The sequence below is a fragment of the Callithrix jacchus genome, chromosome 22, assembly GCF_049354715.1.
Source record: "Callithrix jacchus isolate 240 chromosome 22, calJac240_pri, whole genome shotgun sequence".
In the NCBI taxonomy this organism is placed as follows: domain Eukaryota; kingdom Metazoa; phylum Chordata; class Mammalia; order Primates; family Cebidae; genus Callithrix; species Callithrix jacchus.
In genome coordinates this window covers 10,451,604-10,563,639 of record NC_133523.1, presented here as the reverse complement: position 1 = coordinate 10,563,639, position 112,036 = coordinate 10,451,604, and the positions used below count along the sequence as shown (strand labels likewise).

General features: G+C 51.9%; 8 protein-coding genes across 39 annotated transcripts; 4 read left to right on the top strand and 4 right to left on the bottom strand.

Moving 5' to 3' along the window:
- The first annotated feature begins 330 nt into the window (after positions 1 to 330).
- RGL3 (ral guanine nucleotide dissociation stimulator like 3) lies at positions 331 to 21,447 on the top strand. 8 transcript variants are annotated; one of them, XR_013531060.1, is made up of 19 exons: positions 331 to 402; positions 866 to 979; positions 2,511 to 2,737; positions 2,901 to 2,954; positions 4,097 to 4,308; positions 9,931 to 10,073; positions 10,161 to 10,376; positions 11,613 to 11,716; positions 11,824 to 11,908; positions 14,142 to 14,198; positions 14,307 to 14,393; positions 14,580 to 14,612; positions 14,696 to 14,817; positions 16,904 to 16,995; positions 17,094 to 17,162; positions 17,251 to 17,347; positions 19,802 to 19,954; positions 20,040 to 20,154; positions 20,988 to 21,447. XR_013531060.1 is itself a non-coding variant. In XM_035284338.3 (19 exons), the coding sequence occupies exons 1-19, from the start codon at positions 370 to 372 to the stop codon at positions 21,104 to 21,106; spliced, it is 2,136 nt and encodes a 711-aa protein (XP_035140229.3). In that variant the 5' UTR covers positions 331 to 369; the 3' UTR covers positions 21,107 to 21,447. The 8 variants fall into 8 exon arrangements, 6 of the variants coding, with proteins under 6 accessions (XP_035140229.3, XP_035140228.3, XP_054106220.2 ...); XR_013531059.1 differs by having other exon boundaries at positions 17,233 to 17,347; XM_035284338.3 differs by having other exon boundaries at positions 16,904 to 16,999.
- A 7,635-nt stretch (positions 21,448 to 29,082) lies between these two features.
- EPOR (erythropoietin receptor) lies at positions 29,083 to 37,446 on the top strand. Of its 2 annotated transcripts, none has more exons than XM_035284341.3 (8): positions 29,083 to 29,324; positions 30,208 to 30,343; positions 31,341 to 31,519; positions 31,601 to 31,758; positions 32,246 to 32,399; positions 32,483 to 32,570; positions 35,954 to 36,041; positions 36,137 to 37,446. In XM_035284341.3, the coding sequence occupies exons 1-8, from the start codon at positions 29,210 to 29,212 to the stop codon at positions 36,746 to 36,748; spliced, it is 1,530 nt and encodes a 509-aa protein (XP_035140232.2). In that variant the 5' UTR covers positions 29,083 to 29,209; the 3' UTR covers positions 36,749 to 37,446. The 2 variants fall into 2 exon arrangements, with proteins under 2 accessions (XP_035140232.2, XP_035140233.1); XM_035284342.3 differs by lacking the exon at positions 29,083 to 29,324 and adding an exon at positions 29,907 to 29,979.
- Positions 37,447 to 38,706: 1,260 nt separating this feature from the next.
- Positions 38,707 to 40,091, bottom strand: SWSAP1 (SWIM-type zinc finger 7 associated protein 1). The gene is made up of 2 exons (XM_002761797.7): positions 39,829 to 40,091; positions 38,707 to 39,323 (listed from the first exon to the last, which is right to left on the bottom strand). The coding sequence occupies exons 1-2, from the start codon at positions 40,075 to 40,077 to the stop codon at positions 38,820 to 38,822; spliced, it is 753 nt and encodes a 250-aa protein (XP_002761843.1). The 5' UTR covers positions 40,078 to 40,091; the 3' UTR covers positions 38,707 to 38,819.
- A 6,438-nt stretch (positions 40,092 to 46,529) lies between these two features.
- PLPPR2 (phospholipid phosphatase related 2) lies at positions 46,530 to 57,259 on the bottom strand. 6 transcript variants are annotated; one of them, XM_054250248.2, is made up of 10 exons: positions 57,083 to 57,259; positions 55,697 to 55,871; positions 54,613 to 54,692; positions 52,769 to 52,957; positions 52,534 to 52,669; positions 50,963 to 51,234; positions 49,842 to 50,018; positions 48,371 to 48,493; positions 47,993 to 48,044; positions 46,530 to 47,858 (listed from the first exon to the last, which is right to left on the bottom strand). In XM_054250248.2, the coding sequence occupies exons 3-10, from the start codon at positions 54,676 to 54,678 to the stop codon at positions 47,515 to 47,517; spliced, it is 1,359 nt and encodes a 452-aa protein (XP_054106223.1). In that variant the 5' UTR covers positions 54,679 to 54,692; positions 55,697 to 55,871; positions 57,083 to 57,259; the 3' UTR covers positions 46,530 to 47,514. The 6 variants fall into 6 exon arrangements, with proteins under 6 accessions (XP_054106223.1, XP_078216737.1, XP_035143334.1 ...); XM_078360611.1 differs by having other exon boundaries at positions 48,387 to 48,493; XM_035287443.3 differs by having other exon boundaries at positions 55,697 to 55,907; positions 57,120 to 57,259.
- Positions 57,260 to 57,412: 153 nt separating this feature from the next.
- Positions 57,413 to 66,691, bottom strand: CCDC159 (coiled-coil domain containing 159). 6 transcript variants are annotated; one of them, XM_054250249.2, is made up of 12 exons: positions 66,588 to 66,691; positions 63,733 to 63,962; positions 63,236 to 63,269; positions 62,895 to 62,983; positions 62,722 to 62,803; positions 61,583 to 61,784; positions 60,667 to 60,734; positions 60,507 to 60,583; positions 59,449 to 59,555; positions 59,146 to 59,228; positions 58,012 to 58,128; positions 57,708 to 57,836 (listed from the first exon to the last, which is right to left on the bottom strand). In XM_054250249.2, exons 2-12 carry the CDS (start codon positions 63,850 to 63,852, stop codon positions 57,832 to 57,834), a joined length of 984 nt encoding a protein of 327 aa, XP_054106224.2. In that variant the 5' UTR covers positions 63,853 to 63,962; positions 66,588 to 66,691; the 3' UTR covers positions 57,708 to 57,831. The 6 variants fall into 6 exon arrangements, with proteins under 6 accessions (XP_078216743.1, XP_078216745.1, XP_054106224.2 ...); XM_078360618.1 differs by having other exon boundaries at positions 63,871 to 63,962; XM_078360616.1 differs by having other exon boundaries at positions 66,591 to 66,691.
- Positions 66,692 to 66,756: 65 nt separating this feature from the next.
- TMEM205 (transmembrane protein 205) lies at positions 66,757 to 69,721 on the top strand. Of its 7 annotated transcripts, none has more exons than XM_035287450.3 (4): positions 66,757 to 66,826; positions 67,537 to 67,645; positions 67,750 to 67,913; positions 69,379 to 69,721. In XM_035287450.3, exons 2-4 carry the CDS (start codon positions 67,546 to 67,548, stop codon positions 69,682 to 69,684), a joined length of 570 nt encoding a protein of 189 aa, XP_035143341.1. In that variant the 5' UTR covers positions 66,757 to 66,826; positions 67,537 to 67,545; the 3' UTR covers positions 69,685 to 69,721. The 7 variants fall into 7 exon arrangements, with proteins under 7 accessions (XP_035143341.1, XP_078216746.1, XP_008985546.1 ...); XM_078360620.1 differs by having other exon boundaries at positions 67,428 to 67,645; XM_008987298.5 differs by lacking the exon at positions 66,757 to 66,826 and adding an exon at positions 66,978 to 67,005.
- A 2,402-nt stretch (positions 69,722 to 72,123) lies between these two features.
- On the top strand, positions 72,124 to 91,804 carry RAB3D (RAB3D, member RAS oncogene family). Its single transcript, XM_002761753.5, has 5 exons — positions 72,124 to 72,303; positions 75,232 to 75,520; positions 77,866 to 77,984; positions 78,078 to 78,202; positions 88,016 to 91,804. Exons 2-5 carry the CDS (start codon positions 75,293 to 75,295, stop codon positions 88,201 to 88,203), a joined length of 660 nt encoding a protein of 219 aa, XP_002761799.1. The 5' UTR covers positions 72,124 to 72,303; positions 75,232 to 75,292; the 3' UTR covers positions 88,204 to 91,804.
- A 4,413-nt stretch (positions 91,805 to 96,217) lies between these two features.
- On the bottom strand, positions 96,218 to 110,345 carry TSPAN16 (tetraspanin 16). 8 transcript variants are annotated; one of them, XR_013531057.1, is made up of 7 exons: positions 110,130 to 110,345; positions 108,169 to 108,366; positions 105,943 to 106,017; positions 103,514 to 103,621; positions 101,985 to 102,108; positions 101,559 to 101,711; positions 96,218 to 96,395 (listed from the first exon to the last, which is right to left on the bottom strand). XR_013531057.1 is itself a non-coding variant. In XM_008987292.4 (7 exons), exons 1-7 carry the CDS (start codon positions 110,223 to 110,225, stop codon positions 96,348 to 96,350), a joined length of 762 nt encoding a protein of 253 aa, XP_008985540.1. In that variant the 5' UTR covers positions 110,226 to 110,345; the 3' UTR covers positions 96,218 to 96,347. The 8 variants fall into 8 exon arrangements, 4 of the variants coding, with proteins under 4 accessions (XP_008985540.1, XP_035143330.1, XP_035143331.1 ...); XM_008987292.4 differs by lacking the exon at positions 101,985 to 102,108 and adding an exon at positions 99,874 to 99,957; XR_013531055.1 differs by lacking the exon at positions 96,218 to 96,395 and adding an exon at positions 99,874 to 99,957.
- Between the last annotated feature and the right edge of the window lie 1,691 nt (positions 110,346 to 112,036).

Genomic DNA, 112,036 nt, shown 5'->3' with positions numbered 1-112,036 from the left:
GATGCCCCCACACTTGGTCAAGCTAGCCCTTTCCACTAGAGGACAAAGGACTCCGGTCTGGGGACACACATCTGCCCCCACACAGGAGCTCCCCAACATCTGGGGACACAAAAAAGACCCTTCTCTTGGGACAGATGTGTCCTTTTTCCTGGGGACAGATTGATAGGCACCCGGCGGAAGAGCCAGGACCTCTCCTGGGCTGGAGTGAGGTCCGGCTGGAAGGATCCAGAGCCGTGGGTCCGGCCTGCCCCGCCCGCCCCAGCAACTCGACCGCCCCGCCCCACTGGCCCCAGCGCTCGGCCACTGCCCGCCACCCGCCGGCCCTTCCGCCTCACTCAGCGGCGCCACTGAGAGGGACGGGCGTCGGCCATGGAGCGCACAGCAGGCAAAGAGCTGGCCCTGGTAAGGGGACAAGGGATTCCCGGATCCTGCATCCCTGGCGACCCGCAAGGTCCCGAAACTCCAAGTGCCCTCCCTTCGGACGCCACCTGCTCCCCATTTGAAATCGCCCTGGAGTCCCCTCCTGGGGACTCACGACCCAAGACCCAGTGAAGCGATTGTTTCCTCTTAGGGATGGGGGCGGGAGTCTCTGAGCGCAGTCAGCAGAAAAGGGCCAGACACAGGTTCTATGAGACTGGACCCTGAGACATCCCCAAATGCCACCCCTTGTCCTCAGGACTTGGGAGGAGGGGGCCCGCAGCGAGGAGGGGACTAGCCTGGGACCCCAGCCGGAGTCTCGAAGCCTCTAGCCAGGAAGGGGCGTGGGGATGGAGCAGGAAAACTCGGCCCGAGTCTGCGCCGCGAAGGAGGCTGAGGCTCCAGGACCCGCGCCCCTTTGGTGCACTGAGTCCTACTCTGCGTTCAGGCGCCGCTGCAGGACTGGGGTGAGGAGACCGAGGACGGCGCGGTGTACAGCGTCTCCCTGAGGCGGCAGCGCAGTCAGCGCTTGAGCCCGGGGGAGGGCCCCGAGGGCAGCCAGGTGAGGAGGGAGTTCGACGGGTGGGCGGGGAGCGAAGCGACCAGGTGAGGGCGGAGCTGGAGAGCCGAGGTTTGGCCGCCAGGTGCCGCGGGCGGGAGGAAGGGAGGGGCTCAGAGGCGACCTGGTGAGGGTAGACAAGGGCCTGGGGGCGGCCAGGTAAATGGGGAGATCCAAGGAATAGGAGTGGGGCCAGGTGATGGCTGCGCAGTTCCCAAGGGGAGCCTGGGGACAAACTGGTAAGGGCAGAACTGGACGGCCGGGTGAGGAAAGGCCGGTTTAGAGGGCTGGGGCTGGAAGGTGGAATGGGGTTGGTTTAGAAGTGGCCAGGTGAGGGCGGGTGGGGCAGCCAGTGAAGCGTGTCAGGATGGCTGAGGGAAGCTGCAGGTGGCCAAGAGTGTGTGTGGGGGGGTAGGGGACAGGGCATGGGACAGGGAGGGCAGGTTGCAGGAGCTATTCGTGGACGGGGCTGAATAATAACTCCAAGCCGGGAAAGTGTGGGGCGCACACCTATAATCCCTGCGCTTTGGGAGACCAAGGCAGAAGGCCAGGAATTTGAGACCAGCCTGGGCAACACAGCAAGATTCTCTCTCTACAAATTAATTAGGTGGGCGTGCTGGTGCTCAGCGGTGGTCCCAGCTACTCAGAAGGCTGAGGCAGGAGGACGACTTGATCCTAGGAATGGGAGGCTTCAGTGAGCTATGATTGTGCCACTGCACCCCAGCCTGGGCAACAAAACAAGACCCTGTCTCTAAAAAAAAAACCAAAAGAAAACAATAACTCCAAGAAGTCGGGAGTCAGAGGAATCACATGCAAGAGTGGTGCTAGGGGTCGGGCTCAGGGGCTCATGCCTGTAATCCCAGCACTTTAGGAGGCCAAAGTGGGTGGATCACTGGGTCAGGAGTTCAAGACCAGCCTGGCCAAGATGGTGAAACCGTATCTCCAATAAAAATACAAAAAATTAGTCAGGCATGGGGGCAGGTGCCTGTAATCCCAGCTACTCGGGAGGCTGAGGCAGAGAATTGCTTGAACCTGGGAGGCGTAAGTTGCAACGAGCCAGGATTGTGCTACTGCACTCCAGCCTAGTGACAGATCGAGACTGTCTCAAAAAAAAAAAAAAAAAAAAAAAAAAGAGCGGTGCTAGGGGCTGGGTGCAGTGGCTCACATCTGTAATCCCAGCACTTTGGGAGGCCAAGGTGATGGATCACGAGGTCAGGAGTTCGAGACCAGCCTGGCCAGCACTGTGAAACCCCCATCTCTCCTAAAGATACAAAAAATTAGCTGGGTATGGTGATGTGGACCTGTAATCCCAGCTACTCAGGAGGCTGAGGCAGGAGAATCCCTTGAACCCTGGAAGCGGAGGTTGCAATGAGCCGAGATCACACCATTGCACTCCAGCCTGGGTGACGGGGCAAGACTCCATCTCAAAAAAAAAAAGTAAGGAAAAAAGAGTGGTGCTAGGGATAAACGTGATTAGAGAAGGTGCTTCAAGGACCACTCCTGGTCTTTCATGGCCACCCCGCCCCTCCTGCAGGCCCCCAGCCCATCTGCTGCCAATACCTTCCTCCACTATCGAACCAGCAAAGTGCGGGTGCTGAGGGCAGCACGCCTGGAGTGGCTGGTAGGAGAGTTGGTGTCTGGAGACCGTGAGCAGGACCCCAGTTTTGTGCCCGCCTTCCTGGCCACCCACCGGACCTTCGTACCCACTGCCCGCCTTCTGGGCTTTCTGCTGCCACCAGTGCCGCCGCCCCCACCTCCTGGGTCAGTAGCAACCCAAAACCTCCATGTTCCCACCCTAGATCCCCACTTGGGCACACCCGCACCTCCTCAGGTGGGACCAAGATACACCTCCCAAACCCAGAGCCCTCTTCCTAAGGCCCCTCTAGATTCCCCCTTCCTCACCTGCTGGGGGGCCTCTTCCCAGGGCAGAGATCAAGAAGACAGCGGGACAAGATCTGAGCTTCAACAAAAACCTGAGGTTGGTCCCCCATCCAAATAGGGGAGTTGGGGGGAGGAAAATCCCAGAGGACAAAGGTTACTGGTCAGCCTAGGGTTTTGCAAATTGCAGGTTGGGGCCCGGTGCAGTGGCTCAAGCCTCTAATCCCAGCACTTTGGGAAGTCCAGATGGGTGGATCATAAGGTCATGAGTTCAAGACCACCAGCCTGGCCAACATGGTGAAACCCCATATCTACTAAAACTACAAAAATTAGTTGGGCATGGTGGTGGGCACCTATAATTCCAGCTACTTAGGTGGCTAAGGCAAGAGAATCACTTGAACTCAGGAGACGGAGGTTGCAGCGAGGCAAGACCATGACGTTACACTCCAGCCTGGGTGACAGAGCAAGACTCCATCTCAAAAAAAAAAAAAAGAAGAAAATTGCAGGTTGGGTAATAAAAGACCAATAGTCAGGCTGGGTGAGGTGGCTCACACCTATAATCCCAGCGTTTTGGGAGGTGGAGGCAGGTGAACCACTAGAGATCAGGAGTTAGAGACCAGCCTGGCCAACATAGAGAAACCCTTTTTGTACTAAAAATACAAAAAAAAAAAAAAAAATTAGCCAGGTGTGATGGTGCACACCTGTAGTCCCAGCTACTAAGGAGGCTGAGGGATGAGAATCAGTTGAACCTGGGAGACTGAGGTTGCAGTGAGTCAAGATCAGGCCACTGTACTGCAGCCTAAGTGACAGAGTCTTACTCTGTCTCAGAAAAAAAAAAAAAAGAGGAAGAAGCCTAGGCGCGGTGGCTCAGGCCTATAATCCCAGTACTTTAGGAGGCCAATGGGGGTGGATCTCGAAGTCAGGAGTTCAAGACCAGCCTGAGCAACATAGTGAAACCCCATCTCTACTAAAAAGACAAAAATTAGCTGGGCATGGTGGCGCGCACCTGTAGTCCCAGCTACTCGGGACGCTGAGGCAGGAGAATCGCTTGAACCCAGGAGGCGGAGGTTGCGGTGACCCAAGACAGCATCACTGCACTCCAATCTGAGCAGCAAAGCCAGAGTCTGTCAAAAAAGGAAGGAAGGGAGGGAGGGAGGGAGGGAGGGAGAAAAGTGCCAGGAGTCACATTCTGGGTCCCCCACCACTCTGGACCCGGCTCTGAGACCCTGCCTCTCTGGCCAGGGCGGTGGTGTCAGTGCTGGGCTCCTGGCTGCAGGACCACCCTCAGGATTTCCGAGACCCCCCTGCCCACTCGGACCTGGGCCGAGTCCGAACCTTTTTGGGCTGGGCGGCCCCAGAGAGCGCTGAGGCCCGAAAAGCAGAGAAGCTTCTGGAAGATTTTTTGGAGGAGGCTGAGCGAGAGCAGGAAGAGGAGCCGCCCCAGGTGTGGACAGGTGAGGGGTTTTCAGATCCAGTCGTGTTCTGAGAGGCCTTTCCTGCCTGCTTCTTCCCACACAGGCTTTCTTTACCCTCTCAGAGCTGCAAATCCTAAGCAAGTTTTTTTTTTTTTTTTGAGACAGAGTTTTGCTCTTGTTACCCAGGCTGGAGTGCAATGGCGCGATCTCGGCTCACTGCAACCTCCGCCTCCTGGGTTCAGGCAATTCTCCTCCCTCAGCCTCCTGAGTAGCTGGGATTACAGGCACACGCCACCACGCCCCACTAATTTTTTTGTATTTTTAGTAGAGATGGGGTTTCACCATGTTGACCAGGATGGTCTCGATCTCTTGACCTCGTGATCCACCCGCCTCAGCCTCCCAAAGTGCTGGGATTACAGGCTTCAGCCACCGCACCAGCCAGCAAGGTTTTAACTCTAAGGCTCAATTTCCTCGTCTGTTCAATGGGGATAACAATTCTTGATTGGCTTGGCATGGTGGTTCACGCCTGTAATCCCAGCACTGTGGGAGGCTGAGGCGGGCAGATCACCTGAGGTTGGGAGTTCAAGACTAGCCTCACTAACATGGAGAAACCCTGTCTCTAGTAAAAAGACAAAAATTAGCAGGGTGTGGTGGTGCATGCCTGTAATCCCAGCTACTTGGGATGCTGAGGCAGGAGAATCTCTTGTAGCCGGGAGGTGGAAATTGCGGTGAGCTGAGATAGCACCATTGCACTCCAGCCTGGGTTACAAGAGTGAAACTCCATCTCAAAAAAAAATTTTTTTTTTTCTGAAGTATTAGCATGTGTCTAATATGTTTCTCTCCTTGGTGCCATTGGGTCAGGATGCCCTGGTGTTTCTAGCTACAAACCATTGCCTTGATACTTGTCTTTAATTTCTTTTTTCTTTTCTTTTTTTGAGTCAGAGTCTTGCTCTGTTGCCCAGGCTGGAGTGCAGTGTCTCCATCATAGCTCACTGCAGACTCAACATCCTGGGCTCAAGCAGTCCTCCTGGCTGGGCCTCCCAAAGTGCTGGCATTACAGGCATGAGTCACTACACCCAGCCTGTAAAATTTTTCCTATTTTTGCAATTCTTTTTTCAATTTTTTTTCTTTTTTGCCAGAGTCTCTCACTGTTACCCAGGCTGGAGTGCAGCGACACAATCTCAGCTCACTGCAACCTCCACGTCCTGGGCTCAAGTCATTCTCTTGTCTCATCTTCCCGAGTAGCTGGGACCACAGGCAGGTGTCACCACGCCCAGCTAATTGTTTTGTAGAGGTGAGGTTTCTCCATGTTGCCCAGGCTGGTCTTGAACTCCTGGGCTCCAGCGATCCACCTGCCTTGGCCTCCCAAAATGCTGGTATTACAGCCATGAACCATTGTGCACGGCTGGCCTCCTTATTTGACTCTTGGCTTTTGCTCAACTCCTGTACTGTGAGTGCATGAGAGGAGGACACGTGGTTCTTGCTCCCAGCTCTGTCCTCAGGGGCAGGAACAACACAGATTAGTTTGCTGAATAATTGCATCCTGATTAGGAAGTATCATCTTTCACCCATCTGTGTTTGATCTGATCCTCATCACAGAAGCATCTCTATCCCTAATCCCCCTCGCTTAATCTCCAGATTACGGTGGCCACATTCCTGTCCGATTTTACAAAGTAGCAGCCACTTCTCTATCCCTGGTGACAAAGTTTCAGTTATTTATGTATATAAAGGTTTAGCTGGACACGATGGCTCACGGCTGTAATCCCAGCACTTTGGGAGGCTGAGGCGGGTGGATCACAAGCTCAGGAGTTTGACACCAGCCTGGCCAACATGGTAAACCCCGTCTCTACTAAAAAAAAAAAAAAAAAAAAAATGCAAGGCCGGGCACAGTGGCTTACGCATATAATCCCACCACTTTGGGAGGCCGAGGCGGGTGGATCACGAGGTCAAGAGATCAAGACCATCCTGGTCAACATGGTGAAACCCTGTCTCTACTAAAAATATAAAAAAATTAGCTGGGCATGGTGGCGCATGCCTGTAATCCCAGCTACTCAGGAGGCTGAGGCAGAAGAATTGCCTGAACCCAGGAGGCGGAGGTTGCAGTGAGCTGAGATTACAGCATTGCACTCCAGCCTGGGTAACAAGAGCAAGACTCCACCACAAAATAAATAAATAAATAAATACAATAAAATAATAGTATAATGTCATAACTAGTACAAAGGATAAAGAAAAGGATAGTAATTTATACAGCAATAAATCATGGTTGGTTTTTTGTTTGTTTGTTTGGCTTTGTTTTTTTTTTTTTAGATGGAGTTTCACTCTTGTTGCCCAGGCTGGAGTTCAATGGTGCCATCCCAGGTCACCGCAACCTCCCACGTTCAAGTGATTTTCCTGCCTCAGCCTCCCGAGTAGCTGGGATTACAGGCATGCGCCACCACACTTGACTTTGTGTTTTTAGTAGAGATGGGGTTTCTCCATGCTGGTCAGGCTGGTCTCAAATTCCCAACCTCAGGTGATCTGCCTGCCTCGGTCTCCCAAAGTGCTAGGATTACAGGCGTGAGCCACCGCACCTGGCCTAAACCATCTTTTTCAATGGGTGAATGCTTTGGCATGCCCCACTGGGACACATGATGAGGTTGTCCCATGTCTTTGCCTGTCCTAGCATCACAATGGAGTGCTACAGTGCTGTCATACTGACAGTAACAAGCAGCAGCTAATGCAGGGGAGGGCACTGGTGAGGCAAAGACAGCAGCATAGATATTCCCAACTTGTGAACACTTGCAACTTGCAAACAAAACAAAGGCCTGACTTCCGTGGTCCTTATATTCTTTTTTATTTTTCCTTTTCAAAAAAAAAAATGGGATTTTACCACGATGGCCAAGCTGGTCTTGAACTCCTGACCTCAGGTGACCCACCCACCTTGGCCTCCCAAAGTGCTGGGATTACAGGCGTGAGACACCACGCCCAGCCTATTCTTCCTAACATATTCTATCATACATGGTCCTTACATTCCAAAATAATTTGTGTTTATGAACAAAATGGTCAGGTTCTAGGTGCAGATTATTGCAAAGAGGTTTTTCTTTTTCTTTTATCTTTTCTCTTTTTTTTTTGGAAACAGAGTGTTTATCACTCATGATGGAGTGCAATGGCATGGTCTTGGCTCACTGCAACCTCCACCTTCTGGGTTCAAGTGATTCTCCAGCCTCAGCCTCTCAAGTAGCTACAGGCACTGGTCACCACGCTTAATTTTTATATTTTTAGTAGAGAAGGGGTTTTGCCATGTTGGCCAGGCTGGTCTCCAACTCTCAACCTCAAGTGATTCGCTTATCTCTGCCTCCCAAAGTTCTGAGATTACAGGTGTGAGCCACCTCACCCAGCCCTTTCTTCCTTTCTTTTTCTGAGATGGAGTCTCACCCTGTCACCCAGGCTGGAGTGCAATAGCGCGATCTCGGCTCACTGCAACCTCTGCCTCCTGGGTTCAAGCAATTCTCCCCTCAGCCTCCTGAGTAGCTGGGATTACAGGCGCACTACCATGCCCAGCTAATTTTTTATATCTTTAGTAAAGACGGGGTTTTGCCATGCTGGCCAGGCTGGTCTTTAACTCCTGACCTCATGATCTGCCTGCCTTGGCCTCCCAAAGTGCTGGAATTACAGGAGTGAGCCACCACACCCAGCCCTTTCTTCTTTCTTAAAGACAAATCAAGTGCAGTAGTGAGAAGCGGGGAAAGAATAGAACAAGGAGTTTGATCTGTAACTGTGAACAGTCAATCAAAATAAGTCACCATCTTGGGACCAGCCACAAACAGGGGTTTCAAAGACACAAATGTCTGCAGGGACATTTGGAGGCTGGAGGGCACAATTCAAGATCCCCAACTTTCAAAGTTTCCCCTAGGGGGCGCCATCATCAAAATCCACTAAAGTAGAACTATTCATATTTGTTGAGCACTTTATAGCAGTCTGGTATGCATGATCTTAAAAAAAAAAAAAGTCCGGCCGGGCGCGGAGGCTCATGCCTGTAATCTCAGCACTCTGGGAGGCCGAGGCGGACGGGTCAAGAGATCGAGACCATCCCGGCCAACATGGTGAAACCCCATCTCTACTAAAAAAATACAAAAATTAGCTGGTTGTAGTGGTGTGCACCTGTAGTCCCAGCTACTCGGGAGGCTGAGGCAGGAGAATTGCTTGAACTCGGGAGGTGGAGGTTGCAGTGAGCCGAGATTGAGCCATTGCACTCCAGCCTGGTGCCTGATGACAGAGCAAGACTTTGTCTCAAAAAAAACAAAAATAAAAATAAATCCACAGCCAGGCACACTGGCTCATCCCTGTAATCCCCACACTTTGGGAAGCCAAGAGCCCAGGAGTTCGAGCCCAGCCTAGCTCACTTGAGCCCAGGAATTCAGGACCAGCCTGGCAACATAAGGTGACCCCGTCTCTACAAAAAATAAAAAATAGCTGGGTGTGGTGATGTGTGGCTATAGACCCAACAAGTTGGGAGGCTGAAGCAGGAGGAGCGTTGGAGCTACAACGAGCTGTGATCACACCGCTGTACTCCAGCCTGGGTGACCAAGTAAGAGCCTGTCTCAAAAACAAGGCACAGAGGCCTGGGAGGTGGCTAATCCCAGCAGTTTGGGAGGGTGAGGCAGGCTGATCACTTGAGGTCAGGAGTTCGAGACCAGTCTGCCCAACACTGTGAAATCCGTCTCTATTAAAATACAATAATTAGCTGGGTGTGGTGGCTCATGCCTGTAATCCCAGCTACTTGGGAGGCTGAGGCAGGAGAATTGCTTGAACCCTTGAGGCAGAGGTTGGCAGTGAGCAGAGATTGTACGATTGCACTCCAGCCTGGGTGACATAGCCAGACTCTGTCTTAAAAAAAAAAAAAAGGCACAGAGAGGTTAAAATACATGCCTGACACAGCAAGCTCGTGGACAAGTTTGCATTTGAGTTTGAGACTTTCTGAGGGTGGAACCAGGAAGTCATATCACCTCTTTCCAAAAAAAGAGGTCAGATTAATCTCATCCTAATACATGTTCAGAATCATAAAGCTCTATTTTCTTCTCTGGACTTTGAGTCCCTAACTTCAAATCCTTGCCCTGCTATTCACCGAAGGTGTGACAAATTTTTCTTTGTTGTTTCCTTAACTGTAAAAGGTGGATACATAATAGTACTTCCCTCCCTGGTGTGGTGAGTTACTGAGTCAATCCACACGAGCTGCTCATCGAACATTACGGGTGCTGTTACATCCTTTAAAACATTCAGGGCCAGGCACAGTGGCTCGCACCTATAATCTCAGCACTTTGGGAGGCCAGGAGTTCCAGATCAGCCTGGCCAACATGGTGAGACCCCCGTCTCTACTAAAAATAAAAAAATTAGCCGGGCATGGTGGCACAGGCCTGTAATTCCAGCTACTCGGAAGGCCGAGGGAGGAGAATCACTTGAACCCGTGAGGCAGAGGTTGCAGTGAGCAAAATTGGGCCATTGCACTCCAGCCTGAGCAAGAGTGAGACTCCATCTCAAAACAAAAACAAAAAAAACACACACAGAGTTCTTCTTTTCACAAATGAGGAAAGTGAGGCTCAGAGAGGGACAGGGACTCACCCAACATCACACAACCAGTCTTGGATTCAAACTTGAGAGTGTGTAATACTTTCTAATAATCAGGACCTCCCAGAACTGCCCAAACTTCTGGAGCAGACTCTCTAGAGGCCTGTGCAGAGGAGGAGGAAGGGCTCATGCTGCAAGGTCCCCAACTCCTGGACTTCAGCGTGGACGAGGTGGCCGAGCAGCTGACTCTCATGGACTTGGTGAGGATCCCGGACTGGGTCGGGATGGGCCACAGTGAGGGGACAGGTTCCACTGAGCACCAATCCCACCCTCATCCCCTGGCCCAGGAGCTCTTCTCGAAGGTCAGGCCCTACGAATGCCTGGGCTCCGTGTGGTCGCAGCGGGACCGGCCGGGGGCTGCAGGCGCCTCCCCCACTGTGCGCGCCACCGTGGCCCAGTTCAACACCGTGACCGGCTGCGTGCTGGGCTCAGTGCTCGGAGCGCCGGGCCTGGCCGCCCCGCAGAGGGCTCAGCGGCTGGAGAAGTGGATCCGCATTGCCCAGGTGTGTTGGGGGCGTGGGGAGGGGCAAGGGGAAGCAGTGAGGGCTCGGGAGAGAGAGTAGGGGCGTATCTAGGCGAGGGAGGGAAGTGGGTGGAAAGTTGATACCTAGGGTGAGACTTGGGTTCAGGTAGGAGGGAGGGGTGTGGGTCCTGCAGAGAGGCTGAGGGCCAGGCTAGGTTCCAGGGGACCTGGGAGAGGCAGGGAGCCCCAGTCGGAGAAGTCAGAGTCGGAGGTAGGGGCTGAAGGGGCGGCTGGGAGAGGGGCGGGGCCTGAGGGAGGTGGGAGGAAGGGACTATTAGGGAATGAATGGGGAGTCTTGGTCACTTGTCAGATGTGTGACAAGACCCAGGGATCCGACCTGGCACCACAAGTCACAGGATCAGGCCTGGCGCAGTGACTCACGCCTGTAATCTCAACACTTTGGGGAGAGGGAGGATCACTTGAGCCCTAAAGTTTGAGACCAGCCTAGGCAACATAGCGAGACCCCTGTCTCTTAAAAAAAAAAAAAAAGTTAAAAATTAGCCTTACAAGAAAAATTAGCCAGTCGTAGGGATGTGCACCTATAATCCCAGCTACTCGGGAGGCCAAGGCAGGATAATCGCCTGAACCCAGGAGACGGAGGTTGCAGTGAGCGGAGATCATGTCACTGCACTCCAGCCTGGGGGATAGAGCGAGACTCTATCACAAAAAAGAGAAAAACAAAAAAAATTAGCCGTGCTTGGTGGCAAGTGCCTATAGTTCCAGCTACTGAGGCAGGAGGCTGAGGCAGGTGGATCCTTAAGCCCAGGGTTCCAGGCTTTCGTGAGCTCTGATGGATCCAGCCTGGGCCTCAGACCCTGCCTTTTTTTTTTTTTTTTTGAGACAGAGTCTAGTCTCCCTCTGTCTCCTGGGCTGGAGTGCAGCGGCACGATTTTGGCTTAACTCAACCTCTGCCTCCCAGGTTCAAGCCATTCTCCTGTCTCAGCATCCCAAGTAGCTGTACTACAGGCGCGCGCCACCATGCCCAGCTATTTTTTGTATTTTTAGTAGAGATGGAGTTTCACCATGTTGGCCAGGATGGTCTCGATCTGTTGACCTTGTGATCCATCTGCCTTGGCCTCCCAAAGTGCTCACAGGAGTGAGCCACCTCGCCCGGCCTCTATCTCTTTTATAAAAAAAAAAAAAAAAAGAAAGAAAAAGATGAAGTTTCAGGATGAGATGTGGATAATATCTGACCTGCATCCCTACCGCCTGGCAGCGCTGCCGGGAGCTGCGGAACTTCTCTTCCTTGCGCGCCATCCTGTCGGCCCTGCAATCTAACCCCATCTACAGGCTCAAGCGCAGCTGGGGGTCCGTGAGCCGGTGAGCTGGGGTGGGGCGGGACCTCTTCCCCCTCTTCCCCTCTCCATCCCCCAGGTCTGACCCTCCCAAGCCACTGACCCCCAACCACCCCTCTTCTGTCCTCCCAGGGAACCGCTATCTACTTTCAGGAAACTTTCACAAATCTTCTCCGACGAGAACAACCACCTGAGCAGCAGAGAGATTCTTTTCCAGGTAGAGAGGGATACAGACCCTGGGGATTTTAGGCCCAGGAAGTGGGGGGACTTGGGGCCAGGCAGGAGGACTCGCCCTGCTGGGTCATCACATTTTGTCCTTCCTCGACGCTCAGCAACGACCTTTCCCTTGTCCCTGGCGGGTGCACGTTTTTCTTTCCTCTACTTCCTTTGTAATAGTTCACAGCCAGTGACTGCCCTATTTATTCACTCAACAAAACACAAGAAGTCACAAAGAAAAGGTTACTTAAGGTTAGTCTCAGCACAGAGTGGGAACAAAAAAAAATGCTCTGAGGACTTTACCTTGATAAGCAAAACTAAAAATGTGTGTCAAAAGTCTGGCTTATTTATAGGCAAGTGTTGGAGCCTCATTGCAATCAGGCGCTGGTTTTTAGAGTGAACCTAGAATAGACCTCTGGGCCTGGAACGTTCTTCAAGTACCTCCTGCCAGTCTCCGATCCAATGTCCCTGCCCCAAGAGGCCTTCCCAGCCTCCGTCATCCCCAAAATCCCATCTCTGGTTTCTTGTTGTTGTCATTGTTTGTTTTGAGATGTTGTCTTACTCTGTCACCCAGGCTGGAGGGCGCTGCATGATCCACCTCCCAGGATCAAGCAATTATCCCTGCCTCAGCCTCCCAAGTAGCTGGGATTACAGGCGCTGCCACCATACCCGGCTAATTTTTGTATTTTTAGTAGAAATGGGGTTTTACTATGTTGTCCAGGCTGGTCTTGAATTCCTGGCCTGAGGTGATCTGCCCACCTTGGCTTCCCAAAGTGTTGGGATTACAGGGGCAGCCACCACACCTAGCCAAACGTCTCTTTTATTCACTGTCACTACCCAGCACCTAGAACAGCACGTGAGCTGGACACAGTGGCTCACGCTTGTAATCCCAGCACTTTGGGAGGCTGAAGTGAGAGGATCACTTAAGTCCAGGAGTTCGAGACCAGCCTGACCAACATGGTGAAACCCTGTTTCTACCGAAAATACAAAAATTAGCCGGGTGTGGTGGCAGGTGCCTGTAATCCCAGCTACTCAGGAGGCTGAGGCAGGAGAATCACTTGAACCTGGGAGGTGGAGGTCGAAGTGAGCTGAGATCACGCCATTGCACTCCAGCCTGGGTGACAGAGTGAGACTCCATCTCAAAAAAACAAAAACAAAAATTAGCTGGATGTTGGTGGCAAACGCCTGTAGTTCCAGCTACTCAGGAGGCTGAGGTGGGAGGATCCCTTGAACTAGGGCGGTCGAAGCTTCACTGAGCCAAGAGCATGCCACTGCACTCCAGCCTGAGTGACAAAGTGAGACTCCATCTCAAAATCAAATCAAATCAAATGTAAATAAACCACAGCCAATTCAGGATACCCAGGAGATTCCTGGCAGGCCTGTGCCATCCAGCTGTGGCCAAGGATTGTCTCCTTGTTAAGGCCAGCCCTGGGTGCCACCACCCCTACAAGCCCCACCTCTCATGGGGCCTGCTCCCTGCTGTTTATCTCTTCCCTACTCCCACCCAGGGTGGTCTGGCTTCTTGGGTAGGCCTAACCACTGGCTCCTTTTTTTTGAGACAGAGTTTCGCTCTTGTTGCCCAAGCTTGAGTGCAGTGCGTGATCTCAGCTCACTGCAGCTGCCACCTCCCAGGTTCAAGCGATTTTCCTGCCTCAGCCTCCTGAGTAGCTGGGATTACAGGCACTCGCCACCATGCCCACCTAATTTTTGTATTTTTAGTAGAAATGGGGTTTCACCATGTTAGCCAGGCTGGTCTCGAACTCCTGACCTCAGGTGATCCACCTGCCTCAGCCTCTCAAAGTGCTGGAATTATAGGCATGAGCCACCACACCTGGCATTCTTTTTTTTTTTTTTTTTCTGAGATGGAGTCTCACTCTGTAACCCAGGCTGGAGTACAGTGGCACAACCTCAGCTCACTGCAGCCTCTGCCTCCCAGGTTCAAGCAATTCTCCTGCCTCAGCCTCCTGAGTCGCTGGGATTTCAGGTGCATGCCCCTATGCCTGGCTAATTTTTGTATTTTAATAGAAACGGGGTTTCAGCACATTGGCCAGGGTGGTTTTGAACTCCTGACCTCAAGTGATCTGCTCGCCTTGGCCTCCCAAAGTGCTGGGATTGCAGGTGTGAGCTATCCCTACTGGTTTTTGATTGCTCAAAGCAGGGAGGATATATAGGCATCGTCCTTGAGGAAGTGTCCAAGGAGACTCCAGGCCTGCTCGGTTCTTCTGTTCCCACAGGAGGAGGCCACTGAGGGACCCCAAGAAGAGGGCAACACCCCAGGCAGCCTGCCCTCAGTAAGTGATTACAGTTTGGGATGGGGACAAGTGGGACATTCAGGGAGGGACGTGGAGGGTGATGGGGTCAGTAATGGCCCTGAGTGACTGGAGCTTTGGGGGCCACAGAAACCACCACCAGGCCCTGTCCCCTACCTTGGCACCTTCCTCACGGACCTGGTTATGTTGGACGCAGCCCTGCCGGATATGTTGGAGGTCTGACCCCTGACCCCAGCTCCACTTGTCCCCAGCCCAATGGGCCTCCTGATATCCACTCTGGATCCTACCTGTACTCCTGACACTGCCCCACCCTCCCTTATCCCAGTGGGGCTTCTGACATCCCAGCCTGTGATCTTGACCCTTGACCCTGGGTACCACAGTTCAGACATATTTTGCCCCCAGGGGGATCTCATTAACTTTGAGAAGAGGAGGAAGGTGAGTGGAGGCTAAGGGGGTATTCGGGTGGTGCCCGAGGGTGGGGGTGGGGCAGGAACGGGTCTCAGAGGCTTATCCCCCAGGAGTGGGAGATCCTGGCCCGCATCCAGCAGCTGCAGAGGCGCTGTCAGAGCTACAGCCTGAGGCCTCACCCACCCATCCTGGCCGCCCTGCAAGCCCAGCGCCAGCTCAGTGAGGAGCAGAGGTGACCACCCTATAGCCTATCCTGGCCCCACCCCAGCTGATCCTGCGTCACAAACTGGATTCCACCCACCCATGCACACCTCCAGCTCCTCCCAAGACCCCCTTTTGAGCCCTGAACCCCACCCCAAACCTGTGACCTTGCAGTATCTCCAGCTAAATCAAAAGCCACCATTAGATTACAGCTGTGTGGTTCACAGCTGTAATCCCAGCACTTGGGAGGCTGAGAGAGGTGGATCCCTTGAGCCCAGGAGTTCAACCAGCCTGGGCAACATGGTGAAACCCCATCTCTACCAAAAATACAAAAATTAGCTGGACGTGGTGGTGAGCACCGTTGGTCCCACCTACTTGGGAGGCTGAGGTGGGAGAATGGCTGAAGTCTGGGAGGCGGAGATTGGAGTGAGCCAAAATCACGCCACTGCAGCTGCAGTCTGGGTGACAGAGTGAGATCCTGTCTCAAAAAAAAAGAAAAGTTACAACTGACCTCTGATCTCAGTTTTGATCCCATCTGATTTTCTGACCCCAACCTTTAGCATTCAGCTGGCCATTCAACTCAACTGTCCCATCTGCTGTCCTCCCCATCTTTGGTCTCTGACTCATCTGACTCTGACTCCAACCCTTGACCCTCAGTTCTGAGGAAACAACTCCAACTTTTATGTTTATTTGACTGTCCAACTTGAGTATTGTAAGGGTGGCTGAGAGAAAGGAGAATAGACCCAAAGTCAGGCAAGCAAGTGTTATTAACTGCCGGCCTGCTCCGTATCAATCAGAGGAGGCAGCCCTGAGCGGTGAGACGGTCAAAAGGGAGTTTCGGGACCGAGGTCACCTCTCCGCCGGCAACCGGCACAGAGGTAGTTTGTCAGCTTGTAACAGACCTACAATACCTCATCCTGTGACTTGTGTGGCCGGCTGTTTTAAAAAAAGAGAGAAACCAGGATATTTTATGGATATGTGTCCAACAGGAATTTACAAGTATGGATAGCATTGGTTTTCCCTGTCCTCCCTGGAGGGAGGGAAAGCCTGTAATCGGGCTTTGCTGAATGGTAGCAGGTCTGGCAGCCTTGCTGTGGCGCCTAGGCAGGAGTTCAGGAATGCAGCACAGAGCAGTCAAGAGCAGTCGGAGTGCGGGGAAGGGGTCAGCTTACTCGAAGGGGGTTTTCTGAGGCAAGTTGTCCCTAACAAGTATCACAACTGTGTCCTTTCATTCTATATATCTGGGACTCTAACCATTGACCCCAATGGTGACCTGACCCCAGACTGACCCTGAGTTTATTTTTAAATTGTATTTATTTATTTATTCAGTGTGTGTGTGTTTGTTTGAGACAGGGTCTTGCTCTGTTGCCCTGACTGGAGTGCAATGGTGCGATCCCAGTTCACTGTAGCCTCCGCCTCCTGGGTTCAAGCAATTCTCCTGCCTCAGCCTCCTGAGTAGCCAAGATTACAGGCACAAGCCACCACACCCAGTTAAATTTTTTTGTACTTTTAGTAGAGATGGGGTTTCACCATATTGGCCAGACTGGTTTCGAACTCCTGACCCCAAGTGATCCTCCTGCCTCGGCCTCCCAAAGTGCCGCTAGGATTACAGGTGTGAGCCACCGTGCCCAGTCCTGACGCTGACCTTAACCCTGACCCAATTTGATTCCTTAGTCCCACCCTGTGAATCCTTTGTGACCTCCCAACCAGCCATCCCGTCTCATCTCTGATAAGACCTTGATGCTCAATGGCCCTCATTTTTACCACCCTGACCCTGACATGTGGTGTGCCACCTCTGGCTGCTCCCCCTTGTACCCCAAACTCACCTCCCAAATGATTCTAACTCTTTTTTTGTTGTTTTCTGATTCGGAGTCTCACTCTGTTGCCCAGGCTGGAGACTGCAAGTGCTAATTTTTGTATTTTTAGTAGAGACAGGGTTTCACCATGTTGGCCGGGATGGTCTTGATCTCTTGACCTTGTTATCAGCACTCCTCGGTCTCCCAAAGTGCTGGGACTACAGGCATGAGCCACCTCGCTGGCCAACTGATTCTAACTCTTATCTCTCCATCCCCTGTATTTCCTGGCCCCACCATCTCATCCACACATTGACCCCTCAGCTACCGGCTCTCCCGGGTCATTGAGCCACCAGCTGCCTCCTGCCCAAGCTCCCCACGCATCCGACGGCGGATCAGCCTCACAAAGCGTCTCAGTGCGTGAGTCTCGGGGTGTGTGTGTTGGAAATGAGATGGGAAGATATCAGCAGAGACTGCTCCTGGCCTCAGCCTCATACCCTGTCCCCATCCTTAGGAAGCTTTCCCGAGAGAAAAGTTCATCCCCTAGTGGGAGTCCCGGGGACCCCCCGTCCCCCACCTCCAGGTGAGCATTCTTCTTGGTGACAGGACTAGGGACCATGGGATCAGTGGTCAGCACAGCCACCCCACTTCAGCCTCTGCATCTCCCCTAGTGTGTCCCCAGGGTCTCCTCCCTCGAGTCCTAGAAGCAGAGACGCGCCTGCTGGCAGTCCCCCAGCCTCTCCAGGGCTCCAGGGCCCCAGCACCAAGGTACCAAGACTGCTTGTGTGTGCATGCGGGCCTGCGGTCACCCAGGCTCTGTGTGAGTGTGTGTGTGCATGTGTACGTGCACATGTGTACACACAGGATTGTGGGGCCAGGCATGTACACTGAGACACGCTAAGCTTGGAGTAACCATCCAGGGGGCTGTGTGTATCTGCATGGCCCTATTTGAGAGATCACTCATCAATCTGATTCCTGCTCAGATCTGCACCTGTGTAACTGCTTGCCCATGGGGCAGTCTCGGGTGCAATCACATCACACCCCTTTTTCGTTTGAGACGGGGTCTTCTCGTTCTGTCACCCAGGCTGGAGTGCAGTGGCACAATCTCAGCTCACTGCAACTTCCACCCCTTCCCTTAAGCTCAAGCGATCCTTCCTCCTCAGCCTCCCAAGTAGCTAGTGCCACAAGTGTGCGCCATCACACCTGGCTATTTTTTTTCTTTTCTTTTCTTTTTTTTTTGTAGACAGGGTCTCACTCAGTTGCCCAGTCTGGAGTGCAGTGGCTCGATCTTGGCTCGCTGCTACCTCCCCATCCCAGGTACAAGTGATTCTCCTGCCTCAGCCTCCTGAGTAGCTGGAACTACAGGCCTGCGCCACCACGCCTGGCTGATTTTTGTATTTTTAGTAGAGACGGGGACACATATGTTTCTAAGAATCTGCATACCATGCCAGACACGGTGGCTATTGTCTATGATCCTGGCACTTTGGGAGGCCAAGGCGGGAAGATTGCTTGAAGTCAGGAGTTCAAGACCAGCTGGGCAATATAGCAAGACCCTGTCTCTATTAAAAATAAAAAAAAAAATGGCCAGGCACAGTGGCTCACCCCTGTAATCCTAGCATTTTTGGGAGGCTGAGGTGGGTGAATCATCTGAGGCCAGGAGTTCAAGAGCAGCCTGGCCATCATGGTGAAACCCCATCTTTAAAAAAAAAAAAACTTAATTTTAAATAAAAAGAAAAAAAAAATCAAAAAAATTAGCTGGGCATAGTCCTAGCTACTCAGCGGGCTGAGGTGAGAGGATCACTTGGCCCCAGAAGTTTGAGGCTACAGTGAGCTACCGTCATGCCACAGCCCCCCAGCCTGCATGACAGAGAGAAATCCTGTTTATAAAGAAAAAGAAGGCTGGGTGTGGTGGCTCATATCTGTAATCCCTGCGCTTTGGGAGGCTGAGGCAGGCGGATCACTTGAGGACAGGAATTTGAGACCATGGCGAAAACCCATCTCCTAAAAACACAAAAATTAGCTGGATGTAGTGGTGCAGGCCTGTAATCCCAGCTACTTGGGAGGCTGAGGCATAAGAATTGCTTGAATCCAGGAGGCGGAGGTTGCAGTGAGCAGAGGTGTCACCACTGCACTCCAGCCTGGGCAACAGAGCGAGACTCTGTCTCAAAAAAAAGAAAAAGAAAAGAACCTGCATCCCAGAGGGGGAAACGTAGGCCTGAGTATCCATGAGAACTTGTGGGGTTGTTGATTGGTGGCGTGGGCTGTGGGTGTACAACCACTGTGAGCATACGCATGTACACAGGATTTTTTGTGTGTGATCATGGATTGTGTGTATATTGACACTCTTCATGTCTGTTCCTATAACAGGGAACCAGAGTCTGTGTGTGATGGGAGGGTGTATATGCAGGCTTGCGAATGTACCTTAGTTACATGCCCCAGGCTCTGTGTGTATAGGGGAAATAGTTTGTTTTCTTGATATTTCGTTTTTTATTTTATTTTATTTTTTCTTTTAAGAGACGGAGTCTCGCTCTGTCGCCAAGGCTGGAGTGCAGTGGTGTGATCTGCAACCTCTGCCTCCCAGGTTCAAGTGATTCTCCTGCCTCAGCCTTCCAAGTACCTGGAATTACAGGCATGTGCCACCAGGACTGGCTAATTTTTCTATTTATTTATTTATTTTGAGACAGAGTCTCACTGTGTTGCCCAGGCTGGAGTGCAGTGACACAATCTTGGCATATTGCAACCTCCGCCTCCTGGATTCAAGTGATTCTCCTGCCTCAGCCTCCCAAGTAGCTGTGATCACAGGCATGTACCACCACGCCTGGCTAATTTTTTGTATTTTTAGTAGAAACAGGATTTCACTGTGATAGCCAGGATGATCTCAATCTCCTGATCTCCTGATCTGCCCGCCTCAGCCTCCCAAAGGACTGGGATTACAGGCATGAGCCACTGTGCCCTGCTTAATTTTTATATTTTTAGTAGAGACGGGGTTTCACCATGTTGGCCAGGCTGGTCTTGAACTCCTGACCTCAGGTGATCCACCCGCCTCACCCTCCCAAAGTACTGGGATTACAGGCGTGAGCCACTGTGCCCAGCCAGAGTTTCCCTGAGATTTTAAATGTGGGGCTATTGAATACATCAGGGGTGGCTGGGGATTCGAGCTTTCCTAGCTCTCAGAATCTGCAGATGGACCAAGCTGCAGCCTCCACCCCTAACTGCCTGCAGCTGCCCCTGAGCCTGGACCTGCCCAGCCCCCGGCCCTTCACTTTGCCTCTGGGCAGCCCTCGAGTCCCCCTCCTGGCGCAGCAGAGCTCAGAGGCCCGAGTCATCCGTGTCAGCATTGACAATGACCACGGGAACCTGTATCGAAGCATCTTGGTGAGGGGCTGGGCTGGGGACCTGCTGGGGACTGCCCTGCCCTTAAGGCCGGGGTCCTCCCTCACCTCCCACTCCTCTCTTCCAGCTGACCAGTCAGGACAAAGCCCCCAGCGTGGTCCAGCGAGCCTTGCAGAAGCACAATGTGCCCCAGCCCTGGGCCCGGGACTATCAGCTCTTTCAAGTCCTTCCTGGGGACAGGGGTGAGCAGGGATGGCTTGGAGCTCAGGATGGGGGGCAGCGGGGAGGGAAGCAGACTGAGCAGGGTCAAGGATGGAGCCCAAGGTTACCTGGGTTCACAGGGCTGTGAAGTGGTTCAGGCACTTCACAGTGAGAGGTAAGATCATCAGAGTGGGGGGGAGGTAAGAGGACATAAAATATCTGTGCCTCAATGATGTAGGGTCATGAGGTTGTCCTGGCTCAGTGTGAGAGGCCCCAAAGGTTGTCTTCCTAGAATTTATAAGACAATAAGATTGTCCAGGGTCGGGCCGGGCATGGTGGCTCATCCCTGTAATCCCAGCAGTTTGGGAGGTTAAGGTGGGCAGATCACTTGAGGTCAGGAGTTTGAGACCAGCCTGGCCAACACGGTGAAACTTGTCTCTACCAAAAATACAAAAAGTAGCTGTGTGTGGTGGCACATGCCTGTAATCCCAGCTACTTGGGAGGCTGAGGCAGGAGATTCACTTGAACCAGGGAGTTGGAGGTTGTAGTGAGCCAAGATCACGCCACTGTACTCCAGCCTGGTGACAGAGTGAGACTTTGTCTCAAAAAAAAAAAAAAGGTTGTTCAGGGTCACGTGGGAGAAGGGAGTGTAGAAGTTTGATCTTCAGTTTGTGGCGTCATGAGGTTGTTCAGGCTTCAAGTGAGAAGTCATCCAGGTTCCCAGTGACAGCAGAATGAGGATGGCTTGGCAGTAGCAGCAGAGGGACTCACTGGTATTCAGGTTCAAGGGTGAGTGGTACAAGGCTCCCAGGTCCTCTGTGGGAGTGACACAAGGTTGTACGGGCCCATGACCATCATATCCACTCCTGACCAGAACTCCTGATTCCTGACAATGCCAACGTCTTCTATGCCATGAGTCCAGTCGCCTCCGGAGATTTCATGCTGCGGCGGAAAGAGGGGGCCCGGCACACTCTGCCTGTCTCCCCCACCTGAGGCAGCTCTCTCCTCCCTCCAACACACAAGTCCCAGGGGCAAGCTTGGGACTCCTCTCCTGGAAAGCCATCAGCCCCCCTAGAGGCCACTGTGCTCTGTACCCGGGGACCACCCCCTAGCTGTAGCCCACTGGACCCCATCTCTTTTTCTGACCCTGTTGGTACTGGATCCATATTCCAAAGATATCAGTCCATGGGTGGCTGGTGGAGAGCTCAATCCCATAAGTATAAAAAGGGGCGGGGCATGGGTAAGTCAGATCCCTCCCCAGAGAAATCTTGTAACTGTTGGAGACGCATCAGAACTGACAGATGCGGATGAAAATAGTGATCAGAGTTATAAAACAGGTGTCAGTGTCCTTTATTCTGTGCCTGTGCGCCACGTGAACCCTTTATCCAGATAAAACAGCTACCACACACACACACACACACACACACACACACACACAGAGGGTGGGGGGGGAGGGGGAGAGAGAGAGAGAGAGAGAGAGAAACTAAGAGCCAAGACCAGTCTAGGCGACATAATGAGAGCCTGTCTCTACAAAAAATACAAAACATTAGGCCAGGCGTGGTGCCTCACGCCTATAATCCCAGCACTTGAGGAGGCCAAGGCAGGCAGATCACTTGAGGTCAGGAGTTCGAGATCAGCCTGGCCAACATAGTGAAACGCTGTCTCCTACTAAAAATACAAAAAAGAATAGCTGGGCATGGTATCACACACCTGTAATCGCAGCTACTGGGGAGGCTGAGGCAGGAGAATCACTTGAACCTGGAAGGCAAAGGTTGCAGTGAGCGGAGATCATACCACTGCACTCCAGCCTGGGTGGCAGAGCAAGACCCTATCTCAAAAACAAACGAAAAACTTACTGAGCGTGGTGCTGCTGGACTGCAGTCCCATCTACTTGGGAGGCTGAGGTGGGAGAATCACCAGAGCTCGGAAGGTTGGAGCTGCCGTGAGCAGGGATTGGGCCACTGCACTCCAGCCTGGATGACAGAGGGAGACCCTGTCTCAGAAACACAAACTAAGCCCTAAGAAAGAGGTTGGGTCGGGTATGCCACTAAACCCAGATGCTGGAGAGGATCCTGTCTGGCTGGACACAGTAGCTCAGGAGGGTGATCCAGCACTTTGGGAGGCTAAGGTGAGAGGCTCACTTAAGTTCAGGAGGTTGAGACCAGCCTGGGTAATACAGTGAGATCACATCTCATAAATAAATAAATAAATAGGCCAGGCGAGGTGGCTCACACCTATAATCCCAGCACTTTGGGAGGCTGAGGCGAGCAGATCACGAGGTCAGTAGATCAAGACCATCCTGGCCAACATGGTGAAACCCTGTCTCTACCAAAAATACAAAAAATTAGCCAGGCATGGTAGTGCACACCTGTAGTCCCAGCTACTCGGGAGGCTGAGGCAGGGGAATTGCTTGAACCCAGGAGGTGGAGGTTGCAGTGAGCTGAGATTGCGCCATTGCACTCCAGCCTGGCGATAGAGCAAGACTCCATTTAAGAAAAAATTAAATTAATGAAGAGAGGACCCTATCACACAAAAAGGGTTTAGGACTTCCCCAACATTTTTGGGGTGATATGCCTCTTTTCTACCATACATATGGGAGAGTGATGGACTGAAATTCCATCAGAATTAGAAACAAATAGCATCATTACCCATGAGTCAACAAGGGCTGTGAAGACGAACCCTTTCTCTTGCCTGCACCTTCTTCCTCTTCCTGTCACAGACAACCCGTCTGTGCAAAGAAGGGAGAAAGAAGTTAGGTGCGGTGGCTCACACCTGTAATCTCAGCACTTGGGAGGCAGAGGCGGGCAGATCACTTGAGCTCAGGAGTTTAAGACCAGCCTGGCCAACATGGTAAAACCCCGTCTCTATTAAAAAAATACCAAAATTGGCTGGGTGTGGTGGCGGACGCCTGTAATCTCAGCTATTCTGGAGGCTGAGGCAGGAGAAGCGCTTGAACCTGGGAGGTGGAAGATGCAGTGAGCTGAGCTTGTGCCATTGCACTCCAACCTGGATGACAGAGTGAGGCTCTTACCTGAAAAAAAAAAAAAAAAGCCAGGTGCAGTGGCTGACACCTGTAATCCTGGCACTTTATGAGGGCAAGACAGGTAGATTGCTTGAGGCCAGGAGTTCAAAACCAGCCTGGCCAACATGGAGAAACCCCATCTCTACTAAAAATATAAAATTAGCCGGGTGCGACGGCGCATGCCTGTAATCCCAGCTACTTGGGAGGCTGAGGCAGGAGAATTGCTTGAACCAGGGAGGCAGAGGTTGCAGTGAGTCGAGATCACACCACTGCACTCCAGCCTGGGGAACAAGAACGAAAGTCCATCTGGAGAAAAAACAAAAGGCAGAAGGAAGGGAGGAAGAAAAGAAGAGAGGGAGGGAGGGATTGAGGAAAGGAAGGAGGGAGAGATTGAGGGAAGAAGGGAGGGAGGGAGGAAGGGAGGAAGGAAGGCAGGAATGAAAAAGAAGAGAAATGGATTGTGCAGGTGAAGAGAGGGGTGATCTCTTTCAGGGCTGGAGTAGGATAGAGAAGGCAGAGACTAACTGAGCTGTAGGCCCAACTGCAACATAGTAATAGCAACAATAATATGCCCACTTAGGAGCTCCTACTCTGCACGGGACATCAACTAGGGGCTTTACATCTCATTGCACTAATCAGACTTCTCTTTCTGTTGCAAGTGACCAAAAATTCAACTCAAACAGGCATGACAAAAAAGGAAATCGAAAAGAAAAAGGCCAGGCACATTGGCTCACACCTGTAATCGTAGCACTTTGGGAGACTGAGGCGGGTGGGTCACCTGAGGTTGGGAGTTCGAGACCAGCCTGACCAACACGGTGAAACCTCCGTCTCTACTGAAAATACAAAATTAGCTGGGTGTGGTGGCGCATGACTGTAATCCCAGCTACTTTGGAGGCAGAGGCAGGAGAATTGCTTGAACCTGGGGGGCAGAGGTTGCAGTGAGCTGAGATCGTGCCATTGCACTCCAGCCTGGGCAACAAGAGCAAAACTCCATCTCAAGAAAAGAAAGAAAGAAAGAAAAGAAAAGAGAAAGGAGAGCAAAGACCTTGGGACCATTTGGGTATTTTTTGCCCCCGCCTCCCAAGTGCTGGGAGGCCACTGCCCCCGGCCTCTTAAGGCCGTTTAGATGTTAGTTCAGCATCCTTCTTGAACTAGTTTAAGCAAATAATCATTGCTGTTCTTACTGAATGTTTATTGTGTGTCAACATCTGTTTTAAGAACTTGGCACAATCTAATTTATCCTCACCATAGCCCTATGGAGTAGACACTATTTTCACTTTATAAATTTATTTTATTTATTTTTAGAGACAGTATCTTGCTCTGTCACCCAGACTGGAGTGCAGTGGTGTGATCACAGCTCACCGAAGCCTCGAACTCCTGGAGTCAGGTAATCCTCCCACCTCAGCCTTCTGAGTGGCTGGAACTACAGGCGCACACCACCATACCAGGTTAATTTTCCTTCTTTTTTGTAGAGTCGGGGTCTTGCTATGTTGCCCAGGCGGGCCTCAGATGACTGTCTTCAATCAGTTCTACTGCTCTGCCTTCCAAAGTGCTGGGATTACAGGCCTGAGCCACCATGTCTGTATTCCAGACACTTATCATCCACTGCTGAGAAATGCTGAGTGTATGATAAAATATATTATTTGCTGAGAACGATGGCAAGGAGAACCCGGTCGCCCCCACCCCCAAGTGGAAAACTGCTTGGGGCATTCTAAAGTAGCAAAATAGTATTTGTATATCATACACCGGTTAAAACAATTCTTTAAGCACCGGATGTGACCCTGCCCCCACGGCTCCTTCATGGAGAATACTTTCTGGTTTGTCCTTGATCAGTGGTAAGCAGGCACCAGCTGCCTACCTAGTTTATCCTGGTTCTGTGAGAAAACACGGAACACCTGCTGTTAATAATAATCACCTGTTCAGAGAGTAAATACGTGGGTCAGAGTCTGCCCCAGGCCCTCAGCCTGGGATGTTGTCAGCCTCCAACGTTCTACACTTGGAAGGCTGTTGACCCCCCAGATAGTCCCACTTTGCTGTTCTATCTGGATGTCCACTTCTTAATGCCTTCAGCGCTGCCTGGGCTGGGGTCTCTATGGCTGAGTTGAACTCAGTAGTCCCCCTTTTTTTTTTTTGAGACAGGATCTCACTCTGTCACCCAGGCTGGAGTGCAGTGGTATCAACATGGTTCACTGCAGCCTCCACCTCCTGGGCTCAAGTGATCTTCCCACCTCAGCCTCCCAAGTAGCTGGGACAATAGACGCATGCCACCTCACCTGGCTACCTTAAAAAGTTGGCCGGTCAAGGTGGCTCATGCTTGTAATCCCAGCACTTTGGGACGCTGAAGTGGGTAGATCACTTGAGGTCAGGATTCAAGACCAGCCTGGCCAACATGGTGAATACACGTCTCTAATAAAATACAAAAATTAGCCGGGCACAACAGCAGTTCTCTGTAATCCCAGCTACTCAGGAGGCTGAGTCGGGGAGATGGTGGTTCAGTGAGCTGAGATCGCCCCCCTGCATTCCAACCGGGGCAGCTGAGTGAGAATCTGTCTCAAAAAAAAAAAAAGTTGGCCAGGCACAGTGGCTCACGCCTATAATCCCAGCACTTTTGGGAGGCCAAGGCATCACCTGAGGTTAGGAGTTTGAGACAAGCCTGGCCAACATAGAGTGAAACCCCGTCTACCGAGTCCAGCTCAGCCGTAAAGACCCACACCCAGGTGGTGCTGAAGGCATTAAGAAGCAGACACCCAGATAGAACAGCAAAGTGGGACTGTCCGGGGGCCAACAGCCTTCCGAGCTGAGAACCTCAGGGGCTGACGGCATTCCGGGCTGAGGGCCTGGAGCAGACACTGACCCATGTAGCTATTCTCTTTGAACAGGTGATTATTATCAACAGCAGGTGTCCTGTGTTTGCTCATGGAACCAAGATAAACTAGGGAGGCAGCTGGTGCCTGCTTACCACCGATCAAGGACAAACTAGAAAGTATTCTCCACGAGGGAGCCCCAGGGGCAGGGTCACCTATCTGGTGCTTAAAGAATGGTTTTAGGCCAGCGTGGTGGCTCACGCTGGTAATCCCAGCATTACAGGAGGCATGAGGCAGGTAGATCGCCTGAGGTCAGGAGTTCGAGACTAGCCTGACCAACATAGTGAAACCCCATCTCTACTAAAAATACAAAAAATTAGCTGGGTGTGGTAGCAGGCGCCTGTAATCCCAGCTACTCGGGAGGCTGAGGCAGGAGAATCACTTGAACCTGGGAGGCAGAGGTTGCGATGAGCTGAGATTGTGCCATTGCACTCCAGCCTGGGCTCCCTCTCAAAAAAAAAAAAAAAAAAAAAACTGTTTTAACTGGTGTATGCTATACATATACTATTTTGCTATTTTGCTACTTTAGAATGCCCCAAGCAGTTTTCCACTTGGTGGGGCGGGGGCGGGGACAGCTAGGTTTTCCTTGCCACTGTTCTTAGCAAAGGATATATTTTATCATACACTCAGCATTTCTCAACACCTGTCTCTACGAAAAAAATACAAAAATCTGCTAGGCATGGTGGATCACACCTGTAGTCCCAGCTACTTGGGAAGCTACGGCAGGGGAATCACTTGAACCCAGGAGGCGGAGTTTGCAGTGAGCTGAGATGGCCCCATTGCACTCCAGCCTGGGTGACAGAGTAAGACTCGGTCTCTTAAAAAAAAATGTTTTATAGAGATGGGGTCTCACTCTGTCACCCAGGCTGGAGTGCAGTGGCGTGAACATAGTTCACTGAAGCCTTCCCCTTCTGGACTCAAGTGATCCTCCCACCTCAGCCACTGGAGTAGCTAGGATCACAGATGCCTGCCACCTCGTCTGGCTTACTTAAAAAATAAAATGTTTTATAGAGACGAGGTCACCCAGAGTATCTTCCACACTTTATACATGAAGAACTGAGGCTAAAGAGGGTTAAGTAACTTACTCAAGGTCCCATGGTAGGTGGGTGGTGATCAAATATTGATCGAACTCCTGAAAACATGCATTTAACTCTGGGGCCAAATTTGCCAATCGTAATCACAATTTATTGTGACCAAAGTTATGAAACAGGTGTCCGTCTTGTTTGTCTACCTCTCTCTCACACTCTCGAACAGTCCAAATATCAATTTCCTAGGAAGAGATTGGCACTGAGTTCCTTTTTTTTTTTTTTTTTTTGAGACAGAGTCTTGCACTGTAGCCCAGGCTGGAATGCAATGGTGTGATCCCAGCTCACTGCAACCTCTGCCCCGCAGGCTCATTCAATTCTCCCGCCTCAGCCTCCCAAGTAGCTGGGATTACAGGTGGGCACCACCACACCCAGCTAGTTTTTTATACTTTTAGTAGAGCCCGGGTTTCACTATGCTGGCCACCCCATTGCTATGAAGCAGGTGGTGTTTTGGTCTTGTTTGCAGCCAGTATGCTTATTGTCACCTGACATGTATTTGATATTTTGTTATTGATTTGCTGCCTTTACTACTCCATGAAAGCAGAGATTTTTTTTTTTTTTTGAGACAGCATCTATCTCTGTTGCCTATGGAGTGCGGTGGTACAATCTCGGCTCACCGCAGCCTCTGCCTCCTGAGTTCAAGCAATTTCCTTCCTCAGCCTCCAGAGTAGCTGGGACTACAGGCACCTTTTAGCATGCCCAACTAATTCTGTGTTTTTAGCAGAGATGGAGTTTTACCATGTAGGCCAGGATGGTCTCCATCTTTTAACCTCATGATCCGCCCGCCTAGGCCTCCCAAAGTGCTGGGATTACAGGCGTGAGCCACCACTTCCAACCTTAATTTTTTTTTTTTTTTTAAAGACGGGGTTTCACCATGTTGATCATCAGGCTGGTCTTGAACTCCCGACCTCAGGTGATCCGCCTGCCTCAGTCTCCCAAAGTGCTGGGATTACTAGCCTGAGTCACTGCGGTTTTCCAAGCAGGGATTTTTTTTTTTTTTTTTTTTTTTTTTAGTAGAGTCTCACTCTGTCACCCAGGCTGGAGTGCAGTGGCACAGTCTTGTCTCACTACAACCTCCACCTCCCAGATTCAGGCAATTCTCCTGCCTCAGCCTCCTGCTGGGTTACAGGCATGTGCCACCATACTGGATTAATTTTTGTATTTTTAGTAGAGATGGGATTTCACTGTGTTGGCCAGGCTGGTCTTGAACTCCTGACCTCAAGTGATTCACTTGCCTCAGCCTCCCAAAATGCTGGGATTACTGGTGTGAGTCACCAGGCCCAGCTCAAGAGAATAAAAATGTTTGCAGTGATTTTATTTTCCAAAAATTCATAAATGAAATATTACACATACACTCCAGCAGCACGGTCTAGCACTGTGCAAACACTCAACTGCTGATCGGTATAAGGATTATTATTGGTCGGCTTCAGTGGCTCATGCTAGTAATCCCAGCACATTGGTGATACTTGAGGCTGGAGGATAGATTAAGGCCAGGAGTTCAAGACCAGCCTGGACAACATAGTGGGATCCTATCTCTACAAAGAATTTTAAAAATTAGCCGGGTGCTGTGGGAAGGCTGCTTCAGTCCAGAGGCTGCAGTGAGCTATGATTGTGCCCCTGCACTCCAGCCTGAGTGACAGGGCAACACTCTGACTCAAAGAGAGAGAAAGAAAATAAAAATGTTTATTTCCAGGCTGGGAAAAGATGCAAATTTCCGCGATAAAATCAGTAGCTTACATTTTTTGGGAATGTTCGCTATGTGCCAGGCTAGATTTTACAGCTGAGAAGTCTGAAGCTCAGATAAGGTAAGTCACCTGTCCAGGGCCACATAGCAAAAAAAAGTTTGTCTGATGCCAGAACGCCGAGCTGTTCCAGCCCAACTCCCTCCCGGGCCCCCAAGCGGCCTCAGACCCGGGGAGGGCCCCTGCCCCCTCCCGCCAGGCACTTATCTCAGCAGAAGCTGACTGCTGGCCCCGCCCCCTCGGGGATCTGCCTCTTAGAGGCGCCTGGTGGGGAAGGGCCTGGTCAGCTGCGTCCGGTGGAGGCAGCTGCTGACCCAGCTGTGGACTGTGCCAGGGGCAGGAGACGGAGAGTCAGGAGCCCTGGGCTCCCGTGGAGGGGTATCATGGGCCACCTCGTGGTATCCCTGTGGCCCCAGGTCGGCTCCCTTTGTCTCCTGCTTGCTGGGGCCGCCTGTGCGTCCCCGCCCAACCTCCCAGACTCCAAGTTCGAGAACAAAGGTAAGGATGGAGCTGTGTGTAGAGCCCCCCCGCCCCCCCCCCGGCTGGAGCCTGCAGGACCATGCTGGGGTCTGAATTCTCACCCTCTCACCCTAGGTCCTGGGGGGCATGCCTGTTCCTGGACTTCCAGACCGGGTCCTGGGGGCCAAGCTGGCAGCTGGACCCTTAGACTGGGTCCTGGATGAATGGGAGCGGGGGTGAGGCATGCCAGGATCCAAGACTCCTGATCACTTCCTGAGGGAGAGATAGAGTGGGTTTAAGGTTCCCGTTTTACCTTTTCAGGGAGTCTGGGACATGCTACGTCTTAAGGGGTAGACTTGGTGCTAAGGTCCCTAGGGGGGTGGGAACAAAGTCGACCCCCCATAGAGGAGGAAGGACAAAGCCGGGGTCTGTGTTAGAGGGGCTGAGCCGCAGGTTACTGTAAACACGGTTTGCGTGAGGGCGCCAGATCACTTGCCCGGCCCGGTGGAGGGAGGGAGGCGGGGGACACGGTTGGCGCTATCGGTCGGCGGGGAGCCTGCTGGGGCCGATAGGGGGCCCGCCTCTCCGCACACACCCACCGGCGCGCGCACGTCCTAGGCTGGGGCGGGGCTGGCAGCGCCGAGCTCGAGGTCTTGAACGCCTCGCGCAGCTCAGCTGGCCGCTGGATGGGCAGGTGTGCGCAAGTGGTGTTGTCGGGGGACAGTAAGGCGAGCGACGCGCGCCTGGGAATTAGGGGGGGCATCACCTCTGCAGACCCCTACAGGGGCCCCGCTTAGGGAGATGGCAGGGCGGGGCTTTTTTCTTATCGGGTCCGCCCAGGCTGCTGGAGGGCAGAGGAGGGGGCTGTCGCCCGAGGACAGAGCTCAGACCCCCATGCCTTCCCTTTGCTTCTCCTCCCCAGCGGCCTTACTGGCGGCCCGCGGGTCCGAAGAGTTTCTGTGCTTCACCGAGCGGTTGGAGGACTTAGTGTGTTTCTGGGAGGAAGCGGCGAGCGCTGGGATGGGCCCAGACAACTACAGCTTCTCCTACCAGCTCGAGTGAGTCCGATCCCGTGGGAGTCTCCACGCCAGAGGGAGTGGGTGGGGCAGAGCTCCCTGGAAGTCATAGCCTCGAAGGTCGCCTGCTGTTTGAGGCCCGAAGGCGCCTCCAGTCGGGTTACTGGAGGGAGCCCTGTGGGTCCAGGGCTGGCATGCCCCCTATGGGCTGGGACGCGAACCCAAACATCAGGCTGGGATAACAACGCCTCCAAATCGAGGCTAAGGGATTGCTTCGTCGGGGCTGGGACGCCTCCTCGAGGTACTAGCCAAAAGGAGGCCAGCCGTGGTTCATGCCTGTAATCCCAGCTCTTTGGGAGATCGACGCGGGAGGATTGCTTGAGCCCAGGAGTTCAAGACTAGTCTGGGCAACATAGTGAGATCCCCATATCTTAAAAAAAAAAAAAAAAAAAAAAAGGGTGGGGTGGGGGGCTGGGCGCGGTGGCTCAGGCTTGTTATCCCAGCACTTTGGGGGGCTTAGGCGGGCGGATCACCTGAGGTCTGGAATTCGAGACCAGCCTGACCAACATGGACAGACCTTGTCTCAACTAAAAATACAAAATAAGCCGGGTGTGGTGGCGCATGCCTGTAATCCCAGCTATTCGGGAGAGTGAGGCAGAAGACTTGCTTGAACCCGGGAGGCGGAGGTTGCAATGAGCCGAGATCACACCACTGAACTCCAGCCTGGGCAACAAGAGCAAAACTCCGTCTGAAAAAAATAAAAAATTCGAGTCACGGCACCATAACAATAAATTAGCCGGGTGAGGTGGTGCATGCCTGTGGTCTCAACTACTTGGGAGGCTGAGGTGGAAGGATCCCTTGAGCCCCAGAATTTGAGGTTGCAGTGAGCAGTGATCGCGCCACTGCACTCCAGCCTGGGCAACAAAGCAAGACCTTGTCTCACGCACAGACGCACAGCCTCCCACAGGCCAGGCAACACAAACTCCCCGGTCCCCCCTTTCAACTTGTTCCCTTCTCTCCCGGGTCCCTGGGCGTACAGCAATGAGCCATGGAAGCGGTGTCGCCTGCACCAGGCTCCCACGGCTCGAGGCACGGTGCGCTTCTGGTGTTCGCTGCCTAGAGCCGACACGTCGAGCTTCGTGCCCCTAGAATTGCGCGTCACGGTAGCCTCCTCCGGCGCTCTGCGATATCATCGTATAATCCACGTCAATGAAGTAGGTAAGTGCTCTGGGAATGAAGAAGTGGTCAGAGAAGAGGGGTCTCGGTCCTCATCCATCTGACCAACCCCCATGCCTGCAGTGCTCCTGGATGCCCCCGTGGAGCTGGCAGCGCGGCTGGCTGATGAGGGCGGCCACGTGGTGTTGCGCTGGCTCCCGCCGCCTGGGGCACCCATGCCATACCACATCCGCTACGAGGTGGACGTCTCGGCAGGCAGTGGCGCAGGGAGCACGCAGAGGGTGAGGCCCACCCCTACTGCCCAGCCCCCAAAGCGCCACTGACTACAGCCTGGCCCCGCCACTCCTCTCCGGGTAGCGCCCAGTCTCCAAGGTGTCCCCTCCCGGGCCGGTTCCTGACATCCCACATCCCATTACCCTGGCGCTGAAGACCGTTCCAGGTCCACAGAAACTCCCCGTTTCCTAATATCCTCGCGATCCTGCTGAACCCCCACCCCTCTCTCCCTCCTGCCCGTAACCCTAGACCCCTTTAGCTCCCGGCTTTCTCTAGGCACTCTAGCCCAGTTATTAAATAGCCCGGGTCCTGCCCTTGGTATCGGAGACCTCTCTGGCCCTGAGCTTTCTTGGGCTCCTCCCCGTACTCTTACTGGCCGCATTGCAATTCTTGGCCCCGTTTTGTCTTTCGCTGATTGGCGTGGTTCCACCAGGGCCCGCCCCCATGTGGTCTTTTCTGTCTGTCCCGCCCCCCTCTCCCTGGCCCCGCCCCCAGGTGGAGATTTTGGAGGGCCGCACTGAGTGCGTGCTGAGCAATCTGCGGCGCCTGACGCGCTACACTTTCGCTGTCCGCGCGCGTATGGCTGAGCCGAGCTTCGGCGGCTTCTGGAGCGCCTGGTCCAAGCCTGTGTCGCTGCTGACGCCTACTGGTGAGGCTCCAGACGGGGGTATAGGAGGAGGCAGGCGAACCACGGGGCGAGCCCTCCGCTCTGACCTCCTCCCTGCCTCTCAGACCTGGACCCCCTCATCCTGACGCTCTCCGTCATCCTCGTGCTCATCCTGGTGCTGCTGACAGTGCTCGCCCTGCTCTCCCACCGCCGGTGAGCTCCCCATTCGGGCACCTGGCCCAGACTCCTCCCCACCCAGCAAACCTAGGCTGAGAGAGAGACACGCACTTGCCCAAGGTCACGCAGTGACGTGAGGAGACACGTCAGTGGCAGGGCTGGGATGCATGCCAGACTAGACCCAGCCTCTTCGTTAACATTTTCTGCTCTTGGGGACTTTCACCTGGTTTTCCTTCTATATCAGGAGCTGCTATTTCTTGGATCCCTTTGCTAGTTCCTACCCCCACTGTCGTCACCTTTGTAAAATCAACTAGATGGATTTAGTGGAAGAATGTAAGCCCCTGAATGCCTCCCCACCCCTGTGGTCAAGCTCCTCAGATACTACGATCAGACCAGGCATTCTGAGGTATTTGTAATTCCAAGCACATAAGGTGGTTTCACACCCCCAAGCTTTTGCCCATGCTGCTCCCTCTGGCTGGAATGCCCTTCTTGCCTTGTCTGCTAAGCAGTTTTCTTTTCGTTTTTTGAGACAGAGTCTCGCTCTGTCGCCAGGCTGGAGTGCAGTGGTGTGATCCCGGCTCACTGCAACTTCCATTTTCTGGTTTCAAGCAATTCTCCTGCCTCAGCCTCCCGAGTAGCTGGGCCAACAGGCACGCACCACCACGCCCAGCTAATTTTTTGTACTTTTAGTAGAGTGGGGCTTCACCATGTTGGCCAGGATAGTCTCAATCTCTTGACCTCGTGATCCGCCCACCTCGGCCTCCCATGCTGGGATCACAGGCGTGAGCCACTGCGCCCGGCCTTTTGTTTTTTGTTTTTTTTTTTTTTGAGACGAAGTTTTGCTCTTGTCGTCCAGGCTGGAGTGCAATGGCATGATCTCGGCTCACTGTAACCTCTGCCTCCCGAGTTCACACGATTCTCCTGTCTCAGCCTCCTGAGTAGCTGGGATTAAACAGGTGCCCGCCACCATACCCAGCTTATTTTTGTACTTTTGGTAGAGACAGGGTTTCACCATGTTGGCCAGGCTGGTCTTGAACTCCTGACCTCAGGTGATCCGCCCACATTGGCCTCCCAAAGTGCTGAGATTACAGGCATGAGCCACCTTGCTCGGCCTCGCTAAGCAATCTTCTATTTGTCTTTCATGGAACTGGTTATTTACTTGGTTGGAAAATACATACTGAGTGTATGTAGTACATACATACACAAACATGTGCCCGGCACTGGAGAGAGAATGGAGAACAAGCCAGACCCTGACCACAAGCCCCTGACCTTGTGGATCGCAGTCAACAAACAAGGGACCCAAAATATTTTATTACAAATTGTAATGAGTGATATCACAGAAACAAATAGGGTGTGGGGACATGACAGGATGGTCAGGGAAGGCCTCCAGGAGGAGGTAACATCAGAGTGGAAACCTGAAGGTTGGAAGGAAGCAGCCGCTTGAAAAATGTGGAAAAACCAGCAAGTGCAAAGGCCCTGAGGTGGGAATGAGATTGGACATTGAGCCAGCTTCGAGAATTGCCACGTGGCTAGAGCAGTATGTAAGGGGGTGTGGCAGATATTGAGATGAGGGAGGTGACAGGGGTCATATCATACAGGGCCTTCTGCAGGGTTATAGGGAGAAGTTTGGATTTTTTTTTTTGAGACAAAGTCTCGCACTGTCACCCAGGCTGTAGTGCAGTGGTGCCATCTCAGCTCATTGCAATTTCCACCTCCCGGGTTCAAGCAATTCTGCCTCAGCCTCCTGAGTAGCTGGGACTACAGGCGTACGCCACCACGCCCAGCTAATTTTTTTGTATTTTTAGTAGAGATGGGGTTTCATCATGTTGGCCAGGATAGTTTCAATCTCCTGACCTCGTGATCCACCCGCCTTGGCCTCCCAAAGTGCTGGGATTACAGGCGTGAGCCACCGAGCCTGGCCCTTTCTTTTTTTTGAGACACAGTTTTGCTCTTGTTGCCCAGGCTGGACTGGAGTGTAATGCCTCAGTCTCAGCTCACTGCAACCTCTGCCTCCCAGGTTCAAGTGATTCTCCTGCCTCAGCCACCTGAGTGGCTGGGATTACAGGCATGAATGCTTGGCTAATTTTGTAGTGTTAGTAGAGATGGGGGTTTCACCGTGTTGGCCAGGCTGGTCTTGAACTACTGACCTCAGGTGATTCGCCCACATCTGCCTCCCAAAGTGCTGAGATTACAGGCATGACCACCCTGCCCACCTTGGATTTTATTCTGAATGCCTTCTCTCATTATCCCAGAAGGTAACGTAATATTTATCCATGAAGTGACATCGTGGACCTCCTGGAAAAGTCTGGGCCAGGGTTATTGTTTGTTTGTTTGTTTATTTATTTATTTATTTATTTTAGAGATCGGGTCTTTCTATGTTTCCCAGGCTGGTCTTGAACTCCTGGGTTTAAGTGATCCTTCTGCCTCAGCTTCCCAAAGTGCTGGGATTACAGGTGTAAGCCATCGGACCTGGCCATGGCCAGGATTAAAGGGAGAATGATCAATGTTTTTTTTTTTTTTTTTTTTTTTTTTTTTTTTTTAAACTAATCCTGCCTCAGGTTTATTTGTACAAATAGCACAGGAGGACCCCAGCCCCATGCAGATGGCAGCCCCAGGGGAGTTACACCAGTCCTTCTGTCCTCACATTGGCAGACAAAGATATCTATTCTGAAGCCTTTGTAGGGGCCTGGGCACCTTTGAGAGCCTGAGCTGGAACTGAAACTGGAGCTGAAGCCTGGGCCTTGGTTTGATCCTTGGCCTTGGCCTTGACCTTGACCTTTGGCCGGCAGAGCCTGAGCCCCTTGGCAATGCGTGCCCGAGCACGCTTCCCAAGCTTGGGGTGGGCAATGTAGGCAAGTCTATCGAGCTTGCGGCTGACACCCTTTGGGATCTTGGGCTTAACCTCCTTGGGCTTTATGAGGGCCTTGATGGCCTCAGCTCGTGCACTCATGGCCTTGGCATTGTTGGCCTGCATCTTCTTTAGGCCCTTCTTGTTGTGCTTCTTGGCAAAGCGCATGTTCCTCAGGAACTTGGGGTCCACCCCCTTAAGAGACTCGTATCTTTGTGATCGGGGTTTCTTGATACCATTTCTGTGCCATTTTCGGGACTGGTTGTGTGTGGTGTGGTTCTTGGACTTGGCCATGTCTGCACCCAAGCCGCGGTTCCCGAAGCTCCTAGGACTGGAACGATCAATGTTTATTGAACTCCTATGTACCCTTCAATACCCTGTCCCAGTTACCCTGTTGTCGGGCCTTGCTGTTGATTTAGTCAAAACTGATGTCCCCAGCCCTGATACACACCTCTGCCTCCACTGTGATCACAAAGACCGGGAGTGTCTGTGCCCTGTGATTGGGAGTGGAGCGGGTATTGGTGAGTATTCAGTGAGTCATATCATGTAACTATTTCTTTGGTTTCAACAGGGCTTTGAAGCAGAAGATCTGGCCTGGCATCCCAAGCCCAGAGAGCGAGTTTGAAGGCCTCTTTACCACCCACAAGGGTAATTTCCAGGTAGGTGGCCTGGCTGTCCCCTCAGTGCCTGGGCTTCCCTGCTTCTTGCAGCCAAACTGCAGGCCTCTCTGAGCAGGTTGGTGCTATTTCTTCAGCTGTGGCTGTACCAGAATGACGGCTGTCTGTGGTGGAGCCCCTGCACCCCCTTCACAGAGGACCCACCTGTCTCCCTGGAAGTCCTCTCTGAGCGCTGCTGGGGGACCATGCAGCCAGTGGAGCCAGGGACAGATGATGAGGGCCCCCAGCTGGAGCCGGTGGGCAGTGAGCATGCCCAGGATACCTATCTGGTGCTGGACAAGTGGTTGCTGCCCCAGAGTCCTCCCAGTGAGGACCTCCCACGGCCTGATAGCAGTATGGATATAGTGGCCATGGATGAAGGCTCAGAAGCATCCTCCTGCACATCTGCTTTAGCCTTGAAGCCCAGCCCAGAGGGAGCTTCTGCTGCCAGCTTTGAGTACACCATCTTGGACCCTAGCTCCCAGCTCTTGCGTCCATGGGAACTGTGCCCTGAGCTGCCCCCTACCCCACCCCACCTAAAGTACCTCTACCTTGTGGTATCTGATTCTGGCATCTCAACTGACTACAGCTCAGGGGACTCCCAGGGAGCTCAAGGGGGCTCATCCGATGGCCCCTCCTCCAACCCTTATGAGAACAGCCTCATCCCAGCCTCTGAGCCTCTGCCCCCCAGCTATGTGACTTGCTCTTAGGACACCAGCCTGCAGATGATTAGGGATCCACTATGACCCAGAGACCCAGTGCAGGCTCAAGACTTACTAAACAGGGATGGCAAGGCCCCTCTCAAGAGTAGGGGCATTGCTGATTTTCTCTGCCCAACCCATCCTGCTCAGGAAATCACAACTTTGCAGTATTTTCATTGTATTTTTTTTTTTTTTTTGATACAGAGTCTTACTCTGTCTCCCAGGTTGGAGTGCAGTGGCGAAATCTCAGCTCACTACTACCTCTGACTCCCGGGTCAAGTGATTCTCCTGTGTCAGCCTCTCGAGCTGGGATTACAGGTGCCTGCTACCGTGCCCAATTAATTTTTGTATTTTTAGTAGAGACGAGGTTTCGCCATCTTGACCAGGCTGGTCTTGAACTCCTGACCTTGGGATCAACCCGCCTTGGCCTAAAAAAGTGCTGGGATTACAGGCATGAGCCACTGTGCCCAGCTGCAGTATTTTTAAATATGTATAGTTTTTTTTAAATCTATCTATCTATATATATATACATATGTATGTAAGTTTTTCTACCATAATTTCTATAAATGCCCTGTATACCCCATTTCCCCTGGGCATAGGCCATAGGGGTAGAAGTTAAAGTTCTTGAGCTTATTCTGAAGTTCTGGACCTGCAATCTGAATACTAATCATAACGTTAATAAAACAGTATGTTAAACAGCTCCTAAATCTTAGTGGCTTACCACATTAAATGATTTCTCTCTCCTAACTTAGCTCAAATTGGCAGCCATCCATAAGTCAGAGGTTCAGACCCTTCTTGTCTGTAGCTCTACCTTCTCTTGCGGTATTTAGATGGATACCCTATTCTACATTCTGACAGTTAGCAAGGGAAGAGAAAGGGCAGCAATGACCCTCCATGGGCCATTTAAGGGATCTGGCCAGAAAATGGTCTTCTTCTCACACGTCATTGGCTAGAAACAGTCACATGACCACAATCACATGAAAGGCTGGGAAATGTAGTTTAGTTTTACACCCAGGAAGAGCAAAGCTGTTTAAGGGGCCTCTAGCTAGTCTCTGCCCCTAATAATAATAACAATAATTCTGAATCATGTACTCTGATGACACGTGGTGTCAACAAGTGACTCAATGGGAGTTTTGGTTTAATTTTTTTTTTTTCTTCTCAGACAGGGTCTCTCTCTGTTGCATAGGCTGAAGCCCAGTGGCTCAAGCATGGTTCACTGCATCCTCGACTTCTTGGGCTCAGGCGATCCTTCTGCCTCAGCTTTTCAAGTAGCTAGGACTAGTGGCATGCACCACTAAGCCTGGGTGACTTTTTTTTTTATTTAGACAGAATCTCATCTGTGTCACCCAGGCTGGAGTGCAGTGGCTCGATCTCGGCTCACTTCCTCCACTTCCCAGGTTCAAGTGATTTTCTTGTCTCAGTCTCCAGAGTAGCTGGGATTACAGGCAGCTGCCACCATGTATGGCTAATTTTTGTATTTTTAGTAGAGACAGGGGTTCATCATGTCGGCCACGCTGGTCTCAAAACTCCTGACCTCAGGTGATCCGCTTGCCATGGCCTCCCATAGTGCTGGGATTACAGGTGTGAGACATTGTGCCTGGCACCTGGCTGATTTATTTTTAGACAGTCGCCCTTTGTCGCCCAGGCTGGAGTGCAGTGGCATGATCTTGGCTCACTGCAACCTCTAGCTCCCAGGTTGAAGCAATTCTCCTGCCTCAGCCTCCCGAGTAGCTGGGACTACAGGCGCGCACCAATGCACCTGGCTAATTTTTTTGTATTTTTAGTAGAGATGGGTTTTGCCATGTTGGCCAGGCTGGTCTTGAGCTCTTGACCTCAGATAATCTGCCCACCTCGGCCTCCCAAAGTGCTGGGATTACAGGCATGAGCCACCGTACCCGGCCTGAAACTCTTTTTATAAAGTTTAAAGTAACAAAACCAAACAATATATTGATTGGGTGCAATACATAAAAGATAATGCTATATTTTTAAAAGAGAAAAAGCATTTTACATTCTTTAGGTCTTTGGATCTGCACATGACCATGGGAAACTGAAGCATAGAAACGTGGTCACCCACCAAAGCTCAGGGCTGGCCTGCAGAGCTTGAACGCTTGCCTGAGCTGGGGTCACCAGCCTGGGTGGGCCACGGAGCGATCATCATTTCTCCATCTGATCGGAAAGTCACCCACCACTCTGTTCTGGGGCCCAGTCCCCCTGGCTCCAGGCAGGCTCGGAGGCCATGCTCTCCTGGACCTGGTGCATCTGGCTGCAACCAGCACTGGGCAGGAAAATACCTCTGGAGCAGTGCCAGGTGCAGGATGTCCCCACTATCTGCCTCCTCCTGGGTCTGGAGGGCCACCATGAGCCCACAGTCCCGGCCAAGCCCAAGCCGGTGGCTGAAGTGGGCAGCTGTGTCTAGAAGTAAGGCAGTGAGGTAGGCGGCTTTCTGGGGCTCCGGGTCTTCTGCTAGGTACTCTTCTAGGCCATCTAGCAGCAGAAGGGAGGGGGCTGGCCCCGGGGCCTCATGGGCAGAGCACAGGAGCCAGAAAAGCTCTCGGGTTGAGGGTGGGTACTGGAAGCGGATCTTCTAGAAGAAGAAACAGAAGGAAAGGGCCAGGTTCAGCACAGGAAGCCAGACTCCCCGCAAGAGTAACCCTGCCTCCTTACATGCTTTTCCTTGCCTCCAGGATGAACCAGTTCAGAGCGGTTCAACATTCTTGTATTCGCCCCTTTTTCCAGCATTCATCACTGCCGAGTATTAGTTGAGGGAAAGCCAATTTTGCTTGTTTTTGGCCAAATCTCTAGGGCAGTTTTTCCACGGAAAACCGCCTCCCAGTATGCTCGGTCCGAGCCCATCATTGACCCCAACAGGAACCAACTCTGGTACAGAATGGACCCAGGCTTAGCTCCGCCCCTCAATCTTAAGCTCCCCAAGGTCCCACCTCCCTTACGCATGCCTGACTCCGCCCCACCATGGCTGCCCTGGCTTGCCTTTCCACCGTCCCCTCCATTGGCTTGTCCACCTGTCACTAAACGCCCCGGATCGACTCCACCATTGGCTAGAACGCCTCTGCTCCCACCCCCACGGTTACTTGGAGTCGCATTGGGTCCAGAGCCGTTCCGGTCCCGCGAGGTAGGCTTTGAAGAGGTCTTCGTGTCAGGAAGAGGACTGGGCCTTGGCCCTCCCCGGCCGCCTCTAGGGCCGCAGCAAATAGCATTGTTGTTTTTCCAGATCCTGGTGCGCCGAGCAGCAGCAAAGGCGGTCCGGCGGCAGGCGTGTTCTCCTCCCTGGACCAGGCCGCGCCTCCCCTACTTAGCACCCGCTTCAGCGTCTCCGCCATTCGCCGTGTACTCTGTCCAATTGGTGGCGCGTTCCCAGCCTTAGTCCCGCCCAAGCTGAGGCCGCATCGGTTATACTTCACTTCGTTTCTCTATTGGTTTAGGAGTCTGTCCATCAAAACTCGATTGACCTTGGCTAGCTCCGCCCCGGGTGAATGGGCAAATGGTTAGAACCTAGTGCTGAGCAATGGGTGCTTTCGAGGGAAATATGACCCTTCCCTGCGGGAGGCTGCTGGGAAAAGCAGCACGAACACTATTATTGTCAGCTAATCAGACAAATATAAGGGTTGAGAGTTGGAGGAGTAGACCGTAATGATTGATATATTATTTCAAGTCTCGTAGCCTCAGTTTGCCCTCCTGTAAAATGGGGCTTAGGATATCTCAGAGGAATATTGTGCTTGGCATGTATCTGTGTGTGGTTTTGCTGATGCCATCCAGTGACAGCTGAGAATTGGAGAGGGGAATGAGCTGTGTGCTTGTCTTTCTGTGCACCTGAGTATGGGCAGGAGTGTGTGTCTGGGGACACGGGCTCAGGGACACTCGTGTGCAAAACATCAGCAGCCATCCCTGAAAGTCAATGAAATGAGGACTCTCAACTTACTTCCTCCCTGGCTAAGGGGTTTAGTGGGGCCTTCCTTGTGGTATGGAGGAAAGGCAGGACCGCAGGCCAAGGAAGAGGGCGTGAGAGACAGAGGAGCTGGAAGACTGAGGGAGAGATACAGCAGGGACACTGTTGGTCTTGTTCACTTCTGTCTCTCCAGTACCCAGAATAGCACCTAGCACATTTGTAGGTTCTCAAATACATAGTCGTTAAATCAATGAAGGAAGGGAGGTGGGATTGATGAGAAACAGGGAGAAAGGGAGGAACAAAGTGAATGATCGTGATCCCTCGCTGCTGGATCTTCTCACCCAGACTTTGCCCCAGAGCTGCCACTCACGCCTGTGTTGCCCTGGCAACCTTGTCTCCTGGTAACTTCAAAGTGGTGCTGTTGCCTGGAGACCCAGGGGCAGGGAGAAAGTGAGATTTCCTGGGCTTTCTCTCTCCCTCTGGGACCAGAAAACAGCTCCATGACATCCCCCAACACGCCCACTCACACAGCTGGGCACCCTCACACCCCTCTACACACACACACACACACACACACCATGGCATCTCTGAATATATTCTACTTTCAGGATCCCCATCACCCACATGCTCCAACCTTGCCCTATCCTGACACAAAGCATCCCATACAAACTATCACACATTCATTCCCCACACCCTTTCTCCTGCTCACACACTATGTCATTGCCAGTACACACACACACACACACACACTGAGGCACACAGTGCACTGTCAAACACACCACCTCAGCCCGCAGATATACAACCCATGAATCACCTCACATTGCAACACTCCAAATGCACAAACAGGCCGGGTATGGTGGCTCATGTCTGTTATCCCAATGCTTTGGAAGGCCAAGGCAGGAGGATTGCTTGAGACCAAGAGTTCAAGACCAGCCTGGGCAATGTAGTGAGACCCCATCTCTACAAAAGACTTAAAAATTAGCCAGGTGTGGTGGCATGCACCTGTAGTTCCAGCTACTCAGCAGACTGAGGTGGGAGGATTGCTTGAGCCCAAGGAAGTCAAAGCTGCAGTGAGCTATGATTTCACCACTGCACTCCAGCCTGGGCGACAGAGCGAAACCCTATCTCAGCAGGAGCTCAAGACCAGCTTGGGCAAGATGGTGGCACCCCATTTCTACTAAAAAATACAAAAATTAGCCCAACGTGGAAGCAGGTGCCTGTAATCCTGGGTACTTGGGAGGCTGAGGCAGGAAAATCACTTGAACCCAGGAGGCAGAGGATGCAGTGAGCTGAGATTGTGCCACTGCACTCCAGCCTAGGCAATAAGAGTGAGACTCCATCTCAGAAAAAACAACAACAAATGCACAAATAGTAGTGACACCCACATCACAGTCCGGCACAATTACACACATGGGAGCATGCCGAACATTGCCTCACTGCAAGTCTGCACTTGAAGCTCTGGTGTACATGGCAGTTAGTTTCCGGATATCCCCCTGACTCTTTTGTTTCCCCACTCTATTTAGGTCTTTGATCAAATATCACCTACTCAGGATTTCTCTGTCCACCTGCCCCAGTTTCTCCACATTTCACTCTTTAACTGATCTCTGTTTTTGACGTTGTTGTGTGGTTTTGTTTTTTCAAGACAGAGTCTCATTCTTCTGCCCAGGCTGGAGTGCAGCAGTGCAGTCTTGGTTCACTGCAACCTCTGCCTCCCAGGTTCAAGTGTTTATCCTGTCTCAGCCTCCTGAGTAGCTGAGATTACAGGCACACGACATCACACCCACCTAATTTTATTTTGTATTTTTAATAGAGATGGGGTTTCACCATGCTGACAGGGTGGTCTTGAACTCCTGACTTCAGGTGATCCTCCTGCCTTGGCCTCCCTAAATGCTTGGATTACAGGCATGAGCCACCACGCCCAGCCTAAACGTTTTATATTTTAGAGATAGGGTTCTTGCTACATTGCCCAGGCTGATCTTAAACTCCTGGATTCAAGCAATCCTCCTACCTTGACTTCCCATAGTGTTGGAATTACAGGTGTAAGCCACAGCGCCCTGCCGAGAAGCCTTTCTTTTCTTTTCTTTCTTTCTTTTTTTTTTTTTTTTTGAGACAGAGTTTCGCCCTTGTTGCCCATGCTGGAGTGCAGTGATTGCGAGCTCAGCTCACTGCAACTTCTGCCACCTCTGCCACCTGGTTCAAGCGATTCTCCTTCCTCAGCCTCCCGAGTAGCTGTGATTATAGGCGTGCGCCACCACGTCCGGCTAATTTTTTGTATTTTTAGTAGGAACGGGGTTTCACCTGGTTAGCCAGGCTGGTCTCGAACCCCTGACCTCAGGTGATCCGCCCAGCTTGGCCTCCCAGAGTGCTGGGATTACAGGCGTGAGCCACCGCGCCCAGCCGAGAAGGCTTTCGAATAAGCAAGTACAAGCCAGCCTGTGCTGTCTGCTTAAGATTATCTGTATCGCAATGGGAGTCGGTGCAAGGCCAGGGCTGCGGTCACCACCCTCCTGGGCGGGACTGATTCTTCCCCCGCCTTTCCCATTCTTGGCCCGCACTCCGCCTCAGCTGCACGGATAGCGCCGCTTGTTTGGATGGTGGCGCTGTCCATTGTGCTGAAGCTTCGCTTTCTTCCTGGCCCCTGACACACAGCTTGTGTGTAAGGAGAGACCACGAGTCTCATGTGTATGAACTCTGGAAACAGGCGCTTTGGTCGGTCAATCAGGGGGCCCCATGGTGCTGTCTTTCCTCTGCCGTCAGCTCTCTGATGCTCTTATCTCATCCCCCAGTGGCCCACGATCAGCTCCACCATCTCCCCAACCTCCCCACCATCTCCCCGACCTCTTCTGTCTCCTCTTCGCTCACCCTGTTCCCAGATGCTACCCAGGCCACTTTGCTGTTCCCTGAACACAGAAAGTACGTTCCCACCTCAAGGCCTGCGAACTTGCTCTTCCCTTTGCCTGGAAGTCTTCTCACTGCACCTCCACGACATATTTGCATGGCTGCCTCCCTTGCTCCGAGTGTCATCTCAGAGAGAACTTCTTTGATCCCTTTAAATTGCAAGCCATAGCCCAGGCTTGGTGGCTCACGCCTGTAATCCCAGCATTTTGGGAGGCCAAATTGGGAGGATTGCTTGAGCCCAGAAGTTCAAGACCAGTCTGGGGAACATAGCAAGATATTGTCCTACTAAAAATTTTTTTAAAACTAGCAGGCATGGTGGTATGTGCCTGTAGTCCAAGCTACTTGGGAGGATCACTGGACTGCTGGATCACAAATGTTTAAGGCTGCAGTGAGCTATGATTGTGCTGCTGCACTCCACCATTGCTCAGCCTGAGCAACAGAGCGAGACTCTCCCTATCTCAAAAAAAATTGCAAACCTGTCCCTATCCCACAGTTGTCACATTGCCTTAGCTTGAGTTTTCTCCTTATCATATATCAACATCTAACATATCAGCGATCCCTTACCTAAATCTATGATCCTGGAGTTTGAAATTCATAATTTTTCAGATTTTACAAAAGTAATATGGTATAAACACTGTTTCATATGCCTAGTAGGACCAGGAGTAGCATTCCCAAATCACTGTGTCTTCAGCAAAACACAAGAATATTCACATCAAGTGAAATAAATAAAAACTGTACATAATCTCAGGTCGGTTCAGTTTTGGTTTTGCCATAAATGAATTGTGAAAATATTTTGGTTTTCAGACTTTTTTTCTCGAGTTGGAGTCTCACTCTGTCACACAGGCTGGAGTGCAGTGGTGTGATCTCAGCTCACTGCAACCTCCAACTCCCGGGTTCAAGCGATTCTCCTGCCTCAGCCTCCTGAGTACCTGGGTTTACAGATGTGCATCACCACGCCCAGCTAATTTTTGTATTTTTAGTAGAGATGGGGTTTCACCATGTTGGCCAGGCTGGTCTCAAATTCCTAACCTCAGGTGATCCACCCACCTTGGCCTCTCAAAGTGTTTGGATTACCAGCATGAGCCACCTCGCCCAGCCTGGTTTTCAGACTTCTATAAAAATTTGGAATCGTGAATCTAGTTCATTTATTTTTATATTTATTTATTTAGAGACAGGGTCTCACTCTGTCACCCAGACTACAGTGCAGTGGCATGATCATGGCTCACCACAGTCTCGACTTCCTGTTCTCACGTGATTCCCATCTCAGCCTCCTGAGTAGCTGAGACTACAGGTGCATGCCACCATGCCCAGCTAATTTACATATATATACATTTGTACAGACAGGGGCTCATATGTTTCCCAGGTTGTTCTCCAACTCCTAAGCTCAAGCAGTCCTCCAGTCTTGGCCTCCCAAAGCGTTGGGATTACAGGTGTGGCGACCTTGTTTATTGTCTTAATATTAGAATGCTCACATACATGACAGCAGAGGTTTCTGTCTGTTCCTCCCACCTCCACAACCCCCACCCTGTGCCTAACTAAACAGCACCTATGCTTTGGTCTGAACCTTTGTGCCCCATTCCCATTCATATGTTGAAATCCTAACCCACAGTCATAGGAGGTGGGGGCCTTTAAAAGGTGATTAGGTCAAGGGTGGAGTCCTCAGAATGGGATTCATGTTCTTATAGAAGAGGCCCCAGAGAGCTCCTCCACCTTCTGCCATGTGAGACTAGAGTGAGTCTATGAGAAAGCAGACCCTCACTGGTCACGGAATCTGCTGGGGCCTTGATCTTGGACTTCCCAGCCTCCAGAACTGTGAGCAGTAAACTTCTGTTAGGCCAGGCATGGTGGCTCATACCTGTGTAATCCCAGCACTTTCAGAGGCTGAAGTGGGTGAACTGCTTGAGCCCAGGAGTTCGAGACCAGCCTGGGAAACATGGCAAAACCCTATCTCTATTAAAAAATAATAAGAAGAAATAAGAAATTTCTGTTGTTTCTAAGCCATCCTGTCCATGGCATTTTGTTATGGCAGCTGGAAAAGACTAAGACCATCTGGCACACAGTGGGGGTTCCACAATGTTTGTGGAATGAATGAATGGGTTAACTAATGAGAAGGGAAACAAACTCCCTTTTCCTGGGTGACTCTGGGTCCCAAATGCCCTGTCTGAAGCCCTCTCAGAGCCATGATTGTGGGAGGGGTCCTGTGGCTCTCTGACCCTTTGAACATTCCCAGTATCTGCTGAGTTCAGAGGGGAAGGGGTCTTGGTGTCATCTCATACTCAGCACCCCTGCTTTCATTCACGCAGTCAGGTGTTCAGCGTGGAGGTTCTTTTTTTCTTTTTCCTTTGGGACAGAGTCTCATTCTGTTGCCCAGGCAGTACAGTGACCTGATCTTGGCTCACTGCAATATCTGCCTCCCAGGTTCAAGCAATTCTCCTGCCTCAGCCCCCTGAGTAACTAGGATTACAGGCGTGCACCACCACGCTCAGCTGATTTTTACATTCTTAGTAGAAATGGGGTTTCCCTACACTGGCCAGGCTGGTCTCGAACTCCTGACATCGTGATCCACCCACCACACCTGGACCTTGGCTTGGAGGTTCTTAGTGCTCCTCAGCATCCCTCATCCCTCTCACAACCCCCAGGTCTCCTCACCCTATTCCCTGTGCCCTCTGTGCCCTGGCCTGAGATAAACAGCTCCTGACGTAGGTTTGTGTGCTTTGGTGGCTTGAGCGACTTGTTTGCCTTTGACAGATGAAGAAGCAAGGGCACAGAGAGGTGAAAGAACTTTCCTGAGGCCACAGAGCCCAGAATGCTGAGCCAGGATTTCAGCCCAACTTTGGAGCCCCATGAAACCATACTGCCTCTCCACAATCGTCCTCAGATACACTGCAGCAATACACCCACACCCAGCTCCACAGACATCTAGACCCACGATGAAAGTCCTCCGCACCCTCCCCCCACCACCCGGGGGAGGAAGGCAGGTGGCCAAACTTCTGTTACAAACAGGTCTTTATTAAAGAGGAGGAAGGGCAGGAAAGGGGGGCAGTGCCTCCTCTACCCACTGCCTTTGCCTGCCTGGGGTGAGGGAGCCCCTCTGCTCCACCCATGCCCCCCATGATGGCACATCTGTAATGAGGCTGAGGCATGGGGGGCAGTATGAAGAACAGGGGCAGGTTTCAAGAAAAAAAAGAAAAAAACCCTTCCCACAGCCCTAATAAATAACAGAAGGGTTTGGGATGACCTGGGCACGGGCAAGGGGAGACACAGCACCCTGAACCCCAAAAACTGTGAAGTGGGGCAAGCCCTACTTAAGTAGGGGATTAGGAGGGACTGGGTGAGAGGTGGAGAGGCTGCACAGAGGGGAGGGGCTAAGAGGAGAAGGAGTACCCCAAGGACCCTGCCATGGGGGAACCTGCCCCCCACCCTACAGCTGGGCTCGCTGATTCTGAGAGAAGTCTCAGTGACAAACAATGACCTCATCTCCCTCCTCTCCTTTGCACATGCTTAGACACGGGCGGTCCCCCATTGACTGGAATCATGCCCACCCACTCTAGAAATTCCAGAAACCAAGGGCTCCTATTGGCTGTTCAAGTCGCTGAACACTGGCTGGAGTTGCCCTCTTGCAGAAGGATTCTAAGAAGTGAGGGGAAGGCTCCCACTGGCTGGAGCCAACTCCTTTTGGTTGAAATTCTGAGTACCAGGGGTTCTCATTAGCCAGGCAATGGCCAATGGGGTCAGGCTTTGGCCCTTAAAAGGGCAATAGTAGGGGCAAGGGCCCACCCTGCATTTCTGCCCCATCGGGATGTCCCAGAGGGCCAGAGAGGCAGGTGTCTCCCAGATGTCCTTCCAGCCATCTTCTAATGTCTGAGTCTGGCTGGCTTGGGGGGCAGGGGACTTTGGCACTCACGTGGTACACCCACACACACGCGTGGCAGGAAAGAAGGGACCGGGCAGATTCTGGGTGGGTGGTTGGGCCTCACAGCAGGTGGTCACGGCTGGCAAACAGGTAAGGGCTGAAGTTGTCCCGGTGGAAAGGGGAGGGATAGAGTCCACTCAGGGTGTACAGGTCCCGCAGCAGGGGCGTGGGCAGCAGCAGCTTCCGGCCACGTCCACCACCCCCGCCTGGCCCTCCAGGTCCAGGGGAGGAAGGCGAGGGTCCCTGGCTGGGGGTGGGTGCTGGCAGGGGTAGGGGCAGGGGCAAGGGCGTCGGCTCAGACCTCAATCGAGGACGGGGCACACGGGGCGACGAACACATGGCTGGGGCCCTGGAGGACACACAGCTGGGGATCAGGTGGCCACGGCGGGCGCAGTTCTGCGACTCTAGTGATCAGAAGTCAGAGATCGGGGGATCAGAAAACTTGGGAGGCGGCATAAAATCATAGGTGAGACCTCTGGGGCAGTGGCTGCCCACCTATAAGACCTCCTGTTTATCCCCCCACTTCCCCTATACTCACTGGATGGGGTGAGCCGTGCCGGTGTCGAATGCGGCCTGCAGACCTCGGGTTCCTGAGACAAAGAGACAGAGGGAAGGGGCTAGTGGCCCCCTGGGCCCTACCGGCCACAGTCACAAGGAGCTCATCAGATGAAGAGCCCCATGAAAAAGACAACCACGGTTTCCGTGATTAACTGTGTCCCCTTGGGAAGAAGACAGGGGTGCACCCTTTCATTCTTTGAGGCTGTTCCCCCAGGACCATTTCCACAGAGATGGGTGATCCCTCCACTTCCTCATGGTTCTGAGACCCCCCACCTCTTGCCTGACTCCCTTCCTGCCTCCTTGGGCCTCCTCCACCCACCACCCTCTCCAGCCGGGAGCAGTCCCCGGCCCCCCTTACCTGGGCCACACTTAACTTTTCGAGGGGACTGTCCATGGTGGGGACTTGGCCCAGGTCCTCCCAGGGAGAGAGCCTTCTGCCAGAGGGTGGCCGGCTCTGAAAGTTGTGCACAACGCAGGTGACCTGGAACAGAGGGAGAGAAGTGTGTTGAGGGCTGGGGCCAGTCACATAGGAGCTATGTAAATACCATCCCCACTTTTCAGATAAGGAAACTGAGACTCAGGTTTTCAAAAACAGCTAATGCATAGTATGTGTCAGGCACTGCTCATTCCACTTTACTATGCGGTAGGTGCAATTATTACTTATCCCACAGAGCCCGGACTAGGGTAAAGCAAGTAAGGCCAGGTTGTGCGGGGGCAGGATTTAATTTCTTTCTTTCTTTCTTTCTTTCTTTTTGGAGACAGAGTCTCACTCTGTGACCAAGGCTAGAATACAATGTCATGATCTCAGCTCACTGCAACCTCCACCTCCTGTGTTCAAGCTATTCTCCTGCCTCTGCCTCCCAAGTAGCTGGGACTACAGGTGTGCCCCATGATGCCTGGCAATTTTTTGTTTTTTTTTTTTTGAGACAGAGTCTCACTCTTTCACCCAGGCTGGAGTGAAGTGGCATGATCTTGGCTCACTGCAACCTCCCCCCGACAAGTTCAAGCAATTCTTCTGCCTCAGTCTTTCAAGCAGCTGGGACTACAGGCATGCACCACCATGCCCAGCTAATTTTTGTATTTTTAGTAGAGATGGGGTTTTGCCAGATTGACCAGGCTGGTCTCCAACTCCTGGCCTCAAGGGATCCACTACCTCGGCCTCCCAGAGTACTGGGATTACAGGCATGAGCCACCGTACCCAGCTTTGATTCGTCTTTATTTAGAATTTTTGTATTGTGTATATTGTGATAGTTTTGTATTAACTTTGATTTTTTAAAATGTTTTGTTAAAATATTATTAATCTTGATTTCTACGTGTTTGGGCACCCTCTTAAATTTGCATTCAAGGCCTTGATCTTGGTATCTCATTTCACAGATGAGAATATCCAGGAAGGGTCAGGCTAAGGGACTGGCCCAAGGTCACATAGAATCCACACCCTTCTCCATCATGTCTTCCTGACTCTTGGGTTAGAGGACTGATGAAGGCCTTTTTTTTTTTTTTTTTTTGGAGACAGAGTCTCACTCTGTTGCCCAGGCTGGAGTGCAGTGGTGCAATCTTGGCTCACTGCAACCTCTGCCTCCCGGGTTCAAGCGATTCTCCTGCCTCAGCCTCCTGAGTAGCTGGGATTACAGGCACGAGCCACTGCGCCTGGCTAATTTTTGTATTTCTAGTAGAGACAGGGTTTCACCATCTTGGCCAGGCTGGTCTAGAACTCCTGACCTCGTGATCTACCTGCCTCAGCCTCCCAAAGTGCTGGGATTTCAGGCATGAGCTACCGTGCCCAGCTGATGAGGGTCTTTTATGCTGGGAAGTTTGGGGAGGGGACTCACCAAAAAGGTGGCGATGGCCGCCCCTGTCAGGAAGCCAGCCAGCACGTCGGACCAGTGGTTTCGGTACTCGGCCACACGGACAACACCCACCAGGAAGGCTGGGCACAGCAGGGCCAGGCAGAGCGAGGGTTTGACTAGGCGGGAGCCCTTCACGCGGAACACGAGAGTCACGTACATCTGCGGGGAGCCGGACTGGTCAGGGGACAAGCGGAGGCAAGTCGCCGAACCCAAGAGGAGGCTCCTTTCTAAGCTAGGGTGCATGGTCAGAGCATTGGGGAGCTGGAGAGTGTGGCCAGGGGCTCCAGGGATGGAGTTATGGACCCTCAATGGGCTTTTCCAGAAGCGTGACCAAAACGTTAAAGACGGGGGTCAGGGACTGAGGATGTAGCCTGCAGGTCTAGAAGGTGTGGCCAGAGTTCCCAAGGGCAGAGGACAAGGTGTCGAATGCGGCCTGCAGACCAGGTGACCCTGGTCCGGAGTCACAGATGGGAACAGACGCTTGCTAGGTCAGAGCGTGGGCACAGAACCAGAAGGTGGAGTAAGGGCTAAGGGGGCAGGTACAGGAGCTCTAGGAGATGGAGCCCCTGACCCCCAGGGGACCACTAACAGGGTGGCAGCCTAAAACCGGATGCCAGAAAACAGTTGAAGCAACAGGGGATGTGACCAGGAAAAAGCAGGGGACAGTTAGAAATCCCAGAGCAGTCAAGAGCAAGGAGCGTGGCCAGAGCTACAGGGGGCAGGAACAAGGCCCCAGGAGAGGGACAAGGACTCCAGGGGGCCGTCCCATCCACCTAGTCTCCCAGCTAATATATTTAGCGCCCGTAGCATCCTGGGGGCCTGGCTAGGCTCTAGGAGTTCCGAGTCCATAGGGTGGAGCCAACAGCCTCCCTCACGAGCGTATTATTGGCTCAGGAGGCAGGACCAGCGAGCAAGGGGCGGAGTCAATAGACTGGCTGGGGGCGTGGCTAAGACCTGGGAGGAGGAGGAGCGAGAGCTTTCAACAGGTCGGCTCCCACCAGGGGGCGTGGAGGAACACAGGCTCCAGCCCTAGAGGTTTCCTGGCTCCTGGTCGCCGTCCAGCCCGCACCCCCATTTCCGACCCCGAAGCTCCCAAGGCTCACCGCCGTGTAGGTGACCGCGTAGGCGCAGAGGGCCGCGTCCTTGCAGGGGAAGGCGCGGCGAGCAGCGGCCACGAGGCTGGGGCTGCCAGCGCAGGCACCCTGGTCGGTGACAAAGCGGTCGGGACCTGGGCGATCCGGCGAAGGTGGCAGGCAGCCCAGGGCCGTGTAGTTGGGGCGGCACACGGACAGGAAGTGTGGCGTGGGGTTGCCGGTCACCACCTGCCCAGCGTTGGCGAAGATGGTTGTGGTGAAGAGGCCGAAGGAGTAGACCCCTGGGGGTGGGATAGTGGAAGGGTTTATGCGCCGGGCCCTGATGCTCCCACTGGTTCCATTGGACCTTTTATCTCCCTTTTCCTGTAACTGTCATGAAAGCACACTTGGGATTCCGTAGCTGGGCCAACATCCCCCTTCCTTTAGGACCACCAGGAAGGCACTCTGAGGCCTCCTTCACCCAGGTACCCTCATTATCTGGCCCCTGTCTTTCTATGATTACAACTACGTCAGGGGTGGGTCTTCCCTTGGAGTCCCATTATAGCTGGGCTTGGACCTCCCCGCCAACACCATTACATCAGGATCCAGCCCATACCCGGGATGGCCAGGGAAAACTCTAATGGCATATCTGGGCCTCTTCCTGCCTGCCCCCAAACTGGCTACTACTGAGTTCATCACTCTCCTCCTGGGGCCACTAAGAAGTTAGAGCTGGGTCTCCCATCCTCTGCCCCTGGGACCACAATTATAGGTAAGCTCTGCCCCTCCCCCTTTCCCACAGCCACCACTTGTGTTTGGGACCCCATTTAAAGCAGTCAGAGTCTCATCTCCCTACCCAGGGGCCTGAGGGTGTTTGTCCTGTGCCTGTGTCTCTCTTTTGTGCTTGAGACTTTCCTTGTGGCATTTTGGGACCCTCTTCCCACAGTTGCCATTATGGTTGGGTTGGGCCCCACCCCCACCCCCACTCCCACCCATGTCCCTAGAACCTCCATTACATCTGGCCTGAGCCTAAGTCCCTCATGGCTTCCTGACATCTCTATCACGGCAATTCTAGGTCCTCTTCCTTACCCCCGGAATTGTTTTTTTTTTTTTTAAGAGGTGGAGTCTTGCTCAGTCTCCAAAGTAACTGGGACTCCCAAGCAGCTGAGTCTGCACCTCAGCCTCCCAAGTAGCTGGGACTACAGGCATGTGCTCCCATACCCAGATTTTCCCTGGAATTTTTCTTTCTTTTTTTTTTTTTTTTGAGGTAGAGTTTCACTCTTGTTGCCCAGGTTAAAGTACAATGGCACGGTCTTGGCTCACTGCAACTTCCACCTCCCAGGTTCAAGGATTACAGTCGCCCGCCACCATGTGCAGCTAATTTTTTGTGTTTTTATTAGAGACAGGATTTCGCCATGTTGGCCAGGTTGGTCTCGAACTCCTGACCTCAGGTGATCACCTGCTTTGGCCTCCCAAAGTGCTGAGATTACAGGCATGAGCCACTGCACCTGGCGTGGAATTATGCCTGTCAGGCCCACAACTCTTTGCTTCTATACCCACCTCCCACCATTACCACGGGGCTGACCCCAGGCTGTGTCTCTCACCCAGGAAGCGGACCAGCCTCCGCAGTGGGGGGCTGAAACGGCAGCAGGCCCCGGACACAATGGTGCTCTCCCCGATGACTGGGACCGCTGAAGGTGGTGTGGGGAAGTAGGCACGTGCCAGCTCCCCCAGCAGGATCTGTGGGCAAGATCAAAGTGGAGTCTTCCTGGCCTTCCAGCCCATCCCCTCACCCACCCTCACCTGGCCCACCTGCCTCCTAGGAGGTCATTGTCTCACCGTGAGGGTGGGCCCGGCAGTGACCAGTGCGTAGGTGAGAGCAGGAGGCACTCGGCTGGCAGCCTCAGGCCCTGGGTAGGGCTTGGTATAGGTACTGTCATAGCAGAAGAAGCCCTGGGTGTGCACGGGGAAGGTGTCCGTGAACTCCAGGCGGTAAGCAAGCAGGATCACAATGCCCAGCAGCACCGACTGCCACCGAGCCAGGGCAGGGAGAAGTGGCAGAGAGAGAAGAGAGAGGGTCAGGGTCCCAGCTGAGGCCACGGAGGCAGAGATACGAAGACGGAGAGACATGTGTTAGAGACAGAAAGTGGAAGACGGAGAGAGATGGAGACAAGGGGAAGAGAGACTGAAAGAGTTGGGGAAAGGAGGAGGAGGTCAGGGCTTAGGAGAAACAGAAAGAGGAGGAGGTAGAAACAGAAAGGCCATGTGCAGCGGCTGGTGCCTGTAATCCCAGTACTTTGGGAGGCTGAGGCGGGAGGATCGCTTTGTGCTCAGGAGTTTGAGATCAGCCTGGGCAACATAGTGTGACCTCATCTCTGCATATCTATAGTCCCAACTAGTTGAGAGGCAGAAGAAGGACTGCTTCAGCCCAGAAGATTAAGGCTACAGTTAGCCTTGATGTCACCACTGCACTCCAGCCTGGGTGACAGAGGGGACCTGTCTCCGAAAAAAGAAAGAAAGAAATAGGTGGCTCATGCCTATAATCCCAGGACTTTGGGAGGTCAAGGCAGGTGGATCACCTGAGGTCAGGAGTTTGAAATCAGCCTGGCCAATATGGCAAAACCCTGTTTCTACTAAAGATACAACAATTATCCAGGCATGGTGGTAGATGCCTGTAATCCCAGCTACTCGGGAGGCTGAGGCAGGAGAATCACTTGAACCCAGGAGGCAGAGGTTGCAGTGAGATCATGCCACTGCACTCCAGCCTGGACGAAAGAGTGAGACTCTGTCTCAAAAGAAAGGAAGAAACAGAGAGAGAAAGGGAAGTGAGGGAAGGAGGGGAGAAGAGGAGAAAAAAAGCAAGAGAAGAGAGGAGGGAAAAGAGAAGGGAAGGGAAGAGATGGGCATGGGGAGAGAGAATAGGGTCAAGGCTCAGATGAGAGAGAGACAGACAGCAGGTGGTGGAGAGACTCTCCCACAAGGAAAGAAATCAGAGGTTAGGAGGAGTACTAGCAGCTACCAGGTCTAACCCTAACTGTGGGCAGGGGGGTCATACCAAGCCTTGTCCATGAATTAATACATTTTACCTTTACAATAGCCCTAGGAGGCCGGGTGCAGTGGCTCACACCTGTAATCCCAGACTTTGGGAGGCTGAGGTGGGAGGATCACTTGAGGCCAGGAGTTCTAGACCATCCTGGCCAACATGTTGAAATCCCATCTCTACCAAAAAATACAAAATTAGCCGGGCATGATGGTGCACACCTATAGTCTCAGCTACTCAGGAGGCTGAGGTGGGAGAATTGCTTGAACTTGGGAGGCAGAGGTTGCAGTGAGCCGAGATTATGCCAGTGTACCCCAGCCTGGGTGACAGAGTAAGAGCCTATCTCAGAAAAAAAAAAAAGCCCTAGGAGATGGGACGTTAGTGGTGCCCATTTTATGAATGAGGAAACTGAGGCTCAGGAGGGTACCTGCGGGGTCCAGCACCCTGCAGTGTCGATAGGGCAGAGGGGGATTGGATCCTGGGGAGTGGCACTTTGGAATCCAGGCTCATAAACCACTTCTCAAGAGAAAGGAGATGGCAAGGGAGACCCCAGATATGGAAAGTGGGTACAGATAGGAAGACAGAGGTTGGACAGAGACAGAGATAGGCACGCCCTCTCTGGGAGAGGGATGGAGGCCCTCACCTCCACGAAGACAAAGCAGGGAATGATGGAGAAACTCCTCTTCAGATGCGGTCTCCCTCCCGCCATGGTGAAGGCCAGGCCTGCAGAGTGAGGAGGCAGTGGGAGTCCCAGGGCTGTGCTTAGGGGAAGGCTCAGGTCACTGGGACTCTGGCCCCATCCCTGAGTCCTTTGGCCACACCCCTGCCCCTGAAGATGGGTCCAGGGGAAGCCCTGACTCCACCCCTTGAACCTTCTGGCCATGCCTCTGCAATCCAGGTCCCACCCTGTTGGTCCCAACCCTATTGGGGACACCCACCTCCCCTGACACCACTCCCTGAGATTCTGGAGATTCTGTAAGGGTCCCCTTCCTCTACAGCTGACAAGGGAGACTCTGACCCAGTGCCTTTTAGGAGATGGTCCTTGAGAAGAGACTCTCCAGCCTCATGGGAACCCCTCCCACATGGCATTTAGAAGAGCCCCCAAGTCCAGGTACAATTGCTCACGCCTGTAATCCCAGCACTTTGGGAGGCCAAGACAGGTGGATTACCTGAGGTCAGGAGTTTAAGACCAGCCCGGCCAACATGGTGAAACCCCCTCTCTACTAAAAATACAAAATTAGCTAGGCTTGGTGGCAGACACCTGTAATTGAAGCTCCTTAGGAGGCTGAGGCAGGAGAATCACTTGAGCCCAGGAGGCAGAGGTTGCAGTAAGCCAAGATTGTGCCACTGGACTCCAGCCTGGGCAACAGAGCGAGACTCTGTGTCTCTTAAAAAAAAAAAAAAAGAGCCCCCACTAGTTTTTAGGGAACCCCATCCTCTTTCCCCAGGGGCCTCCATCCCTGCCAGGCCCTTCCCCTGAATCCTTTCCTCCATGGCTCCACAGGGGCTCCTCTCTCTGTCCCCATGGGCTGTGGTGTTGGTGTCTGATTGGGCTGATAGCCAAGCCCTCCTTCTCTGCCAACTGCTTCTCCCTCCTTCCCCCTCTTCCCAGCCGGTCTGCCTCCCAGTTCTCCTCTTCCCTCCCCCAAGGCTACCCCCAGTCCCCAGTGCTTCAGGGCTCAACACAGTCACACCTGCTTACACCCATTCTTCCAGCCCGATCTCACCTGTGAAAGTGCCCTATGGCTTCCCCCAGGCTGCATCCACACTCCCAGACTCACAGCTGCTCCTGGTGGCCAGCAGGGCAGGGATGGTCACCCCCATTGTGCAGATGTGGAAACTGAGGCCCAGGCAGGTGAGAGTAGGCACTCTGGGTCCAGCGCCCCAACCACGACGCTCATTCTGTAGTGTGATATGGGGTGATGGTCGCCAGAAGTCCTAGAAACCCAGAGTCACCCATGCTGGCACCCCTAGGAAGCACAACCCAGCCACAGCCTCCATCCTACCCCCCAACACACACACACACACACACACACACACACACACACACACACACACGGCACAGCGTTCATCCATCCCACGGTAAAGACTGGGCACTAGCCGACTTCCAGGCACTGTGCTGGACGCCACTTTGCAGTGAACAAGACGGGGCCACTCGTTCAGACAGGTGTCCAACACACACAACAAACATCACTGCATACTTACACACAGTGGGCACACAGCCTGTCAGAGACACCCAAACAGATCAAACAAGTCCCCACCCCCCACCCTGGGCCAAACAGAGAGAAACACATCAGGAGACCCTATACACATCACAGTCCCACACAAGCCCTCACCCCACCACAGTCAGGGACACACAGGCCTGCAACACACTTAAGAGTCACAGCAAAGAAAGAGTCACTGCACACAATGGGGGTCACAGAACCCATCAAAGCATCACACCCCCAATTACAAGGCACTCCGTGACAGCCACACACACACTAACAGTCTCTTATTCACACTGACAGTCATAGGGGAGAGACACAGTGCCATCCACAACCACAGCCACATGGCCACGTCCACAGACCATGGCACAGACTCACAACGCCACACAAGAAAGGTGCACGGTGCACAACCACAGCCACACACACACACACAGACACACACACCATCAGAATAAGCACAGCAGTAGCCACATAATGACAGTCATTACTGTCATTGCACACAACCACACAGATGCCAAGACAGTCACACACAGAGACAGCAGCCACACGGGGGGCCAATGGCAGCCACAGCACAGCCACACACACACCATCCGAGTGACACCCACAACGACAGCAGCACAATGACAGTGACACACATCCGCGGACCTCCCGAAGCCGCACAATCCCAGTCGTGCAGCCACACGATGTCAGTTACACAACCACACAGACACACAATGACAACCACACAATCACAGTTACCCACGGCCACCCTCACCATGGGCGCTGGGCTCCTCCGCCCGGGGTCTCCTCCCCCAGCTTCGTCCCCTCCCCCACCTTCGCCGCCTCCCCTCCCTCGCCCCTCCCCGCGCTGGACCCTAAGGCGCCCGACCCTCAGGAACCGGGGAACGACGCTGGGGGTGGGAAGCCCACCGGAGGGGATGAGGGGCGCCCCAGCCCCTCTCCTCACCGCGTCGAGGCCGCAGTCGCCTGAGACCCCGCTCCGTCTAGATGGCCCTGGCGCGGCGAGATGGACAGACGGCCGGCCCGGCTGGCAGGCGCCGAGACCGAGATGCGGTCGGCCGGGCCGGGCAGCGCCGCGCAGACTCCGAGGCGGAGGGAGGGGCGGGGCCTCCGGGCGCCTCCTTTGCATAGCCCCCCGTAGGGCGGGGCCTCATTAGCGGGGTGGGGCGGGGCCTCCGTGCTCTTGGGGGCGGGGCGTGTTAGCATCAGTTGTGGGAAGGAACCAAGAATGGATGTAAAGAGGGAAGACCCTGGGGTTGGGAAGAGCTCCAAGGGTAATAGGAGGGAGGGGCTTCAGAGCATGTCCGTGCCCCTTGCTCTCTGGGCCTCAGTTTCCCCATTCACCAGGGCCCCCCAGAAAGGAAGGCTCTATGGCCAGCGTGGAAGTCTGTCTGGCCACTCGTATCTGGACAGAATGATTCCTTGCCTTGTCATATATTAAATCTGGCTTCACCATGTCCCCTGATTCCAAGCCCACACATCCCAAAAGACCTCTGGGGTCTCTACATGCCTCCCCCGCAACACTGAAAAGTAAATTGTGAGGGCAGGGGGATTCCTAGCACAGGAAGCAGCAGGACTAACAGTCCAGGGCAAGAAGAGGGTCTGGGCTAGTTTATTTTCTTTCTGGAGGGGTCTTCAGGGAGAGCAGTCCCGGCTGCTCAAGCTGTGGAGAGAGAGAGTGGGTCAGGGCCTGACCAGGTCCAGGGGACTCTGGGGCTGCAGGGCAGGGACCGAATGTCCAGATTGGGATCTGGGCCTGTCCCAAGGGTCTAGACTGGGAGTTCAAGGCCGGTCAGGAGGGGAATGGGTGGGTGGGGGGGAGTGGGAAGAATCTGCACCGTGTGGGAAGGAACGACGGCTCTTGCTGAAAGGTGGCTGAGAGAGGTGCTGGTCAGAGTCAGAGTCAGAGTCCCAGGAGGGGAGTGGATGGCTCAGGTGCCTGTGCCCCTTGTGGCCTGCAGGAGGGACAGGTACCCTGAATAGGACCCTCAAGTAACCTCCAAATATATGCCCTGTGTCCCTTCATAGTATACCTCACTGATACTTAAACCATGACCCCCAAGTCCCTTGAATGTGATTCAATGTGACACCAAATTATGACTTCAATGACCCTTGAATTTTACCCAACTGACACCTTTTTTTTGTGAGATGAGGTCTTGCTCTGTTGCCCAGGCTGGAGTGCAGTGGAACGATCATGGCTCACTGCAGCCTCAACCTCCCAGGCTCAAGAGATCCTCCTGCCTCAGCCTCCTGAGTAGCTAAGACTGCAGGTGTGCACCATCACCCAGTTAATTTTTAAATTTTTTGTAGAGATGGGGTCTCACTGTGTTTCTCAGGCTGGTCTCAAACTCCTGCACTCAAGCAGTCCTCCCACCTTGGCCTCCCAGAATATTAGAATTATAGGCATGAGCCACTGCATGGGGTTCCCATGGACTCATATAAGATCCAAGTGACAGGGCCAGGCACGGTGGCTCACATCTGTAATCCCAGCACTTTGGGAGGCCTAGGTGGGCAGATCACGAGGTCAGGAGATCGACATTATCCTGGCTAACACGGTGAAACCCCATCTCTACTAGAAATACAAAAAAAAATTAGCTGGGTGTGCTGGTACATGTCTGTAGTCCCAGCTACTCGGGAGGCTGAGGCAGGAGAATCATTTGAATGTGGGAGACAGAGGTTGCAGCGATCCAAGATTGTGCCACTGCACTCCAGCCTGGGTGACAGAGTGTGACTCTGTCTCAAAAAAAAAAAAAATCCAAGTGACACTGAATGTGACCATGAATGACTCCTGGATGAAAACTCCAGTGATTCCTTAATGTGACCCCAGAATATTACTTAATGTGACAACAGAATAACACTCAACAGATGGATGTCACTCCCAAGTAGGCTCTCTGAACATAGCCCCCCCACCCTGCCCCGAGTGAGGCTAGACAATGACCTCCCACCCCTGGACAATTCTCAGCCTCCCTCACCCCTGGGGCTTGACGCCTTGGGACGAGCCCCCAAAGACATGGTGAGGCCATTGATGGAGTTCTGCAGCACGTGCACAGCAGACCTGCAGGAAGATGGGGAGCTAGGGGTCCTGGGAGACTCCAGGCTGCTCAGGGAGTGGACAGCAGTAGGCCTAAGGTTGGGGGTCATGGTGGGGGTGAGTCCTAGGGAGTGAGGGAGCTCTGGACTCAGGTGGGCTCCAGGTTCTGGAAGTCACTGCCAGATCCCGTTTGGGAAGGAGGTTCACATGAGGGTCAGGGGTCAGACTGAGGGCTGGGCATCACCATATGTCACTCAGTTCCTTCCAGCAGCCATCAGCTCCCTGAGGTATCTCCTCAGTCTCCGGCCAGGCAGATGTCTCATAACCCTGCTGCTTCATCTTGGTCAGGATCTGAGGTGGGGAGGGATGAGAGAACAGCAATCATAATAATAGTGACAGTAGTAAAAGGTGACTGTTTCACAGCACTTAGTATACGCCAGGCTGCATTCAAATGCTTAATACTCAGCTAACACAGACACCTGATCAGGTAGGGATGAGTGTTTGTTGTTGTTATTGTTTGTTTTTTGAGACAGGGTCTCACTCTGTCACCCTGTGAGTGCCGTGGTGCCGCCAGGGCTCACTGCAGCCTCAACCTCCCAGGTTCAAGTGATCCCCCCATCTCAGCCTTCTGAGTAGCTGGGCCTGCAGGCACATGTTAACACACCCAGCTAGTTTTTTTTTGTTTTTTTGTTTTTTGTAGAGACAGGGTTTCACCATGTTGCCCAGTCTGGTCTTGAACTCCTTGACTCAAGTCATCCCCCCACTTCAGCCTTCCAAAGTGCTGAAATAACAGGCATGAGCCTCCGTGCTCAACAGGATGAGGGTTTTTTTTGATATGGAGTTTCGCTCTTGTCACCCAGGCTGGAGTGCAATGGGGCAATCTCGGCTCACCACAACCTCCGCCTCCCGGGTTCAAACAATTCTCCAGCCTCAGGTTCCTGAATAGCTGGGATTACATGTGCCCGCCACCACACCAGGCTAATTTTTGTATTTTTAGTAGAGACGGGGTTTCACCATGTTGGCCAGGCTGGTCTCGAACTCCTGATCTCAGGTGATCTGCCCACCTTGGCCTCCCAAAGTCCTGAGATTACAGGCATTGGCCAGGATGAGTTATTATTACACCCATTATACAGATGAGGAAACTGAGGCTCAGAGAGGTTGAGTGACTTGCCCACAGTAACACAGCAGTGAGAGGCAGAGCTCGGATTTGAACTCACTCTTCAATGTGATGGCAGAGGCTGACCAAAATCCCCATCCCTCCCTCTCCCATTCCTCCCCAGGGTCCCCATCTCCTCCACTCACTTTGCGGCATTTCACCTGCGTTTTCTGCATTTTCTGAATGTTCATCAGGTTCTCTGAAATCTCATCCTCCTGGGCCTCTGTGGAGGGAGGGGGCTCAAGGGGACAGGGGCTAAAGAAGGATCCCCCTCTCCCGCCCCTGGCTGTGGCTCCAGGCACTCACGGAGCTTCTGATAGATGCAGGTCACCTCTTTCTGAACCAGTTCCAGCTCCTCCCACAGGAACTTCTTGCTGAGGGGACAGTGCAGCCTGGACCTACACTCGCTGCCTGGCCCCTGACCACCCATCCGCCCAAGTCTGTCCCCTCCCCACACCTCCCTGTCCATTTCCCCTCCTTTCTACAACCCCCTACCCTCATCCCCATCCTTTCCTTCCAATCCCCAGCCTCCCATTCTTTCAGCCTCTCCCAACCCACTCAGCCTCCTATCACCTGGCCTCCACCTCCCCACCTCCTGTCCCCGATTTTCTACACCCCCAGCCTCCTGTCCTCTCAGCCTTCCCTGCCACCCCTCTCTGACCCCCTGGCCTCCTTTTCCATCCCACCTCCAGCTTTCTGTCTTCCCTGCCTTCTGGCCTCTCAGTCTCCCATTCCCCAACCCCCACCAGCCACCTGTCTCCCCTGAGCCTCTCATCCTCTCCTCTTTTATTTATTTATTTATTTTTGAGGCATAGTCTCACTCTGCCAACCAGGATGGAGTGCAGTGGCACGATCTTGGCTCACTACAACCTCTGCCTCCCGTGTTCCAGTGGTTCTCCTGCCTCAGCTTCCCCAGTAGCTGGGATTACAGGCACCGGCCATCATACCCGACTAATTTTTGTATTTTTAGTAGAGATGGGCTTTCACCCTGTTGGCCAGGCTGGTCTCAGGTGACCCGCCCATCTTGGCCTTCCCAAGTGCTGGGATTACAGCCATGAGTCACCGCACCAGGCCTCATTCCCTCTTGTCCCTCAGGCTTTCCATCATCCCCCAGTCTTCCTCACCCAGGCCTCTGCCATTTCCCTGATCCTGCCTCGGTTCCCCAGTTCCTGACCTCCCTTCCCTCCTGTGGACTCCCGCCTGCCCTTCCACCATCACCCACCTGTTGTGGATCTCCTGGGCCAGCAGCTGCAGGCAGCGAGTGGTGTGGATGCGCTGCACCTCCTCACTGTCATGCAGGGTCTTCTCCAGCCCCTGCAGGCCTTGGTCCAGGGCCCCATAAAGCTCCTGCTGGCCCTGCTCCAAAGAGGGGCCCGACTTGTGCCCCTCCTTCTCTCCCTGGTGGCCTGTGGGGCTCAGCACCTCTGCAGAGAGTGTGGGACCTTGACTGAGCCCTGATCCCACCCTGAACCCAGCTTGTCCTAATCTTGATCCAGAACCCACACTCTCCCAAGACTCTCCCAGTTTCTCTCACCCTGGCCTGGCCCAGCTAATCCCAACAGGACCAGCTTCCAGCCTGATTTTTTTTTTTTTTTTCTGAGACAGAGTCTCACTTTGTTATCCAGGCTGGAGTGCAGTAGTGTGATCTCGGCTCACTGCAACTTCTGCCTCCTGGGTTCAAGCAATTCTCCTTTTTCAGCCTCCTGAGTAGCTGGGACTACATGCGCACACCACCATGCCCCAGCTAATATTTGTATTTTTAGTAGAGATGGGGTTTCACCATATTCGTCAGGCTGGTCTTAATCTCCTGCCTCAGGTGATCCACCTGCCTTGGCCTCTCAATGTGCTGAGATTACAGGCATGAGCCTCCAGGCCCGGCCTTTTTTATTTTTATTTTTTAGTAGAGATGGGGTTTCACCATGTTGTGCCCAGGTTGGTCTCGAACTCCTGACCTCAAGTGATCCACCCTTTTCGGCCTCCCAAAATGCTGGCTTTTTTTTTTTCCTTTGGAGACAGAGTTTGATAACCCAGGCTGGAGTGCAGTGGCACAATCTCAGTTCACTGCAACCTCCACCTCCCAGGTCCTGCTTCAAGCAATTCTCCTGCCTCGGCCTCCTGAGTAGATGGGACTACAGGAGCACACCACCATGCCCAGCTAATTTTGGTATTTTTAGTACAGATGGGGCTTCACCATATTAGCCAGGCTGGTCTTGAACTCCTGACCTCGTGATCCACCCACCTCAGCCTCCTAAAGTGCTGGGATTACAGGTGTGAGCCACCACGCCTGGACAGATGCTGGGATTACAGGCATGAGCCACCATGCGTGGCCTTGCCTGACCTTGATCTCTGGCCAGTCCTAACCTTCAAGCTGCTGAATCTTGATTTGCTGCAAGCAGCTCTCCTTCTCCAACATGGTCACTGAGTGGTTCAGGAACTCGAAAGCCTGGGGGAAAGAGGTCAACCTTGGGGTGACAGGAAGGAGGGGAGGGCAAGGAGAAACAGAAATTGCTGGCAACAGGGCCATGGCGGTTCACCTTGGTCTGGGCCTGTAGCTGGCTCTTGAGTGACTCAAGTTCACATCGCAGGAGCTTCTGGGAGTCAGGAATCATCACAATGGTTTTGGCTGTGAGCAGAGGAGAGGGTGGTGAGCCAGCACTGGGAGGGGTGGGGCCTGGAGCAAGGGCAGGGCAGAGGTCAGCAGAGGCTCAGAGTGGCAGTAGGGACAGGGGGTAAGATTTAGAACAGGGGCCCAGTAAGCCTTGGGCAGGAGTGAATGGGTGACCTTGGCAGAGGGTCAGCTGTTGCTGGGGCAGACGGTAGAGGTAAGAACCAGCAGGTCTTCCCCCACAGTCTCATCGGGAAGGAGCTTTCTCACCTTTGACTTTGGAAGAGCTGGTCTCCAAGGGCTTCTAAGGAAGAGAAACAAGAGGGGAGTAGAAATTTACCCCTGAGCTGCCTCCTTGTTCACCCCAAGCAAGTTTGGAGGGCTGGACAAGAGTTGGATCTCTTCAGTTCTGGGTGTCCCAAACCGCAAGTGCAGGCAAAGCTGCACTCCAGGCATATTCATGCACCTCCCCCTTGGGCTGGCTACACATGTTCAGAAATGCACTTCTGTGGCTGAGAGACGCTCACAGACAAATCCCCATGGAAGACACACAACCACACTCTTTGCTTCCATTCATTCCGTCATCCCTTCATTTAAGACTTGTTTAGTGAGGGCCTGCTGAATGCTAGGCGCTGTTCTAGGTGCTGAAGACACACACAGTGGGCGTGTTCATGGGAGTCCCTCTGCCTTACAGCCCCTTCCCTAAGCCCCACAGCGATAGATGCAGTGCTTTTCTGCATTGAAGGGGTTTCTTGGGTGGGGGTGACCTTAGCTACGTTGTAATGCCTCTTCAAAACGTCCTGGTCATTACGGCACTCCTTCTTCAGGTCTGGGTTGGGGAAGCGGGGAGCCCCATGTGGTGGAGTCCCCGAGCCCACCACTGGCATCCAGTCTACACTCCTCACTATGTTCCCAGAAGCAGGGCGTCCCAAGGTCTCCTGCTGTGGGGTCCTGGGCCAGGAAGCTGTACACTCCAGAGCCTTGTCCAAGGAAGAGCCTGGGAGTGAGGGCTTTCTTGAGGGACAGTGCAGAGTACTCCTCACATTCCCAGCCCCTCCCAGCATCCCCAGACCTACAGCAGCCCCCCTCCCATGAACCCCAGTACTTCTCACACTTCGTGTTAGCAGGCAAACACACGCTGGAGGGTGAGGGAGGTTAATAGAGGCAGGACACAGGGTAGACTGGCCAAAATAGGGTCGCTGTGAGTAGGGAAGCAGTGGCTGCTTTGAGATAAGTCTCCATGTCTCCACTGCCCCAGACCCTCCCTGACATTCCAGAGATGTCTCAGCCCTAAACTCAAAGCTTCTCTGTTATGGCAGAAGCCAAAGATGGATGAAATGGTCCCAAAGTCAGCTATGGCCAGGCACGATGGCTCACACCTGTAATCCCAGCACTTTATGAGGCTAAGGTGGGAGGATCATTTGAGGTCAGGAGTTCGAGACCAGCCTGGCCAACATGATGAAACCCTGTTTCTACTAAAAATACAAAAATTAGCCAGGCTTGCTGGAGGGTGTCTGTAATCCAAGCTACTTGGGCGGCTCAGGCAAGAAAATTGCTTGAACCTAGGAGGCAGAGGTTGCAGTGAGCCAAGATTACACCACTATACTTCCGCCTGGGCAACAGAGTGCGAGACTTGGTCTCCAAAAAAAAAAAAAAAAAAAAGATGATCCCAGCCCCAAGGTTTGGGTGGGGCAGTGAGAAGGACCCAGAAGACCCCAAAGTAAAATATCAGACCTCAGAAGAGCCCAAAGAAAACAGTGACATTGACACTGGCTTAAAGGAAGGGCTTCCCTGGCAGGGAACAGCATGTGCAAAAACTTGGAGGTGTGGAATCACATGCTCTATGCTGCTACATTCTTGATGGCTGAATCAAGGTCCAAGAGGAAGCAGCAGGAGGTTAGCGGAGCAGCTCAAGGAAAGCATTGACGGCGAAGCCAGGAGCTTGGACCTGGCCCCAGAGGTAAATAACAGCCATAGAGTGTGAGCAAGAGAGGCCGGGCATATCTATTCAATAAATGTTAGCTGAATTGCGGTCCAGGCCTGTGCTAGAAAAGACTGGGAACAGAAAAGAGCCGAGCTCTGGGTCTCATATCCAGCTCCCCTCCCCCTCCAGTATAATCAGGGATGGCACAGATGGAGATAACTGGGGCAGGTCTGCCTGGAGAAACTTCTAGGTGAAAGGCACCTTGCCCTGAGTCACACTCAGCCTGTTCCACCAAATCCTCTAGAACTTCTCTTTTGTCTCCCATGCCAGACCTTCTGCCTGGTGTCCTTTCCCTGATTCAGTCTGCCTGGAAGACTCCTATACGTCCTTCAAAACCCTACTCAGGCTGGGTGTGGTGGCTCACGCCTGTAATCTCAGCACTTTGGGAGGTCAGGGTGGGCGGATCACCTGAGGTCAGGAGTTTGAGATCAGCCTGACCAACATGGTGAAACCCCATCTCTACTAAAAATACAAAATTAGCCAGGTGTGATGGCACATGCCGGTAATCCCAGCTACTTAGGAGGCTGAGGCAGGAGAATCGCTTGAACCCGGGAGGAGGAGGTTGCAGTGAACCGAGATCACGCCATTGCCTCCAGCCTGGGCAACAAGAGCGAAACTCTGTCTCAAACAAACAAAAACTACTCAGCATATTTTCAGTAAAATCTTCCTTAATCCTTTTTTAGGCTCCTGTTTTCTGAACACCTAACTGAGTGCTGGGCATCCTAAGCACTCACTGGATCTTCACACCCACCCTGTGATGTACACATTTTTCTTCTGCCTGAAATGTCCTAAGCTGCCCCTCCAAGAGTCACTGCCTCAGGGAGGTCCTCACTTCCAGGGGCAGCAGAACATAATGGTTAAGCAGGGAAACTCTTCGGCTAGATGGCCTGGGTTCATATCCTAGCTCTGTCCCTGCCACCTGTGTAATACTGGTGGCGTTCCTGAACCTCTCCATGCCTCAGTGTCCCCAGCTATAAAAACGGGATGTTGGGGCCCGGCACAGTGGCTCACGCCTGTAATCCCAGCTTTGGGAGGCTGAGGCAGGCAGATCACGAGGTCAACAGATCAAGACCATCCTGGCCAACATGGTGAAACCCCGTCTCTACTAAAAATACAAAAATTATCTGGGCGTGTTGGCGGACGCCTGTAGTCCCAGCTATTCGGGAGGCTGAGGCAGAAAAATCGCTTGAATCCGGGAGGCGGAGGTTGCAGTGAGCCGAGATCGTGCCACTGCACTCCAGCCTGGCGACAGAGCGAGACTCCGTCTCAAAAAAAAAAAAAAAAAAAAGGGATGTCATAATATCCACCTTATTGGACTGTTGTGATGAAATGTATTAATCCATGCCAGTGCGTGGTATACAGTAATGGGAATCTGTGTTTGCTATGAAATGTCACGCTGACAACCTGGGACTTAGGGACCGTAGGAAGCCTGGGAGGCTTGGAGGCGAAAAGGAGAGGCATTTGAGAAGCAGCTCAGGTCCCCAATCGTGTCTCCTCTCTCCCCGCCCACCCCGGTTTTGCTTCCGCGTCCCTCTAGGGAAAATTATTTAGGGAAGGGGCGGGGTCATCAACCTGGCCCCGCCCCCTGGCTTGTGAATTCTGCACCCTCCGGGCTATAGACGCCCATCTACCACATACCACCTGTTCATGATCTCCCATCAGGGACCGCGAAGCCAGGCCTCAGCTGTGACGCTGAAATTTGATCCCGCGGGGACACCATCGCATTAAAAAGCTCAAAGACTGAAGGAGTCACAGAGAGGGGTGTGGCCGGCATTTTAGTTCCGCCCCTGCTGGAGTAGCCAAAGGCCTCATTGGCGCCTTCACGCTTAGTAGCCGCGGTGTAATTGGATAAAAGCCCCTGGAGGGGGCGGATCCCAGTGAGTTTCTACCAATCGATTAGTCAGTCCCCAAGAGGGCGGGACAGAAAGCTGCAGATTTACGATCCGATTGGTTTCGGGCCCAGCTGGGAGGCGGGACGAATTCTTGGTTGGGGGAATCCCACCAGGGGACACGGTGGAGGAGGGGGTCACTGTCCACTCGGGGGCGCTGGAGTGAGGTACCGAATTCAGCCCGTTGGCCCCGACGCCTCTGTTCTCGGAATCCGGGCGCTGTGGGTTGAGGTCCCGGTTCCTAACGGTGGGATCGGCGTCCTCGGGATGAGATTTGGGGTTTCCTCGGGGGCTTTGGGGAGCTTGACCTTACATCTGGGATTCTCTTGTGAGAGGGATGGTCTTGGCTGTCGGACCTGGATCCCTGCGGTGATATTTGGGAGTTAGTGGGGTGGTCCCTGAAAACCTAGGGCTATGAGCTGGAGCTGCTGGGGCTGAAATTTGGGGGACTCTGAAGTGGCATGGAGATTGAGGTCCAGGCAGCCTGAAATCTTGAGCGCTGACATTTGGAGAGATGGGGTCGAGGGTTGTCTTTGGGCCCTGACTGCTTTGGGCCTTTCTCACTCTCATTCCTGGGCTGCTTTGCCAGAATCTCTGATGGATTGGCCCTTACCCTGTCCCCGAGCGGGCTCACAGGGTCTGAAGGCCACGCACGAGGCAAAGGTAAAGTTCTGAGCCACCCGGTGCCTCCTTCCCAGGGCTGCAAGATGGAGGAAGGCGTGAACCTGGAAGGCCTGATTAAGATGGTCCATCTACTGGTCTTGTCAGGTGCCTGGGGCATGCAAATGTGGGTGACCTTCGTCTCAGGTATGGACCCTCAGCTTGGACGTCATGGGTACCTGGAGTGGGTATGGAAATAAGAGGGGAACCTGAAAGTGCCCTAACATCCCTATGGCCCCCATTTCCTGCAGGCTTCCTGCTTTTCCGAGGCCTTCCCCGACATACCTTCGGCCTAGTGCAGAGCAAACTCTTCCCTTTCTACTTCCACATCTCCATGGGCTGTGCCTTCATCAACCTCTGCATCTTGGCTCTACAGCACACCTGGGCTCAGCTCACATTCTGGGAGGCCAGTCAGGTACGTGGGTTTGAGCACCACTACCCTCTGGAGACTTGTTCTCAAGACCCCAGTGAGCCCCTATGGCTACACCTTTTCCAGAAAAAAAAAAGTGCCCCTTCTTCCTGATGGATACAAAGCTGGGCTCTTGATACCTTTGAGCAGTGCACAGCCTGTACAACAGTCCCCATTAGCCCTGTCTGTCCCCCCCAGCGTCTCTCTACTAGCTGCTGTTCCCTCTCTTCCTGCTGGCTGGGCCTGCTGCCAATCTGTGGTGACTCAGCTGAGCTGGAATAGTGACCCCGGCTTATTGTTTAAAAACCAGCCCGACTGGGAATTTATGGTTTCCTACCCCCTTCCACACATTTTTTTGGCCACAAGGCAAGAAACCATCTCTGCATCTCAGATTTCTCGACTCTAGCCTTCCCCTGCCTGCATTATGTTCCACAGATGTGGGCAAGTGAGACCTGATAGGTTTTTCAAGAATAATCTCATAGCGACAGGAGGGGATTATAGGTAACTAGAACTTCACAGACTGTTTTTTTTTTCTTTTAGTTATTTTAATGAAACAGACTCAGAAGGTATTCAAAGATTTACAAAAAATAGAGATGGGTTTATGGCAACATGAGAACGACAAAAACATTTTTCTTAATTATGAAAATAGAGATGAGAGTCTTGCTGTGTTGTTCAGGTTGGTCTTGAACTCCTGGCCTCAAGTTTTGCTTCCACCTTTATCTCTGAAAGCACCAGGATTACAGATTATGGGCATGAGCCACCATGCCTGCCTTCAAATACTTTTTGGGTTTTTTTGGTTTGTTTGTTTGTTTGTTTGTTTGAGACAGGGTCTTGCTCTGTCTCCCAAGCTGGAGTGCAGTGGTGTGATCTTGGCTCACTGCAACCTCCGCCTCCTGGGTTCAAGCAATTCTCGTACCTCAGCCTCCCAAGTAGCTGGGATTAGAGGCAGGCGCCACCATGCCCGGCTAATTTTTGTATTTTTAGTAGAGACAGGGTTTTGCCATGTTGGCCAGGCTGGTCTCAAACTCCTGACCTCAAGTGATCCACCCACCTCCTCCCAAAGTGCTGGGACTATAGGCCTTGAGTCACCATGCCCAGCCACTCAAAGACTTTTTATTCACTCTCTGTGGGTCCAGTGTCAGCTTCTGGGGTCTGGGATGTGGCCACTGAGGCAAGAGATCTTACCTTGGGGACTTCCAGTCTCAGTATCAGAGGAGAGGAGGCTCGGGAGGTTTTAGTGGGGATGGAGGAGGTGGGGATGGAGCCTTTCCTTCAGAGCTGCCAGTTTCAGAGTAGGAGAGCTGGAGCTCTGCTTTGGGGCCCTCAGTCTGGGTTCAAGGAAAGACAGGGAGGCAGGCTTTTGATCCAGTGCTGTCCCCACCCCCACCCCTGTGCTGTTGAGAAGGGCCCTCCTTAGGGCCCCTCTGGCCTCCCAGGCATGGCTTACCTTCTCCTTGGCTGTCCCTGCCAGCTTTACCTGCTGTTCCTGAGCCTTATGCTGGCCACTGTCAACGCCCGCTGGTTGGAGCCCCGCACCACAGCTGCCATGTGGGCCCTGCAAATGGTGGAGAAGGAGCGGGGCCTGGGCGGGGAGGTACCAGGCAGCCACCAGGGCCCCGATCCGTACCGCCAGCTGCGAGAGAAGGACCCCAAGTACAGTGCTCTCCGCCAGAATTTCTTCCGCTACCATGGCCTGTCCTCTCTTTGCAATCTGGGCTGCGTCCTGAGCAATGGGTTCTGTCTCGCCGGCCTGGCCCTGGAAATAAGGAGCCTCTAGCATGGACCCTGCATGCCAATAAATGCTTCTTTGGAAATGGCTGCTGTCTTTTTTTTCACCCCCCATGAGAAGCAGGGCGAGAGGCAGGCAAGGGTAGAGCTGAGGGCTTCAGTTTCCCCATTCATGAAGCATGATGATTTGGAGTATCAGGCGTTGTAGCCTGTAAGCCTCTCCTATAATGATGCCCATGTATTGAGCACCTGCTGTATACCAGACATGTTGTTAACCACTGGTATATCATGTATTATTTGTTTTGTCTTTTTTTTTTTTTTTTTGAGATGGAGTTTTGCTCGTGTTGCCCAGGCTGGAGTGCAATGATGCCGTCTTGGTTCGCCACAACCTCCGCCTCCTGAGTTCAAGTGATTTTTCTGCCTCAGCCTCCCAAGTAGCTGGGATTACAGGCACGTGCCACCATGCCCAGCTAGTTTTGTATTTTTAGTAGAGACGGGGTTTCTCTATGTTGGTCAGGTTGGTCTCGAACTCCCGACCTCAGGTGATCCACCCACCTCAGCCTCCCAAAGTGCTGGGATTACAGGCATAAGCCACTGCACCCGGCATTTTGTCTTGTTTTTAATGCAGGGTCTCGCTCTGTCACCCAGTCAGGAGTGCAGTGGCATGATAGCTCACTGCAGCCTCCAACTCCTGGCTCAAGCGATCCTCCCACCTCAACCTCCCAAGTAGCTGGGACTACTGTCACATGCCACCAGTCCCAGATGGTTGTGATCCTAGAGTACAATCATATTTCCCACCCCAGTGACTTTGGGGGTGGCCACGTGACTTGCTTTGACCAATGAAATGTGAGCAGAGGTGGCCTGTACCCCTTCCAAGGGGAAGTGCTGCAAAACAGTGCATAATTTGCTGCATTTTCTCTTCACAAAACCACCATGATGGGAACCAAACCTTAGCTGTTGGGCCCATGAAGTCTTGGGGGTGCTTGTTACTAAGCATAACCCAGTGCCTCCTAACTAACCCACTTCATCCCCATTCATCCATGTGGCAGCTCTTGGGGCAGCTACTTTTGTTACCATAAGGCAGTGGGGGTTCAGAGGCGAAGTTGCTGGAATTCCAACACCAGCAAAGCCTGTGTATTTCACAGAGATCCAACCCACTTTATGTTCTTCTCTATTTAGAGATAAGGTCTTGCCTTGTCACGCAGGCTGGAGGGCAGTGGCACAGTCATAGCCTACTGAAGCCTCTCTCTCCCAGGCTCAAGCAATCCTCCTGCCTCAGCCTCCTAACTAGCTAAGACTATATGTGTGTGTCACCATGGCCAGCTAATTAAAAAAAATTTTTTTTGTAGATTCGGGATCTCTTTATATTGCCTAGGCTGGCCTTGAACCCTTGAGCTTAGGCAGTCCTCCTGCCTCAGCCTCCCAAAGGTTGGGATCACAGGCATCAGATACTGTGCCCAGCCTCATTTACTTTTTAATTATTAATTTTTTTGAGACAGAGTCTCGCTCTGTCGTCCAGGCTGGAGTGCAGTGGTACGATCTCAGCTCACTTTAACCTCCATCTCCCGGGCTCAAGCAATTCCCCTGCCTCAGCCTCCTAAGTAGCTGGGATTACAGGCACGCACCACCATGCCCGGCTAATTTTGTATTTTGTAGAGTTGGTGTTTTTCTATGTTGGCTAGGGTGGTCTTGAACTCCTGAACTCAAGTGGTCCACCTGCCTCGGCCTCCCAAAGTGCTGGGATTGCAGGCATAAACCACTGGGCCCGGCTCTCATTTATTTTTATTTATTTATTTATCTGAAACAGGGTCTTGCTCTGTTGCCAAGGCTGGAGTGCTGTGGCGCAATTATGGCTCACCGCAGCCACGATCTCTTCAGCTCAAGCAATCTTCCCGTCTCAGCCTCCCAGGTAGCCGGGGTTACAGTCACACACCACTAAACCTGGCTAATTTTTGTTATTTTTAGTAGAGATGAGGTCTCCTTATGATGCCTAGGCTAGTCTCAAACTCCTGGCCTCAAGTGATTCTCCTGCCTCATCCTCCCAAACTGCTGGTATTGCAGGCCGCTGCGCCTGCCCCAGCCTACTTTAGGGCCAGCACTGCACTTGACAAACGCTAACTGAAATCATAACCCTCCCACAACTCTGTGAGGTTGGGTACTCTTGCTATGAGCTATTTGACGGACGGAAAAACTAACGCTGTTCAAAGAGGTCAAGTAACGCCTCCAAAGTCACAAGATTACAAAGTGGTGGAACTGGGACTCGAACTAGGTCCCAGACTCCGTGCTTTTAACAGCCGTGGGCATAGAAGGAGCTCTCTACACGCAGTTGGGAAAAATGAGACGTTGCTTGGCTAGGGCGGGCTCTAGACGCTCCGTGCAGCTTCCAGCCCCGCCCACCCGCTTTCTGCAAGCCCCGCCCAAGACTCGGCCCCGCTCGGTCCTCCCCCATCCCCCGCTCCGGGAACGGCCCCTCCTCTGCCTCCTGGGCGGAGCCCGCACGGGATCCGGGTGGCTGCAGGCTGCGGGCTTCGGCGGCTGCGGGGCAGGGGTCTCGGCCAAGGCCAGGCCGCAGCGAGTTCACCGGCTGATCTCCTGCGGGCGGCGCCCCAAACGCGAGGCGACCCCTGGGAAGGAGCGCAGCCCGCCCCGCCCCTCTCCATTCGAGCAGGTCTGTGGGGTACAGGGGTTTGGGGGGAAGGGTGGGGGGCCTGGAGAACAAAGGCGGGGCTGCGGGGAACGCCTCTGCCCTCGCCCCCACCCAGCTGGGCACTTGGGAAGCGCTGATGGGCGCGGGCGGGGCAGAGAGCCCAGCTGGGGACAGGCGTTGGGACCATATGGTGATGGGCGAAGTTCCCGAGCCACCTGCACTGACTGGGGCGCCCCAAATCTAATGAAGGGGGAGAGCGGCGAGCTCCCCGAGGCTGGGCTTGAGGGACGGTCGGCAGACGGTTAGAATGAGGTGGGACCGACTGACACAGGGGAGCTGAGGCTGGGGGAGGTGGGAGCCCCAGGCTTGAAGCCCTGCCCTGCGTGGGAAAAGGTTTCCTGCCTCTTCCCTTCCTCAAACTCGTTCTCCTGGAACACGGGGTGGGGCCGATTAGGTCCTCGTTTAAAGTGGAAAAAAGCCCCAAAGGCGGTTGAGAAATAGCTTTGCCAGAGTTTTCTCTGCCTCTGCCCAGCCTCTCTATGGGGTTCCCGCAGCAGCCATAGACAGCTGGGGAAACTAATGCCTTGGAGAGGTTATGAGGGTTGAGGGAGCACCCTGGACCCGGATGAAGTAGCATGTTGGAGTGTGGGCAGATTCAAGCAGCCCAGGCCTGGGAGAGATTGCCTGGAAAGACCAGCGGTGGTCGTGGTGGTGGGGTTGTGTTAATGAGGGGGCTGGGATGGTTTCTCTGGATATAGGACTCTCATTCCTACCTCCGTGGACTGGGGCTGGAGTGAGTCAGCCTTGGGCAGAAGGAGACAGGCCCAGCCCCTTTGACAAATAGAAAATGGCAGTACCCATTGAGGGGGTAGAACTGGCCTTTAAACCCGGGCTGTGTACATAGAAAACCCCTTCCCCCTGGAACTCAGAGAAGGAGTCATATTTGGCATGAGTTGGGGGAGGGCAGGTGCCCCAGGGGCTGACACCTGCCAAAGTCAACACCTAAGCCTTAATGGGGGGCTCTATCCAGCTTATCCAGTTGGCAGGTCCTCCCCCCACCCCACCCCACCCCAGCTTACACCTGGGCCACACCAGCTGCACACGCTGGGGCGAAGTCCACACCTGCGCCTTCTCCACAGTGTAGTTCTGCAGCGGCCAGAGCCCCTTACCCTCGGCCCTGAACTTGAACTCTTTGCCAGGCCTCTGGGTCTCCAGACAGGAAGGGTCTCCCCACCCTCCAGCCCAATAAAGACTCAGTTATGCCGTAGAGTGTGACGATTAAACAGCAGTCACATTTTTGGTGCCCCAACTGTATACCACGCACTGTCTAATGACCGTTATGTGTGTTAATATCTTCCCACTGGAAGGAACATGACCGCCTGAGGGTGGACTTTTTCTTGTCACAGCTGCATCTCCACGGAGAACAGGGCCTGGCACAGAGTAAACATTTGTTGAATGAATAAAGAAACACATTTTAGATCGGGTGTGGTGGCTCGTGCCTGTAATCCCAGCACATTGGAAGGCTGAGGCCCAAGGATTGCTTGAGCAAAGGAGTTTGAAACCAGCCTGGGCAACATAGTGAGACCCCATCTCTAAAAAAAAAAAAAAAATTGAGACAGAGTTTCGCTGTTGTTACCCAGGCTGGAGTGCAATGGCACGATCTTGGCTCACCGCAGCCTCCGCCTCCTGGGTTCAGGCAATTCTCCTGCCTCAGCCTCCTGAGTAGCTGGGATTACAGGCACACGCCACCATGCCCAGCTAATTTTTTGTATTTTTAGTTGAGACGGGGTTTCACCATGTTGACCAGGATGGTCTCGATCTCTTGACCTCGTGATCCACCTGCCTCAGCCTCCCAAAGTGCTGGGATTACAGGCTTGAGCCACCGCGCCTGGCTCTTTCTTCTTTTTTTTAGAGACAAGGTCTCGCTCTGCTGCCTGAGGCTGAAGGACACTGGCATCATCATAGTTTACTGTAGCCTTGACCTCCTGGGCTCAATCAATATTCCTATCTCAGCCTCCCAATGAGCTGGGAATACAGGCATGCCACCACATCAGGCTACATATATATATATACAATTAAAACATATATATATATAGTTTCCTATGATCCGTGAAATATATATATATATAGTTCTGTTTTGTTTTGAGATGGAGTCTTGCTCTGTCACCAGGCTAGAGTACAGTGGCACGATCTTGGCTCACGGCAGCCTCTGCCTCCTGGGTTCAAGCAATTCTCCTGCCTCAGACTCCCGAGTAGCTGTAATTACAGGTGCCCACCACCATGCCCAGCTAATTTTTGTATTTTTAGTAGAGATGGGCTTCACCATGTTGGTCAGGCTGGTCTCAAATTCCTGACCTTGTGATCTGCCCACCTCGGCCTCCCAAAGTGCTGGGATTACAGGTGTGAGCCACCACATTCAGCTTAAAAAATATTTTTTGGGGCCGGACATGGTGGCTCACACATATAATCCCAGCACTTTGGGAGGCCGAGGCGGGTGGATCACAAGGTCAAGAGATTGAGACCATCCTGGTCAACAAGGTGAAACCCCATCTCTACTAAAAATACAAAAATTAGCTGGGCATGGTGGTGCCCGCCTGTAGTCCCAGCTACTCGGAAGGCTGAGGCAGGAGAATTGCTTGAACCCAGAAGGCGGAGGTTGCGGTGAGCCGAGATCGTGCCATTGCACTCCAGCCTGGGTAACAAGAGCGAAACTCCGTCTCAAAAAATAAAAATAAAAATAAAAAAAGAAGAAATTTTAGGCTCACAAACAACTACTCTTTCAGGAAGGGACTATGACAAACATCCCATTTTGCAGAAGAGGAGACTGCGGTCCAGAGGGAGCAAGCGATGCATCCAGCATCATGTGGCTTCCAAGTGACCGAGCTGAGATTTGAATCCAGCCCTGGTGCATCCCACAGGAGCTATTATTGATGTTTGATTCCCCTGCAGGACGCCCGTCTTCCCTCTCTGAGGATTTCAGGCCTCCCTGTCCTAGGAGGCTTGGGCCAAGATGGCATCAGCTGGAGACCCCCCAGCAGGCCCACGAGATGCGGCAGATCAGAACTTCGACTATATGTTCAAACTGCTGCTGATCGGCAACAGCAGCGTGGGCAAGACGTCCTTCCTGTTCCGCTACGCGGACGACTCTTTCACGCCTGCCTTCGTTAGCACCGTGGGCATCGACTTCAAGGTCAAGACCGTCTACCGCCATGACAAGAGGATCAAGCTGCAGATCTGGGTAGGCCAGGAGGCTCTCTGTGGGTTGGGGGGTGGGGTCCGTCCAGGGAAGTTCATTGGAGGGTTCTTTTTTTTTTTTTTTTTCTGGAGGCGGAGTCTCTGTCACCCAGGCTGGACTGCAGTGGTGGGATCTTGGCTCACTGCAACCTCCGTCTCCTGGGTTCAAGCAATCCACAGGAGCTATTCTTGGTGTAGCCTCCAATACACCTCCTGCCTCAGCCTCCCGAGTAGCTGGGATAATAGACGTGAGCCACCACACCCAGCTAATTTTTGTATTTTTAGTAGAAACGAGGTTTCACCATGTTGGCCAGGCTGGTCTTGAACTCCTGACCTCAGGTGATCCACCCACCTCGGCCTCCCACAGTGCTGGGATTATAGGCATGAGCCCCTGCGCCTGGCCTCACTGGAGAGTTCTTCTGGCTGTGGGGAGGGTTCTCAAGTGAGGAGACGTAGCCCCAAGTTGGGATGTGCACTTAGGACAGGTGTGAAGAATGGGGGTAATTATCTACTAGGCGAATTTATCAGGATGAGGGGACATGCTCTGCCCTGGTCGAGGGGACTCTGAGGGAGACAGTGTTATTCCTGGGTCTGACTGGGGAGATGATACTAACCTAAAACACGTTTGAGGCTGAGCGCAGTGGCTCATGCCTGTAATCCCAGCACTTTGGGAGGGCAGATCACAAGGTCAAGAGGTCGAGACCAGCCTGGCCAACATGGTGAAACCCCCGTCTCTACTAAAAATACAAAAATTATTTGGGCATGGTGGCACATGGCCATAGTCCCAGCTACTCAGGAGGCTGAGACAGGAGAATCGTTTGAACCCAGGAGGCAGAGGTTGTAGTGAGCTGAGATCGCACCACTGCACTCCAGCCTAGCGACAGAGCAAGACTCTGTCTTGAAAAACAAATGTTCGAATTACTGCTGATACTACGCATGGTGGCTCACGCCTGTAATCCCAACGCTTGGGAGGCCGAGGTGGAGGATCACTGGAGCCCAGGAGTTCCAGACCAGCCTCACAGTGAGACATAGTGAGATCTCATCTCTACAAAAAATCTAAAAATTAGCCAGCATGGTAGCTCCTGCCTGTAGTCCCAGCTACTCAGGAGGCTGACATGGGAGGATTGCTTGAGCCCAGGAGTTGAGGCTGCAGTGAGCTGTGATTGCACCACTGCACTCCAGCCTGGGTGACAGAGCAAGGCCCCATTTATTAAAATTAAAAAAAGAAAGGGTTGGGCACAGTGGCTCACACCTGTAATCCCAGCACTTTGGGAAGCTGAGGCGGGTGGATCACGAGGTCAGGAGTTTGAGACCAGCCTGGTCAACATGGTAAAACCCCGTCTCTACTAAAAATACAAAAATTAGCCAGGCATGGTGGCACACACCTATAGTCCCAGCTACTCATGAGGCTGTGGCAGAAGAATCGCTTGAACCTGGGAGGCGGAGGTTGTAGTGAGCAGAAATCATGCCACTGCACTCCAGCCTGGGTGACAGAGTGAGACTCCATCTCAAAAAAAAAAAAAAAAAAAGTTCCCAGATGCTGGTGACCATTGGGAAGGAGTTTTGGGTACCATCTTAGAGGGGGCTCCTGGGATTCCCACTGAACCAGCCTGGTCTGCAGAACTACACCCAGCCCGCTCTCCCAACTCAGTCACTGTAACAATCATGGTAGCAAGAGTACCAAGTGTCCTATCAAGATGGTACCACCTGGCCCAGTGGGTTCTTACTTGAAGTTGTTAAGTTGGTTTTTTTTTTGGAGATGGAGTCTCACTCTGTCGCCCAGGCTGGAGTGCAGTGGCGTGATCTAGGCTGACTGCAACCTCCCGGGTTCAACCAGTTCTCCTGCCTCAGACTCCCGAGTAGCTGAGACTACAGGTGCCCACCACCACGCCTGGCTGATTTTTGTATTTTTTTAGCAGAGACGGGACTTCACCATATTGGCCAGGCTGGTCTCGAATTCCAACCTTGTAATCCACCCGCCACAGCCTCCCAAAGTGCTGGGATTACAGGCATGAGCCACCACACCTGGCTGAAGTTGGTTCTTAGAGATGAGGTCAAAGGGGCTTATAAGTCTGTGACCCCTGAAACTTGGAACCCCTCAAGGGCAAGTCCAAGTCCAAGTCTCTCCCTCATCAGACTGGGGAGGTCCCTTGAGAATTAATCCATGCCTCCTCCATCAGACTGGGGCTATGAGGGCAGAGTCTGTGTATTCTCCATCAGACCAGAGGTTGTACAAGCAGGTTTGTGTTTGCCCCATAAGACGGGGCTGTGAGCACAGGACAATGCCTCTCTCAGACAGGGGTGGATGGGAAACATGTTCCCAGCCAACTGTCACTGCCGTTTGTCCAGGACACAGCAGGCCAGGAGCGCTACCGTACCATCACCACAGCCTACTACCGGGGAGCCATGGGCTTCCTGCTCATGTATGACGTCGCCAACCAGGAATCCTTTGCCGCAGTGCAGGACTGGTGAGTGCTTGCTGACCACGGACCCCGATCTTTGCCCTCTCCTCTGACCCCTAATCCCCCCGTGCTCATGGCTCACGACTGGTAACTCTGCAGGGCCACACAAATCAAGACCTACTCCTGGGACAACGCCCAGGTCATCCTGGTGGGGAACAAGTGTGACCTGGAGGACGAACGTGTTGTGCCTGCTGAGGATGGTCGGAGGCTCGCCGATGACCTTGGTTAGTGTGCAGCCTGGGCCACAGGCCCTGGGTCTCCCAGAACCAAACCCCCGTCCCCATCCTCAGATTCAGGGTCCAACCCAGTCACCAACCCTTTGAGGATCTGCCCAGGAAAATACCCATGTGTACGCCACCTTTGCTGTTTAATTTCAGGGGATCCATGCACAGGAACCCCCACTACCCCACTGCCTATGCCCGGGGAGCCCAGCAAAACCATTTCTGGAAGCTGATCCTATAGATATCCTCACTCGTGGGATGTAGTGTTTATAGTGTGGCAGCAGTGTTAGTAAAAGTGAAATCAGCCGGGCGCAGTGGCTCACACCTATAATCCCCGCACTTTGGGAGGCTGAGGCAGGTGGATCACCTGAGGCCAGGAGTTCGAGACCAGCATGGCCAACATGGTGAAACCCCATCTCTACTGAAAATACAAATAAAAATAAAAAAGTTAGTAAAAGTGAAACCTATGATCCCTACCCAGATGTCTCACAGTTGGGGAATGAAGTGGACATAAAGTATATTCACATAGTGGAATACTATGCAGCTGTGGAAAAGGATGAGGATGTTCTTTATTTTTATTTTTTGTAGAGACAGGGTCTTACTATGTTGCCCAGCCTCCTGGCTTCAAACACCTGGCCTCAAGTGATCCTCCCTCCTCGGCCTCCCAAAGTGCTGGGACTGCAGGGGCGAGCCACCACACCTGGCCAAGGGAATGTTCTTCATGGTTTGTCGTTGTTGTTGTTGAGATGGAGTCTCACTCTTGAATATCCGGAATTACAGGTGCGCGCATCATGCCTGACTAATTTTTGTATTTTCAGTAGAAATGGGGTTTCGCCGTGTTGGCCAGGCTGGTCTCGAACTCCTGACAGGCGATCCACTCACCTTGGCCTCCCAACGTTGGGATCACAGGCATGAGCCACCACACCCGGTCATTCTTTATGTTTTGATATGGTCATGTCTCTGGCTAGGCAGAAAAAGCAAACAGCAAAATGGTGGATACGGCCGCTTCCTTTAGTCCAGAGGTCAGCAAACCTTTTCTTAAAGGGCCAAATAGTAAATATTTTTGGCCATATGCTCTCTGTGGCAACTACTCAACTCTGCTTGAGAGCAGCCACAGACAGTGCATAAATGAATGGGTGTGTCTGTTTGCCAATAAAACTTTATTTTATTTATTTATTTTTTTAATCCCCGTACCAACCAATAAAACTTTAATTGTGGCCAGGCGTGGTGGCTCACACCTGTAATCCCAACACTTTGAGAGGCTGAGGCAGGTGGATCACCTGACTTCAGGAGTTGAGACCAGCTTGGCCAACATGGCAAAACTCTGTCTCTACTAAAAATACAAAAAACACAGCTGGGCGTGGTGGCAGATGCCTGTAATCCCAGCTACTTGGGAGGCTGTGGCAGGAGAATCACTTGAACCTGGGAGGTGGAGGTTGCAGTGAACCGAGATTGCGCCATTGTACTCTAGCCTGGGCAACAAGAGCGAAATTGTTTCCAAAAAAAAAAAAAACAGATCAGACGCGGTGACTCACACCTGTAATCCTAGCATTTTGGGAGGCCGAGGCAGGTGGATCACAAGGTCAGGAGTTCAAGACCAGACTGGCCAACATGGTGAAACCCCGTCTCTACTAAAAAATACAAAAATTAGCTGGGTGTGGTGGCTCGTGCCCGTAATCTCAACTACTTGGGAGGCTGAGGTAGGAGAATTGCTTGAACCGGGACCCAGGAGGCGGAGGTTGCAGTGAGCTGAGATTGAGCCACTGCACTCCAGCCTGGGCTACAGAGCAAGACTCCATCTCAAAAAATAAAAAAAAAAGCATTCAAATACATTCACAAGTAGAAAGGAATGTATAATACACTTCCATAAAACCTTATTCAGCTTAATTAAATCTCAATATTTAATCAATCTGGAATCATCTATTCCTTCAAAATGCTTTTCCTTTTTTATTTTATTTTTTATTTTTATTTATTTATTTATTTATTTTGAGACGGAGTTTTGCTCTTGTTACCCAGGCTGGAGTGCAATAGCGCCATCTCGGCTCACCGCAACCTCCACCTCCTGGGTTCAGGCAATTCTCCTGCCTCAGCCTCCTGAGTAGCTGGGATTACAGGCACGAACCACCATGCCCGGCTAATTTTTTTGTATTTTTAGTAGAGATGGAGTTTCACCATGTTGACCAGGATGGTCTCAATCTCTTGACCTCGTGATCCACCCGCCTTGGCCTCCCATAGTGCTGGGATTACAGGCTTGAGCCACCGCGCCCGGCCAATACTTTTCCTTTTTTCCTGGAGCATTGGGAAACAAACCCTGACATCCAGCCCTTTGTCTATAATCACTTCGCTATGTAACTCCAGCTGTTTTGTTGTTGTTGTTATTGTTGTTGAAATAATAGAGACAGAGCTTCACGCTTTCACCCAGGCTGGAGTACAGTGGTGTGATCCCACCACTTTGGGAGTCTGAGGAGGGAGGATTGCTTGAACCCAGGAGTTGGAGACCAGCCTGGGCAACATAGTGAGATCCCAACTCTACAAAATAAGTTCAAGGCTCCCTGCAGCCTCGGACTCCTGGGTTCAAGCGATCCTGCTGCCTCAGCCTCCCAAGTAGCTACGACTACTAGGATAAGCCGGCACACCGGCTAATTTTTAATTTTTTTGTAGAGGCAAAGTCTCACTATGTTGCACTGGCTGGTCGTGAACTCCTGGGCTCAAGCAATTGGCCCACCTCAGCCTCCCAAAGTGTTGAGATTATAGGCCTGAGCCACTGTACCTGGTTGGTTTTTACCTTTTTTTTTTTTTTTTTTTTTTTTTGAGGCAGAGTCTAGCTCTGTCACCCAGGCTGGAATGCAATGACTAGATCTCGCCTCACCGCAACCTCTGCCTCCCAGGTTCAAGTGATTCTCCTGCCTCAGCGTCCTGAGTAGCTGGGATTACAGGCATCTGCCCCCACACCTGGCTAATTTTTTGTATCTTTAGTAGAGATGGGTTTCAACATGTTGGCCAGGCTGATCTCAAACTCCTGACCTCATGATCCACCCACCTGGGCCTCCCAAAGTGCTGGGATTACAGGTGTGAGCCACCACACCCAGCCCAGTTTTTACATTTTTAAGTGGTTGAAAAAAATATATATCTTATGACATGGGAAACTTACATGAAATTCAAATTTGTATCTATACATGAAGTTTTTCTGAGACACAGCCATGCCATTTACTTTGCTAATTTATTGTTTCTGTTTTTGAGACGAGGTCTCTCTCTGGTGCTCAGGCTGGAGTGCAGTGGTACAACTACAGCTCAATGCAGCCTCCAGCTCCTGGTTTCAAGCGACCCTCCCCTCTCAGCCTCCCCGGTAGTTGAGACTACAGGTGTACTCCACACAGTGGCCTAATTAAAAACACAAAAATTGGCCGGGCGCAGTGGCTCCCACCTGTAATCCCAGCACTTTGGGAGGCCGAGGTGGGTGGATCACCTGAGCTCAGGAGTTGGAGACCAGCCTGGCCAACATGGAAAAACCTCTCTCTACTAAAAAGACAAAAATATTAGCCAGGCATTGTGGTGGTCACCTGTAATCCCAGCTACTCAGGATGCTGAGGCAAGAGAATTGCTTAAACCCGGGAGTCGGAGGTTGCAGTGAGCCGAGATTTCATCATGCACTCTAGCCTGGGCAACAGAGCAGAACTCCATCTCAAAAAAAAAAAAAAATTGGCCAGGCATGGTGGCTCAGGCCTATAATCCCAGCACTTTGGGAGGCCGTGGTGGGTGGATCCTTTCAGAAGTTCAGCATCACCCCAGCCAACATGGTGAAACCCGCCTCTACTAAAAATACCAAAAAAATTAGCCAGGAGTGGCGGGGAATGCCTGTAATCCCAGCTAGTCAGGAGGCTGAGGCAGGAGAATGGTTTGCACCCTGGAGGCAGAGGTCGCAGTGAGCTGAGATCGTGACATTGCACTACAGCCTGGGCAACAGAGTGAGATTCCATCTCAAAAAAAACAATGTTTTTAAGAGATAGGTCTTGCCATGTTCCTGGGCTGATCTTGAACTCTTGGTCTTAACCAATCCTCCCACCTCGGCCTCCCAAAGTGCTGGGATCACAGGAGTGAACTCACACCCATTCCCAGCTGATGCCTATTTATTGATGCATTGTCTGTGGTTGCTTTTGTGCTTCAAGGGCAGAACTGAGTAATTGAGACAGAGACCATATGACCCAGAAAGCCTAAAATATTTATGATCTGGCCCTTGACAGAGAAGGTTTGCTGGCCTCTGAGCTATAACCATCCCTTTCCCCTTTTATTCTTGCCGTTGCTTGGTTGGAGAAACTGGGTCTTCGTCGTATGGGGCAGGGCTCTGGCACCCCAGGTGGCCTGGAAGTGAAGTGGGTTACGCCTGCCACGGGCTGGAATACTTGTAGGTGTTTCCCATACTTACTTGCAGATCATATCTGGGTTCTTGGGGGAAGGTGGGATTCTCACTTTCTGTTATGTTTATTTTTATTTTATTTATTTATTTTTTTAATTATAAAGATGGGGCTTCACCATGTTGGTCAGGCTGGTCTTGAACTCCCGACCTCAGGTGATCCGCCCACCTTGGCCTCCAAAGTGCTTGGATCACAGGTGTGAGCCACCATGCCCGGCCTTCTGTTATGTTTAAAACATAATAGTACAGTCTGGACGCGGTGGCTCACGCCTGCAATCCCAGCACTTTGGGAGGCTATGTTGGTCAGGCCGGTCTCAAACTTGCAATCTCAGGTGATCCACCTACCTTGGCCTCCTAAAGTGCTAGGATTATAGGCATGAGCCACCACGCCTGACCTGATCCCAATTTTGTAGAAAAAAAAAAGCCAGACCCACATACATGTGCACACACACATCCCCTACAAACCTAACCCCACCAGCGACATATTTATATAGAAAAAGACCAAAGGCTGGGCATGGTGGCTCTTGCCTGTAATCCAGGCACTTTGGGAGGTCAAGGCAGAAGGATCACTTGAGTCCAGGAGTTAGAGACCAGCGTGGGCAACATGGTGAAACCTCACCCCTATAAAAAATACCAAAAGTTGTCTGTGTGTGGTGGCACACCCCCATAGTTGCAGCTACTTGGGAGACTGAGGTGGGAAGATCACTTGAGCCTAAGAATTGAGGCTGCAGTGAGTTATGATGGTGCCACTGCACTCCGGCCTGGGCAACAGAGGGACACTCAGTCTCAGAAAGAAAAAAAAGGGTGAGAAAAAGAAAAGCTTGGTGGCTCATGCCTGTAATCCCAGCACTTTGGGAGGCTGAGACCAGTGGATCATAAGGGCAAGAGATCGAGATCATCCAAAAATTAGCTGGGTGTGGTGGCACGCACCTGTGGTCCCAGCTTCTCGGAAGATGGAGAAGAGGTGGGAGAATCGCTTGAATCCAGGATGCAGGGGTGGAGGCTGCAGTGAGCTGAGATCGAACCACTGCACTCTAGCCTGGCGACAAAGTGAGACTCCATCTCAGAAAAAAAAAAAAAAAAAAAAAGATGAATAAAGACTAGAAAGCGAAATAGCAAAACAATTACCAATAGTAATTGTTTCCACATGATAAGACTACAGATGACTTTTATCTTGATCTCTGTACTTTTCTTTCTTTCTTTTTTTCTTTTTTTTGAAGACGGGGTTTCACCATGTTGGTCAGGCTGGTCTTGAACTCCTGACCTCAGGTGATCCGCCCACCTTAGCCTCCAAAGTCAGCCACCACGCCCAGCCTTCTTTGCTTTTTTCTTTTCTTTTCGTTTGAGACAGGATCTCACTCTGTTGCCCAGGCTGGAGTGCAGTGGCATGACCTTGGCTCTCTGCAGCCTCGACTTTCCTGGCTCAGGTCGTCCTCCTACCTCAGCCTCCCAAGTAGGTGGGACTACAGGCACATGCCACCACACCTGGTTAATTTTTTTTTCTTTCCTTTTTTTAGACAGAATCTCACTCTGTCACCAGGCTGGAATGCAGTGGTGTAATCTCGGCTGCTATAACCTCTGCCTCTCGGGTTCAAGCGATTGTTCTGCCTCAGCCTCCCAAGTAGCTGGGATTACAGGCACGTACCACCATGCCCAGCTAATTTTTGTATTTTTAGTAGAGATGGGGTTTCACCATATTGGCCAGGCTGGTCTTGAACTCCTGACCTTGTGATTAGCCCACCTTGGCCTCCCAAAGTGCTAGGATTACAGATGTGAGCCACTGCACCTGACACTTTATTTTTTTGAGACAGTCTCCTTCTGTCACCCAGGCTGGAGTGCAGTGGCGCAGTCTCGGCTCACTGCAACCTCTGCCTCCCAGGTTCAAGTCATCCTCCTGCTTCAGCCTCTGAAGTAGCTGGGATCACAGGCGTGCACCACCATGCCCAGCTAATTTTTGTATTTTTAGTAGAGATGGGGTTTCACTATGTTAGCCCAGGTTGGTCTTGAACTCCAGACCTCATGCGATCCTTGCCTTGGCCTCCCAAGGGATTACAGGCACGAGCCACCACGCCTAACTTAATTTTTATATTTTCTTTACAGACTGGGTCTTGCTATGCTGCCAGGCTAGTCTCGAACTCCTGAGCTCAGGTGATCCACCTGCCTCAGTCTCCCAAACTACTGGGATTACAGGCTGTCTCAATACTTCCCTGTAGTTTCTAGTTTCTCCAGTAAATTTCTCTAGTGAACAATATATTTTTTTTTAATCTTGTCTTTTTATTTTTAAAAATTTTATTTTAGATACAGGGTCTCCCTCCGTATGTTACCCAGGCTGGTCTTGAACTCCTGGGTTCAAGTGATTTTCCCACCTCGGCCTCCCAAGTAGTTGGGAATACAGGTGCACATCACCGTGCCTGATTAATATCAGAAAAAGAAGTGCAGTGGCTCACACCTGTAATCCCCGCACTTTGGGAGGCTCAGGCAGGCGGATCACCAGCCTGGCAAAAATGGTAAAATCCCATCTCTACTGAAAATACAAAAATTAGCCTGGCATGGTGGTGTGCGCCTGCTACTTGGGAGGCTGAAGCAGGAGAATCACTTGAACCCAGGAGGAGGCTGAGTTTGCAGTGAGCCGAGATTGCACCAGCGCACTCCAGCCTGGGCAACAAGAGTGAAAGCTGGTCTCAAAAAAAAGAAAAATGAAGAACACCGATTGTATGAGACACGGCCACATGTGGATAGGGAAACCACTAAATCTGCCCAGGAAGTCAGTGGGTGGCTTTGATATCTTTAGGCTCACAGTAGGAGATCTAGGTTCATGCCCTGCCTCTGCTATTCATCCATTTACCCATTCATTCATTCAATCATTCAGCAGTTTCTTTTTCTTTTTCTTTTTCTCTTTTTCTTTTTTTTTAGACAGAGTCTTGCTCTGTTGCCCAGGCTGGAGTGCAATGACATAATCTCGGTTCACTGCAACCTCTGTCTCCCGGGTTCAAGCAATTCTCCTGCCTCGGCTTCTGGAGCCGGGATTACAGGCCACCACGACGCCTGGATAATTTTTGTATTTTAGTAGAGATGGGGTATCACCATGTTGGCCAGGCTGGTCTTGAACTCCTGACCTCGTGACCGACCCACTTTGGCCTCCCAAAGTGCTGGGATTACAGGCATGAGCCACTGTGCTTGGCCTCAGCAGACAGTTTCCAAGCAACCTCTCCGTGTCAGGCACTGGGGTGCAGCCATGGACGGAAATCCTGCCTGCCTGGAGCTGGCTTTCTAGTAGCAGAGACAGATCATAAACGGATAATTAAACACCTAATTCATTATGATTCCATTTTTACAGTGCAGCATGACGCACGGGGAAGACAGGCCCCACTTACCCTGGGTCACGTGTAATGTGGCAGGTGTTTGTCTGAATGTCTGGCTTACCTTGGTGATGTGGCAGGTGGCGCTGCATGGGACAGCTCGTCTCAGGCAGACCCTCAGGCACCCTTAAAAGGATGCAGGGGCTGGGCACGGTGGCTCAAGCCTGTAATCCCCGCACTTTGGGAGGCCGAGTCAGGCAGATTACAAAGTCAGGAGATTGAGATCATCCTGGCTAACACGGTGAAACCTCGTCTCTACTAAAAATACAAAAAATAAAAATAAAAAAATTAGTCAGGCATGGTGGCACACGCCTGTAGTCCCAGCTACTTGGGAGGCTGAGGCAGGAAAATCGCTCGAACCCAGGAGGTGGAGGTTGCAGTGAGCTGAGATCTCACCACTGCACTCAGCCTGGGCAACAGAGCAAAACTCCATCTCAAAAAAAAAAAAAAAAAAAGGATGCAAGAAGCCCAGTGTGGTGGCTCAAGATCAGCCTGCACAACATAGTGAGTGAGACCCCCACCTCTGCAAAATCAAAAGGTTAAAACTTAGCTGGGCATGGTGGGGCACGCCTATAGCCTCAGCTACTCAGGCCAAGGCGGGAGATCACGTGAGCCCAGGAGGTTGAGGCTGCAATGAGCCGAGTTCACACCACTACACTCTGGCCTGGGCAATAGAGACCATTTCTCTTTTTTTTTTCTTTTTTGAGACGGAGTCTTGCTCTGTCGCCAGGCTGGAGTGCAATGGCGCGATCTCGGCTCACTGTAATCTCCGCCTCCTGGGTTCAAGCCAGTCTTCGGCCTCAGCCTCCCAAGTAGCTGGGACTACAGGCATGCGCCACCACACCCAGCTAATTTTTGTATTTTTAGTAGAGATGGGGTTTCACCATGTTGGCCAGGCTCGTCTCGATCTCTTGACTTCATGACTGCCTGCCTTGGCCTCCCAAAGTGCTGGGATTACAGGCTTGAGCCACCACCCCCGGCGAGAGACCAACCGTTGCTCTTAAAAAAAGCAGTGAAAAAATGTGACTTGGTGGGTCCCCTGACCATGCCTTTCTGTGTAGCAGAAATTGGGTGGAAACTGAGCTATAGCCACCTGTGGGAACTGCCATGGCCTCTGGGCAGCAGAACTCCACGTTCCCACCTACTTAGATTGTTGCAGCCACTACCTTGTGACAAAGAGATTCTTAGGATTGTTCAGGCCACGGCTGCAGCTGCAGGACTTGGTTTTGTTTCGTTTTTGAGACAGGGTCTTGCTCCACGGCTCAGGCTGAGTGCCGTGGTACAGCCATGGCTCACTGCAGCCTTGACCTCCTGTGCTCCAGTGATTCTTCTGCCTCAACCTCACAAGTAGCTGAGACTGCAGATGAATGCCACCACGCCCATCTAATTGTTTTTTTTTTTTTTTTTTGAGACAGAGTCCCATTCTGTCACCCAGGCTGAAGTGTAGTGGCGTGATTTCAGCTCACTGAAACGTCCACCTCCCAGATTCAAGCACTTCTCCTGCCTCAGCCTCCCAAGTAGCTGGGATTACAGGCGTGTGCCACCATGCCCAGCTAATTTTTTTGTATTTTTAGTAAAGACAGGGTTTCACCATGTTGGTCAGGCTGGTCTTAAACTACTACCCTCAAATGATCTGCCCTCCTCGGCCTCCTAAAGTGCTGGGATTATAGGCATGAGCCACCGTGCCTGGCTGCCCATCTAATTTTTTAAACAATTTATTGTAGTGACACAGCCTTGCTATGTTGCCCAGGCTGGTCTTGAACTCCTGGCCTCAAGCGATCCTCCCACCTTAGCTTCCCTTAGTGATAGGATTACAGGCATAAGCCCCAGCACCTGGGTTGTCACAGATTTTTATCATTGGTAGGATCATTGTTCCCATTTTACAGAGGAGCAAACTGAGGCTTGGAGTGGCAAAGGCACTCGGCCAAGATCCCACAGCAGGATAAAGGGCAGAACGAGGCTTAGAACCCAGGTTTTTGTGATGCCACAGCTGAGACTCTGCCCCTCAGGAGTCTCACAAGTGTCCCCACCTTAACTTTCATCCAGGTTTCGAATTCTTTGAAGCCAGCGCCAAGGAGAACGTCAATGTGAAGCAGGTCTTCGAGCGCCTGGTGGATGTCATCTGTGAGAAGATGAACGAGTCCCTGGAACCCAGCTCCAGCTCAGGCAGCAACGGGAAAGGGCCGGCCCTGGGGGATGCTCCAGCCCCGCAGCCCAGCAGCTGCAGCTGCTAGAGATGGCCCCAACCCCCCACCCACCCCTCTCCTGCCTCGGTAGGGACTGTGATCGAGGCATGAGCCACAGTGGTTATTCTCAAGCTCAGGGCAATCCCTCCCCTCCTGTCAACTGCCCCTCAACTCCTGCATGGCTCGCTCCTTCACTGCGTCACCGTGGCTGCCAGGTTGCTCAGGCAGCCCCGGTGAGAGGCGCCAGACCGTGGGGACTCAGCCCCGCACGGCCGGCAGGGGCCCGGGGACATTGGCATGCTTGAGCTTGCTGCTTTTCAGGGTGCGTTAAGAAGGGTGGCCACGGGCGACGCGTCTCACCCCGTCTGATGGAGGGGCATCCGTGGTGCCTTCTGGTTTAGAACCATTTTCCAGGTCTGTTCTGGGTTGGGCAGGACTGATATTCCCAAGCTGGCGGAGGAGGGTTCATCTTCCTTGCACAGTGTGGGTTCTTGGAGTTCATCGAGGGAAGGCAGCGCCTCTTTCTCAGGTCCTGTAGGCTGGTCTCTGAGCCTGCCCCTCGAACTTTCTGGACTCCACGGTGGGATGGTGATTTTGACCCCTGCATACCCTCTACTTGGAAAAGCAGCATTAAAGCAGCCTTTCCCCATTGTAGAAGGGACAGGGAGACAGATCCTCTCAACCCCCCATCCCCAGCTTCAGGGACCCCAGAAGTGCCTTCCGAGCTTCCCCGAAGATCCACGTCACCCACAACCCTGCCACTGTTCTGATCCTGAATTGAATTCTGGAACCATGGACCACATTAGATGGGGCAGAGGCTCACCCAACCCCTAGCACTCTCACTCCGGGCTTTCTGCCAGAAGTTAATTAACCTCAGAGCCAGCAGCCTGGGCCTCCTGCCCGGGCCCTGTTTGGCTGGATGTGTTTAAAGCAAGTTCTTGCCCCATCATTCATCCTGCTAGAAAAGGAAATGAAGCAACGTACCCAGCCACGGCAGGCAGTTGTCGGCGACTTTCTGAGACAAGCATCTGGGCTTCTCCCACTTGAGGGGCGCCCTTCGAGACCCGATGACCATTTCCCAATCATCATCGGCAGGGCTGGGGGATGTGACAATTTTTGCTAATGGAGGAGTCGCTTCTTTTTTTTTGAGATGGTCTCACTCGGTCGCCCAGGCTGGAGTGCAGTGGTGCAACCATATCTCACTGCAGCCTCAAACTAGGGGTCGCTTCTAGGGGATGCTGGGGGTTGGGCGGAAGGGGCAAGGAGGTAGGGTCGAGTAACCTGCTGTCACTGCTAGTACTTTCTAGACAGCCTGGGAGTGGCAGGCCCTTATGTGAATGGGGGCCATGGGCTGTGATCAGTGCCAGGGAGTCCATGAAGCTGGAGTCTCCACCTGCGGGGGCTTCTGCTCAGAGGTTGTGTGTTCAGTGCGAAGATTTACATCTTGACCTCCAGTTCAGAGACACTTTCTGCCCATCAAATTCCAAACTCTGGTGGCACAGCACCTTTTTTTGTTTTGCTTGCAAACACTAACCAACACCCCTTAATAGGACCAGCACTGTGAGGATGGCTGAGCGGAGGTTTTATGCTCAACCTCCCTGACTTCGTTTCAAAGGCTGTGTCTCTTCTCCCAGCCCCTGCAGCCAAAACGACTTCTGCAGCTTTCGTGAGCTCAGCCTCTTCCCTGGGGTATGTGTAAGGGGGAAAGCCCGGTTCCAGTTTAGATTGATTTCTAGGGAGCCCCAGTTACTTCATACCAGAGGCGACCCTTAGAACTTCGGAGTGAGGATATCTTGTTTTTCATTTTTTGTTTTTTGAGACGGAGTTTCACTCTTGCCCAGGCTGGAGTGCAGTGGCACGATCTTAGCTCACTGCAACCTCCACCTCCGGGATTCAAGCGCTTCTCCTGCCTCAGCCTCCTGAGTAGCTGGAATTACAGGCACGTGTCAGCACACCTAGCTAAACTTTGTATTTTTAGTAAAGAACGTGTTTCACCACATTGGCGAGGCTGGTTTCAGACTCCTGCCTTCAAGTGTCCCGCTTGCCTTGGCCTCCCAAAGCGCTGGGATTACAGACATGCGCCATCACACCCAGCAGAGGGTATCTTTTTGTACCGACAAAGTAGATGACTGAGGTGAAATGGACAAATCCTATAAACACACAAAGCGAGGGTATCTGAGAATGTGGGCGGGAGACGAAAGTCTTTGGTTGCTTTAACACTAAAGTCAAACTAAAGCAGCTTCAAAAAGACTTTTTTTTTTTTTGAGACGGAGTTTCGCTCTTGTTACCCAGGCTGGAGTGCAATGGCGCGATCTCGGCTCACCGCAACCTCCGCCTCCTGGGTTCAGGCAATTCTCCTGCCTCAGCCTCCTGAGTAGCTGGGATTACAGGCATGCGCCACCGTGCCCAGCTAATTTTTGTATTTTTAGTAGAGACGGGGTTTCACCATGTTGACCAGGATGGTCTCGATCTCTTGACCTCGTGATCCACCCGCCTCGGCCTCCCAAAGTGCTTGGATTACAGGCTTGAGCCATCAAAAAGACTTCTTAGAATGCAATATGGACTGTTGATGTTTTTCTGTTCTTTTTTTTTTGAGTTGGAGTCTCGCTCTGTCACCCAGGCAGGAGTGCTGTGGCGTGATCTCAGCTCACTGCATCTTCCACCTCCTGGGTTCAAGCAATTCTTCTGTCTCCACCTCCTGGGTTCAAGCAATTCTTCTGTCTCCACCTCCTGAATATCTGGGACTACAGGCACCTGCCGCCACACTCGGCTAATTTTTGTATTTTTATTGGAGACAGGGTTTCACGATGTTGGCCAGGCTGGTTTTGTTGGCCAATTGTCTCTAAACTGCTGTCAAAAAAAAAAAAAAGTGGATCAGATTGTCTTGAATACAGCAGAGCTGACCTGTCATCTCCTGCATGATAAGAAACAGTTTGGGCTGCATCTTGCTCCTGACCTGGCCTCAGCTTTCTGTTTCCATAAGATTTTTTTCAAGAGTTCAACTTCAAGTAGCAGCTGAGAGGCTGCCTCAGGATTCTCACAAAGACTGGGAATCATATGGGAACATTTGTTTCTTTTAAAAATAAGGCAAATGTTACAGTGAATGGCTTTGGGAGTGAGGGTTAATTGGAGATGGTCTCTAGGTGAAATTGATGTTTTTACAGGTTACCTCTGGGGAATGGAGGTTTGTCGAGTTTACAGACACATTAAACCAAAGGCCGAGGGAAAATCCCTCTCCAGCTCCAGGGGTTGAAGTCAGGACCACCCGCCCACCAGTGCCTTCCTCACTTTTAGCAGCTTGTGTTTCCACGGGCAGTTTTGGTGGGAAATTGCCATGACCACAGCGGTTTGGAGTTCTGTTTTTTTCCTTCTTTTTGGGAGGACTGGGGGAAACTCCTCCCAAGATCACGTTCTAGCATCTTTCTCTCCTACTCCATTTAGAAAAAGCAAGTAAAAGGTAAAATGTGCTCTCAGTGTGAAAGCGATAACTCCCCTACTGGCTCCTCCCTGAGAAATACACTACGGAGTGAGGTCTGCCTGGTCATTTCTATCCTGGATGTGGTTCTTCTGTGTAGCAATTCCTTGATGTCCAGTTTGGGAAGATGTGCTCTTTTCTCCACAAGGAAACATTAAATTCATCATGCCCAAATGCAGTCGTGCTTTTATTTCCGTTAGTGAAATGCGTTTCTGGGACGGGGGGGGGGGGGGGGGGGTTGATTTGCAACTAAGCACATGTCAGTCAAGGGCTGTTCAAGACACAGCAGAAACCTCACCGGCCTGGAGCCAGTCCCTCCCCCAAGGTTTGCACAAGTCCTTCCCTCTGCCTCTGCCTGGATGGCTCTGACCCCAGGTGGTCACAGTTGATATGGTGAGGTTTTGTGTCCCCACCAAAATCTCGTCTTGAATTATAATCTCCACGATCCGCACATGTCAGGGGAGAGACCAGGTGGTGGTCATTGAATCATGGAGGCCATTCCCCCGAGCTGTTCTGATAGCAAGTGAGTTCTCACGAGATCTGATGGTTTTATAAGGGGTTCTTCCGCCTTCTCGCAGCTCTTTGTCTTCCTGCTGCCCTGCAAAGAAGGCGTCTTGCTTCCCCTTTGCCTTCCATTATTATTGTAAGTTTCCTGAGGCCTCCCCAGCCATACTGAACTGTGAGTCAATTAAACCACCTCTTTCCTTCTTCTTCTTTTTTTTTTTTTTTTTTTAAGAGTCATGCTCTGGGGCCGGGCGCAGTGGCTCACGCCTGTAATCCCAGCACTTTGGGAGGCCAAGGCGGGTGGATCACGAGGTCAAGAGATCGAGACCATCCTGGTCAACATGGTGAAACACCGTCTCTACTAAAAATACAAAAAAAAATTAGCTGGGCATGGTGGCACGTGCCTGTAATCCCAGCTACTCAGGAGGCTGAGGCAGGAGAATTATCTGAACCCAGGAGGCGGAGGTTGCAATGAGCCGAGATCGTGCCATTGCACTCCAGCCTGCGTAACAAGAGTGAAACTCCGTCTCAAAAAAAAAAAAAAAAAAAGTCATGCTCTGTCACTCAGGCCCAAGTGCAGTGGCAATATCTTGGCTCACTGCAGCCTCCACCTCCTGGGTTTGAGTGATTCTCCTGCCTTAGCCTCCTGAGTAGCTGGGATTACAGGCACATGCCACCACGCTTGGCTAGCTTTTGTATTTTAGTAGAGATGGGGTTTCACCATGTTGACCAGTCTGGTCTTGAACTCCTGACCTCATGATATGCCCACCTCAGGCTCCCAAAATGCTGGATTACAGGCATGAGCTACTGTGCCTGGCCAAACCTCTTTCCTTTATAGATTGCCCAGCCTCAGGCAGTTCTTTCTGGCAGTAGAAAAACAGACTAACGCAGCAATGCTCCCCCAACCTAACTTCCTCTTCTGGGCTGCTGTGCAAATCTCACTTTCTCACTGCCCCCTCCCCTGATTGAGTTCTGCACCCTCCCTCCTGAGCATTTTCTTTTCTTTTTTTTGGAGACAGGTTCTTGCTGTGTTGCCCTGGCTGGAGTGCAGTGGTACAGTCGTGGCTCACTGCAGCCTGGAACTCCTGGGCTCAAAGGATCCTCCCACTTCAGCCTCCGGAGTTGCTGGGACTACAGGCGTGCGCCACCATGCCCGGCTGACTGATTGAGTGATTGAGAGATGGGATCTTGCTGTGTTGCCCAGGGAGATCATGAACTCCCGGCTTCCAGCCATCCTCCCACCTTGGCCTCCCAAAGTGTTGGGATTGGCCAGATGTGGTGGCTCACTCCTGTCACGCCAGCACTTTGGGAGGCTGAGGCGAGCGGATCATTTGAGGTTAGGAGTTTGAGACTAAACCTGGCCAACAAGGCAAAACCCCGTCTCTACTAAAAATATAAAAATTAGCCAGACATGTTGGCACATGCCTGTAATCCCAGCTACTCTGGAGGCTGAGGTAGGAGAATCGCTTGAACGTTGGGGAAAAGGTTGCAGTGAGCCAAGATCATGCTGTTGCACTCCAGACTGGGCGACAAGAGTGAAACTCGGTCTCAAAAAAAAAAAAAAAGAGTCCTAAATGAGAGTAGGTTTGAAGAGTTTTTTGCTGCGGTTTTTTTTTTTTTTTGAAACTGTTTCAGTTTTACCCTCGTCGATCTCGGCTCACCGCAACCTCCAGCCCTGTGTTCAAGCGATTCTCCTGCCTCAGCCTCCCGAGTAGCTGGGATTACAGGCATGTGCCACCACGCCTGGCTATTTCTTATATTTTTAGTAGAGATGAGGTTTCACCATGTTGGCCAGGCTGGTCTCAAACTCCTTACCTCAAGTGATCCACCAGCTTTGGCTTCCCAAAGTGCTGGGATTACAAGCATCAGCCACCAAGCCCGGGGTTTGGTTTGGTTTGGTTTTTTGTTTTGAGAGCACCAGGCTAGAGTGCAGTGGCACCAGTTCAGCTCACTGCAACCTCCCGGGTTCAAGTGATTCTCCTGCCTCAGCCTCCTGAGCAACTGGGACTATAGGCACACACCAAGCACGCTCAGCTAATTTTTGTATTTTTAGTAGAGACAGGGTTTTGCCATGTACGTCAGGCTGGTCTTGAACTCCTGAGGTCAAGTGATCCTCCCGCCCCAGCCTCCCAAAGTGCTGGGATTACAGGCATGAGCCACCGCACCCGGCCTATGGAGAGCTTCTGAGTTGATGAACACATGGAGGTCATGGGAGGGTGGCGGCGTCCCCCACCCAGAAAGGGTCTGGAAGTGCTGCCCCCATCCCCCACACACTGACTGCCCTCTTTATCTCTTCCTTTTGGCTGTTCCTGAGTTGTCTCCTTCACCATAAAACAGGAAGTAGTAAGTAAAACACTTTCTTGAGGTGTGTGAGTCATTCTAGCAAATTATGAAACCTGAAAGGGAGGGGGTTTGTGGGAACGCCCGGACTTTGCAGCCAGGTCGGACAGAAGTATGGGTAGCCTAGGAACTCGATGCTCGCTGACAAGTGAGGGCGGGCTCAGTTTGTGGGACGGAGCCCACGAGCCAGCTCTGGGTAATCGATGTCAGGAATGAATCGTAGGAAACCCAATGGGAATTATTTGGTGTGGAAACCCCCACATATTTGGTGTCAGAAGTGTGGAGAAAAAAGTCTATTTCTGGCCGGGCGCAGTGGCTCACACCTGTAATCCTGGCACTTTGGGAGGCTGGGGCAGGAGGATCACTTGACGTCAGGAGTTCAAGCCCAACCTGACCTACATGGCAAAACCCTGTCTCTACTAAAAATACAAAAGTTCGCCGTGTGCGATGGTGGGCACCTGTAACTCCAGCTACTCAGGAGGCTGAGGCAGGAGAATCTCTTGAACCTGGGAGGTGGAGGTTGCAGTGAGCTGAGATCATGCCATTGTCCTTCAGCCTGGAAACACAGCAATACTCTCTCTCTCTCTCAAAAAAAAAAGAGAAAAGTAATGAGATAAACCACATATTGTGGCCAGGCGTGGTGGCTCATGCCTATAATCCCAGCACTTTGGGAGGCCGAGGCAGGTGGATCACGAGGTCAAGAGATCAAGACCATCCTGGTCAACAAGGTGAAACTCCGTCTCTACTAAAAATACAAAAATTAGCTGGGCATGGTGGTGCACGCCTGTAGTCCCGGCTACTCGGGAGGCTGAGGCAGGAGAATTGCTTGAACCCAGCAGGCGGAGGCTGCAGTAAGCCAAGATCCTGCCACTGCACTATAGCCTGGGTGACAGAGCAAGACTCTGTCTCTACAAAAAAAAAGAGTTGGAAGTTTCTGTGGGAAAGGGGGAAGAGAACTCCCGGAAAAGCCATCGCAGGGACCATCACTCTCCCAGCAGCACAGGCTTGTAGCTGTCAGTTGTAGCCGCCGCTTGTCATAACTTTTGAATTATATTTGGAAAAACACTGGCCAGGGGAAAGAAACTTTTTTTCCTCATGGTGAATAAGCAAGGGCAGATTCAACTTTCTAAGTGCTATGAACATGTGGACATTAATAAGCATATAGTTTTGGAAACAGAAGTCATATAGAGCTGACTCTCGATCCAACGAACAATGCTCTTTCATTGAATATCAGGATTTTGAGTTGATACATGAGCAGTAAGCAGCTGTCTTCACTGTAATTGGAGTTAATGACACTAAGAATAAGATGGTTATTTACAGGCCGAGCATGGTGGCTCATGCCTGTAATCCTAGCACTTTGGGAGGCTGAGGCGGGTGGATCACCTGAGGTCAGGAGTTTGAGACCAGCCTGGCCAACATGGTGAAACTCTCTCTACTAAAAATACAAAAATTAGTCAGGCGTGGTGGCGGGCCCCTGCAATCCCAGTTAGTCAGGAGGCAGAATTGCTTGAACCCAGAAGGCGAAGGTTGCAGTGAACTGAGATCGTGCCACTGCACTCCAGCCTGGGCAACGCAGCAAGACTCTCTCTTAAAAAAAACAAACAAACAAAAACAAAAACCACGCAACACCAAGAGTAATTTACTAAACAGGAATGTTGTATGAGAAAGACATAGCATCGCGTTCGGGTATTCTCAGGTAAAATCATTGACAAAAATAAAAGTAAGGAGAAAGGAGTCAGCCTGGACAGGGTTTCTGGGTCTTTTATTAACAATCTCCCTCCAGAAGCAGTGGGTGCCACAGAGAAATAAAACTGAGACCGAATCTCCAGCAGCCAGGTGGGCCCAGGTATCCCGTCTTCTCCAGCCCTGGGTGTCAGCCCAGCTTGATAAACAGCAGCAAAGTGGCAAGAATTCCTGGCAACTGAAATGGGCAAAGAAGAAAACATGGATCCAATGCTAGAGACCTCCAAACCAGAATCATAGTGGAGTTACGGGGCGGGAGGAGCATCCTGTTCCAGAAAGGTGAGGGGCAGGGTTTACAGGTGCCTGAAGAACCATCTGGGCTAAGCTGGAGCCACTGGAGTTCAGTTAAGAAAATAAAGTGCATCCATGTCCACTTCTTTTTTTTTTTTTTTTTTTTTGAGAAGGATTTTCGTTCTGTTGCCCAGGCTGGAGTGCAGTGGAACGATCTCAGCTGACTGCAACATCCACCTTCCGGGTTCAAGCAATTGTCCTGCCTCGGCCTCCCCAGTAGCTGGGATCACAGGCACCCACCACCACACATGGCTAATTTTGTGTGTGTATGATGGTCTCACACTGTTGCCCCAGCTGGATTGCAGTGGCACAATCTCAGCTCGCTGCATTCTGGGTTCAAGAGATTCTCCTGCCTCAGCCTCCCGAGTAGCTGGGATTACAGGCGCCCGCCACCATGCCCAGCATTTTTTTTGTATTTTTAGTAGAGACGGGGTTTCACCATGTTGGCCAGGTTGGTCTCAAACTCCTGATCTCATGATTCACCTGCCTCGGCCTCCCAGAAAGCTGGGATTACAGGCATGAGCAACTGCACCTGGCCTAGTTTTTGTATTTTTAGTAGGGACAGGGTTTCACCATGTTGGTCAGGCTGGTCTCGAACTCCTGACCATGATATGCCCCGCCTCGGCCTCCCAAAGTGCTGGGATTACAGGCATAAGCCACTGCGCCCAGACAAGGATATATATTTTCTTTTTCCATTCATCAGTTGATGTACATTTGGGTTTTATCTACTTTTTTATTATGAATAATCCTGCTGTGAGCATTCACATAAAGGTTTTTGTGTGGATACATGTCTTCAATCATCTTGGATATAAACATGGGAGAGAAATTGCTGGGACAAATAATTCTATGTTTAACATTTTAGGAAGTGGCTTCACCATTTTACAATCTCACCAACAATGTGTAAGGGTTCTAATATCGCCACATCCTTGTCAACACTTGTTATTGTCTTTCTTACTTTAGCCATCTAGTGGGAGTGTTTTTATTTGCATTTCTCTAATGATTAATGGTGGTAGAGCATTTTTGTGATTATTGGTCAGCTGTATCCCTTCTTTCAATAAAATCAAATCCTTTGTCCATTTTAGTTGGGTTGTCTATTATTAAGATATAATAATTCTTTATATATTCTGGATACAAGTCCCATATAGTTAACCGAGATGCAAATTTTTCCCCAAGCCATGATTTGTCTTTTCGCTTTCTTCATAATGTCCTTTGAACCATGTTTTTCATTTTGACAATGTCCATTTATCGATATTTTGTTTTGTCACTTGTCCTTTTTGATATCAGGTTGAGGCAATTACCTTCTGTTCCTGGATTTTTTAGTTTTTTTTAAATCACGAAATGGTAAAGATTCTGTCAAATATTCTGCCCTTATTGAGAGGACCATATAGTTTTTGTCCTTCATTCTATTAATATTGTATATTATATTAATAGTCATCTCTTTAACCAGCCTTTTCTGGGATACATCCCACTTGATCTTTTTATATATTGCTGGATTTAATCTGCTAGTATTTTGTTGAGGATTTTTGCATCTATATTCAAAAGAGACACTGGGTTGGGCTCGGTGGCTCACACCTGTAATCCCAGCACTTTGGGAGGCGGAGGGAGGCAGATCATTTGAGGTCAGGAGTTCCGGATCAGCCTGGCCAACAAGGCAAAACTCTGTCTCTACTAAAAATACAAAAATCAGCTGGTGAATGCCTGTAGTCCCAGCTGTGGAGACTGAGGCAGGGGAATCGTGTGAACCCAGGAGGCAGAGGTTGCAGTGAGCTGAGGTTGCACCACTGCACTCCAGCCTGGATGACAAAGTCAGACTCCATCTCAAAAAAATAGAGAGAGAGACATTGATCTGTAGTTTTACTTTCTTCTGTCACTGCAATATCTTGTAATGGCATCACAGAATAAATTGGGAAATGTGTCTTCCTTCTTTTTATTGGCAGAGTTTGTGGGTGAAACAATGGTGTTAATTCTTCTCTGAAAGTTTGGTAATATTTCCAGTGAGGATATCGGGACCTGATCTTTTCTTCGTGGGAAGTTTTTGGTTACTAATTTAATCTAATTACTTGTTGGAGATCTATTTAGACGTTCTATTTCTTCTTGAGTCAGTTTTGTGTTTAGGAATTTGTCTATTTCATCCAGGTTATCTAATTTACTGCATACAGGTTCACACTGTTCCCTAATAGTTGCTTTCTTTCTGAGAGATCAGTAGTGATGTCTCTCTTTCATTCCCTATTTTAGTAATTTGAGCACTCTGTCATTCAGGATGGAGTGCAGTGACACGATCGTGCCTCACTAGCCTTGATATCCCAGGCTCAAGTGATCCCTCTCCCTCGTCCTCCCAAATAGCCGGGACTACTAGCATGTGCCACCACACCTGGATAATTTTATTTTCTATTTTGTAGACGGGGGTCTCACTATGTTGCCCAGGCCGATTTTGAACTCCTGGGCTCAAGCAATCCTCCTACCTCAGCCTCTCAAAGTGCTGGAATTAATTACAGGCTGAGCCATTACGCCCAACCTTTTTTATCTTTTCAAAGAACCAAATTTTGGTCTCATGGTTTTTCTCCATTTTATTTATTTTCACTCTGATCTTTAGTATCTTCCTTCTGCTTGCTTTGGAATTAGTTTGCTCTTCTTTGTTTAGTTTTTCTTTTTCTTTTTTTTTTGAGACGGAGTTTCGCTCTTGTTACCCAGACTGGAGTGCAATGGCGCGATCTCGGCTCACCGCAACCTCCGCCTCCTGGGTTCAGGCAATTCTCCTGCCTCAGCCTCCTGAGTAGCCGGGATTACAGGCACGCGCCACCATGCCCAGCTAATTTTTTGTAATTTTTAGTAGAGACGGGGTTTCACCATGTTGACCAGGATGGTCTTGATCTGTTGACCTCGTGATCCACCCGCCTCAGCCTCCCAAAGTGCTGGGATTACAGGCTTGAGCCACAGTGCGGCCTTCTTTTCTTCTTTTTTAATGTTGTATTTTACTCGCTGCTATGTCCCAGTGACCAAAACAGTATTTGGCAGGTGCTTTTTTTTTTTTTTTTTTTTTTTTTTTGACGGTGTTCACTCTTGTTGCCCAGTCTGGCATGCGATGGTGCAATCTCAGCTCTTCGCAACCTCCGCTTCCGGGGTTCGAGCAATTCTTCTACCTCAGCCTCCTGAGTAGCTGGGACTACAGGTATGTGCTACCACTCCCGGGTAAGTTTGTATTTTTCATAGACACAGGGTTTCTCCAGCTTGGTCAACTCCCGACCTCAGTTGATCCACCCGCTTCAGCCTCCCGAAGTGCTGGGATTACAGGTGTGAGCCACCGCATCTGGGCAGTCACTGCTTAATAAAAGGGCTCGATGTACCCTAGGGAGGCTGGGTCTTACCTGTATCACTGCAGCTCCCAGAGAGCCCCCACTCAGGGTGAAGCTCTGAGTCTTGGTGATTTTCAGGAGTTTCTGGAAACAGCCCTGATGAAACAAACACCAAAACAAGCAGGAGCTGGTTCGAGGCTCGTGGACTGCAAGTCGTCATCAACCCCAACTCACTGGGCCACTCAGATGCCTCTCAGATCCTTTGAGGAGAAGGAGATGGAGCCATGAGGGCCTTTGCTCCATCTCACTGGACTGCCACTGAGCATCTTTCCTGTCCTCATTCCCCCACTAGAACATGCCGATGACTCCCTTCTGTTTGTCTGTGCTAAGGTTCCAGTGTAGTGATTAAGTGTGATCGGACACCCTCTATTATTGCTAGCTGTGTGACCTTGGAGAACTCACTATACCTCTCTGAACACCATTTTCCCATCTATAAATGGTATTCCTTGGATCTATCTGCTTTACAAGAATTTTGAGAGGAGTAAAAGAATCAAAGGCCAGGCATGGTGGTTCATGTCTATAATCCCAGCACTTTGGGAAGCCAAGACAGGAGGATCACCTGAGCCCAGGAGTTCAAGACCAGCCTGGGTAACATAGTGAGACTCCATCTCTATAAAAAAATTTAAATATTAGCCTGGCATGTAGCTGTAGTCCCAGCTACTTAGAGACTGAGGCAGGAGAATCGCTTGAGCCCATCCAGTTGAGGCTGCAGTGAGAGCCATGATCATGTCACTGCACTCCTGCCTAGGGGACAGAGGAAGAACCTGTCTCAAAAATAAATAAACAGGCCACGTGCAGTGGCTTATGCCTGTAATCCCAGCACTTTGGGAGGTGAGGCAGGTGAATCATGAGGTCAAGACATCGAGACCATACTGGCCAACATGGTGAAACCTCGTCTCTACTAAAAATATAAAAATTAGCTGGGCATGGTGGTGTGCACCTGTAATCCCAGCTACTTGGGAGGCTGAGGCAGGAGAATTGCCTGAACCCAGGAGTCAGAGGTTACAGTGAGCCAAGATCACACCACTGCACTCCAGCCTGGGTGACAGGGAGAGACTCCATCTCTAAATGAACAAGTAAAGCTGGGCCCGATGGACGCCTGTAACCTCAGCACTTTGAGAGGCTGGGGCTGGCAGATTCCCTGAGCCCAGGAGTTCAAGATCAAGCTGGATAACATGGCAAAACCCCGTCTCTACAAAAAATACAAAAATTAGCCAGGTGTGGTGGTGCGCACCTGTAGTCCCAGATACTTGGGGGCTGAGATGGAAGGATCGTTTGAGGCCAGTAGTTCAAGACCAGCCTGGGTAACATAGCAAGGCCCTGTGTCTTCAATAAATTATCTAAAAAATTAGATGAGCAGTCAGGCGCGGTGGCTTATGCCTATAATTCCAGTACTTTGGGAAGCCAAGGTGGGTGGATCACCTGAAGTTAAAGACCAACCTGATCAACATGGTGAAACCCCATCTCTACTAAAAATAAAAAATTAGCCGGATGTGGTGGTACATGCCTGTGATCCCAGCTACTTGGGAGGCTGAGGCAGGAGAATCACTTGAACCTGGGAGGTGGAGGTTGCAGTGAGCCAAGATCATGCCATTGCACTCCAGACTGGGCAACAAGAGGGAAACTCCGTCTCAAAACAAAAGAAAGTCACCAGCCCTCGGGGGTCTGTCAAGGCAACACACAAAATCTCCGGTTACCTTCTGGTGGATGACGTATGTGGACACATTGTGTCCGTCACAGGCCACGGTTCCGATGGATTTACAGCAACCCCTGGGGTAAGTGTGGCCTGTTGTCACTTCGAAGGAAGAGCCAGAGAAATCTGTGTAGTTCTTTACACCACAGCACTTGAGCTATAGAGAGGAGAAGAAATACTTAGAGAGTCCCTTTCAAATAATAAAATAATGAAAACATCAGAAATCACGGTTGCCATGGCTACTGTCAAGTGTGGTTACAATATTCCAGAGACTGCTAAGCATCCCCTTATAACCATCCCAGCCCAGCTCAGAACCCTTCCTGGCTCCCAGCTCACTCAGGGTAAAAGCTGAACTCCTAGCCTGGGAAACAGAGTGAGACCCCCATCTCAGCAAAAAATTTAAAAATTAGCCAGGCATGGTGGCAGACACCTGTAGTCCCAGCTACTCGGGAGGCTGAGGCTGGAGGATCGCTGGAGCCCAGGAGATCAAGGCTGTAGTGAGCTATGATCACGCCGCTGCATTCCAGCCTGGACGACACAGCAAGACCCTGTCTCTAAAAAGAAAAGAAGAAAAAAAAAAAGCTGAACTCCTCAGTGGTCCACAAGGCCGTGTGCAATCGGCCTGCCACCTCCTGCCTTTACCTGCTCCCAGTCCTCCCCTCTACTCATTCAGCTCCAGCCACATTGGTTCCTTTGCTGTCCACAAACACAGCTAGCTCCTGGCTCAGAGCCTTTGCATGGGCCGTTTCCTCTTTCTGCAATGTTCTTCTAAATATCTGCATGGCTTTCTCCCTCATTTCATTCAGGTCTCTATCCAAACGTCCCTCCCCAGAAAGACCTTCCATGAACCCCCTTTCTTTTCTTTTCAACAGAGAATCGCTCTGTCACCCAGGCTGGAGTGCAGTGGCACAATCTCAGCTCACTGCAGCCTCCGCCTCCCAGGTTCAAGCGAATCTCCTGCCTCAGCCTCCCAAGTAGCTGGGACTACAGGGGCCTGCCATCACGCCAGGTTAATATTTGTATTTTTAGTGGAGACCAGGTTTCACCATGTTGGCCATGTTGGTGTCACACTGCTGACCTCAAGTCATCTACCACCTCGGCCTTGCAAAGTGCTGGGATTACAGGAATGAGCCACTGTTCCCTGGCCACCGTGAACCCTCTTCCTACATTAGCCACAGCTGGGGATGTGGGAAAAAGAAACAGGTTAGCCACATTCCCTGTATCAGCCAGGCTGGGCTAAGTTATGCCGAAGTAACAAACAGCTCCTCAATCTCAGTAGTTTGTTTGTTTATTTATTTATTTATTTTGAGACAGAGTTTCGCTCCTCTTGCCCAGGCTGGAGTACAGTGGCGAGATCTTGACTCACTGCAACCTCTGCCTCCCAGATTCAAGCAATTCTCCTGCCTCAGCCTCCCAAGTAGCTGGGATTACAGGCACCTGCCACCATGCCCAGCTAATTTTTGTATTTTTGGTAGAGATAGGCTTTCACCATGTTGGCCAGGATGGTCTCAAACTCCTGACTTCAGGTGATCTGCCTGCCTCGGCCTCCAAAGTGCTGGGATTAAAGGTGTGAACCACCACGCCTGGCCGTCTTGTTTGTTTGCTTTTGTTTTTTTGAGATGAAGTCTCACTTTGTTGCCCAGGCTGGAATACAGTGGCCACAACCTTGGCTCACTGCAGCCTCTGCCTCCCACGTTCAAGTGATTCTCCTGCCTCCACCTCCCGAGCAGCTGGAATTTCTGGCACACACCCCCACACCTGGCTAATTTTTGTATTTTTAGTAGAAACGGGGTTTCACCATGTTGGCCAGGCTGGTCTCCAACTCCCAAACCTCAGGTGATCCACCTGCCTCGGCCTCCCAAAGCACTGCGATTACAGGTGTGCTGTAGACACACACCACGGCCGGCCCTTGTTGTGTATTTTTACCACTATTTTTTTTTCTTTGGAAGCAAGTCTCACCTTCTCCATGACCAAATTCCACTGTGTAGAGTAGTCGTCTGGCTCGTTGTAACCTCTGTAGTTCCTCCTCAGGGTCACGAAGCTGTGCTCCAGGGCCACATCTCGAACCTCACAGATGGGACAGGAAGTGATCAGTGCCCCAACTAGCAAGAGTGGCACCGGTTCATTGGCCAGGGTGCCCGAGGATAGTGTGGGGGGTGGGCTGGGGGCTTCCCTTGTGCTGCCTTTTTTTTTCCTACCCTCAGCTCATGAGTCTGTGCTAGAGGAAGACACTTGGAGGCTACTGTGCCCCCCAATAGAGGGAAACGGGGTGACCCGTGGGTCTGGAGCCAGGGGTATCTCTTTGTACCCATCACACACGAATGTGAATCATCTGCTCTTTGGAATCACCCACAGCCAGTTGCACCCACGATGGAGCGGAAACTCCCTTAAAGAACTGAACATCAGCTTCCACGGAATCTGTCTCTGCACAAAAGGAGCATATTGAAGTTTCTGTTTTTTAACTAAAGGTTTAAAAAAATCCTTTCGCAAAGTGATGAGAGAGGCACATGGTTCGAAACTGACAGTGCACAGAAGGGCAGACCAGGAAAAGTCTCTCTCCCACCCCATCCTCCCAGCCAAAAAATTTCCTCCCTCCCACTCCATGCCAATGACTGTTAACTGTTTCCTGTGCCCCCAAAGCCATGTCCTATGTGTGTCAAAGCACAGCATATTTTCACTATTTTTCCTCTTTGGTTTATGCTGCACTCGTTTTTTTCTGCATCTGGCTGCTCTTGACAAGAGTAGCAGGGGCTCTTGGTAACCCTGTGACCCTGTGGCCCTTGTCAGTTCTGTGCCCACTGCCCTGGCTCCCTAGTGCCAGCAAGTGAGGATTCTCTGGCCTCTGAGCCCACGTGCCCCCTGGGAGCAGCCCTCGATTCATTGTTGGATCAATACCCCAGCTCCCTTTCCACTGGAGTGGAATAACTGAAGGGCATGTTCTGTGCTGTGCCCAGTGTCCCCTTTTGTGGGCTTTCTTCCCTTACCTGCCTCATTTCCCATGTCCCCTGCAGGTGCTTTCTGGGATCGCCTCCCAAATAAACCACATGCCTTGGAATTCTTGTTTTAGGGTCAGCCTCTGGGGAGGATGCCAGTGAGGACAGGACTCTACGCCGGAGAGCATTCCAGCTGGTGCCCAGAGAGCCGCCTCCTTCCCTGCACCCGGGTGTTCAGGGCTCCACTGTGTGGATGTATTTTAAGTTGCCTAAACCCTTGTTCATAGTTTCATACTCGCTAGGTCTTTGTAGTCTTTTCTCTCTCTCTCTCTTTCTGGATGGATGGATGGATGGACAGACAGATGGACAGATGGACTGATGGATGGATGGATGGATGGATGGATGGATGGATGGATGGATGGAGTTCTGCTCTTGTTGCCCAGGCTGGAGTGCAGTGGTGCAATCTCAGCTCACTGCAACCTCTGCCTTCTGGCTTCAAGCGATTCTCCTGCCTCAGCCTCCCAAGTAGCTGGGACTACAGGCATATGCCACCAAGCCCAGCTAATTTTTTTTTTTATTTTTAGTAGAGATGGGGTTTCACCATGTTGGCCAGGCTGGTGTCGAACTCCTGACCTCAGGTGACTCACTCACCTCGGCCTCCCAAAGTGCCAGGATTATGGGTGAGAGCCACCATGTCCGGCCTTCTTTGCAATCTTTCACATGCCCTGGCATGAATGTCATTCTGCACACCAGCAAGTGAGTCCCTGAATAGTTCCCAGAGATGGGACTGCTGGGTCAAAGTGCTGACGCTTCTGTCATTTGGGTGGATGTTGCTAAATTGTCCCTCTATTTTGAATATATTTCAAAACCCCAATCAATGTGCAAGCACTTCCGATCACCTCCCCTTCTCCTGCCACCAAACGCAAGAGAGATGGACTAAATGAACTCAGCAGGGTTCCTGAGGCCTTGGAGGGACAGGCTGGGGATTCTAGCTATCACTCCATCAAGGAGGTACCTGTGATGGGTCCCTCCATCACTGGGTCCTCAACTCGATCGTGGGTGCCTGGCAGGGAGGAGTGGGCTTCTATTGGTTCTATATCTTTGTTTTTTTGAAACGGAGTCTCTTTCTGTCACCCATGCTGGAGTGCGGGAGTACAGTCTCCGCTCACTGCAACTTCTCCCTCCCGGGTTCAAGTGATTCTCCCGCCTCAGCCTCCTGAGTAACTGGGATAACAGGCGTGTGCTACCATACCTGGCTAATTTTTTTTTTTTTTTTGTACTTTTACTAGAGACGAGGTTTCACCATGTTGGTCAGGCTGGTCTCGAACTCCTGACCTCAGGTGATCCGCCCACCTTGGCCTCCCAAAATGCTGGGATTACAAGCATGAGCCACTGCACCCAGCCTTGGTTCTGTATCTTTCTCATGCTGCGTGGGAGGAGCAGGACTGTACTTACTATTGGAAAGAAAAGAAGGACGACGGTGGCAGCTGTGACTTCCACGACCAGGACAACGATCATTGACAGGACGCACTGAAAGACACGTGGGGGGCGGTGCTGGAAGCCTGCTCAGCCTTGTCCCTACCTTGCGCCCTGCAGGGGAGAGGCTGTCCCTGTCCCCCCGGCGAGCCACCCCAGGCCACCCTGGCCTCTCCAGTTTGAAAGAACTTGGCCAGGCACAGTGGCTCACATTTGTAATCCCAGCACTTTAGGAGGCCGAGGTGGGCAGATCACAAAGTCAGGAGTTTGAGACCAGCCTGGCCAACATGGTGAAACCCCATCTCTACTAAAAATATAAAAATTAGCTGGGTGTGGTGGCAGGTGCCTGTAATCCCAGCTACTCGGGAGGCTGAGGCAGGAGAATCGCTTGAATCCAGGAGGTAAATGTTGCAGTGAGCTCAGATTGCGCCATTGCACTCTGAGTGCTCCAGAGTGTCACTGGGTGACAGGGTGAGACTCCAGAGTGAGACTTTCTTTCTTTGAAAGAAAAGAAAAGAAGGAAGGAAGGAAGGAGGGAGGGAGGGAAGGAAGGAAGGAAGGACGGAAGGAAGGAAGGACGGAAGGAAGGAGAAAAAAAAAAGAAAGGACAGAAGGAAGGAAGAGAGAGGGAGAAAGAGAAAGAACTCACACCTGAAGGTGAAGGATGAGGGGCAGATGGTTTTTATTTCTCCCACGAGTCTTTCCTGCACATTGGGAGGTCAAGGATGCTGGCAGTGGATTCTAGGAAGCTACTAGCTGGGCCCCTGTTTCAGGAAGCCTAAGAGGGAAGCTCCAGACCCACAGAGAGGCAGGAGGGACAATGATGAGGAGAAGCAGTAACAAACCCCCAACAGGGACTGAACGGGAGAGGCCAGTGACCGCCAGGGGGAGCCAGCAGTAAATAACATTGGCTGCTTTTTCGGATAAAATTCAAATGCGTGGTGAAAAGCAATGAAGAAATACACAAGCAGAGGGGAGGTCATGCAGGTACATATTGTGGAGAAACGGCTCCCCTGAGACTCAGTTTCCCCATCTGTTCAATTAGGTGGTGGAACCAACTCAGGGGATCTCAGGGTTTTGTGGAGCCCCTTGAAACCGTAGGGGGCAAAGTCAAGTCAGCTCCTGGCCCCCTTTCATCCGTTCCCATGCATACCCATTCTTATCACTGCTGTTGTTGTGGTTATTATTACTAAAATCTGGGCTGGGCACGGTGGCTCACGCCTGTCATCCCACCACTTCAGGAGGCCAAGGTGGGAGGATCACTTGAGTTCAGGAGTTCTAGACCAGCCTAGGCAACGTAAGGAGAGCCCACCTCTACAAAAAAATATAAACATTAGCTGGGCATGGTGGTGCATGCCTGTAGTCCCAGCTGATTGGGGGGCTGAAGTGGGAGGACCGATTGAGCCCAAGAATTGGAGGCTGCAGTCAGCCAAGATTATGCCACTGCACTCCAGCCTGGGCAACAGAGCAAGACCCTGTCTCAAAAAAAAAAAAAAAAAAAAAAAGAAACCAACAGCTAGGCACAGTGGCTCATGCCTGTAATCCCAGCACTTTGGGAGGCCGAGATGGGTGGATCTTCTGAGGTCAGAAGTTCAAGACCAACCTGGCCAACATGGTAAAACCCCATCTCTACTTAAAATACAAAAATTAGATGGGCACAGTGGCAGGTGCCTATAATCCCAGTTACTCAGAGGCTGAGGCGGGAGAATCGCTTGAACCCAGGAGGCGGAGGTTGCAGTGAGCTGAGATTACACCACTGCACTCCAGCCTGGGCGACAGAGACCCTGACCCTAAAAAAAAATAGGAGACACCAAGCAACATTATTTGTAACACTCACAGTAGCAGTAAAAGATTTGTATGTGGGCTGGGCGCAGTGGCACACACCTGTAATTCCAGCACTTTGGGAGGCCGAGGAAGGCAGATCACAAGGTCAGGAGATCAAGACCATCCTGGTCAACATGGTGAAACCCCATCTCTACTAAAAATACAAAAATTAGCTAGGAGTGGTGGCACACGCCTGTAGTCCCAGCTACTCAGGAGACTGAGGCAGGAGACTGGTATGAACCCAGGAGGCGGAGGTTGCGGTGAGCCGAGATGGCGCCACTGCACTCCAGCCTGGGCAACAAGAGCGAAACTCCATCTAAAAAAAAAAGATTTGTGTGTTTTGGGAGGCAGTTTTGGGGTCTGGGTGCAGACGCGACTTACAAACAACAGCAGGCCTCTGCTCTCCTTAATCGCTCCATAGCAGGTGGCACAGCCGAGCAGTATCGTGGCACACCCCATTACCAGGCACAGGAAGCCCACGTGAAGCAGGTGTGCGGTGGACACCCCGAGGACACTCGTCAGGGAGGTCCCTCCACATTTACCGCCGATGCCCAGGCCGACGAGGATGACGCCAGACACCTTCGGAACAGAAATCAGAAAGAAAAGTGATCTGTTGGTTGGATACAAATAGAACTGGGTGAGTGCAGTGGCTCGTGCCTGTGATCCCAGCCCTTTGGGAGGTCCAGGCGAGAGGATCACTTGAGCCCAGGAGTTCAAGAGCAGCTTGGTGAGACCTCGTCTGTCCCCCATTCCCCCAACAGAAGTAACTGGGCGTGGTGGTTCGTGCCTGCAGTCTCAGCTACTCAGACTTCTGCAGTGGGAGCATCACTTGAACCCGTGAGGTTGAGGTCACAGTGAGCTACGACTGTGCCACTGTACTCCAGCCTGGATGACATAGCAAGACCCCATCTCAAATAATAAAATAGGCTGGGCACAGTGGCTTACGCCTGTAATCCCAGGACTTTGGGAGGCCAAAGTGGGCAGATCACCTGAGGTCAGGAGTTCAAGACCAGCCTGGCCAACATGGTAAAACCTCATCTCTACTAAAAATACAAAAATCACGGACATGGTGGTGTGCACCTGTAATCCCAGCTACTCGGGAGGCTGAGGCAGGAGAATCCATTAAACCCGGGAGGCAGAGGTTGCAGGGAGCTAAGATCGCACCACTGCACTCCAGCCTGGGCAACAGAGCAAGACTCTATTTAAAAATAAATATAAAATGTCATAGGACAGGGTTTAGCACATTTTTTTTTTTTTTTTCTGAAAAACCTAGATATCATGGCCTCTGCAGGCCGTAAGGTATCTGTTGAAACTATGCAGTTCTGCTGGTGTAGCTCAAAAGCAGCTGTTCATAATCTGCAAGAAAGTGGGCGTGGCCACGTGTGTGTAACACTTTATTTATTTATTCTCTTTTAAATAGGGTCGGGGTTCTCGCTATATTGCCATGCTGGTCTCGAACTCAAGGCTCGAGGAATCCACCTGCCTCAGCCTTCCAAAGTGCTGGGATTACAGGTGTGAGCCACTGCACCCGGCCTTAATTATTTTTAAAATATTACAAGTGAAGAGACAAGGAATGATACTTCATTTCCTTCTCTTTCCTGACAGCTTTTCCTTAGATTATGCTACAATGAAGACAATTACTTCTTCTTCTTCTTTTTTTTTTTAAAGTGAGACAGAGTGAGACTCTGTCATCTAGAGTGCAATGACATGATCTCAGTTTACTGCCAACCTTTGCTGCCCCAGTTCAAGCAATTCTCATGCCTCAGCCTCCCAAGTACCTGGGATTACAGGCACCCGTCAACACATCCAGCCAGTTTTTTTTGTTTGTTTTTTTGTATTTTTAGTAGAGATGGGGTTTCACCATCTTGGCCAGGCTGGTCTTGAACTCCTGACTTCATGATCCCACCAGCCTCGGCCTCCCAAAGTGCTGGGATTATAGGCGTAAGCCACCGCGCCTGGCCTGACAATTCTTTAGCAATGTACATTTCGGGTTACTTTTATGGTAAGGAAAAAAATGTCTTGACAGATTTAAAAAATCAAGAAAGTAACCCTTCCTTCTGACCTTCCCAAACATTATCTGCTGCAGGATTTGACTTAGAGCCAAGCTCTTCCACCCCCACCAGGGCTCCCCCGGATCACACTGGTTTGCGCTGGATTTCACCAGTTCTGGGTTGATGGGAGGTCCCAGTGCTTCCTGCTCCTCCCCCTCCGTCTGCCCTACATCCCTCCTGCTTCTCTAGGGAACCACAGATCTCGATGCCAATTTGGATCAACTTATTTCTGTCTTCGACCGTGGAGGAAGGGCTGCAACATACCAGGGGCCTGGATTGTGACATACTTACAGCCACGAGGCCGCTGAGTAAAGACAACAGTTTCTTCAAGGAAGAGTAGGAAGTGTGGCTTTCAGCCATGCCGGACAGACTGGGCGCCCTGGACATTTAACTTAGCATCTTCCCGAACCTCGGGGCTACTGTTTCCCAAGATGATAGGGATCTGAGATGGGGCACCGATGCTGACGGGCTCTGCCCCTCTCAGTCCCAGCTGCCTGTGGTTGTCCCAGGCTGCCCAGCAGCTGCCCCTGCCCTAGCTGTAAGCCTTTTATCACATCACAATCGGGTAGTACAGCAAGGCCCAGGTGCCCCAAACCACCCCCTGTTGGCTCCTCATCCTTCAAACAGGCCACACCAGGGAAAGAGAAAAGGCACGGGATGCTGCCCCGGTACCCTCCAGGTGCCACCAGGATCCCATGGGCATAGTGCCCAGCACTGACCATTTGCGCAGTTGACATTTCCTAGTAGACTGGAGGATCCAAGGGGGAACTTGGGCTGTCCTATTAACAACTGTGCCCCCTGCTGGGCGCAGTGGCTCACACCTGTAATCCTAGCACTTTGGGAGGCCAAGGCGGGCTAAGCATCTGAGGTCAGGAGTTCGAGACCAGCCTGGCCAACATGCTAAAAACCCATCTCTACTAAAAATACAAAATTAGCCAGGCATTGTGGTATGCGCCTATAATCCCTTGGGAGACTGAGGCAGGAGAATCTCTTGAACACAGGAGGTGGAGGTGGCAGTGAGCCAAGATTGTGCCATTGCACTCCAGCGTAGGCAACAGAGTGAGACTCTGTCTCAAAAAAAAAAAAAAACATACAGCTGTTCCCCCAAAGCCTGGCGCTGCAGTACTTCAGAAACCCGTTCCTGCCTGTAATCCCAGCACTTTGGGAGGCCGAGGCGGGTGGATTGCAAGGTCAGGAGTTCGAGACCAGCCTGGCCAATATAGTGAAACCCTGTCTCTACTGGAAATACAAAAACCATGCTATCCAAATGTCACATTAAAAAAAATCAGCCAGGCGTAGTGGCATGCACCTGTAGTCACAGCTACATGGGAGGCTGAGGCAGAAGTATTGCTTGAACCCAGGTGGCAGAAGTTGCACTGAGCTGAGATTGCGCCACCGCACTCCAGCCTGGGCAACAGAGCGAGACTCCGTGTCAAGAAAAAAAAAAGAAAGAAACCCATGGAGAATGAATGACTGGATCTGGAGGCTCTGTGATACAGGAATGTAGCTACAAGCCACCAGGCCCCTCAATCCCCAGCCCCCAGTTGACCCATCCTTCAGACAGAGTTCAGAGAGGCTAAGGGACCTGCCTGAGGCCACACGGGAAGTAAGGCCAAGGTCAGGCTCTGAAGCCCCAAGAGTAACACGAGGGCAGGAACCTGTGAGGCAGAGAGCCCTGGAGCTGTGTGCCGTTGGTCACTGGGCTTTGCTTTCGAGACAGGACCTTGCTCCATTGCCCAGGCTGGAGTGCAGTGGTGCAATGACTCCCTGCAGCCACAACCTCCCTGGCTCAAGTGATCTTCCCACCGTAGCCTCCCAAGTAGCAGGTCACTGGGCTTTTCTCCATGATGATAGATGCAGTTAGCATTTCAGGACCAAAAACCTGTATGTGGGCACTGGAGACCTCCAGGCCCAGACACCACAGTCCGTAGCCCACGTGGTCCCACCCTCACCTCATGAGGGCCACACTGCCCCACCCCATCCCCTCTCTGTCCAGCCCTGCGCCGGGGTGTGTCTGGGTCCAGACTTCATGGATGGCCCGAATGGGAGAAATAGCTTACACTTTCATGAATATAATGAATGTTTGTCAAATCACCTGCTTCCTGGAACATGTAGAAGTAAGCACGATGTTCACAGAGGTGTACTGTCTCCTCCTGGCCCACAGGCGCCCTTCACAGCCAGGAGTGTGCCCTTCCACA

Bases quoted from the DNA above. Each gene is read 5' to 3' on its own strand.
- EPOR (XM_035284341.3), top strand. From the start codon at position 29,210: ATGGGCCACCTCGTGGTATCCCTGTGGCCCCAGGTCGGCTCCCTTTGT. The intron at 30,344-31,340 runs GTGAGTCCGATC...CTGGGCGTACAG, and splicing joins AGCTTCTCCTACCAGCTCGA to CAATGAGCCATGGAAGCGGT. The intron at 31,520-31,600 runs GTAAGTGCTCTG...CCATGCCTGCAG, and splicing joins AATCCACGTCAATGAAGTAG to TGCTCCTGGATGCCCCCGTG.
- SWSAP1 (XM_002761797.7), bottom strand. From the start codon at position 40,077: ATGGCGGAGACGCTGAAGCGGGTGCTAAGTAGGGGAGGCGCGGCCTGG. The intron at 39,324-39,828 runs GTAACCGTGGGG...TTCTTCTTCTAG, and splicing joins TGGACCCAATGCGACTCCAA to AAGATCCGCTTCCAGTACCC.
- TSPAN16 (XM_008987292.4), bottom strand. From the start codon at position 110,225: ATGTCCAGGGCGCCCAGTCTGTCCGGCATGGCTGAAAGCCACACTTCC. The intron at 103,622-105,942 runs GTAAGTACAGTC...CCCATCTGTGAG, and splicing joins TCCTTCTTTTCTTTCCAATA to GTTCGAGATGTGGCCCTGGA. The intron at 101,712-103,513 runs GTGAGACTTGCT...TCCTCTCTATAG, and splicing joins GGAATTTGGTCATGGAGAAG to CTCAAGTGCTGTGGTGTAAA.
- PLPPR2 (XM_054250248.2), bottom strand. From the start codon at position 54,678: ATGGCGGGAGGGAGACCGCATCTGAAGAGGAGTTTCTCCATCATTCCC. The intron at 52,958-54,612 runs GTGAGGGCCTCC...GCTCGGTGGCAG, and splicing joins CCTGCTTTGTCTTCGTGGAG to TCGGTGCTGCTGGGCATTGT. The intron at 48,045-48,370 runs GTAAGGGGGGCC...TCTTTGTCTCAG, and splicing joins AAAAGTTAAGTGTGGCCCAG to GAACCCGAGGTCTGCAGGCC.
- CCDC159 (XM_054250249.2), bottom strand. From the start codon at position 63,852: ATGCCAGTGGTGGGCTCGGGGACTCCACCACATGGGGCTCCCCGCTTC. The intron at 63,270-63,732 runs GTCACCCCCACC...TCTCTTCCTTAG, and splicing joins GGCATTACAACGTAGCTAAG to AAGCCCTTGGAGACCAGCTC. The intron at 60,584-60,666 runs GTGAGTGCCTGG...CTCCCTCCACAG, and splicing joins CTGCATCTATCAGAAGCTCC to AGGCCCAGGAGGATGAGATT.
- RAB3D (XM_002761753.5), top strand. From the start codon at position 75,293: ATGGCATCAGCTGGAGACCCCCCAGCAGGCCCACGAGATGCGGCAGAT. The intron at 75,521-77,865 runs GTAGGCCAGGAG...CCGTTTGTCCAG, and splicing joins GGATCAAGCTGCAGATCTGG to GACACAGCAGGCCAGGAGCG. The intron at 78,203-88,015 runs GTTAGTGTGCAG...ACTTTCATCCAG, and splicing joins GAGGCTCGCCGATGACCTTG to GTTTCGAATTCTTTGAAGCC.
- RGL3 (XM_035284337.3), top strand. From the start codon at position 370: ATGGAGCGCACAGCAGGCAAAGAGCTGGCCCTG. The intron at 14,199-14,306 runs GTAAGTGATTAC...TGGGGGCCACAG, and splicing joins CCCCAGGCAGCCTGCCCTCA to AAACCACCACCAGGCCCTGT. The intron at 17,163-17,232 runs GTGAGCATTCTT...ACCCCACTTCAG, and splicing joins CCCCCGTCCCCCACCTCCAG to CCTCTGCATCTCCCCTAGTG.
- TMEM205 (XM_035287450.3), top strand. From the start codon at position 67,546: ATGGAGGAAGGCGTGAACCTGGAAGGCCTGATTAAGATGGTCCATCTA. The intron at 67,646-67,749 runs GTATGGACCCTC...CATTTCCTGCAG, and splicing joins GTGGGTGACCTTCGTCTCAG to GCTTCCTGCTTTTCCGAGGC. The intron at 67,914-69,378 runs GTACGTGGGTTT...TGTCCCTGCCAG, and splicing joins CATTCTGGGAGGCCAGTCAG to CTTTACCTGCTGTTCCTGAG.